Genomic DNA, 144,179 nt, shown 5'->3' on the forward strand with positions numbered 1-144,179 from the left:
CATGTTCTTTGGCAAAGAACAACCAGCCCCCATGGAGAGAGTTTCATGCGGAAACTTAAGCATAAGCTCATGCTCATGCATGAGCATAAGCATGAGCTTATGCTTATGCTTATGCTTATGCGGTGTCGTCGTGCTCGGAGAGAGGTATCTCGGTGGCGAGTCATCTCATGTAAGAAAGCGGCTAGGCATCTCTGATCCGTGAACTACAGCATGTGTGGGAGGGAGCCGAATCCATTGCGGAAGAGGCAGTGGTATCGGCCTCGAATGGCATAATAGATAGGACATCTGAAAGCAAAGTGCTCCTCCGACTCGATCTCCTGCAAATCACAAAGTGGGCAAAGGCGGTCCTCTCATGAGATACCCTCTGCGCGTCCGCTTTGGATCCGTAATCGGTGTGACGAGACCCTAAACTGACCGAGGGAGATCCAGAGAACCGGTGGAAGATAGCTTCATTGAACAGCATTGCCAGGATGGGGGCTAGAGTTTTGATGCCATAGGCAACAAACTCTATGCATAGGCCCTCATGTTCCAAATAGTAGCAACAAAATCAAAAGAGAGGGAATAGGAGTCCTCAGTGTCATCTGTATTGTCATCATTGAAGTAATCAAAGTAACTGAAACTCTTTGAATCTTCAGAGCTATCAGTGGCATCTGCCTGGGCTGAGCTTGGGCTTCACAAGGTGAGTCAGGTTCCTTTTTGACCTTTGTGGAGGGTACCTGATTAAAAAACTCAATGATCTCAGTAGGGACTTCAAAGGGTGTGGAATTATCAATCCCAAAGCAGCTTTGAGTGTGTTCTTGTAAGTCAGCATTGAAGATGGCAACCTCTGCTTGGAAAGTGTGGATCGATTCTATGATTTTCTTCTGGTCTTGTTCAGCCAGTTAACAAACAGTAAGTCAGCTTGCAAAATAACTTGGTTAAACTGAAGATTGTTCCTGGTTACCGATATAAACCAAAGTGCATGTGCTCTCAGGGGTGACTAGGTGTCTTGTTTTGTCCTTGAAGAGTCTCCAAGCAAGATGGCCTTCTAATTCACTGGCTCCCCTATCTCTAGTTAGACTATTTTCCATACCTTTCTGGCCATTGGACAAGCCACAAAGAGATGGAAGATATCTTCATTAGTAGAGGGACAATTCATACATTTACCATTACCCTTCCCAATCCTGAGTCCTCTGATATTGGTCCACACAACTTTATGCAATATGAGCCACATCAAGGCAGATAGTTTGTCTGGAATTGAAGGAGACCAGATGGCACAGAACCTGAATTTCCATTTCTCTTTGGAGTCATGAAGTTTCCAACTGTCATTTAGAGCCCTACAGAGATCACCCATGTCCCTACTTGGTGTGGGTATGGGGAAGAAAGAGGAACTTCCACCCAATTGAACTCCCTACTATACACAAGGAAAGATCCCCCCTTCCATTGTTGGCTACCACTCCAAAGTTGTAATCTACTCATAACAAGTGACTGGCTTTTGTTGTTTATACTGAACTCTCTCCTAATCTCTACCCAAGTTTTTTACCTTAGTTCTTATCTGCTCCACAGCTGCCCCCAGCTTTGCAAACCATTTTTAAATAGAAGAGCTACCTTGGCTATCTCTTCATCAGAAAGAACAGCTTCTTTGAAAATAACAAAAATCCAAATTGAGTCCAAGGTCATAAAGGCACCTTTACCTGAAAAGTCAATTTCGCTTTTAATCCCTTCAAAATCTGTCCAAAGAGAGACCCAAAGCTGGCTGCCTTTAGGTTTGCAGGGTTCTGGGTTACAAATAGCTGATAGTATGGGGTAGTTTTTCCACTTGAGAACTCTGAGGGGTCTTGGGGAGCTGACATTCCTAAGGAGAAGTTGAGCGCAGGCTTCAATAGGGTTTAGGATTGCCTTTAAAATCTAGGTTGAGGAGAGTTTTGGAGCAACATGTTCTATGTCAATAACTCCTAATCCACCCTCCTACTTGAGTTTAATACAGAAGTCCCACTTGACCTTGGGTATCTTGCCTCCCCACAGAAAAGATCTACAAATTTTTATGAATCTATTAATTCCAGCTTTGGAGGGGGACCAAGTTGTGAGGTAGAAGATAACAATAGGATAAATGCAATGGTTGAGAATAGTTCTTCTTCCTACCAGACTAGCCTGAAATCCTCTCCATTTCTCCATCTTGTTTTGAATCAGTCCCACCTTTGCTTGAGGGAAATATCAAACCCCATGGGGATATGCAGTAGCCTAAAGACTGAGCAATACTTGACCCTCTGGTATCCCATCCCTTCCAACACTTGATGTTAATCACCTTTGAGAGTTGCATATCCAGTTTTTGAGTGATTGATTTTGGACCCAGAGGCTTTGCAAAAAATATCTAAAGACTCCATGGCCACCTTGATACATTGTGACTCATTCTTGAGGGTTAAGTTTGTATCATCAGCAAACTGTTGATAGATAAGGTGCTTGCCTAAGGGTAGCTTACTACCTTGAACTTGTTTTCTTGGCTTTGTTGATGGAGAAGCCATCCCAGGGAGTCTGCTGTAATTGCAAAGAGTAAAGGGGCAATAGGGCACCCCTGCCTTATAGATCTTTTAAGCTCAAATGGTTGGCTCATGATCCCATTAACACAAATCTTTGCTGTAGCATTTGCGAGGAGGAGTTTGATGAAAGAAATGTAAAGGGGGCCAAGTCCCGTATCACCTAGAGCTTGGATGATGAAATCCCATTTAAGTCTATCATAAGCCTTGTCAAAGTCAACCTTTAAGAAGAATATGTCCTGTTTTGTTTCTCTAGCATACTCACATCCCTCCCAAATGTTGATGATAGCTTCAAGTAAATGTCTGCCCTTTATGAAGCCTTTCTACTCTGAGTAGGATCCACTTGGCCATTCTGTTTTTAATCCTCAAAGCCAGAGCTTTAGCAAAGATTTTATAGCTACATATGAGCATATTAAGAGGTCTCCAGTTCCTTAGCTCAGTCTTATCTCCTTCCTTAGGAATAAGTTTTATAACACCACCATTGATATGTGTAGGTAAAAACCCACTTTCAACACTTTCCTACCATAAGAGAAGGAGGTATGGGCCAACAGTGGACTAGAATCTTTTGTAGAATTAAATTGGTAGTCCATTCTCACCTGGTGTTTTACCATCAGACAGTATCTTTGTTTTTCAAAACTTTGAAGTATCTACACAAAGGATTAACATTGAGGTATCGCAGTAAGTCCATTGTATAACACTTTGTTTTATAAAAAATTGATGAGGGTGGGAATCAATGGGACAACATTGCTCAAAAAAATGTCAGCATAGTGTTTCCAAAGACTTGCTAGCCCTTTGTAATGCTCCATGGTGAAATAAGAATTTTACTTTATGTACTATCCAAATACGTGTAATCTCCTTTATTAATTGAATGTGTTCAAAATCTATTTAAGATGTGAAGCAAAGTGATTTATTTCTAGACTCAGACCATATTTCTTACAATGCCATTGAAGAACAATCCAACAAAAAGAGACTTTCCATCTCCATATTGATTTAGAAGAATAGTGTGCACTTGCACAAAAATGACAAAAGGGTCCATAAGTAGGTGACATGCAAAGAGACAACATGAGGATAAATGGCTTACATCATATCAATTTATGGTGTGATGGAGGCATTTAGCTGAAATGTCCAATAAGAAAACCTACTTCTCCGTTTTCTAATTTGACAACATTGTAAAAGCTAGTAAGGGACTACATGGATAAGTCATAACCCAATCTACTATTGTAGAAAAGTAGAACCACTTGTATTAACAAGAGATGGAGATAAAATTGTACTAGATAGTAGAAAGCTCTAGAATGAAAGAGCAAATATAGAAGGAGAGCAAATAACACACGAAGACAAAGGAGAAGTTGAGGAAAAAGACACTCCATTGAGAGAGACTTAAAAATGGAAAATTCACAACATTGCATAATTTAAAGATGGCAATGGGAATGCAAGCATAGAGTTAAAGAAGCAGTGTAAGTTTTCTTTTGCTTTTTCTATTTTGAATGAACACAAAGAAAATTATCACTCAATAATAATAATGATTGAGCATAGAAAAAATCTTGTGTGTGCTTGTTGTAGGAAGATCCTAAAGTCTCAAAAGGAGAATGCTGATCCTAATGCCTGCTCTAGTAAAACAAATGAAGGTGTCAACTACTATTGCAAAAAGCATGCTAGAGAATAAAATTTTAAAACAATCAAATACACAGTTGTGCAACAATTTGTAGATAGCAACAAAGTTGATCTAAACATAATCCAAGAGGCACTTGGTGAGAAGGGAGTGAGAAGGAAAGGTTACACCTCTATTTTCAAATAAATTTCATCAACCTTGAAAGACAAGAGGATAAAACTTGTACTCTTACCAAAGGTGTGGCAAGCGGATGATAATATTGGACATTTTTTGCATATTAAAGGGGTGTAGGAAGGTGATAAGGGAAGCACTGTGTATAGTCATTGGAACAATATCTTTGTCAATCTTGAACAAGTACAAAAAGGAGAATGATTGAATTTTATGGTGTCACATTTGAAGAGTTCCAAGGACATCTCTGACCTTAGTGCCACAAAGTCCAGTGCAGAATCTTCCTCTCTCTCCTTGTCTAGGTTGATCCCGTCCTATTTGTCTTGCTCTTGGGACTCTCAATACTAAGGGTCCTATGCTACTTCCTCCTTCTCTTGCATCTCCTCTTCATTTTAATTTTGAGCATTTGGATTCCAAGGTTTCTCTGTTGCTTCCTCCTCCTCTTACATCTTCTCTTCATCTTATTCTTGGGCTTCTTGATTCTAGGGTTTCTCTACTAATTCCTCATCCTCCTGCATCTCCAAGCTTTGGTCAGTGATAATTTTGTAAAAGTTAAGGTACATTACAAAGGACAAACTCTCCTCTAGAAGTCTACACTTTGTATTGTGTCTATTGCACTTTTTCTTAATATGCTATGGGGAGAGCTCATATCTTTAATTAATGGAGTTCTTGGACTTCTCAGCTATCACTATAATGAACATGTCATAAAAGATATGGAAATCTTGGTGGGCATTGCACTTATGGAGGAAGTCAAAGAGCATTTCGTCGAGATTTCGTCACATGATTTGCTTTCTTCTCCTACCATGGCACCTTCAAGGACTAGTGATCTACTTTCCTTGGAAATAGTTGATACTTCCTCTTTTGTTGTTTTCTTTTTTTCTATAGTGTTGTAAACTATCTTTTTGTAGACATTAACACAAGAAACCAATTCACATAAAGTGAAGAGTTTACTACGTTAAGGATCCTCCCTAAAGAAAATACTAAAAGAGAACTCTATAGTCCTTTTGTCCTGCCCTTATCTCTTTGATCTGACAAAGGAAATATGTTTTCAAATTATAAACAAGTAAAATTGAGCATAGCATGAGAAAATCTACAAACTATGCCTTTTGCCTATCGGGATGAGGTCCAATAGCCAAAATTGCTTCTTAAGTTCTTTTTTCATAAATGTGCTCAAGAAAGCAATTTGGGCTGTTGGGTAGGCTTCCACCATCTTAAATCACATTGTTAAGCACTATTTCCACATCTATGCTCAACCAAGATATCAGGGTTCCAAAAAACCTCCCAATAAGCTAGATCGCTTCCTTGATAATGTAAACACAAGAACACCAAGACATATAGAGTGATGATTCCACCTAGTTGAGGATGGTCTCTGAATATAAAGCTAGAAGCGGAGTCTGGAGTTCTTTTCTAGGACTTCTTGCTTTATCTTTTGGATCTTATAAACCAATTTTCAAGAAGGCCAAGAGTTTTGGATTCAAGAAGTGGTGCAAAGTAAAGGACAAAGACTAGTAGGGCTTCTATATTTAGTGTCCTAAATTTGGCATGCTGTTATTTAATGCCCAAATATGGGACCCACTTCTTCAGGCAACATGTTACCATTTTGGTAGGTGGCTATTTATAGAGCTCTCTTTCCCTCACTTGTCAATTTCAAGGGATCTTCCACCTCATTTGTTGCTATTACCTCTATCTTTCACTCCAAGAGCAAGCATCATGTGCAAGCCAAATCTACCATAAGACTAATCTACCACAAACATTGGTATGTCTATCTACTCCAATCAACATGTCCACTTTTTTCAATAGCACCTTTGCATATTTTGATAGGACAAAGTGTGTTGACAGCATGCATTTAAGTTTTGAGTTTTACAATGAAATTTGGGAGAGAAAATTGTATGTGATGACCCTTTACTCAAAATGTGCTTAAGAAAATGTTGGACTTATCCTCAATAATGAAAAACACTTTCTTAAGGACTCTTCTACATTTTTTGTTTGTCTAGGTTCTCTTACTCCTCCAAAGGGTTTGTAAGCTCACAAAATTCAATCATGAATGCGTTTAGTTGTGGAGCTTGTTCATTTCTAATCTATTGAGTTATCAAAGCAAAATGCACTGAAGAAAGTGATTTTGCTTATTGGTATGCTCCCAGACCCCCAAAATGCTTTTCTTGAGCAAATTTCTTGTTTTCTTAATTTTTTCCTCTGTTTGTGTGCTCTACTCTCTCCATGGGGTTTGGAAGCTCACACAATGTTTTATTAGAAGAACAAGATTCATCAATGAGAATGCTTTTGGTTGTGGAGTTTGTTCATTTATGATCTACAAGTCTATCAAAGAAAAATGTGGTTAAGAAATAGATTTTGGTTGTTGGGTCAACTTCAAATTTCTTTCTTGAGTACAATTCTTCTTTTCTTATTTTTGTCTTCTACTTGGTCTCTCTTCTTCCTCTAGAAGGATTGGAAGCTAACAGAATGTTGTATTAGATGCACAAAATCCATTTGTGGGTGGTGGATGCTTTTGGTTTTAAAGGCTATCCATTTTTAATCTACTACTAAACCGTCAAGACAAAAATTTCTTAAGAAAATGATATGCCGTATTGAGCATATCCTTAACCTTTAAAATCATTTTCTTAAACACATTTCTACATTTTTATTTTTTCTTCTACTTTGGGTGCTCTTCTTCCTCCAAAGGGTTTGAAAGCTAACACAATGTTCTATTAAAAGCACAAATTATAGTTATGGATGCTTTTGGTTGTGAAATTTGTGAATTTTTAATTATTAAATCCTCAAAACAAAATGTCCTTAAGAAAGAAATTTCACCTGTGGCTCTCATCCCAAACCCCCAAATAGCTTCCTTTGGTGCTTTTTAAATTTAGGTCTTGCTTGTAGGAGCTAGGAGATAGTCTTGCTCATGGCAATGACAAAGCAAAAAGCTAGAAGGGCTAGTAAAGGGTTGCAATTGCCCAAACTACCACAAAAAAGGCTTCTGGTCTCAGTGGCTCTCATCAAAGAAAAGGGAATTATATCATATACTTCAAAAAGCCAAAGTGAGGAGGTTTTTGAGAGTGCTCTCAACGGAAGCAAGAACGGAAGAAGGAGAGAGAGAGAGAGAGAGAGAGAGAGAGAGAGAGAGAGCCACAAGTTTTGGTGGGTGCAGAACCACCCTCATCTTCTTTTTCATTCATTTATATATGTGTTTGAGTATTGTACATAACCGGGGTAAAGGCACAGTGACCTTTAACCCCCACAACCTCCCACTTAAAGGACAATGTGCCTTTAAGGGAGAACAACTAGTGAGCATACTATCCAATGCCCATCAATACACGACAATACTCAAACCGCTGACTAGGTAGACTCTTCGTCAGCATATCTGCAGGGTTATCATCTATATGAACCTTGACAAGCTCTATGCGCTTGTCCTCAAGTACCTCCCTGATGAAATGGTACCTGACCTCAATGTGTTTGGTCTTTGCATGAAAGATCGGATTCCGCGCTAGCTGAATAGCACTCATGGAATCATTATGCAATGTCGGTACACCTGTATGAATCCCCAAATCTCCCACTAGCCGATCAAGCCATATAGCCTCCTTGCAACCCTCTGTGACTGTAACATACTTAGCCTCTGTGGTAAACAAAGCAACGTACTTCTGTGCGTGAGACATCCACGACACTGCACCACCTGCAAAGGTGAACACATAACCAGAAGTGGATCTCCTACTATCCACATGCCCTGCATAGTTTGAATCTATGTACCCAAGTACACACATGTCTCCTCTACCAAAGCAGATGCACATCTCCTTGGTACCCTTCATGTACCTCATGATGCACTTAACTGCCTCCCAATGCCTCTTTCCTGGATTAGCCATATACCGGCTAACAACTCCCACTACAAATAAAATGTCTGGTCTAGTAGCTATCATAGCATACATAAGACTCCCAACTGCTGATGCATAAGGAACCTTGGCCATCATGGCCCTTTCCTCATCTGATTTGGGACTATCTATATGACTCAGTTTCACATATGGAGGCAATGGAATACTCACTGCCTTCCCTCCCTCCATATTGAAATGCTGCAATACTTTTGTAACATACTCCTTCTGTGAAAGCCAAAGGAGTTTCCTACTCTGATCATGCATGATGCGCATACCAAGAATATGACCTGCAAGTCCCAAATCCTTCATATCAAAGGCCTCATGCAACTTGGCCTTTAATGCATCTAGCTCATAAGTATTCTTGCTAGCCAATAGCATATCATCCACATATAGTGCCAGGATTATCAGGCTATTATCCTTAGCCCTTTTAGTGTAGAGGCAGTGATCAATTTCACTCCTTCTAAAACCCTGGGACCGAATCAATTTCACTCCTTCTAAAGCATCAAACTTCTAATACCATTCTCTAGGCGCTTGCTTAAGACCATAGAGACTCTTCTTTAGTTGCAAACTAAATGCTCTTTGCCCTTTTCTTCAAAGCCTTCCGGCTGCACCATGTAAATTTCCTCATGCAAATCCCCATGCAAGAAAGCTGTCTTGACATCCATCTGCATAAGCTCCATATCCTCTACTGCCACTAGTCCAAGCATGCATCTAAGTGTGGTCATCTTCACAACCGGAGAGAATATCTCATCAAAGTCCACACCCTCGGGGGGGTTACTATGTATAAACCCTCTATATCACGTGCGTTCAAGGCCTATATTTAAAGTCCCTTATCTGTAAAAAATTTCATTAATAAAATGTACCCCTTTTCTATACAAATCTGTAAAATTTTCCCAAAACTATTTTAAATAGTCCCTTATGTATATTTATTTCTGTAAATTTTAGAAATTAAAAAAATCCTTCTGTTGAACTCACGTGATAGGGTTACATATGATGAGTGACCCCCCGAGTCTACACCCTTCTCTTGCTTGAACCCTTTAGCAACCAAACGGGCCTTGTACCTAGGCACATCATCACTTGTGATCTTCATTTTGTAGACCTATTTACATGGCAATGCTTTCTTTCCATGTGGCAAAGAAACCAAGTCCCAAGTCTTATTCTTCATAAGTGAACTCATCTCTGATTGCATAGCATACTCCCACTTGCATTGATCCTCACGCATCATAGCCTCTCTGTAGCAAGAAGGCTCCCTGCAATCAGTAAGCATCACATAGTCTACCACTGGAACAAACTTATCAGGCAGTCTAGACACTCTAGATGATCTTCTCAAGGGCATTTCAGCTTGCTGTCCCACCTGCATATCAGCCACATTTGGCTCATCATTTCCACCGATAGATGATGCATCATCTACCCTTGATTGTATACCTATGGTCCGAGTACTCGGTGGTACCATTTGGTGCATGGAAAGCTTGCTATCTATCAACATATGCAGGTGGATTCACATCCTGGAAAGTGATTCTCCTCATTTCCACATCCCTCATGCGTGCCTTATGCATCTTCTTTTCATTGAAGACCATAGCATGGCTGCGTATGATCTTCTTTGCTTCTGGATCCCAGAGACGATAGCCCATCTCTCCACTTTCACCATAACCCAGAAAGATGCATTTCCTAGACTTAGGATCTAGCTTCTTTCGAAGCTCTTTTGGCACATGTGCATATGCCTCACACCCAAATATACACAAGTGAGAGTAAGAGGGCTTCTTGCCACTCCATGCGTCTTCAAGAATACAACCATCCAAACTCTTACTAGGTGATCTATTGATCACATGCACTGCAGTCTTCATTGCCTCAGCCCAAAAGCCACCAGAAAGACTTGCATTGGAAAGCATGCATTGCAACCTTTCTTGAATGGTATGGTTCATCTTTTCTGCAACTGGATTTTGCTCTGGAGTACGAGGGGATGTGAGCTCCCTCTTAATCCCATGTGTATCACAGAAATGCTGAAAGTCATGAGAGAGATACTCTCCACCATTGTCAGTCCATAGGCATTTAAGCGTTCTACCTGACTGATTCTCAACCAAGGCCAGCCATTTCTGAAATACTTGGAACACATCACTCTTCCGAGCTATAGCATAAGCCCACACTTTCCTAGTTGCATCATCAATGAATGTCACATAGTATTCAGCCCCGCCTAATGACCGTGTAGGCATGGGACCACATACGTCTGAATGCTCCAAATCAAGCTTTTCAAACTCTTTCTTTCCCCTTCTTTTATGGGCTGATTTAGTCTACTTCCCATAGAGATAGTGCTCACAAAATTCAAAATCAGAGAAACTCAAATGCGGTACATAAGCCAAACGGCATAAGAGTTTCATTCCATTCTGGCTCATGTGCCCCAACCTGCAATGCCACAAAGAAGTGCTTGGCTGCTCGGTTATTGCAACAACATGATCAAATACCCCTGATACATGTAAGGGATACAAAGTCCCACACTTGGCACCCCTGGCCAAAAGCATAGAGCCCTTCTGAATTTTCCAACTCTGAAAGCCAAAAGTGGTGTGAAAACTAGCATCATCTAGCTGACCCATTGAAATAAGACTCTTGGTCAGCTTAGGCACATGTCTCACATGTTTCAAAACAAATGCAGACCCATTTGCAATTTATGTCACTTGCTCCCACTATGTCACATGCATAGTCATTTCCAAGATGCACACAACCTGTCTTTCCACTGTCATAAGGGGAGAACCATTCCCTATGGGGAGTAACATGGAATGAAGCACCAAAATCCAAAATCCAATCCTGGGAATATGCATCATCGGAAGTGGTAAGCAACTCTGTAGATAAACTAGACATGAAGAGAACATCATTGTCACTATCATGTGTGACTGCATTGATCTCCTTGATCTTCACTTTTCCTTTGTCCTCCCTTGGACTCTCTTCCTTTTGATTTGCACCCCAATTTGCATTCTTTTTCTTATCCTTTTGCTCTCTTTTCAGCTTGTAGCAATCCTCCTTCATATGGCTCTTCTTGCCACAATGGTAACACTCAATGTTCCGTGCCCTAGATTTGCTACAAGACTTCCCTCTTTCTTGGGACTTCCCCCTGAACTGTCATCTGCCCCTTTGCACATTTAAGGCTGCATCCTGCTTGTTGCCATCCATAGACTTCCGTCTAATCTCATCGGCCAACAAGCTACCCACAACATCATCAAATTTCAGTACTCCACCAGGTGCAGAGTTACTGACAGCTGTACGGAAGGTATCCCATGAGGATGGCAATGAACATAAGAGAAATATTGCCTTAGTCTCCACATCAAAATTCATCTTCTGAGCCTGAAGCTGGCTGAAAATAATATTGAATTTATTCAAGTGAGAAGCAACGGAGACCCCTTCCTTCATCTGCAGCTCAAACAACCTCTTCATGAGGTAAACTTTATTAGAGGCAGTTTCCTTCTCATAAGTGGCACATAGTTTCTTCCACAAATCTTCTGTAGTCTGCTCATTTACTACTGTGAAATAAACTGACTTTGCAAGATGAAGTCTAATAGTAGACTTTGCTAATGCATCCAACTCATTCCAATCATCCTCAGACATATTTGCAATCTTAGCTTCAATCCCTGCCAAGGGTCTAATCTGCTTCTTTTGAATAACACATCCCTTATTTGTTCTTTCCACAAAGAAAAGTTTGTCCCATCAAACTTTTTAATGCTGAAAAAATCCTTTTCAGACATGGAAGAGGATGCCATGATGCAAATGAAACAAAATCCCAAATGCTAGTGCCTACAAGAGAGAATCACACCAAATACCAGGTGCACCCAAATGTGTATGCCACAATAGAGTGAAATATCACCAAAACTCAAAGCTCAAAGCATCAAAAGATGCATCTGACTCATGTGCATATACTATGCATCCATATGAGCAAATCTGGCCCAAAAGAAAATGCCAATAAGTGCCAAATAACTCAAGCATAAACACCGTCCACTAGCATATGCATCAATAATATGTCATCCAAGAGAGCATAGCACTATCAGTGCATCACCTGCAATGTGTCAAAGCTATCCCTCAGCATAAAATAGCATCCATGTGCAAAGAGTCCATAAAAAATAGCATCCCACGAGGCAATTTGGGCCTATCAGTGCATCCAATAAGGACCGTAATGCATCCAAATGGCCTATAAATCATCCATCGCAATCTAATGCATACCACAAATGAGCGCACACTACTCAAACTGCAACTAGAGTGATCTGCATAAGGTATGCTCAAGAAATCATAGTCCCATGGTAATGACCGCTACTGAAAATAGAACTTGAGATGCCTCAAAACATGGGCGCCATTGCATAATCGGTCCGCTTTGGAGTGGAAATTCGGTTTCTTTCAAACCCACATACTATTGTTGCATAATGTGAGTATGGCTCCAATTGGAAGTTAAGGTAGACTATAACTCGCAATATTGGTATAGTTACACATAGTAAAATAAGTTTTATTTTCGATAAGGAAATTGTGGAAAAGCTTGCTCGCTTTTTTGGACCCGCTCGTTTTTCCTCGCTTGCTCTATCGACTGCCTCCAAAAAGAGCTTCAAAAGAAGCTAGATCCTAAGTCTAGGAAATGCATCTTTCTGGGTTATGGTGAAAGTGGAGAGATGGGCTACCGTCTCTGGGATCCAGAAGCAAAGAAGATCATACACAGCCATGATGTAGTCTTCAATGAGAAGAAGATGCATAAGGCACCCATGAGGGATGTGGAAATGAGGAGAATCACTTTCCAAGATGTGAATCCACCTAAATATGTTGATAGACAGCAAGTTGTCCATGCACCAAATGTGCAAGAAATGGTACCACCAAATACTCCCACAGGTATACAATCAAGGGTAGATGATGGATCATCTATTGGTGGAAATGATGAGCCAAATGTGGCTGATATGCAGGTGGGACAGCAAGCTGAAATGCCCTTGAGAAGATCATCTAGAGTGTCTAGACCGCCTGATAGGTTTGTTCTAGGGGTAGACTATGTGATGCTTACTGATTGCGGGGAGCCTTCTTGCTACAGAGAGGCTATGATGTGTGAGGATCAATGCAAGTGGGAGTATGCTATGCAATCAGAGATGAGTTCACTTATGAAGAATAAGACTTGGGACTTGGTTTCTTTGCCACATGGAAAGAAAGCATTGTCATGTAAATGGGTCTACAAAATGAAGGTCACAAGTAATGATGTGCCTAGGTGCAAGGCCCGTTTGGTTGCTAAAGGGTTCAAGCAAGAGAAGGGTGTGGACTTTGATGAGATATTCTCTTTGGTTGTGAAGATGACCACACTTAGATGCATGCTTGGACTAGTGGCAGCAGAGGATATGGAGCTTATGTAGATGGATGTCAAGATAGCTTTCTTGCATGGGGATTTGCATGAGGAAATCTACATGGTGCAGCCGGAAGGCTTTGAAGAAAAGGGCAAAGAACATTTAGTTTGCAAGCTAAAGAAGAGTCTCTATGGTCTTAAGCAAGCGCCTAGAGAATGGTATCAAAAGTTTGATGCTTTCATTCGGTCCCAGGGTTTTAGAAGGAGTGAAATTGATCACTGCCTCTACACTAAAAGGGCTAAGGATAGTAGCCTGATAATCCTAGCACTACATGTGGATGATATGCTATTGGCTAGCAAGAATACTTGTGAGCTAGATGCATTAAAGGCCAAGTTGCATGAGGCCTTTGATATGAAGGATTTGGGACTTGTAGGTCATATTCTTGGTTTGTGCATCACACGTGATCAGAGTAGGAAACTCCTTTGGCTTTCACAAAATAAGGCCTTCAACCTTGCATTGTTGTAATTTTCTTCTAGCCATGATATCTATGAGATATTTGAAAGCTGTCCATGTGCCCCACCCAAGGACTAGTCAAGGGAATGGTTCCTGGTCCCTATGCCCACAAGGAAATGGGGCTAGATGGGACTACTCTTGAGCTCATGTTTTGGACTCTCTTGAAGGGAGACATGGCCTTTGTTTTTTCTATTTTTGCATGTACTCTATATGATGCACTATATGTTGTACATCACAAGTTGCACTGAGACATGGATTTTGTATATTCATATATTGTATGCGATTTGCAAACTTGCACATAGTTTTACTGTGAGATAGAAGGTTATGCTAGCTCTAAAGTGCAAGCATGCTAAAGGCACAACATAAGCTAGTTAATCAAATGCTTTAACATCAATTGTTGCTAGAGTAGATAAATAGTATGCACAAGATGTTGAGATATCGAGCTCCACTTGCGATATGCCAGGGTGACTGTTGTGCATTTATGTCACCGACTTGTTAGCTGGAGATGCGGTTGGTACACCGCCCACGAATAATAGCTGGATGACAGCTATCCTTATCTACTCTAGTTTGTGGCTCAGTTAGTATGCCACCTTAGTTAGTTGAGTTTGGTTTGAGACCCACATATAGGGTTCTTCTATTTCTTTGTACAAGAGTTCTTTTGGCTTTCACAACTAAGAAGAGGAAAACTATTTTCAGCCTCCACCTTTGTGTGTATTCCCCCATTGTGATTGTGAGAAAGCTGCAAGTGAGACTCCTTCCCTCTCTCCCACTATCTTCACATGGTATCAGAGCCTTGTTTGTGGTAAGGAGCTCAAGAAAGCAAGCCAAGTTCGTGGTGTCCTGGTAAGAGGACCAGTGTTGCTTTCCTATTTCGAGTTTGGGAGCAAATCTCTGCAAGTAGCACAGCCAGAAGTACAGGAGTGCACTATTTCAGATTGAGATGCCCTTTGCGGTGTGGCGAGAGCGCAGTATATGCTACGGGAGAGGGCGAAGCCCATAGTGACTTTATTTTTTTGATTTGAGGCCGTTTTGGGGCCCGTTTTGAAGGCAGAAGTTCTTCGCAGGCACTCAGAAAAAGGTCCTGTTTTTGCTGTGCGACCACTCTTCTGCGGGTCGGTGAAAAGGTGCCGCAGAAATTGCATCGTATGCCTGTGTGCAGAGATATTGGGAGTTGCAGATTCATGCCTGTTGCCTGTTGATGTAAAATCATCACTAGGAAGTGACTGTGTGGTGAAATACCACTTTCGTCAGTTTTGCAGATCTGCCCGTGTGAGGCAAAAGCTGTGTTTTTTGCAGTGACAGAATATTTTGTAGTGTTCTGTAATGGCATCTGATTCTCTTTCACAGATTGTCACTGAAAAGCTTGACAAGAACAACTTCCAGGCATGGAAGTTTAGAATGACAAATTTCTTGATGGGAAAAGGCTATTGGGAATTCATTACAGGAAATGAAGAAGAACTTGTTCTTCCTAATGTTCCCAGTCAACAGGAAATGCAGGCATTCAAAGGATGGCATGAGAGAGCCAGGAAAGCTATGTACTGGCTGTCTATCAGTATTTTGGACTCCATGATTGTGCATATTCAGGATGCAAGTACACCAAAGGAGGCATGGGATACTTTGGCAAAAATGTATAGCACAAATACGCAAGCCAGGAAAATGCAACTCAAACAGGAGTTGCACAATGTGCAGAGAGAAAATTTGAGCATAAATGACTACCACATGAAAGTGAAGAAAATTGCAGATGCACTTGCTTCCATTGGGTCGCCAGTGGATGATGATGATTTGGTTTCTGTGACCTTGAATGGTCTAGGAAAGGATTATGCACAGTTCCGGACATCCATTGCCGTCCGTGAAAAATTTCCTGATTTTGAGGAGCTAATTGCTCTTCTAATTTTTGAAGAGCAAAGAAATGGTGGTGCATCTTCTTCAGTAGGAACTTCAAAAGAAGCTGTCTTCTACTCAAATGCTGGCAGAGGTAGAGGCAGAGGTAGAGGAGGCCGATCTGCAGGCTGTGGTAGAAATCCGAATATGCAGCAAACGCAAGAAAACCAGTCCTATGCAGGAGGACGTGGTAACTCTAGAGGCAGGGGGAGCCAAAGAGGCCGTGGTGGATGGCAGAGAAGCCAAAATGCAAACAGCAATGTTGAATGCTACTATTGTGGCAAAATGTGTCATATGGCTAAGGACTGCTACAAAAAGCAGAATGACATTATGAATGGAAAATTGCAGCAAGGCAATTATGCATCTTCTAGCAGGCAGGGTGATGATAGAAATGAGCATCTATTTATGGTGCAGCATATGACCAATTCCGTGACAAGTGCAGAAGAACAAAATGATGTGTGGTATGTTGACTCAGGTATGTCAAACCACATGACAGGTCATGCAGAATGGATGCAAGATGCAAGGAAAATGGAGAAACCAGGATTTGTGGAGACTAGTGACGATACTGCACATCCTATTGTGCAGATTGGCAAAATTCCTTTGTCTATGTAGGATGGGAAAAAGAAATACTTTTCTGATGTATTTCATGTCCCGAACATCACCAAGAACCTGGTTTCTGTTGGTCAGATGGTTGAGCAGGGCTTGCAGGTTAGATTTAATCCTCATGGATGCTTTGTTGAGGATATGAAAAATAACGGTCGCCTGATAGCAAAAGGAAAGAAGAAGGGCAGGATGTTTACGTTGGATGCGGACATGCCTCAATTGAGTGTAGCAATGTTTGCACATGGGATCGGTGTAGTTGCAGATATTGATATCTGGCACAAACGCATTGGTCATGTTAATATACAACGACTTAAATCAATGCAAGCCCAAAATATTGTTGCAGGATTGCCAAAATTCAAGGTTGCAGAAATGCACAAAGTTTGTGAAGCCTGTCAATTTGGGAAACAGGCAAGGAAACCTTTTCCTAGGCATGTTCAAGAGGGTAAAAAGCCATTGGAATTAATCCACTCTGATGTGTGGACTACAAAAGCTGCATCTATTGGAGGCTGTCACTATTTTGTCACATTTATTGATGACTTCAGCAGAAAACTGTGGGAGTATTTTATGAAAAACAAAAGTGAAGTGTTTGGGCACTTCAAAGCTTTCAAAGCTATGGTTGAAAAAGAAACAGGCCTGCAAATAAAATTCGTGAGGTCAGATGGAGGGGGAGAGTACCTCTCAAATGAGTTTGCAAGGTTCTTGCAGGAGCATGGTATAAAGCAACAATATTCATGCAGTCATACCCCACAGCAAAATGGAATTGCAGAAAGAAAAAACAGGCATATTGGAGAGGTATCTCGGGCTATGCTAAATGAAAAAGATCTACCAGATTATTATTGGGCTGAAGCAGTTGCTACAGCAGTCTATATAATGAACAAGACTCCCATTGCAGCAATACATGGCATGACGCCAGAGGAGATGTATACTGGTAGGAAACCAGATATTTCTCATTTGAAGATTTTTGGTTGCATTGCCTATGTCCATGTGCCAGATGAGTTGAGGTCCAAGTTGGATCCAAAAGCTGAGAAGTGCATCTTTATTGGTTATTCTCTGTAGCAGAAAGGGTATAGATGCTATAACCCTTCTACACGTAAGTTCACAGTGAGCAGAGATGTTGTTTTTGATGAGATGAGCAGCTGGTATAAACCAGTAAATGTGATGATTGATGTAGATGCACAAAATGGTAATGCTGCACAGAATTCACAGCAGCAATCACAAAATATCAGTGGACCTACAGTGTCCTCTAGCAGTGGTTCACATACTTCGCCATGGACAGGTAGATTGAGATCAGGAGAATCTCCTCAAAGCAATGCAGATAGTGGTATGCAGGTATCACGAAAAGGAAAAGAGAAGGTAGATCAGCCCATGTTTGATGTGAATGCAGGTCACTCTTGTGTGGATGGTGAATCGAGTGGCTCAGAACAGAGCATTGATGATGAGTTGGGTATTCCTTCTGTTGTTACACCTGGAGTAAGGAAGACCAGGGATGTTTTCAGAGCACCTGGAAGTGAGCCTATTTTGCGCAGGTCTACCAGGGTTAGGTATCCTGTGGATAGGCTGAAATATGATGGATTTACAGCCATTCACTATGCCTATATGGTCAAAGTGATACAGGAACCAGAACCCACTTCTTTTGAGCAAGCCATGGGAAATGAAAAATGGGAGAAAGCCATGGATGAAGAAATGGATGCCTTGGATGCTAATGCTACATGGGAATTGGTGCCTTTACCTAAAGGCAAAAATGCAATTGGCTGTAAGTGGGTTTATAAGATCAAGCACAATGCAGATGGTTCTGTGAATAGATACAAGGCAAGATTAATTGTCAAGGGGTATGCACAGACATATGGCATTGATTATGAAGAAACTTTCAGCCCAGTTGCAAGGATGGCAATCGTAAGAGCAGCCATTGCTATGGCTGCATCAAAGGGATGGTCTTTACGTCAGATGGATGTAAAGAATGCCTCCTTGCATGGTGATTTGCAAGAAGAGGTCTTTATGGAGCAGCCAGCAGGTTATGTTCATGCTACTCATCCTGAGTTTGTTTGCAGGTTGAAGAAAGCCTTGTATGGCTTGAAGCAAGCACCTAGAGCATGGTCTGACAAGATAGGACAGTATCTTGTCACTATTGGCTTTCAGATTTCCAAGGCAGATTTCTCACTCTATGTGAGAAAAACAGAGAAAGGGATTATGCTGCTGGTCATTTATGTTGATGATTTGATCATCACAGGTGATAGTGATGAAGATATCCTTCATGTGAAAATGCTATTGAGGCAGAAGTTTGAGATGAAGGATTTGGGAGAGCTGCATTATTTCTTGGGCATTGAAGTGATTAGATCACCAAGTGGGATACAGCTCTTGCAAAGGCAGTATGGATTGGACACGCTGTCCAAATATGGGATGACAGGCTATAAGCCTATTTCAGTTCCTTTGGAGCAGAATGTGAAGCTGAGCGTAGATGTAGGTGAGCTTCTGGAGGACCCTACTATGTACAGACGCATAGTAGGAAGTTTGATTTACATGACTATTACCAGGCCAGATTTGAGCTATGCTGTTGGGTTGGCTGGGGGGGGGTCACTATGTACAAACCCTCTATATCACGTGCGTTCAAGGCCTATATTTAAAATCCCTTATCTGTAAAATTTTTCATTAATAAAATGTACCCCTTTTCTATACAAATCTGTAATTTTTTTCCAAAACTATTTAAAATAGTCCCTTATGTATATTTATTTCTGTAAATTTTAGAAATAAAAAATATCCTTTTGTTGAACTCACGTGATAGAGTTACATATGATGAGTGACCCCCCCGAGTGGGTTGGTAAGTCAATTTATGCAGGCTCCAAGGAAACCGCATTTGGATGCGGCTAGACGCATACTCAGGTATGTGAAGTCCTCATTGCAGTATGGACTATTTTATGAGGCTGGGGTTCAAATACAGTTGCATGGATACACTGATGCTGATTGGGCTGGTAGTATTTCTGATAGATGATCTACCAGTGGATATGTATTCTCTTTTGGGAGTGCTGCAGTCACTTGGAGCAGCAAGAAACAGCCTACAGTTGCCTTGTCGAGCACAGAGGCTGAGTACAGGGGTGTAGCAATGGCTACATGTAAGGTAGCTTCGTTGCATAAGCTACTCTATGATATGCATCAGTCTACAGATGGGCCAGTTGTCATTTATTGTGACAACATGAGCAGCATACACTTGGCAAAGAACCCAGTCTTTCATGCCAGAACAAAGCACATTGAGGTGCATTATCACTATGTGCGGGAGAAGGTTTTACTAGGTCTTATTGATCTAGTTTATGTCAGCACAGAGGATCAGGTAGCTGACATATTCACGAAAGCATTGGGCGCAGAGAAGCTGCGCAAGTTTAGAGACCTGCTTGGTGTGCAGGAATTGGGATTGAGCTCGAGGGGGAGTGTTGAGATATCAAGCTCCACTCGCGATATGCCAGGGTGACTGTTGTGCATTTATGTCACCGACTTGTTAGCTGGAGATGCGGTTGGTACACCACCCACGAATAATAGCTGGATGACAGCTATCCTTATCTACTCTAGTTTGTGGCTCAGTTAGTATGCCACCTTAGTTAGTTGAGTTTGGTTTGAGACCCACATATAGGGTTCTTCTATTTCTTTGTACAAGAGTTCTTTTGGCTTCCACAACTAAGAAGAGGAAAACTGTTTTCAGCCTCCACCTTTGTGTGTATTCCCCCATTGTGATTGTGAGAAAGCTGCAAGTGAGACTCCTTCCCTCTCTCCCACTATCTTCACACAAGAGAGAGATGGAGACCACAAAAAAGAGCTAAAAAAGATTGCATAATTTGAAGGCCAAGGCGATGGAGGACACGAAGAGGATGCTATTAGGTGATGCCTAAACTCCTATCATGTGCTTGTCAACTTTGTGAATGGGAGTCTGATGCATTGCTTTGAGTTGAATCCCTCATTGGTAATGTCCAATCTTATTGTTTGGGCAATTGTGTGCTACAATACCAACATTTACATACAATCTCAGTGCATCACGGATGAAACAATGGGATGCAATATGAACTTCATATAAAAATAAAGTCCTACAATCTGACAAGAAGAACCTAATGATTAAAGTTGCGAGAAGATGCTAGCATTAATATTTGGAATGGCAGAGGTGCGAGCTGAGTAAGATGAGGATGGAGGCATCAGAGTCTTAAAGAGAGAGGTGCCAAGAGTCAAACATAGGCTCGAATTCGCACATTCCCCATTGTTGCAATCGGCACCTCTTGTTCGTATATGTAGGTTTAAATAACACATATGATGTAGATATCTTATATTTTAAAAATTTAATATTGCCTCCAAGCGACTTCAAAGTAGTGATGTATCTCTCACATAAGGAACTTTAAAATTACTTCATGGAAAACAAAAATATTTACATTATGGGTGATATAGACATATTACACTAAGTGACCCCCCTGAGCCCAGTGCTTAGCCAAGGGATTGGTTCCTGGCCCCTACGCTCACAAGGCGATGGGACTAGATGGGACCAATCTAAGGTTAGGTTCTTGGACTCTTTCAAAGAGAGAGATAACGGCTTTTTATTTCCTACATAGGAAGCATGCACATAGTTACAACACCTCTCATATGCATTACATGAAATAAAGCTAAAAACTAAGCTCGATTTGATTTTAAGTTCACTCTTTGCATTCACATAGTCACAACCCCTCTCTTATGCATTGCATTGAAATAAAGTGTTAGAGATAGACTTTACGATAACCATTCACATGAGGTTAAAATGTGCCACATGGTAGTAGTAAAGATAGATCTCTATCCCTTCTCTTAATCCCCATTCAGTGCTTGTTGGCCAAGGGATTGGTTCTTGGCATGATGGGACCACTTCTAAGGTCACGTTCGTAGACTCTTTCAAAGAGAGAGGTAGCTTGAAGAATTTTCTTTTCAATGGATTGAAGGACATTCATTATACTTGAATAATTTTATGCTTTGCATAATTTTATAGTATGTTAAATGTTAGCTATTTCATGTCTTTCGGATTTTGAAATGGGAAAAAGAGGTAGCTTTTAGTATTATTAGTTTTTAGTATATTTATGAAAATAAAAAGTTTTTTTAAATGGTCAATAATATTTTCCCAAAATTTGAAACCAAAATTCTAGAAAAATATAGAATTCGCTAATGCTTTGAAACTTTAAAAAATAATTTCATCAGGATATTATAATACTATATTTCTATACCTTCGGTAAAAACATCTGTGATTGCTACAGTCTAATGTTTTTGTGTGATTGGTTTTTTTATAGTTGGTTTAATCGAAACTGAGTTGGTGTTAAGATAGTTAAGGGTTTGGTGGCTTGCATGCTGGACATTGTCGGTGGCGGAAATAAAGGAAGGTTTAATAATAAATATTTGCAGTTGAGTGCTTTCAGTAGATTAGTGTTTGTTGGTGTTCCTGCGGTGGTGGCAACGAAAATTTCAGGGCATAGGTGCATTTCTTCATTCAAAAAATGTAATGCTACGGAGGATGTTCCAACTTCGGGCTTGTGTATGGCTGAGTATGCACACGTTGTGGACGGAGTTTTTGTGGGGGTTGGTACTAGTAATCAGGTCCCTACTAGCAGTTTGTTGGCTATTGGTTGTGGCGGTTCCATTAGTCTTAGCTGGTGGTAATGCTAGTGTTGCTTGTGATGTTTCGAAGCTGACGGCAATTGGTGGTTCTTCTTATGGACTAGTGTTTGGTGTTGGTGGATCTTCAGGTTCTTCGGCTGGAGTTGCATCTGATTGTTCTAGCGGTGCTTCTTTTCTTGTAAGTGGTGATGGTTTGAGTGGTGGTGTTGGTCTATCTGTTATTGCTGGTGCAGTTTCAAAGATGATGATTTTGGTAAGGTTTTGGATGAAGATGAGTTTTTGAAGGAGATGGTGCACTGTTGTCCTGATGGCTTTGATAGTTCTATGGATCGATTTGGTGGTGGCGGAGGTTCGGTTACGTATTGCATTTCTGGTTTATTTAAGGATTGTGTTTTCCATTTCCATGCTGGATCTCCGGTTGTGAATGGTGAATGGGGGATATTTTTCTTGATTTGATGTGGTGGACGGAGTTTTAGTTAGTTGTGACCAACTACTTTAGAAGTTTTTGGTCAATTTTGGTGGTTGTGTCCGATTTGCCAAAATGGCAGTTGTAATGGAATATTTGGCTATTGTAATGGAAGATGTTACCTGTTGTTGCAGGTAACTCTTTGCGAAAGTATTTAATTTGCAATATGTTTATTTTTGATTGGTTACTTTAACTTGAATGCGATTACGTGTCAATTGGAAGTTGATTCTGCTAAATTTTTTCTTGTTGGGAATGCTTAAGCGTGCATCTAGTATTTCTTTGTTTTCCAGCGGCGCTGTTTGAATTTTTTATGTATGTATATTCTGAGGTAGAGTTGGATTAAATCGGACGGCTGTGATTGATCTGCCGTCGACCTCGGACCTTGACGGGAACATGTTGGACGCGTGCAAGAGGAATAGTCTTCCAGGGAACTTGCCGTGTTTGCCAAGCTTTTGTCCCTTGCATCATATATTTCATTACCTACGACGCATATCTTCCACAGCTTTACCTTCTTATACTTTTACGTTCCACCAAAGCTGAATTCCGTGCACTACCTCTAGCCCACACAAATTCATAGAATCTCCCTCGACCATGACTGCTGCTCACTGTCACTTGAGGCCTCCCCGATCATGCTTAAGGCTGTTCTTAAAATTTCTATCTTCATGCTTTAGGTGCTCTGACACTACTAATGAGTGCGCGCTCGAGAGAAACTTACTAAAGAAATCCGTTTTTGAAGCGGCGGAGTCCTTCAATCCGAATGACAAAGAGCTGATGGATGCCCTTCGATACTTATCTCGTGGAAAGCCTCCACTCGTAATGTAAGATCCGGAGTCCAATTGTTTGAAGTTAATTCTTAAATGGTAAATGTTGGTCTTCAAATCCCAGCTTCGGCTACGTATATGAGAGGCCAAGCTCTGCCGCTATGGACACATCGCGCTTTGGAGATCTTAGTCGTGAAGCATATGCTTTATGTGGCCATATCGAATATGTATGAAATGCCTTAAGGGCGATTAGCATTTCTTACGAGACGGGTGATTGATAACACAATGTAACACGCTTTCTACAAAAGAATCGATATTCTTTTGTAAACGATACCATTTTGTGCTGTTTTTGACTCAATACCCATTACTCATCTTACTTCTTGACTCTACCTTTTTCTCACCAAGATACGGTTTATACGTTTTATCTCCTCCCCTCTTCACGATCCCAAGTGCAATGATGAGAGGCTCTTCTTAGAGCTATATGGAAGCCTTGAAGGTTAGTCTCTCCTAGGTAGAAACCAAAGTCCTTATAATTAGGAGCATATGAACTTTTGTCTTTGCATAAGTCTATTAGTAGTGGTGCGCTTGAGTATGGATAAAAAAGGTCCACACACAATTAGAATGTCACATAAAGTTTCTTTAATTGGGGGCATGTGACAAAAAATGCAAAGTAAAGGTTAAGCCCTCCTCTAGCTAGGCATCCCTTCATATCTTTTGATAGTGTCTAATCTTTACTATGAGATAGAAAGCTCCATGACCTAATGTGTGAGTCTTTAGTAGCATGGCCTCCTTAAAGGTAGTGCTATAATGAAGGATCAAAACTCTTTTGTGAAGTTCCACATGTAATGCTAATTTTTTTTGTGTGTGGAGATCATCCTATTAAAATTGCCTTTTAATAGGCCAACACACTTTTAAAAAAAAAATTCTTTATCTTTTGCATCCAAAAGCACTTGCTTAACGACTATACTTGGAGGCAATCCCACACACATTTATACATTCTTGTTTAACTAGCTACAATTGCTAGTAAGTATATTTTTCCATAAAGACATGTACATAAAAGGTAACAGATAATAGTGCTCTATGTTTTCAATGTCTTTCAAGGTTCTTGCAAGCTTGTGAGCACGTTTTTTTCCTTTGGGGGGGGGGACGCGAAGAGAGAGAGAGAGAGAGAATAATCTTCAGAGATTCACAAGATGGTTTCTATACTAAGCATCCTCCAAAGGATTCTTTCATGGTAGTGTGATATGAGAAGGTACGTGCATATACATATCTACATTTGCTAGATGAAAGAAACGAAAGCGAGTCTAGGAAGATCCAGAAAAGCAACCAAAGAGAATAAGAGTAATGAATGAAGATGTTATGCTAAAATCAATGCAATCTACATGTTGTTAGCGTAGACGTATGTGCTCAATTAACTTACATGACATCAAGGGCTGTAGAGAACATGTCTGGCAAATGAGAGGGAGCAAAAGAAATAAATACCTACTCACGAGACTCTCTTGCTTTCTTGTAAATGACACGAAAAGGCGAAGTCTAAGAGAATAGATAAAGCCTCTTATAAATGGAAAAACTATTTGCAACAATCCATATCGCATTATTACAGGATTATCACATGGCATATATTGGGATTTGGCTAATAAAGCAAAGTATGGAGTAAAATTTAGCATTCATGGAAACATAGGAATCCCAAAACAAGAGCCTCAAGGTTGTAGCAACAACTATTTTGAAATACTATAATCATGAAAATGCTTTAACTCAACCCCATCTATTTGAAATGCATCTTTCAATAGGTTTAACAAAAAAAGAAGTATTTAACTCTATTGGAGAAACACTGAGGCAAAGAGGGCATGCTATGGCATCTTTTCATACTTTTTGTATACTCTTTACAAGAAGATATTTAGACAGGTTAAAATCCTAAAGAGGCAAAAAATGTCAAAGTGCAGTGTCAGTGATAATCTAAAGCAAGCACTTGAGAGTGCAACGTCTCCACAACAAAGAGAATCACACCAAAAAAGGAGAGAATTTCATCATGGCTATTCGGCATTGTAGACTAAATTATACATTTTGGAAGGAGCAAGCTATTTCTCATCCAAATGAGTACCGTTGTAACATCTGTTATGAAGTCAATTCAGAGTGTACATGTAGAAACAGGTCACCTACTACCAAATTTGAGATATAGACAAACAATTGCGGATGAGAGAATAAGAATGTACTCTTCTTTGCATTTTGCTCAATGCTAATCACTCATCAAATCTTCGATGAGATGAGATAAAAGTTGGGTTTTTGTTGGTTGGACACACACATGAGGATATCATCATATTTTTAGCACAGTCTTAAGAGAGCTAAAACATAGCGACATGGAGACGATGGATGACTTCATAAGAAAATGTGGAGCCAAGTTGTTGGCGGCAAGGAAGGTACAACATGCTCCATGGTCGAAAGAATGTATGATTGGAAGAGCTTTATTCTACCTTTCATACAAAAGGGTGGTGATGCCCTTATAGGTCATAGTGCTCCACACTACTTTTACCTTTTCTTAAAGATTGAAAAACTAGTTATGTAGTGGCAACACTATTTTCATGATACAACATGGAAACCTAAAGAACCTTCAGTCTCTTAATTTCAATTCCAGAAAAGAAATGCATCCAACAGGGGCTCTTATAAAAGAATTAAGTGAGAAATCCAAAGATAAAATAGAAGTCTTAAAAGATTTTATTACATACAAAGAGGAAATGCTTCAGAGATTTTCTATTTGTGTGTTTGTGTGTTTAGAATTCATTATCCCCTCAATAATTGAACCATACAATCGATACAGTCATAGATTGGCCTTAAACTAAACAATTAAAATATGGAGATTTAAACATTTAAAAGAAATGAGATATAATTTTATTTCGAAGGTATTTCAACCAAACAAGGTAGGTTTACAAAAGTGTAGAATCTATCCCGGTAGTCCAGGTTTCAAGGTCAGGTTTCACTTACCTGCCACCATCCAAGAAAAATGAGGTATTAGAATATCATCATTTCAAATGGGTAGATAGGTAATGCCTGTATCCCCTGGCATGTTATTGCTTTACCAAGGAACATAGACAATTGTCTAGATTCACAAGTGTATTTTTGAAAATACAATAAGAGCATAATGCACAAGTAGCATCACATGTCCCATGAGGGGTATTCCATATCCATAATTGATAGAACTTTCAAATTCTTGTAAATAAATGAATAACCTACTACAACTAAAGGGAAATTTACCATAATTAATAGAGATAAATTAAAACTAGCCATGGGAACCACCACAAAAAAAAATTATTGAGGGGGGTGGTCCACACCTTAAATATAGGAATGAGAATCAAGCAAATTAAATTATCAACCTTTTATAAGGAGGGTACTCCTCACCCTTGAAATATTAACCACAATTAAATCAAGGGAACAACTATAGAAAAAGCACTAGTAAAATTAAGAAACAAATACTAAGTCTAAAAAAATTTACGAAGGAGAGGGAAATTAATCAATAAAGAGGTTAACTAACAACATGTAAACAATGAAGGACAAAAGAAACACTAAAAGGAACACCATAATTACACACTAAATCAAATTATTATCAACTGTACACACACATCAATGCATCAAAATAAAGTAACAGGATCAAAGTCCAATAAACATTAAATATATATATATATATATACTTTTCTATATGCAAGAGCAACTTGCAACAATTATATATTAGTAGCTAAAGAGCCATTGGTAATGTAGAAGCAATCTTTTCAATAACAATGTTATAATAGAAAATCGAGATACAGCATCATATATAAGCATATATAAAGGATGAAAGTGTTGAAAAGAGAACATAGATTAAAGGGGAGGGGGCACATTAGAAAGAAACAAGAGGCCAGTAACACATTAAGCAAAAAATCAAAGTAGATTTATGAAGGAAAGAAATGGGAGTCTTAGGAAGGCAATACTTAATACAAAGTATAGAAATAGAATGATTAAGAAAGGTAAATATATAAGGTATAAATATATATATATTTTAAAGACTATCAAAATAGTAGAATAGATGTAATTAAGGAGTAGATTCATTTAATCAAGAGTTGAATCAAGGCACATTAGACATCTCAATATGAATTAAAAATGTCTATATGATTAACCCTAATACATATATCTCCTTAGACCAAGAAAGAATAAATTAAGACAAGCAAGACTGTCACTAAAGGCAATAAGTATGTAATACAAAGCATATTATATATATGTATATATATAAGCATAATTAACACGATTAAAAAAGTATTGTGCAAAAAGAGAAACAAGCTAAACTATATACTATTGTCGTTACCGTAATGGCAACCATGGAGCTGTCAAGCAGTGAAAATTAAGAGCATGTGTGTATGCTTGTGTGTGTGTGTAGATAACTATCAGTATAGACTGGGCTTAGACTAAATGAGAAGTAGTATAGGACAAGAGAAAAGGCCGCAAAGAGCAAGTGAACTATAAAAAAGCACAGAATGTCAACCTCATGTAAACATGAAATGTTTACAAAACATTGTGAGTGCGAAGCAGTGATAAATAGATACTCAAATTAACGCCACTACATGCCAAAGTTGCCCTAGCACAAATGCGAGTGTTTCCAGTTATCACATGTTTGAGTCGGCACACTTCACCTTTGTTGCCAATACAAGAGCAAAGTCTAAAGGCACACACAGAGTAACCCAGCATAAAGCAACGAGAGAAAAGCGCAAGGTAAAGGGATGCCCACAAGCAGTGAAGACAAGGCTATGGAAATTTTCCGTCCATCCATTTCATGAGAGATTCATGAGTTGAGTGTTCATTCAGATTTTGAGAGCATTCTTTGAGAGATTTTTTGCTGAGAGGAAGAAGATATTTCCATTCATGCCTCAAAGATTTGGTGAGAGTATGATTCATAAAGAATCCCTACGAGTCTTCTTGTGTGTGAGAGAGAAAGAGTATCTACCTCGAATCTAAGGCAGTCGGCTGCAGCAAAGGCAACACAAAGCTGCCATAGCCTAATCAGCGACTCTTCCAAGCCATACGAGCTTCCCTCCTACTGCATCAACACAGAAGAAGCCAACAACTCTCTCCTCACAAGCTCCAAGCTTCTATGCCTTCAATAGAAGCTGCTTCACCCAACAAGCAACTGGCTCTCAGCTAGCTTCCTCAAAGCCCCTCATGACCAACGAGCGGCCTCCACAACAGTCAGCCCTCTCTCTATCAAAATGAACTCTGGGTGGCAAGGGACCTCCAAAAGCAAAGAAGACTCTCAAATTTCCTCCACGGGCCAATGGGTCGCCTTCATTGACAGCGACGGCCTCTCACAAAATGGCAGACAGCGCCCTTGGTAGCTCCTTGCACAACGTCTGAAACTCCAGCCTGAATTTGCAGGAATGTTCATCAACAGCCTTCTCATGCGGCCTCCAGCATGGCCCCTACAACAGCGGCTAGCGCTCACACCTCTATCACGACCTTCTCGTCGCGTCACCGGTTGCAAGAAGCTTCAAAGCTTCCTCATGTTCTAAGGTCCTAACCTTAGGACACGTGGTAGCCTAAGGTAGAGACACATGGCATATAAGCCACTCACCTTGGGTTAGTCTACAAAGGGCCACGTGGCAGATAAGGTGGTCAAAGCTAACTGTGGTTAGGTTTAGTTGCCTGGGTTAGTTGAGCCATGGTAAAATTTGTGTAAACCTTAGGTTAACCAAGTGGATTTAAAGGTTGCCACATGGTATAGTGCCACCTAAGCACAGAGCCCCTGCTAAGCACAATATGGAATTCTTCATGTGAATACCTGTGCCACATCATCAAGGCCCCCTCTTCTTCACAAAAACTTGGACAAGCTATAACTTGCAATCCAAGAAGAATTTGGACACGCTCCAAAAGGAAAAAGTGATCGTCTTTTTGAGCTCTACGCGTTTGTCAAGTCAGAATCATTGTATGAAATTAGACACTGCCAATATTGACAGAAATCAATTGGTAAGACCTTTGCAACAAATGGAAAAGCAAAGAATGAATGCACACATCGCTGTCAAAAGCATGCCCAAAGCACAAGTGCATGAGATGACCATAGCACGAAGCATGGCATCCACACATAAAGCATCAAGGCACATGGAAGAACACAGCATCATGCATGAAGCTACACAAGGAAGAAGATTGTAGATTGAAGAACCAGCAAGTCAACTACGTGGAGTCGTCATCAAGCCATGAGCAGAATGACATGAACAACATGTATTGAAAAGCAAAAACCTTGCAAACCTTGACTATATTTTGTAAATCAAGCCTGACTACCTGAGAGTAGCCATGTAGGCACCTAGGGGAGGACTTGATCTTGTAACTCATATCTGACCACCTTGCAGTAGCCAAAGGATCATGGCACCAAGGGGAGGTGTTGAGAGTTGTGGTGCCATGAGCACATGTAGAGAAAAGGTATGAGTAAAGGGCAAGTTGCCACATGGCATGGAGGAGATATCCCACAGATGAGCAAGCAAATGGATGTAAGTACCCTCACCTATAAAAGGGAGGTTCATTTGAAGTAATATCAATCAAGCACTTTTCACTATCTCAAGATTCTCTTTATGAGTCCAAGCTAATCTATCTTGGAACCTAATTGACTTGAGGTACATGTCATGAGCACTCTCTTCATCATGTCTCCACATAGGTTCCATCCACCTTAGAGTGCTCCATAGATCCTGAGGCACACATGTTTTGTCAGTTGTTACAGCTTGTATACGTAGTAGAGTAGGTCACCATTATGGAAACCATTCGTAGTCATTGGATTCTTTTCCTTTGAATGGTTTATAAAAACTTTGAAGGCATTAGTAAGGAAAATTCCAAGATCCAAGGGAAGCATAGCACTAGCCTAATTGTGAGCTAAAAGTTAGAAGGGAGGATGCAAGGATGGAAAATGCAAATGGCATCGCAGGATGATGGGGGTGTGGGTTTTGGGTTATGCAAAACTGTTGGTATAATCAACATTATTCTCTTTTGTAACTATAACCCTAAGTCACTGGTATTAACATTGGTATGGACGTTGGTAAATACCAATACATCAGAGGATTTAAGGGGGGATTTGGGGGTTCTGGGAGTTTGGGGATTTGGGGGAGTTTAGGGGGTTTGATGGGGTTTTAGGGGTTTTGGGTGGGGGCTGGGGAGGTTTGGGAAAATACAAATGGCATCGCAAGACGATGGGGGTGTGGGTTTTGGGTTCTGCGAAACCGTTGGTATAATTGACATTATTCTCTTTTGTAAGTATAACCCTAAGTCACTGGTATTAATGTTGGTATGGATGTCAGTAAATACCAATACAGCAGAGGATTTAAGGGGGGATTTGAGGGTTTTGGGAGTTTGGGGGTTTGGGGGGAGTTTAGGGGGTTTGGGGGGTTTGATGGGGTTTTAGGGGTTTTGGGTGGGAGCTGGGGAGGTTTGGGGGGTTTGAGGGGATTTAGCAGGGGTTTGAGGGGATTTAAGGGGGGGGTTGCGGGTTGGGGGTTTGAGGGGATTTTGGGGGATTAAGGGGTTTTGGAGTTTACGGTTTAAAGTTTTTTGGGGGGTTTAAGGGAGTTAAGGGTGTTTGGGGGTTTAAGAGGGTTTATGGGTTTAGGGATTAGGGTTTTGGCGGTTTGAGGGGGTTTTGGGTTGACCTAAATACCATGTCCCAAATACTATGCACAATTCCAAAGATGAAGTGGAAGATGTTGACAATGGTTGGGATGGATTATGACACCATCCACCCTTACCATAATGATTGTATTAAGTTTTATCATGAGTATGGAGATTTTAATAATTGTCCTTAGTGTGGGGCACAGTGCTATAGATAGGACTTGCTAGGTGAGAAGATCATAGTAAAGGCCTTGAGACATTTCCCCATCATCCCCAAAATACAATACATGTTCAAATACAAGTCCATTGCATAGATGATGATGTGGCATGCTATACACTGGTTTGCCGATGACACTTTGAGGATCCTTGTAGATTGTGCTACTTGGAAGCATATAGACAACACGTGGTTAGCCTTTGCAAGGGAGCCACACAATTTACATCTTGGTCTCACAATGGACAGCATGAACCATTTTGAGTTGCGCTCAACATCTTGGTCGACATGGCCCACTAGTCTTCCCACCCATGGCTAACAATGAAGAAGGGACACCTCATGCTTGTACTACTTGTGCCAGGGAAGTACAATGTCAAGAATATGGATGTGTACATGGCACACTTGATCGAGGAACTCCAGACCCTATGGTTGGTCATACATGTCTAATGTTTCTGGAGCTCTGAGGTGGACGACATATATTTCCATGAAGGGAAAACCCAAGAGCTTTGCATTGTCACTCCATTTTTCAATGGAGGAAGTGTGCACAATATGCTAATGTGTCTCCCACAGTGCTGTGGAACATATCTGACATGGGTTAAGTTCGTACAAGGTCCACACAACCAACAAAAAAACCTCACTTTGACTGGAACTCCCCACTCACCAGGTTGCAGGCAAGGTTTTTCTGTTAGCGTGCTTTGTCTTTTGCTGCTACTATTGCAATTCTTTGAGAGAAGTCCATGAACACAGATATGCTCACATTGATCCACAAGCAACTAACTACATGCTAGATTTCACAAGAGATGATGCATCTCTACAAGTAGGGATTATTGATTGGGGAAGAACCCTCCACTAGACTGAAAGCAGATATTTGCAAGACTTGACTTATGCTCCTTCAAAGGAATTTCCATGGTTTGTGCAAAAATTGTATGTTAGTCTGAATACACATCCAAATCCCAAGGGTGCATGGGCACTAGAGTCAGATTGCTTTGCTGATGGTTAGTTGTTTAGAGAAATGGCCAACTTTCTCATAGATGTTGTAGGAGCTCTCAATGACAACTCAGCGAAGGGAGACATGGCAATCAAACTCTTGGTTGACTGTGGTAACTCGTCTATGCAGGAGTCATCCAAAGATGGAGCTACCATGGAAGCAACTGTGACAAAACTACATAGTTTCATGTAAACGAGGATGTGGCAATGCGACCCTAGTGAGGAAATGAAGACGTGTTGTTGAACATAGGCTACATCTTTTTTGAGGTTGAACGATATGACCACAATTTCGATTTCTAAATTTGTAATGTCTTTGGATTGTACATATGGATTATTGAAGTTCTTGTAACATGTATCTTCAACACTTGGAAGTATTGTCAGATTGAGATAGATTCATGCTCGATTGTAACAATTTGTGAGAGACTATCTTTTTAATTACATCCCTCAATATTAATAAACTTTGAGCATGTTGACAGATCTTCCCCATCCAAACCCTATGGGTTTTGAGCCACAAATGGCTCAAGATTGAGGTAGTTGCTGGGATCATCCAAAGTCGCAAGGATAACACAAGAGCCATTTGGATCCTATATATTGATAACACAAGATCCATTTGAAGACAAAGAGGTAGTTGAGAGAATCAAGAGATGCCTTGATACCATATGGGCCTAAGTGGTTGTAGCAAAAGAGAGAAGAGAGAGAGGGGTACAAGGAATAGTGTTGGGCCTCTGTTCAAAAGGTGACATGTGTAAAAGGCCAAATGGTTGACTTTGGTCTTCATTGTTGTATGCAACCTTTGAGAAATACAAACTATCTTCTTGCTCATGTGTTGAGATTGAGATTTGCTTGCTCTCCTTGTTCACCTTTTGTGTTTGCCACAATCCCACTTCCCTTTCTTCTCCTTCTCCATCCTCCTTCCTTCTTCCCTCCCCCTCCCCTCTCTCTCTTCCTCTCACCCCCTTCTTCTTGGTGGAAACCCCATTCCAATGATTAGGTACATGAGTGAAGGCTTTACTACACAATGCTCCCACAAGGAGTAGCCAGGGAGGGAGGATCTCTGTGAACACACCTCAACCATCCCCACGACAGGGTTGCTCATGCACTTAGGGCTTGTTAGTGGAGAGTAGGATTGGATTGGAAGTGGGAAAAAGTGAAGAAAGAGTGACTTTTGGAGTAGAAAAGCTCACTTTTCAACTTTTTGTCCATAGAGCCATTTTCATGCATTTGAGCTTGTTTCTTATTGCTTTTTGATGTTTGTTTATACAAGGAGGTAGATAGAATGATTTCTAAGCTTGTTGTAGTGTCATCTAAAATTGTTGTAGTGTCAAATCCAACTAAAAACACTTGAAAATGAAGATTCGAGTGGAATTTTGAAGTGGTTTTGGGTGCTTAATAGTCCAACTTGTAGAAACCGCTCATTTGTGTGCCAAAAGTTATTGTTTTGTGTTGTTTTTTTATTTGCGGTAGGTAGTTTAGGTCCTTAGCACTCCTCCCATGCACACAAACCTAGAATAGAACTAGAAAAATCACCAAGACTCATAAGAAGGGAGTCGGCCACACTGTGTGTTCCCAGACAATCCAAACCAACATCATAATCACATTCTTACAAGTGATGGTCATTGTAGCCTAATGACACTTTTGGATAGCCATCTTGTCTCATTAGTATACTTTTGCAAATACAAGCACCACATGTAATCCAAAAAAAGAAATGGCTCAACCCTAGGAAAGACTCCCATATTCCAGGCCGGCCGGGGGGCATCACTTCTACCCGCTCTTGTGAATGGCAGGGGGCATCACTTTCCCCACTCATTGACCTCTAGGGATCTAAACTCTACTGCATACTGAAACATGCATACACAAGCAATTTAAGGAGGTAAGAAGGTCTTACATATCTTCAAGATGAGAAAACCAAAGAACAAAGGATTGTTAGTACAAAGTTATGCATGTGCAAGAACATGAGCCTGCCGTAGGTGCATGTGTCTATATTAAAGAATATGTGTATTTGTACATGTGCAAACATGTGAGTACATCTATAAAACTAGGTGCATGTGGCCATGTTTCCAGAAAAACTATAGAAATATGGGATATGAAGGGGGGAAATTAGTTCATAGGATACATTAGAGAAATTAGTTCATAGGATACATTAGGATACATGTGCTGCTCCTTACAGGCACCTACTGCACCATCTATTTTGCCCTCTAGCTAGTCTCTTGTCAGCCCCAGATCTGGTATTTTAACTGTTGCAAAAGTCACACATTACTTGCAACCACCTTAAGTCCTGAGGTGTACAACCCACATTGCATTCTATGTGCTGCCCATGTGGTAACCCCCTCTCTTTGTTTTTCTCTGTGGGTATGCCACCACATGGCAGCCACTATGCTGCCCATGTGGTAGCCATAACCTTAAGCCTCTGGGGGTTCAAGGATCTCTTGACTTAAATTAGGAAGGAAAATTCCAACTCTAGAAGGGGGAAAACAGAGTTAGAAAGTTTTCATGAGGGGAAAGATTTTTAGTAGATGCCTAGAATCTTGTTGGACTTTGTCATCCATGACTAGGCAAGTTACCTTTTCTAGCTAGGTGCCCCAAGCACTCTCCCCAAATTCTTTGCAAATTCTATTCATTAATTACAGTCCTAAAGCATTCTCCCCACATGCTTTGCAAATTTCATGAATTAATCCCCAAAGCATTCTCCCTAGTGCATGCTTTGCAAATTCTAATAATTAATTACAATCCTCGCTGGGCCTCCTAATTCCTTGTTCATCCTTGATGGAACTTACTCACTTATCTCATCCACTTGGGCATGTTTCAATGTGCCAATCACATTGGTTATTTATCCTTTGGTCTTCAATCCTCGTCTTTAAATTTGGAGAGGCTAAAATGCCTTGGAGTGCCTTGGAGAGAAAGAGGAAAGCGGGGGAAATGGAAAAAGAAAAGGCTTATACACTTAGAATTTCAGAGGGGTAGAAATGTATATGATGAAGTGGATTTTTTTCTTAATGTTTTAAAACCTTGGGAAAACGTGGCTGCAGCCTCCTTTGCATATTTGTGATTTTTTGCGGGTTGACGAAGGTCGTCAAATATGGTTGCACATTCAACTTCTTTGTTCTTTTACTCTTCATGCTCTTATCTACTCCTGGCAGCTCTGAGCCTTTTAACCTTATTTACTCAGGTATGCAGCTTCATGAAATCGGTAGTGGACTATTTGAAGATTCGTGCTTGCATGATTGGGTTTCTCTCATCTCCTATGCACATAGTGCTTGGGTCGTTATAATGGTTGCATGCAATCCAGCAGGGCCGTCCTTTGGTGTAGGTGCCAGGCCTGTTAGATGTGTGCGTCCTCATGGGAGACTTGGGGTACATGATTGTAATTGGTCCATGCATGTTGGACATTGCATTAGAGCAACAACGGCCATGTGGTATGCCAGCAAAGCAAGTGGTAGACATGCAGAGTGGTCAGGTGCACAGGTGGCAGAGATGAGTTAGCAAAGATGGCATGGCATGGGGGCACATGTGCCCCACGAGGTGATACATGGTGGATGGGCCAATGGATCGTAAAGCACGAGGTAGATGGCTAACCAACTGTCACAACGGCCATGAAGACAACGGATCGCATCTAAGAGCTCCTATTGTTGGGGAACTTTAGTGCAGGACTCGAGGCAGATGCATAGAGAGTACATGGTGGGCGTAGATTGACCCAGGAGCTGACAGCATGGCAAGCGGGACGTGGTCGTGTACAATGTACATAAGGGACTAGAGCATGTTGCCCACTCACCCCTTGATGCACGACACATGGCTACATACCAACAATCACTATGGAAGTCCGATGGCAAGCCAAGGGAGGACCTGTGACCATGATCCAACAAGCAAAAGATCGGATCAATGGCCCTTGACCATCATCATCGATAAAGGCATGCAACACAGAGGAGAGCAGTTTAGCTAGCGAAGCTGAGTGAAACATGGAATAGAGACGTCGTGGGCTAGTTGCACTTGAGAAGAATTGAGCAAGATGAGATGCCAGGAGATAGAGAAGCACCAAAGCTTGTGAACAAGAAGGAACACGGGCCTGTGGGAGTGGCTGATCATGTTGGAGAGGCGACCACATAAGAGCTGTATGTCCAGTGAGGGGACATAGGGTGTGTGTGTGTGGAGCCAAGAGATTTTGTAACTTGTGGAAGGCTTGGATCTCACATTATTTCTGGACTTCCTTCACTGGTGTTAATCTCTTGCTTCATCCCAAGTCTCTGTGTCGAAGGAGCGGCTGTTTGCATGGTGTATGCTTTTGAGTGATGAGCCATGGGTTTGTTGTTGTCGACTCATGGATTTGAGGCTTTGTTTGTCTACTAAGTCAAAGTGTGGTCTTTAGCGAGTCATGTGAGTGGAGAGGGAGGGCGGGGTAAATTCTGTGAGGAAAGCAATGCCATTGTGTGGGTGATGAAGGTCTGTGTGCATTTTTCGTTGAGGATAGCCCAAGGAAGGTAACAGTAAAACTAGCCCATGCACAAGCAAGACACTTAACATGCCTCGAACAACCGGTCCCATGTTTGAGTCCCATCCAAATCAAAATCTATAGATGGAACCAAGGAATATTCCCAAAGGTCGAGGCTTGACCTAGGGTGTACTCGATGAGCCAACCTTTTGACCGAGATTTGTTTGACCCTAGCATTGTGTGGTAACATTAAAACAAACCGGTGTGCCTTCTAGGTCAATATGTACATGTAGCCCGTTGCATAGATTTCCTGTGTGCATATCGGGAGGTTGCGGGCTTGATCGTCGTCAGGTGGACTATGCGCAGTTGGAATTGCGATGAAATAGTTAGGGCTGATTTTGTGAGGCACCGGTGGTCGAGCGGCCAATCCTTTTACACCGCATGGAGTCTACATAACCTAAAGGATAACTCTCGCTATTCTGAGAGGTGGAGAAGAGTAGTTAAGGGTTGGTTAGTTTTTAAGGTCCCATCCTAGGTCGATGGTTGGTATTTAAAGGGAGGATCTAACGGTTGTGTTTAAACCCTTGGATCTAAGGCCTATAGGGAGATCCTGTTGAGATTGGATGGCTGTGAGCAGGCTTTGGGACTTAGTTGTTTTCAAAGGTGAGTTTGGGAGAGTCCAAGGGACGAGACATCCCAAAGGATCAGAGCTTCAAAGAGAGGGGTGACTTCCATGATTGATCTCGTGTAGGATAACACCAAGTTTGAGCCACTAGACTATGAGAGAAAAGAAGGAGGAAGAAGTTATTATATATTTAAAAAAAGTGAAAATTCAAGTGGGAAGGGGGGAAGGGAGGGGAGGAGGGGGGGGGGGTGTGGAGGGGGGTAGTGGGGTGGAGGAGGGGGGTGGGGGTGGGTGGAGGGTGGAGGGGGGTGAAGGGGTGGGGGAGCAGGAAAGGGGGGGTGGAGGGGGTGGATGGTGAAAACTTTACGGATAGAAACCTTGACAAAAATTCAAAGGGAGGAGGAGATAATTACCTACAATGCTCTCCTAATTCTTTGTTGATGTGACAGGATTGTTGAGGGTGAATATATGGTGGATGGATGGCTATCATTGCAAGAAGGGCTCGAAGCAACTCGACGATGAGGATGGGAGTAGGGCGGTGGTTGATGGAGAGGGAGGAGGGTCGCTCAGAATGGGAAAGAGAATGGAGGCCATATGTGGAAGAAGAAGAATGAGAGGTGGAGTGGGTTTTTATAAGAATGGAGATGGGAGGGGTTTAGGGTTAGGGTTAAACCCTAGAACCTTCCTGTGCCCCATAACTTTTCATGGTGGGGGGGAATTATTTTTTACTCTCCTAGTTCTTGAGTGATATATTTGTGATAGTTCATGGTAGTTTGTTCTTTACACCACATACTTGCATATGTCTACTTGTTACTTCAGATGCTAGTCTCCCTGACAATGGCGCCAAATGTTGGCTCTTTCCCACGACTTTTTCCAAAAGAGCAAGGTGTTCTAAGTATGGAGGGTTCCGAGGTTTTTTGTCACCTATAGATATATCGATGTCATCATTGTAGTATAAGTGTGGATGAGGACCTTGGGTCGTATTCTAGTGAGAGACGTAGGCTTAAGTATGGGAAGCAAAAGTTGCACATGCATGTGTGAAAGAAATGTTCATCAACATGGTCATAGTAATGGAAGCTTCTTCCTCCATTGGGGGTTGAAAGTTTTAGAAGAGGGAGGTTCAAGATTTAGAAGGGGGTCTAGGGTTCAGAAGGGGGTCCAAGATTTAGAAGGGGTTTCAAGGTTAGAAGCGATTTTAGGGTTAGAAGGAGAATCCAACATAGCAGAGTACATGGTGGAGAACTCATCTCCCTCATAGGTCGTGGAGGTCAAGGGTTGAAGAACTAGACTAAGAGAGTAAGGGTTGAGGGGAAGCATAGGAGGGGGAGAGGAATAAGGGAGGAGGAAAGGGAGAGGAGGAGGTGCAAGGTTAGAGGAGAGGGAGAGGAGGCAAGGTTGGAGGAGAAGGGAGTAAGAGGCAAGGTTAGGACATGCTTTTGGACATGAAGTGCAAGGGAGCATGGACACTTGGAGAGAATTGCATGCAACACCAAAGTAGAACTCAACACAATGTCCCAAAGAATATGGGCTTCATTCCATTATGGGTGATTTATACAAGTTGGAGAGCTTCTCTCTTTGCATGTAGGAATTGTAAGAATTTCTCTCTCTACATGTAGAGCTTGCATCTATGATGTACATATAGAAGTTGCACTATGCATGACATTGTAGGACTTGCATGTAGGAGTTGCATATAGGAGTTGCATGTAGAACATGCATGTAGGAGTTGTTTGTAGAACATGACTTGCATGTAGGAGTTGTATGTAGAAGTTGCATGTAGGACTTGCATGTAGAACATGCATGTAGGATTTGTATGTAGAACATGCATGTAGGACTTGCATGTAGGATTTGTATGTAGAACATGGATGTAGGAGTTGCATGTAGAACATGCATGTTGAATTCTTAAGAGGGATTATTCCTAGCCTTATGCAAGTACAAGCAGAGCTTTTCAGCTACCCTACACACACATTCTGTGCTACTTAAGTCCATGTTGGCATAGAGTCAACATCAGTTCACGAAGCATGAAGATCATCCACCAATGGTGCAAGTATACATACATGAACCTATGATTACTAGGAATATCGTAGTTCACAATTATCACTAACCATATAGAACAAGGTCTTGATTGACATCCAAAGGAATTAACACCTGTCACCATCCATGGCTAATTTTTAAGGCTCATCTTATGGCCACTTGTCCTCTATGTGGCACCACATGCCTTCACATTGAGAACCTCGATGTGGCATGGTGCCACATTGAGATTCTCAATGTGGAACGACACCTTACCATGCCATTGGTCCTCTATGTGGCACCATGCCTTTTCATTAGAGTCAAGATGCTCAACATGCAATTTATTAAGCATTGGTCATGATCATCCCATAAGTTGAGCCAATTAAGCAAAATAAATATGTATTTTTGCCTAGGTATAATAGGCATATGTTCTTTGCTATGGTAACTCCTTATGTCTCTTGCTTGTATCATAGTGCTCTACATTTTGGACAAGCTATGGCATGGTCATGTGCATCCAAACATTTGGGTAATAATAATGGATGGAGCTATAGTTCATATCCAATTAATGCTACTACACAAGACCTTTCTTTGACTCTTTCTAAGCCTCTCAAACCATGTTACCTTTCGGAAGAAATGTAAGAAGAAAATTATGCAAAAATAAAAATAGAAAGTTGGATTAAATATGTCTAAAAAAAGCTTTAGTTACAATACAATAATGTCTCCTATGAGAAAACAGAGGTAACACTTATGTTAGATTATTAGTAGCTTACGGATTCAATATGAGAAGAATTATAATGAGAAAATATGTGCTAAACCCTCTATATAATATCTTATTTGCCTCATCACTAAGTTGAGCCTCCTTTAGACTCATGGGCCATGCTTTTAACTACTCTCCATCTCTTGGAAGATCCTCTTCTTCGTATTCATCCTTGGAGCACTATCAAATATGCATGTATCATGTAAGACAATAAATCATCTAACACATTATCACTCTTTGTACGTACATATTCACATGCTTGGTCTTCCCGCATTCTACTTCTTCTCTTTGCATGTGCTTCTTTTAGCAATTGTCAATAGTTTTCATTTAGTTATGATTCATGAGGTCAATACTGCAATGTATTATGTTGCTTTCATTTGATTCACATCAAACACTCTAAAATAGAATAACCACATATTGAAACAAGTTTTTAATCCCACATAAGATCGATGATCATTAAATTACAAGTATAAACCCTCATGCTCATATCTCCTTAGTGTGTTGCAAATGTGCATGCAATTTAAATCACCCATAGTCTCAATCCAAAATTGTCTACTTATGGCATCCTTACATCATGCATATTTTCATAATATCTTATGATATAGGCAATCAAAATAATTTATAGGTTTCTTTGCCACATCTTAGATGCTTCATGACATATGAAAATCATTAAATTTAATGTTATAGTATGTTAATTTTTATACATCAATATTCTTTAGTCTAGGTTCCAGATCTACATGAATCAAAGAGGGATGGCTATGCATGGAGAGCTTGCAGATGTGCGTGTCACTGACATGCTAAAAAGGGTTATGGATGTGTTCAAGAGAGTTGCCAAAGTCATCTCTTGCACTTCAATCGCTTGAAAAACATTTGGAAATCTTTTCGACAGGCTACAATGTTTGAAAAATCCTTAAATCTTGTGGTTGTCTTTAATTATGGACTCACTAATGTATTTTCATTATTATTTTTTCAAGACTTTCATGGTGAGCTCTCCTCACAGTCACTCCTACATACATATACTCAACCACTCATACATATTCATACACAGACCACCCATTACCCATGATGTAGATAGCATGGTGTTTCCTCCGAAAAATTGCCAAGTACCTAGGCAGTGTAAATAGACTGCGAATAGGGCACCCTACAAAACATGTTAGTCATGTGTCAAAAAAACCTCATCTCCATAGAGATTTGATGTCAAAGTCAAGTGTCCGTTAGGAGCTCGGTGCCTATGGTTGAAGGCATACGGAGCTTGGAAGTCATTAGAAAATTAGCGTAAGTTGAGGTGGATGAGATGAAGCCCAGGCATGGCAGCCTACAATTGCCCATACTAACTTGCAACACAAGTTAGGCTTTCATTGAGACACGAATCCACAAGTGAGGTGAGGGTTTTAGCTCCAAGCTCAAGGATGTCTCACTAATGTATTTACCATGAGTGCCTCGTGATATATTTAAAGCTGGCTTGGAACATGAGGTTTTCCTGAATTTCCTGTAATTGTAAATAAACGTTTAAAATTCTGCATCGTTTAAATATTGAAAATACAGGGTAGGTGCGTTCAACGCTTAAATAAAGAATTGTGTCATTTAGATAGAAGAGGGAGGGCTGGAGGTGCCTCTCGAAGGGGTATATTTCTGTAAAGCAATTGACAATCTCTTCAATACAACAAGAGAGATTCTTTGGTAAAAGAATTGACAATGCTCACAGTACAGATGATGCCGCTATTATCGGTAGCATTTGGGTGGCACCAAAAAACTTATGTACACGCTCTGCTAGAATCCAGGTAGATTAAATTAGAGCACAATATGTTTGATGTTTTGTAAGAAACCACTAGCATTATGTTGATGTTTTGTCAGAACATTTGTAACAACTATTCTCGATCATCATCCTCTCTAAGACTAAACAATTTAGCTTGGATCATGTTCATCTGTGTGCGCTTGCCTTCTACTCTATACAAGTCCCAGCTAGCGATCTCAAGAACCTGGAATTCCTCATCAAGCATCGACTTTAGACATTCCAACCTAATCTCAGCTGCACTTATCATTCCAGCAATGCCATCTTCCTTTTTTTTTGGAATTCTGGGCTCATATAAATTAGGTTTTTCACTGGTGTTGTGGAAATGATAGGTTTTACATTGGGTGAAGGGAACACACCATGTAAAGATCTCATATTCTCTTCCCACCTCTTGCAACACTTTGCACCTAGATGCCGTTAGACCTTAGCATGTTCCATTGCACTCTCTACAAATGGAGCCCATGCAACATTTGGTGAGAAGCTGCATGTCCTCAACTCTTTGCGCGTTGACTTGCAGTTCTCCAAGGAAAAGGAATTTGCAAAAAATAGCCCAATTTTGTAATTGGGTGGCCCCTCTTGATAGACTTCATAGTGACGCCGCACAAGCCTCTTGGCAATGTACATGATATGACTTTATTTTCTTCTTCCCAGAAACTGGTTTGGGACATGCAAATATAGACTCCTAGTCTGCAAGGCTGATGTCTTTCGAACCTGTTTGTATCTCCCTTGGAACTATTCCAACCATACTAAGCCCATACTCCTCATTAAACCCTCATGCGTACTGGCAAAATTTCTTTTGTACTGGAACCTATACTTGTGATATCTTCTTAGATGCCTTGCGAGCTGCAATAGCTAGCATGATCTCTGCAAAGACAGAAATACTAAAAGTCAATATGATTGATTATGATTCACTACATGATCAATAGCCAATAATATATTTAGAATGACATCTTCTATGTTCCTTCCATATACAAAACCATATTGTCTGGCATGCACCATCCTACTTAGGATATGCTTGATTCTCTTGGTCAAATCCTTGACCATAACTTTACACACAAATTGAGCATCTATAAACTTGGTCTCCAACGACATGGTAACCATCTATTTTGCTCCTTAGTAATGAGCGTTATCATACACATATTTGGACTCTGAGGCATCACACCTCTTTGAAAGCACCATCTAATTACTTCCATCATATCCTCCACAAGTTATGTTGATAGAACTCAATAGGCATACTGCTAGGCCTAAGCAACTTACCTCTAGCCATAGAGAACACAACATATTTGATCTCCGTCATTAAACTCAACCAAATAACATATTTGATCTCAGCAAAAGAAGGGCCTTTGCAATAGTAAAGCCTCATAAGGCATCACCACCTATCATGCAAATTGCTTGGGAATGCATCCAACTTTACCTTGTAGTTTGTGCTTTCAACTCGCTTAGTACCCGCAATGCTAGAGATAAATGCTACATGAAAATCTTAGCTATTTTTGACTCCTCATACACTAGATTGCCCTCAGCATACTTTTCTCTCTAACTGCTCTAAAGAAGAATACCGACAGTGTGTCACCTTCTTGAAGCCACTTTGAACCTTAGCTGCACCCAGCCTAGCATGCTCTATAGCTCTCAAGAAAAGCTCAACTGAGGAAAGCAATGAAGGAAAAATAGGATCAAATGGATTCTAAGAAATAGTCAACAACAATAAAAAAATCATGCAAACCGTCACCTTCCCCTGTCTCCTCATTGTTCTTACTCTCTCTCTCCCAAAATCTTTAGCAATCTTAGTAACCATTTCAATACAAGCACTCCATCTACTTCTGAAGGGTCTTGAATGGCATACTTCCTCCTCCTTCCAAGCATGATGAGGCTCTATATCAATGCTATCAATTCAAGAAAGAATCTGTTAAACTTGAATGAAATCGGGCCTTATTTAGTCTATGCTAACATCTACGAGTCAAACTTCATAAATAGGAGTAGAAAGTGATAAGAAGAAACTGTTTCCATCAAGATATTGCCCTCTAGTTCAGGTTTGTTTGATTCATCACTGTGGGGGAACTGAAGTCATGAGCTGGACGATATAGCAATAGCGCAGACGGCGAATATGAAGCTCTTTAGCTTGCAAGAATGGTTGACAACATGACCAGAAGGGAACAAAATTTGTTGTTGGAATCTATGAACTACCCGAAACGTCTCAGCCAGTCTTTTAGTTACTTGGTAGTGGTGCACGTAATCATGCAAAGAACTCTCTATATTTTATTGAAAAATATAACGATGACTTTTGTTTTTTCTTCATCTAAGTACTATGTATTTTGCTATATTTTCATGCTATATAGTGGAAAAAGCTAGATTTCACCCACATACACTTTGAAAAGATGCCAAACTAAAATATTAGTCAAACATTCAACTTTCCAAGACTTATGGCTGAATGGAAATGATCAAACACAATCAAACACTACAAGGCATAGGCCATTTTCCGACGGAAATACCGACGCTTTTTACATTAATTTTTTTTTTTTTCACGGGCGCAAAGGTCGCTATAAAAGTCGTTAAAATCGTCGGAAAAGGAGCGTCGCTATAAATCGTCGCTATATAGCGACGCTGTTAATCGTCACTATATAGCGACGATGCAAACGTCGCTATATAGCGATGATGAAAACATCGCTATATAGCGACTCTGTTAATCGTCGCTATATAGCGACACTGGTAAACGTCGCTATATAGCGACGATTAACAGAAGTAAAAAAAAAGGGTTAGTGGGGCTAAACAGGGCTTCCTTTTGGCCCTGTTTAGCCCCACTAATCCTTTTTTTTTTTTTGTAATTACAAAAGAAAGTTTTTTATAACAAAATTTCCCTTGCTTGCAGGGTGATACAAAATTGTTCTTGTGAACGATGAGGAAGAAATGCATATACATATACAACTGTGTTTGTAACAAAATTACCCTGTGAAAGGGCGATATAAAATTGCTCTAACGAGCGGATATACAAAATGCTACTACCACTACTAATCCGAATCCGAATCCGAATCGTCTTGTTGGCCTGTTCCTTGGTCCTCGGCACCTGCGTCTTCTCCCTCGTCCCCGACACCTGCGTCTTCTCCCTCGTCCTCGGCACCTGCGTCTGATCCTTGCCCCTGTTGATCGCTCGTCTCTAATGATGGGACGCTTGAGCTTTAACCCTAAGAGTGAACCATATAAATCGAAAATTAGATTGGAACTTAAATTAAAAAGTGAGATTACAAGTAGGAGTAAACTTATACCGTGCGAGCAGCCACCTCAGCCTAATCGACTGTCGCTCCCATTGCCTCTTGCTCAATGAACCACGGCTTTGTTCCTATCCGAAATGCACGCCACGTCTCTGCATCTGTAGGAAGACGACCCATTGCAGCGTGCTGTGGATCCAATTTACGAGAGTTAGAGTTAGCTAAAGTGCATGTAATATGTAAGTAAAACAAATAGAACAATACATTAAATGGGAAGAAGTAGACTTACCACGGTTGCCTCGAACGCATACCGTCCGCCTGCACCAAAGTGCGAAGTACCTACGACGTCCAGCCGTCTCTTCGCAGCCCTCCTCTGACCCTCAAACATTTCGGGATGGTCCCTATGTTGCTTCTTGAAGTACTTCCAATCAGCTTTGTCTGCCCAGCTGGGTTTGTCATTCTTTTTATATAGCCTCAAGAGAAGCTCAAATTAAACATGCTATGCTCATAATTGTGTACATCTCCTCTTCATGCTTATGTTTTAGTTTTATAAGTGTAGATGGAAGGGACGAGTGGAAGCTCATCCGATGATGCGCCAACGCCCGGGAGCACGAAGTGGCTTACGGAGAGGTTATATTGTCATTGCACTCATTGCAAGCGAGAAGTACGACATCAACGTCATATTATCATGCGCCACTTGCGGATGTATGGGGAGGAGTACCCCCCGTTGGTGTTGCACATGTTGATGGATCATCGGTAAGTCAAAGCTATTTAAGTTTGCAATCTTATTGTATACCCGGAATTAGAAGATCTTCTATTTACACGAATGAGCTTATGACAGGATGACGAGGGTGACGAGGGTACACATATACCTTCTCACTTTCAACAAGACTATAGTCTCCCGGATGACGACGAGGGTATGGTGGACATGATGGATTCCATTTTTAGGGGCACTACATCCCACGTACATGTGATGTCAGAGTCTGAGGTGAAAATGCGAGAGTTGCAATCAACACAATTGTACGAGGGTGCCAGGATGTCTAAACTACGTGCTTGTCTCTCAATCTTGAATCTACAAGTACAGTATGGGTGGTCAGATACAAGTGTCTCGGCCTTAATGAGGTTAGCCCTTGCATTAATTTGATTGACTCATTATTTGGATATTGTTTGTTTTGAGAATCATCATTTGGATAGTGTCTTTGTCATAGGTTGCTCCAAAAGATGTTGCCTGCACCAAATACCATGCCCGCATCAAGAGATGAAGCGAAAAAGATGCTAACAATGGTGGGTATGGATTATGATACCATCCATGCTTGCCGTAATGTTTGTATTCTCTTTCGTCGTGAGCATGGAGATTTGGCTAGTTGTCCAAAGTGTGGGGAACAACGATATAGAGATGACTTGCAGGGTGAGAGGATACCGGTAAAGGTCGTAAGACACCTTCCCATCATTGCAAGAATACAACACATGTTTCGATGCAAATCCATAGCGGAGTTGATGACATGGCATGCATCTCATCGGTCCACTGATCACACATTGAGGATTCCCGCAGATTGTGTAGCTTGGAAGCACATAGATAATCAGTGGCCGGACTTTGCGAGAGAGCCACGCAACTTACATCTTGGGCTAGCCATGGACGGCGTGAATCCTTTCGGGTTACGCTCGACATCTTGGTCGACATGGCCCATAGTCGTGGTGAATTACAATATCCCACCATGGCTAACAATAAAAAAGGGACACCTCATGCTTGCACTACTTGTGCCAGGAAAGTACAAGGCAAAAAACATGGACGTGTACATGGCACCTTTGATAGAGGAGTTACAGATATTATGGAGAGGAGTGCAGGTCTTTGATATTTCCAGAGCTCCTAGGCATACCAATGATATTTTGGTCAGGGGTATCTTGATGTGGACCATGCATGACTACCCAGGATATGGAGAGTGCACAGGTACGTGGTTATGTCTTTACATGTACAATGAGGGATTATGCTTTTTTTACTCTCTTTTGCACGCATGTCTTGTACTAACATATTCATGCACGCGTGCAGGACTTGTTACAAGTGGGTACCATGCTTGTCCTATTTGTGGACCCGCTCTGAAATCGCTTGCACGCTACTCTAAACACATGAGGAAAAATGTTTATGAAGGTCATGCTCGATACCTTCCGCTCGACCATCTCGCACGTGGAGGTCAGCTTGATCCACCACCATCATATTTGAAAGCAAGTGATTGGATTCAAGCTTGGAGGGAGAATGGAGAGGAACCTCCTCCTGGTATGAAGAGGCTATCGATCTTTCACGAGCTTCCTTATTGGGGTCAGTTACAAATCAATCATCTCTTGGATCCCATGCATATCTTTAAGAATGTGGGGGCTACCATTTGGGCACACTTGGTTGGTTCCAAGGACTCAAGAGGAGTGCGAGAAGACTTGTGTGCTATGAATAGGATGTCTCGTTTGTGGCCCCAAGTGCATGCTTCAGGAAAAGTTGTCCTCCCGAAAGCAACGTGGATCCTCTCTACAAGGGAGGAGGCAGCGATCAAGGCAGACATTGCCTCTTTTCAAACACCGACAGGGTACATGCGTTGCTTGAAAGGAGCATTTTCAAAGGACAATAAGCTTAGTGGCCTCAAGTCCCATGATTGGCACAAGGTCTTACAGGTATTCTAAGTAGAATTAGTGTACCGATAATAGTGATGCATTAGCGTAATTATTATTATGTTATATTGTTGACATGATTTCATTGTTGCTTTGATAGTTCATCCTTCCAATTACAATAAAAGGGTGCTTACAAGAAGATGTTAGAAATGCTATATTCAAGATCTGTGGTATTGTGAGGTATGCTTACTATCAATTCGCATTATGTATTTTCTTCATGGACATGTGAAATAGGTGGATATCTCAAATATCTTACATATGCATGGACATGTGAAATAGGTGGATATCTCAAAAAGAGATCTCTATATCGAGCATCGAGAAGGCTAGGGTGGAATCCATCGAAGCCGTATGCTTGCTTGAGAAGCACTTTCCCTCAAGCATTATGACAACTCAAGTCCACTTGCTTGTGCACATAGTTGATGAGGTGGCTATAGCAGGTACCGTTCATAATCGATGGATGTTTTTTCTCGAGCAGTTTATGAAAACTTTAAAGGGGTTTGTAAGACAAAGAGCAAGACCAGAAGCAAGCATGGCAGAGGGATGGCTTGTGCAAGAGTCATTAGTATATATCACAGAGTTTCTTGCATCCACGGATCCTGATATGCCGCAAGCTTGGCACAACAAGGATGATGATCGCATCATTGGCGAGGTCCCCCAAGGAAAAGGGATTGAAAGAAAGATGAGCGAAGAGCAAATGGAGAAATTCAATAAGTTTTGTATCCTCAATAGCCCTGAGATGCAGAAGTGGATTGAGAGATATGAAGTGGCCAAAGCAGAAAGAATAAATGCAAGGACGAGATTAAGAGTAATGTACAGGTGATCACAACCATATCCACGAGATCTGGCTCTTCTCCCTACTCACATGTCACTTGATTGGCTACAACTAGCTATACGTAAAGCCGAACGTGATGGAGAGACAATAAACGAGCGCGAGCGGGAGTTATCATCTGGATGTATGGTGCATGTAAGTTTCTTATCTCTTGACGTAATTAAGTAATTATTTGTGGCAATATATGCTATAAAATAGGTGCATCTTCATTGTTTTAATGATGCTCTTTTACAGTACAAAAAGTACAGAGTGCATTATGGTCATATGGACGACATTTTCGCATGGAACGCATCGATTCAAAGAGAGTCACGTATGATTGTGGAGTCATGGCTAACTTCACACAAGATAGCCGAGCAAGTGCTTCGGATACCAATCTTCTCTCCTCACAGTTGGATTATTGTGGAACCATACGCGACATCTATGAAATTGATTTCAGACGATTTACTATTTTCATTCTTGATGTAAAATGGTTTAGAACTACTTACAACGGTCCCCATGTGACTGTGAGAAAAGATAGTAGCGGTCTCTTTGCAATAGACTCCACCAAACATTGGACCGATGAAAGTGATACTTTTGTTCTTCCCGAGCACTGTGATACTAATGATTTAATTAGTCTAAGATTTCGTTTTTTAAGTCCATTGATATATATATAATTGACGACATTTGGCACGTGATTTTTCATCTTCAATATAGGTGGTTTTTCATCCGGATCGTTCTGATCCAAGATGGTGGTACGTGATCCAAGTTGCACCACGAAGTAAGCAGATTTTTGAAGATCGAGATGTGGATATAGAGATGCCACTACCAATGCCGGATCCAATTGATGAATCTAGCGAAGAAGATATAGATCACCATATGAGGCAAGAGGAAGATGCGCATAATGACATCGCACGGGAGGAGGATGGAGATCACGATATTGACGAGGAAGACAACAATCATCAAGATCAATCACCACACTTAAGCTTAATTGAAGAAGATGATCAAATACTTTTAGGTGAACGTACGATACTAGAGTACGATGATGATATAGGAGATCAACTCGGTATAGAGTTGGAGATAGACTTGCTTGGTGCCTTAGACTTGGCTCAAGATGAAACAGTTGATGTAAATGCTCTTATTTAATTTGATTTTTCTCATCTCAAACTTGGACATGAATATATGAGCTTCAAAGGCTTGATGTACATGCTCTCATTTTTTAATTCTCTATGAGCTCAAACATGTATGAAAATTTAAAAAATTTTGTCATTGGAAGAAAATAATTTTTAAGGCTTTAAAAAAAAAAAAACCTCTCTGTAAAACGTCGCTATAATATATTGTCTCAGTGTCGCTATATAGCGACCTTTAAACGTCGCTATATAGCGACTTTTACTAACGTCGCTATATAGCGACGTTTAGCAAAAGTCGCTATATAGCGACGATTTACGACACCCGATTTTTATACCGACGATTAACGCTAAGCGGGCGCTAATCATCGGTACGTAAACGTCGCAATAGGATGCGTTTGTAGTAGTGAAAATACAGTAAAATGATCTTGAGAAATAAAAGCCACAATTGCATGCTTACTAATCAATTGTCAAAGTCCAAAGATATGAAGGAAAGTCTTACAGACACAGATTGAAATTGGAGGATGAAATTTGACCAGCAAGAGCAAGCAACTTTTAGAGGGCTTTCTAAGGGAAATGAATCATGATTTGTGGGCAAGATCTAGTAGCAAAGAAAGGCAGAATAGATGCAGAGGTCAACAGAGAGAACACCATCAAATCTAGCCAAACATTCATCAAATGTGCCCTGAATACTAAAGCAAGAGAGCTCAAATTTCAACTAGAGGTTCCTCACATTGTTGCCCAGCCACAAATAAGAGGACTTTTGGTTTGATGTCCTATAGTAGTAGGATAATGAATAACAAAGAAAATTGGTGATATTTTTTTAAAATGCAACTTCTTGGAGTAAAATGTCAAGGCATGGACTAGTATAGATAGTCGTCCTGGTGTGGGGAAGATCCAGTTGCAAGGGATCAATGCATGGTGTAATTTAGCTCCCTAATTTTGCCCCCAAGGTCTAGATCAAATTGGGAAAAATGGGTGAAGGTGGAGGAGGATGAAAGTGATGAAGAAGATGAAGCTAAGGGTTAGGGTAGGCTCATGGAGGCTCAATGGGCTCTGATTCCACATGTTGTAGAATCAATGGAAACATGGTGTGGACAAAAGATGAAGAAAAACTATGTTTATTCATATGAGAGATGGCCAATATACAAGCACACGTGACATCCATGTATGACATCATATGTGAGATTAGTAGAGCATCTAGATCCACAGATTTCTCCCAATATCTCTCAATTACACGTACTAACTGACACATCGTCAGTCACACCTATTTCAAGTATACCTACACACACATGTGTTCAAACACTCACTCATGTGATCACACTCATAAATCATAGACCTTGTAACCTTTGGTATGATCCCATTACATCAATTTGTCCCAACAAGAAATATGTATATTTTCTAGTACGCTACAATTTGACGCTTGGAAATTTGTAGTGAAATAATAGTTTGAAATTTAAGGAAAACACACTTTGGAACCCCTCAGGAATTTCCCTCATAGCTTCACGGCTCTCATTGTTGCTGTATTGGTGCACATGTCTCCTCTTTCCTTGTGCTTTTACATGTGGGACCACACTTGAGCCTTCCATACACCACACAATTATATGCCTTCTTATCAATTATCCTCAGCTTTGTGTCTCCAAGACATCCCATCCAAAGGCAAGAGATTATACATGATAAACATGCTTTTAGGGTTAAAATACCTAGCCTCATACCTGACACTTAAGGAGAGGAAACCAAGGCGCATATGATTGGTCAGAGTGCCCCTCCAATGTGTAACATTGACATTGAGGCTATGGTCATAAAATTATGAACTAGAAGTCTTCAATGCTAAAGAGTGATAGACCAGCTCATCATTTCCTTCACACTTACTGAAGGCCTTTTGAATCAGTCCTACACAAACTAGTAATGTTGCATAACAGTGTGAAGATCCTTTGTGCAGAGTACAAAAAGAGCATATCTAATGCTATTGTGCATAGTAGAGGCACCTAAGTTTCATGAAGCACAAAGTTCAAAAGCTAAAAGGGGCACACCTTGATAACATAAAGGTCTACTGATTGATTGAGTCATTCTTGCTTCAAGTCACAGCTAAATTTAAACATGAAATGTAATGGTATGCTCGAAAGGGTATGGCCGTATTAATTCCCTTGAAGTTCTTCATCAAATGTAGGAGGAAGGAGTGATCCAAGGTAAAATAACGATTGGCCACATTCTTTTAATGCACACCAGTGAAGGCAAGCAGATTCATGGTTGCATTATGAACTCTAAACTTTAGTCATATGTTATTGTGGGACTCCTTTCATAAGTATGTACGGGAACTGTAAAGTCCTAAGGTGTTTTCCCTAACATACTGAAGAAACATCTAGACCACTTTGTCACTGTAGTTTTTTGTATTATCCTTAATTTTTGAAACTAAAATCATGATTTTCATCAACACACAATACTTTAAAATTGGAAGCATTGTTTTCAATGACAAGATGAAGTCTCACAACATATTTTTATGTAGGATCATTAGAACATAATTTGTCTTTTGAACGTGGGAGAAATGATTGTGTGTCATACCTCTTTGCTAATATTTGTAGTCTTAGTAGGCGGCTGTCCCAAGACCAAAATTGAGCTATCAAAATAGCAAGGAGCCGTGACAATGTGCCAATTAGAGTGGGGGAGGAGTGGAATTAGAGCACTTTGCCTACTAATTGGAAACATTGAAAGATACTTTTTATCATGCGATCACTTCCACAAGTCAAAGTATCAAGACATTGATTTCATGTTTGAAAAGATTTTTGAAAAGATTGTGTGTTCTCATTCCTAAACGAGTGAGTTGGTGTCATATTTTTCTACTTGATTATTATGGATTCCTTTTACCCCTAGACCATAGTCACTTGTATGAAGAAATAAACATCCTAGGAATTGGGGGTAAGGGGATGTTATTAGTTCTTTCCCTAGAGACTTTATCGGTCATACTTAGAAAATGAATTGAAAGATTCAGAAGTAAAACAATGTAAGTATTTGGCAAAAGTATGTAGATGAGTTTTTCTCTTGATGTAGATTTCATATCGATTTTCAATAGTGTGTGTAGAGTAGATTATGTGAAAAGGCTAGATCTTTAATGAAATCAAGTAACCACTCCAAGGAATAATTATTGTAGAGAGGATATAGTTTTGAACACTCAGAGAAGAGGATGAACTCAGCCTTCGAGAGTGATTTCTTCGGGCAGATTGTGTGATGCATCACAATCTTTGTTCATGTACTCTTGCACTTTGTAGCTTAATTCTCTCTCAAAAGTACAAACAATTTCTTAGAAGCATATTTGGAAAGAAAAAAATATGTTTTCCAAACACATTGTAGATGAAGATAGTCATGACCTACGAATCAAAGACACAATCATTGATTAAGGGATGTAGGACCTACAAACCACGAAGTGCTTGACATGTTTTCCAAGATAATTTCTTTTGATTGATTGGTTCTGTGTTTGTGTAGGCCATTGAGGAGAGACTCTTTATCAGCGTGGTGATTGGTTGGTAGCCCAAAACGAAATTATAATAGAGGTGAAAATAGAATCTAGCTTTTCTTTCTCTCCTTAATCTTTCACCTTGTGGCACATTCTTGCCCTCAACATTGCTATCGATTAGTTGATTATGTTTCTTTTTTGCTTTTTTTCTTTAGTTATGTTTGACATAGTCTCATATTTCTACATAACATATCAATATCTCAACTTTTTGTTCCTTGATAATAGATGGCTATTAGACATCCACATAGTGCCGTATTTGGTCTTTCGGCATAATATGCTGATCATTTGATTCATCATATAATATGAGTCATTTTTTGGACCATACATGTGTGTATGGTGCTTGTCTTTCTGCACTAGGTCGTATCACTTGGTTATAAGTGTGGTTCGATAAGTAAGTCTACATTTTAACATTTGATCATAATACTTGACTTTCAATGTCGTTATAAGAGCTCCTTCTCCTTCTTTTCAAGTTATAATGACTTTGGAAGGTGGTGAATTGCTTGGTGGTTTGTGTGTTCTTTGGGTTGCAAAATCGGCAAGAGCAGCAAGAGCTCAAGGAATGTCACAATAGTTGTTGTTAATATCTTGTCTCTATCTTGTGAAGAAATCCATAAGGCTACTCTATCTTCTCCAAAGCTCCTTCATCTTCTATAAAGATGTTCAATCTGTCCAAGGTTCTACTCATCCTCTGTAGGCTTCTTGATCCTCTACATAATCCTCTCTATTGGCTTCTCTCAGCTCTTGTTGCTGATTGCCCACAGGTTGCTCCTTTTATGGCAATTGCATTTTCGTGGAATCTCTTATTATTACTACCTTGTCTTAGAGTTGAACTCAGTTTTAGGTGTTGAGATGTCAGAGTAGCTCATTCGTGCTAGGCTTCAAAAGACTTTATGGTTTTCAATCTTGTAGGTGATAGCGTAGTTGTTTTAGATGTGAGTTTGGACATGTTTCTAGATTCATCTCTTAGAAAATCAGGCATGTACCACTCTTGAGCTTGATAGCATGCTAGAATGCAATAATTCCTAATTGATTATCTACCCTATGGAGTGGAACAAATGCAAACCAAATGAAGGACTTTGAACCAAAGGAGAGTCCTAAGTAGGTCTAACTTGTATGAACATGTCACTCACAAGAACACTTAGATCTAAGACAAAGAACTATCAATCTCATGAAATAGTACCTCACACACGTACTCATACATGCAACAAACTTGCTACTAAAATAACTTAGTTTGAAGCTTGAAGATACCTTTCAAATCTACCTTATACCCTACTCAACTACGTGATCTCAGTGGCATCTTTGAAAGTATAGCAATGCCCCAATGGGGTCATATTATAGGAGAGAAGCTAGTCTTTCCCCTCCCTCCAAATCTAGTCCTCGAGGCCTCATTGGCTGGTTGACCTAGTCTATTAGATAACTAGTCAGGCTTCCAAGTTGGCTTGTAGTAGGTGTTTTTGGAGTGTATGTGGTGACCTCCCCATTTGTGAGCCCTCAAAGCAAAGGGGAGGTGCACTTGTGTATGTTACATGACATGTTAGCATTGATTTAGGATGCCACAAGGGTTGATCTGAGGTGGAACATACGGTTGCCACATGGACAACACATTGGTTGTCATGTGGGCAGCATACAAATAAAGAAAACACATTGGTTTTCATGTGGGCAACATACAAATAAAGAAAACACAAGAAAATGGGTTGCCACATGGGCAGCATGTAGGTTGCCATGTGGGTAGACCATAGTATAATTATAAGAATACATGGACATATTTAGAGCTCTTGGTGGAGAGATCCTATACAGAGTAGACATGGGGCAATGGTCAAAGCAGTTTGGAGGAGATCAAGATGCTTGGAACATGGCGATAGCATCCAAGGTGCATATGTAGGTCTGTGTGGTCATTTTGGAGCAAATACGATGAGGCATAGCAGCAGTAAGAGAGAGAGAGAGAGAGAGAGAGAGAGAGAGAGAGAGAGAGAGAGAGAGAGAGAGAATCATCTTCACCATAGATGCTATAATCAAGCTTCATAATTTCTTGTGCTTCCTCAAACATACTAGGGATCTTCAATCCTTGCATATAAGGCCTTCAAGCTTGCATTGTTGTAATTTTCTTCTAGCCATGACATCTATGAGATATTTGAAAGCTGTCCATGTGCCCCACCCAAGGACTAGTCAAGGGAATGGTTCCTGGTCCCTATGCGATTTTGTATATTCATATATTGTATGCGATTTGCAAACTTGCACATAGTTTTACTGTGAGACAGAAGGTTATGCTAGCTCTAAAGTGCAAGCATGCTAAAGGCACAACATAAGCTAGTTAATGAAATGCTTTAACATCAATTGTTGCTAGAGTAGATAAATAGTACGCACAAGAGAGAGATGGAGACCACAAAAAAGAGCTAAAAAAGATTGCATAATTTGAAGGCCAAGGTGATGGAGGACACGAAGAGGATGCTATTAGGTGATGCCTAAACTCATGTCATGTGCATGTCAACTTTGTGAATGGGAGTCTGATGCATTGCTTTGAGTTGAATCCCTCATTGGTAATGTCCAATCTTATGGTTTGGGCAATTGTGTGCTACAATACCAACATTTACATACAATCTCAGTGCATCATGGATGAAACAATGGGATGCAATATGAACTTCATATAAAAATAAAGTCCTACAATCTGACAAGAAGAACCTAATGATTGAAGTTGCGAGAAGATGCTAGCATTAATGTTTGGAATGGCAGAGGTGCGAGCTGAGTAAGATGAGGATGGAGGCATCAGAGTCTTAAAGAGAGAGGTGCCAAGAGTCAAACATAGGCTCGAATTCGCACATTCCCCATTGTTGCAATCGGCACCTCTTGTTCGTATATGTAGGTTTAAATAACACATATGATGTAGATATCTTATATTTTGAAAATTTAATATTGCCTCCAAGCGACTTCAAAGTAGTGATGTATCTCTCACATAAGGAGCTTTAAAATTACTTCATGGAAAACAAAAATATTTACATTATGGGTGATATAGACATATTACACTAAGTGACCCCCCTGAGCCCAGTGCTTAGCCAAGGGATTGGTTCCTGGCCCCTACGCTCACAAGGCGATGGCACTAGATGGGACCAATCTAAGGTTAGGTTCTTGGACTCTTTCAAAGAGAGAGATAACGGCTTTTTATTTCCTACATAGGAAGCATGCCTGTTTGATTTAAAGTCCACTCTAGCATTCACATAGTTACAACACCTCTCATATGCATTACATGAAATAAAGCTAAAAACTAAGCTCGGTTTGATTTTAAGTTCACTCTTTGCATTCACATAGTCACAACCCCTCCCTCTCTTATGCATTGCATTGAAATAAAGTGTTAGAGATAGACTTTACGATAACCATTCACATGAGGTTTAAATGTGCCACATGGTAGTAGTAAAGATAGATCTCTATCCCTTCTCTTAATCCCCATTCAGTGCTTGTTGGCCAAGGGATTGGTTCTTGGCATGATGGGACCACTTCTAAGGTCACGTTCGTGGACTCTTTCAAAGAGAGAGGTAGCTTGAAGAATTTTCTTTTCAATGGATTGAAGGATATTCATTATACTTGAATAATTTTATGCTTTGCATAATTTTATAGTATGTTAAATGTTAGCTATTTCAGATGATGATTTTGGTAAGGTTTTGGATGAAGACGATGAGTTTTTGAAGGAGATGGTGCACTGTTGTCCTGATGGCTTTGATAGTTCTATGGATCGATTTGGTGGTGGCGGAGGTTCGGTTACGTATTGCATTTCTGGTTTATTTAAGGATTGTGTTTTCCATTTCCATGCTGGATCTCCGGTTGTGAATGGTGAATGGGGGATATTTTTCTTGATTTGATGTGGTGGACGGAGTTTTAGTTAGTTGTGACCAACTACTTTAGTAGTTTTTGGTCAATTTTGGTGGTTGTGTCCGATTTGCCAAAATGGCAGTTGTAATGGAATATTTGGCTATTGTAATGGAAGATGTTACCTGTTGTTGCAGGTAACTCTTTGCGAAAGTATTTAATTTGCAATATGTTTATTTTTGATTGGTTACTTTAACTTGAATGCGATTACGTGTCAATTGGAAGTTGATTCTGCTAAATTTTTTCTTGTTGGGAATGCTTAAGCGTGCATCTAGTATTTCTTTGTTTTCCAGCGGCACTGTTTGAATTTTTTATGTATGTATATTCTGAGGTAGAGTTGGATTAAATCGGACGGCTGTGATTGATCTGCCGTCGACCTCGGACCTTGACGGGAACATGTTGGACGCGTGCAAGAGGAATAGTCTTCCAGGGAACTTGCCGTGTTTGCCAAGCTTTTGTCCCTTGCATCATATATTTCATTACCTACGACACATATCTTCCACAGCTATACCTTCTTAGCCAAAGCTGAATTCCGTGCACTACCTCTAGCCCACACAAATTCATAGAATCTCCCTCGACCATGACTGCTGCTCACTGTCACTTGAGGCCTCCCCGATCATGCTTAAGGCTGTTCTTAAAATTTCTATCTTCATGCTTTAGGTGCTCTGACACTACTAATGAGTGCGCACTCGAGAGAAACTTACTAAAGAAATCCGTTTTTGAAGCGGCGGAGTCCTTCAATCCGAATGACAAAGAGCTGATGGATGCCCTTCGATACTTATCTCGTGGAAAGCCTCCACTCGTAATGTAAGATCCGGAGTCCAATTGTTTGAAGTTAATTCTTAAATGGTAAATGCTGGTCTTCAAATCCCAGCTTCGGCTACGTATATGAGAGGCCAAGCTCTGCCGCTATGGACACATCGCGCTTTGGAGATCTTAGTCGTGAAGCATATGCTTTATGTGGCCATATCGAATATGTATGAAATGCCTTAAGGGCGATTAGCATTTCTTACGAGACGGGCGATTGATAACACAATGTAACACGCTTTCTACAAAAGAATCGATATTCTTTTGTAAACGATACCATTTTGTGCTGTTTTCGACTCAATACCCATTACTCATCTTACTTCTTGACTCTACCTTTTTCTCACCAAGATACGGTTTATACGTTTTATCTCCTCCCCTCTTCACGATCCCAAGTGCAATGATGAGAGGCTCTTCTTAGAGCTATATGGAAGCCTTGAAGGTTAGTCTCTCCTAGGTAGAAACCAAAGTCCTTATAATTAGGAGCATATGAACTTTTGTCTTTGCATAAGTCTATTAGTAGTGGTGCGCTTGAGTATGGATAAAAAAGGTCCACACACAATTAGAATGTCACATAAAGTTTCTTTAATTGGGGGCATGTGACAAAAAATGCAAAGTAAAGGTTAAGCCAGGTCCTCTAGCTAGGCATCCCTTCATATCTTTTGATAGTGTCCAATCTTTGCTATGAGATAGAAAGCTCCATGACCTAATGTGTGAGTCTTAGTAGCATGGCCTCCTTAAAGGTAGTGCTATAATGAAGGATCAAAACTCTTTTGTGAAGTTCCACATGTAATGCTAATTTTTTTTGTGTGTGGAGATCATCCTATTAAAATTGCCTTTTAATAGGCCAACACCCTTTTTTAAAAAAAATTCTTTATCTTTTGCATCCAAAAGCACTTGCTTAATGACTATACTTGGAGACAATCCCACACACATTTGTACATTCTTGTTTAACTAGCTACAATTGCTAGTAAGTATATTTTTCCATAAAGACATGTACATAAAAGGTAACAGATAATAGTGCTCTATGTTTTCAATGTCTTTCAAGGTTCTTGCAAGCTTGTGAGCACGTTTTTTTCCTTTGGGGGGGGGGGGGACAGGAAGAGAGAGAGAGAGAGAGAATAATCTTCAGAGATTCACAAGATGGTTTCTATACTAAGCATCGTCCAAAGGATTCTTTCATAGTAGTGTGATATGAGAAGGTACGTGCATATACATATCTACATTTGCTAGATGCAAGAAACGAAAGCGAGTCTAGGAAGATCCAGAAAAGCAACCAAAGAGAATAAGAGTAATGAATGAAGATGTTATGCTAAAATCAATGCAATCTACATGTTGTTAGCGTAGATGTATGTGCTCAATTAACATACATGACATCAAGGGCTGTAGAGAACATGTCTGGCAAATGAGAGGGAGCAAAAGAAATAAATACCTACTCACGAGACTCTCTTGCTTTCTTGTAAATGACACGAAAAGGCGAAGTCTAAGAGAATAGATAAAGCCTCTTATAAATGGAAAAACTATTTGCAACAATCCATATCGCATTATTACAGGATTATCACATGGCATATATTGGGATTTGGCTAATAAAGCAAAGTATGGAGTAAAATTTAGCATTCATGGAAACATAGGAATCCCAAAACAAGAGCCTCAAGGTTGTAGCAACAACTATTTTGAAACACTATAATCATGAAAGTGCTTTAACTCAACCCCATCTATTTGAAATGCATCTTTCAATAGGTTTAACAAAAAAAGAAGTATTTAACTCTATTAGAGAAACACTGAGGCAAAGAGGGCATGCTATGGCATCTTTTCATACTTTTTGTATACTCTTTGCAAGAAGATATTTAGACAGGTTAAAATCCTAAAGAGGCAAAAAATGTCAAAGTGCAGTGTCAGTGATAATCTAAAGCAAGCACTTGAGAGTGCAACGTCTCCACAACAAAGAGAATCACACCAAAAAAGGAGAGAATTTCATCATGGACTTATTCGGCATTGTAGACTAAATTATACATTTTGGAAGGAGCAAGCTATTTCTCATCCAAATGAGTACCGTTGTAACATCTGTTATGAAGTCAATTCAGAGTGTACATGTAGAAACAGGTTACCTACTACCAAATTTGAGATATAGACAAACAATTGCGGATGAGAGAATAAGAATGTACTCTTCTTTGCATTTTGCTCAATGCTAATCACTCATCAAATCTTCGATGAGATGAGATTAAAGTTGGGTTTTTGTTGGTTGGACACACACATGAGGATATCATCATATTTTTAGCACAGTCTTAAGAGAGCTAAAACATAGCGACATGGAGACGATGGATGACTTCATAAGAAAATGTGGAGCCAAGTTGTTGGCGGCAAGGAAGGTACAACATGCTCCATGGTCGAAAGAATGTATGATTGGAAGAGCTTTATTCTACCTTTCATACAAAAGGGTAGTGATGCCCTTATAGGTCATGGTGCTCCACACTACTTTTACCTTTTCTTAAAGACTGAAAAACTAGTTATGTAGTGGCAACACTATTTTCATGATACAACATGGAAACCTAAAGAACCTTCAGTCTCTTAATTTTAATTCCAGTAAAGAAATGCATCCAACAGGGGCTCTTATAAAAGATTTAAGTGAGAAATCCAAAGATAAAATAGAAGTCTTAAAAGATTTTATTACATACAAAGAGGAAATGCTTCAGAGATTTTCTATTTGTGTGTTTGTGTGTTTAGAATTCATTATCCCCTCAATAATTGAACCATACAATCGATACAGTCATAGATTGGCCTTAATCTAAACAATTAAAATATGGAGATTTAAACATTTAAAAGAAATGAGATATAATTTTATTTCAAAGGTATTTCAACCAAACAAGGTAGGTTTACAAAAGTGTAGAATCTATCCCGGTAGTCCAGGTTTCAAGGTCATATTTCACTTACCTGCCACCATCCAAGAAAAATGAGGTATTAGAATATCATCATTTCAAATGGGTAGATAGGTAATGCCTGTATCCCCTGGCATGTTATTGCTTTACCAAGGAACATAGACAACTGTCTAGATTCACAAGTGTATTTTTGAAAATACAATAAGAGCATAATGCACAAGTAGCATCACATGTCCCATGAGGGGTATTCCATATCCATAATTGATAGAACTTTCAAATTCTTGTAAATAAATGAATAACCTACTACAACTAAAGGGAAATTTACCATAATTAATAGAGATAAATTAAAACTAGCCATGGGAACCACCACAAAAAAAAATTATTAAGGGGGGTGGTCCACACCTTAAATATAGGAATGAGAATCAAGCAAATTAAATTATCAACCTTTTATAAGGAGGGTACTCCTCACCCTTGAAATATTAACCACAATTAAATCAAGGGAACAACTATAGAAAAAGCACTAGTAAAATTAAGAAACAAATACTAAGTCTAAAAAAATTTACGAAGGAGAGGGAAATTAATCAATAAAGAGGTTAACTAACAACATGTAAACAATGAAGGACAAAAGAAACACTAAAAGGAACACCATAATTACACACTAAATCAAATTATTATCAACTGTACACACACATCAATGCATCAAAATAAAGTAACAGGATCAAAGTCCAATAAACATTAAATATATATATATATATATACTTTTCTATATGCAAGAGCAACTTGCAACAAGTATATACTAGTAGCTAAAGAGCCATTGGTAATGTAGAAGCAATCTTTTCAATAACAATGTTATAATAGAAAATTGAGATACAGCATCATATATAAGCATATATAAAGGATGAAAGTATTGAAAAAAGAACATAGATTAAAGGGGAGGGGGCACATTAGAAAGAAACAAGAGGCCAGTAACACATTAAGCAAAAAATCAAAGTAGATTTATGAAGGAAATAAATGAGAGTCTTAGGAAGGCAATACTTAATACAAAGTATAGAAATAGAATGATTAAGAAAGGTAAATATATAGGGTATAAATATATATATATTTTAAAGACTATCAAAATAGTAGAATAGATGTAATTAAGGAGTAGATTCATTTAATCAAGAGTTGAATCAAGGCACATTAGACATCTCAATATGAATTAAAAATGTCCATATGATTAACCCTAATACATATATCTCCTTAGACCAATAAGGAATAAATTAAGACAAGCAAGACTATCACTAAAGGCAATAAGTATGTAATACAAAGCATATTATATATATGTATATATATAAGCATGATTAACACGATTAAAAAAGTATTGTGCAAAAAGAGAAACAAGCTAAACTATATACTATTGTCGTTACCGTAATGGCAACCATGGAGCTGTCAAGCAGTGAAAATTAAGAGCATGTGTGTATGCTTGTGTGTGTGTGTAGATAACTATCAGTATAGACTGGGCTTAGGCTAAATGAGAAGTAGTATAGGACAAGAGAAAAGGCCACAAAGAGCAAGTGAACTATAAAAAAGCACAGAATGTCAACCTCATGTAAACATGAAATGTTTACAAAACATTGTGAGTGCGAAGCAGTGATAAATAGATACTCAAATTAACGCCACTACATGCCAAAGTTGCCCTAGCACAAATGCGAGTGTTTCCAGTTATCACATGTTTGAGTCGGCACACTTCACCTTTGTTGCCAATACAAGAGCAAAGTCTAAAGGAACACACAGAGTAACCCAGCATAAAGCAACGAGAGAAAAGTGCAAGGTAAAGGGATGCCCACAAGCAGTGAAGACAAGGCTATGGCTTCAGCTAGGGTTTTCAATGTATCACTGATAACTCTTAGTCGTGTTCCTACAACTGCTCATTCGTGGAGGGCTTCTCTACTAATCAATGTAACAAATGCTCATTAATAGAGGGCTTCTCTACTAATTCCTCCCAGCCATGGTTTCCAGTGATCCTCTATCTCATGAGTCTTGTTTCCTTTTTCATCACCATGGAGATCTCTCTATGGAAACCTCCCCTTAGCCCAATGCTTGCAAAGTGGCCTCCTCCCTTGGTGCCATGTGTCCCACAAGGGACCTTAGTACCCTTCTAGCCCTCTCATGAGCTCCCCTTTGCACCTCTTAACTAATGTTTAGGCCTAGGCGTGACCCTAGACCCAAACCCTCTAGGCCTCATAATATGCAAGCACTATCAAGCCCTCTGGTTTCCCGCCTAACCACTATCACACCACATGGTTCTGGAATTATGGTTGGCGTAACAGCCTAGCCCACCCAGGAAGCCACCCAACCACTCCCACCCTCCCTTCCTCGCACCAATCTTCCTGAGTGCTTCTCTACTAATTCCTCCCAGCCATGGTTTCCAGTGATCCTCTATCTCATGAGTCTTGTTTCCTTTTTCATCACCATGGAGATCTCTCTATGGAAACCTCCCCTTAGCCCAATGCTTGCAAAGTGGCCTCCTCCCTTGGTGCCATGTGTCCCACAAGGGACCTTAGTACCCTTCTAGCCCTCTCATGAGCTCCCCTTTGCACCTCTTAACTAATGTCTAGGCCTAGGCGTGACCCTAGACCCAAACCCTCTAGGCCTCATAATATGCAAGCACCGTCAAGCCCTCTGGTTTCCCGCCTAACCACTATCACACCACATGGTTCCGGAATTATGGTTGGCGTAACAGCCTAGCCCACCTAGGAAGCCACCCAACCACTCCCACCCTCCCTTCCTCACACCAATCTTCCTGAGTACTCTTCCAACTCCTGTAACACCACCACCACATAGCACAAGACCTCCATGTCCATCTCAGCTACTACTCTAGTCGACCTCCCAGGAGAGGCTGCCCCTGAGGTGTCACCTGAGCGGAATCAATGTCATCTAGAGAGTAGAGATCATGATGTCTCCTCCTACGAGGGTTTCCATACTCGTCGGACGTGCGATATGATCCCATGTCTAATTTGGGGGGATTGGACAAACGTAGACACAAACACGAAGACCAAAAAAAAAAAAACAAGAGCAAGTAAGAAGCGGATAGACAATTAATTACTTAAGTTCCCTTTTTCAACTTTTCTTTGAATTAGCCATCCTTATGAGTCAGCCGCTATGGCAAAGAGCGGTGGAGAAAGAGGGCATCCTTGTCTAATGGATCTCTTTAAAGAGAAAGCATTTGATGTTTTGCCATTGACTTCCACTTTTGCTTTTGCCCCTTCTAGCAATGCACTAACATCATTCTTGAAAACAGGACCGATTCCCATGTCCTATAAGGACCAGAGGATGAAGTCCCATTCCATTCTGTCACAGGTTTTGTCAAAGTCAAATTTCATGAAGCAAATGTCCTACCCATGTTCTTCTACATATTCTAATCCTTCCCATAGTGTGAGGATTGTTTCAAGAATGTGTCGTCCCTGTATAAAGCCTTTTTGGTCCTCTCTAACCCATGCCTGCATTTTCCCTTTTAACCCTAGTGCTAATACCTTGGCAAATATTTTGTAGCAGGTGTTCAACATTATGAGCGGCCTCCAGTTCTTGAGCATCACTATAACTCCTTTGTTGCTTGAATAGTTTATCCTCCTAATTATGACAAAAGAATGCTTATTAGAAGATGTTAGAAAAGAAATCTACAAGATCAATGGCATTGTTAGATATGCTTACTATGATATCACCTTATATTCTATTTAATTTTGAATGAGATATGCTTACTATGACATCACCTTATATTTTATTTAATTTTGAATGAGTAGACAATTTTGAATCTTATATGGACATTGGAAATAGATGGATCTCTCAAAAACACATCTCCTTATCGAGCATAAAGAAGGCTAGGGTGGACACCATCAAAGCTGTGTACTTGTTTATGAAGCACTTTCATTCAAGCTTTATGATAATTTAGGTGCACTTGCTTACGAAGCACTTTCTTTTAAGCATTATGATAACTCAGGTGCAGTTGTTGTTGAGAGTTGTGGTGCCATGAGCACATGTAGAGCAAAGGTATGAGTAAAGGGCAAGCTGCCACATGGCATGGAGGAGATATCCCACATGTGAGCAAGCAAATGGATGTAAGTACCCTCACCTATAAAAGGGAGGTTCATTTGAAGTAATATCAATCAAGCACTTTGCACTATCTCAAAATTCTCTTTATAAGTCCAAGCTAATCTATCTTGGAACCTAATTGACTTGAGGTACATGTCATGAGCACTCTCTTCATCATGTCTCCACGTAGGTTCCATCCACCTTAGAGTGCTCCATAGATCCTGAGGCACACATGTTTTGTCATGGTATTAGAGCATATGTTAAGCTCTCCTAGTTTAGCTCATTAGTAGTTCACTAAGATTGCTTCCATTCCTAGATTAGTTGTAGGCATGTCTTAGGAGCTCATGTTTTTCTCCTAGTTTAGTTTTAGTTGTAGATTGAAAACAAATTTCCATCCCTTGAGAGAGAAATTTTCCGTCCATCCATTTCATGAGAGATTCATGAGTTGAGTGTTCATTCAGATTTTGAGAGCATTCTTTGAGAGATTTTTTGCTGAGAGGAAGAAGATATTTCCATTCATGCCTCAAAGATTTGGTGAGAGTATGATTCATAAAGAATCCCTACGAAGGATTCTTGTGTGTGAGAGAGAAAGAGTATCTACCTCGAATCTAAGGCAGTCGGCTGCAGCAAAGGCAACACAGAGCTGCCATAGCCTAATCAGTGACTCTTCCAAGCCATACAAGCTTCCCTCCTACTGCATCAACACAGCAGAAGCCAACAACTCTCTCCTCACAAGCTCCAAGCTTCTATGCCTTCAACAGAAGCTGCTCCACCCAACGAGCAACTGGCTCTCAGCTAGCTTCCTCAAAGCCCCTCATGACCAACGAGCGGCCTCCACAACAGTCAGCCCTCTCTCTATCAAAATGAACTCTGGGTGGCAAGGGACCTCCAGAAGCAAAGAAGACTCTCAGATTTCCTCCACGGGCCAACGGGTCGCCTTCATTGACAGCGACGGCCTCTCACAAAATGGCAGACAGCGCTCTTGGAAGCTCCTTGCACAACGTCTGAAACTCCAGCCTGACTTTGCATGAATGTTCATCAACAGCCTTCTCATGCGGCCTCCAGCATGGCCCCTACAACAGCGGCTAGCGCCCGCACCTCTGTCACGACCTTCTCGTCGCGTCACCGGTTGCAAGAAGCTTCAAAGCTTCCTCATGTTCTAAGGTCCTAACCTTAGGACACGTGGCAGCCTAAGGTAGAGACACATGGCATATAAGCCACTCACCTTGGGTTAGTCTACAAAGGGCCACGTGGCAGATAAGGTGGTCAAAGCTAACTGTGGTTAGGTTTAGTTGCCTGGGTTAGTTGAGCCATGGTAAAATTTGTGTAAACCTTAGGTTAACCAAGTGGATTTAAAGGTTGCCACATGGTATAGTGCCACCTAAGCACAGAGCCCCTGCTAAGCACAATATGGAATTCTTCATGTGAATACCTGTGCCACATCATCAAGGCCCCCTCTTCTTCACAAAAACTTGGACAAGCTATAACTTGCAATCCAAGAAGAATTTGGACACGCTCCAAAAGGAAAAAGTGATCGTCTTTTTGAGCTCTACGCGTTTGTCAAGTCAGAATCATTGTATGAAATTAGACACTGCCAATATTGACAGAAATCAATTGGTAAGACCTTTGCAACAAATGGAAAAGCAAAGAATGAATGCACACATCGCTGTCAAAAGCATGCCCAAAGCACAAGTGCATGAGATGACCATAGCACGAAGCATGGCATCCACACATAAAGCATCAAGGCACATGGAAGAACACAGCATCATGCATGAAGCTACACAAGGAAGAAGATTGTAGATTGAAGAACCAGCAAGTCAACTACGTGGAGTCGTCATCAAGCCATGAGCAGAATGACATGAACAACATGTATTGAAAAGCAAAAACCTTGCAAACCTTGCCTATATTTTGTAAATCAAGCCTGACTACCTGAGAGTAGCCATGTAGGCACCTAGGGGAGGACTTGATCTTGTAACTCATATCTGACCACCTTGCAGTAGCCAAAGGATCATGGCACCAAGGGGAGGTGTTGAGAGTTGTGGTGCCATGAGCACATGTAGAGCAAAGGTATGAGTAAAGGGCAAGTTGCCACATGGCATGGAGGAGATATCCCACATGTGAGCAAGCAAATGGATGTAAGTACCCTCACCTATAAAAGGGAGGTTCATTTGAAGTAATATCAATCAAGCACTTTTCACTATCTCAAGATTCTCTTTATGAGTCCAAGCTAATCTATCTTGGAACCTAATTGACTTGAGGTACATGTCATGAGCACTCTCTTCATCATGTCTCCACATAGGTTCCATCCACCTTAGAGTGCTCCATAGATCCTGAGGCACACATGTTTTGTCAGTTGTTACAGCTTGTATACGTAGTAGAGTAGGTCACCATTATGGAAACCATTCGTAGTCATTGGATTCTTTTCCTTTGAATGGTTTATAAAAACTTTGAAGGCATTAGTAAGGAAAATTCCAAGATCCAAGGGAAGCATAGCACTAGCCTGCTTGTGAGCTAAAAGTTAGAAGGGAGGATGCAAGGATGGAAAATGCAAATGGCATCGCAGGATGATGGGGGTGTGGGTTTTGGGTTATGCGAAACTGTTGGTATAATCAACATTATTCTCTTTTGTAACTATAACCCTAAGTCACTGGTATTAACATTGGTATGGACGTTGGTAAATACCAATACATCAGAGGATTTAAGGGGGGATTTGGGGGTTCTGGGAGTTTGGGGATTTGGGGGAGTTTAGGGGGTTTGGGGGGTTTGATGGGGTTTTAGGGGTTTTGGGTGGGGGCTGGGGAGGTTTGGGAAAATACAAATGGCATCGCAAGACGATGGGGGTGTGGGTTTTGGGTTCTGCGAAACCGTTGGTATAATTGACATTATTCTCTTTTGTAACTATAACCCTAAGTCACTGGTATTAATGTTGGTATGGATGTCAGTAAATACCAATACAGCAGAGGATTTAAGGGGGGATTTGGGGGTTTTGGGAGTTTGGGGGTTTGGGGGGTTTTGGGGGAGTTTAGGGGGTTTGGGGGGTTTGATGGGGTTCTAGGGGTTTTGGGTGGGAGCTGGGGAGGTTTGGGGGGTTTGAGGGGATTTAGCGGGGGTTTGTTGACGGGATTTAAGGGGGGGTTGTGGGTTGGGGGTTTGAGGGGATTTTGGGGGATTAAGGGGTTTTGGAGTTTACGGTTTAAAGTTTTTTTGTTGACCTAAATACCATGTCCCAAATACTATGCACAATTCCAAAGATGAAGTGGAAGATGTTGACAATGGTTGGGATGGATTATGACACCATCCACCCTTACCATAATGATTGTATTAAGTTTTATCATGAGTATGGAGATTTTAATAATTGTCCTTAGTGTGGGGCACAGTGCTATAGATAGGACTTGCTAGGTGAGAAGATCATAGTAAAGGCCTTGAGACATTTCCCCATCATCCCCAAAATACAATACATGTTCAAATACAAGTCCATTGCATAGATGATGATGTGGCATGCTATACACTGGTTTGCCGATGACACTTTGAGGGTCCTTGTAGATTGTGCTACTTGGAAGCACATAGACAACACGTGGTCAGCCTTTGCAAGGGAGCCACACAATTTACATCTTGGTCTCACAATGGACAGCATGAACCGTTTTGAGTTGCGCTCAACATCTTGGTCGACATGGCCCGCTAGTCTTCCCACCCATGGCTAATAATAAAGAAGGGACACCTCATGGTTGTACTACTTGTGCCAGGGAAGTACAATGTCAAGAATATGGATGTGTACATGGCACACTTGATCGAGGAACTCCAGACCCTATGGTTGGTCATACATGTCTAATGTCTCTGGAGCTCTGAGGTGGACCACATATATTTCCATCAAGGGAAAACCCAAGAGCTTTGCATTGTCACTCCATTTTTCAATGGAGGAAGTGTGCACAATATGCTAACGTGTCTCCCACAGTGCTGTGGAACATATCTGACATGGGTTAAGTTCGTACAAGGTCCACACAACCAACAAAAAAACCTCACTTTGACTGGAACTCCCCACTCACCAGGTTGCAGGCAAGGTTTTTCTATTAGCGTGCTTTGTCTATTGCTGCTACTATTGCAATTCTTTGAGAGAAGTCCATGAACACAGATATGCTCACATTGATCCACAAGCAACTAACTACATGCTGGATTTCACAAGAGATGATGCATCTCTACGAGTAGGGATTATTGATTGGGGAAGAACCCTCCACTAGACTGAAAGCAGATATTTGCAAGACTTGACTTATGCTCCTTCAAAGGAATTTCCATGGTTTGTGAAAAAATTGTATGTTAGTCTAAATACACATCCAAATCCCAAGGGTGCATGGGCACCAGAGTCAGATTGCTTTGCTAATGGTTAGTTGTTTAGAGAAATGGCCAACTTTCTCATAGATGTTGTAGGAGCTCTCAATGACAACTCAGTGAAGGGAGACATGGCAATCAAACTCTTGGTTGATTGTGGTAACTCATCTATGCAAGACTCATCCAAAGATGGAGCTACCATGGAAGCAACTGTGACAAAACTACATAGTTTCATGTAAACGAGGATGTGGCAATGCGACCCTAGTGAGGAAATGAAGACGTGTTGTTGAACATAGGCTACATCTTTTTTGAGGTTGAACGATATGACCACAATTTTGATTTCTAAATTTGTAATGTCTTTGGATTGTACATATGGATTATTGAAGTTCTTGTAACATGTATCTTCAACACTTGGAAGTATTGTCAGATTGAGATAGATTCATGCTCGATTGTAACAATTTGTGAGAGACTATCTTTTTAATTACATCCCTCAATATTAATAAACTTTGAGCATGTTGACAGATCTTCCCCATCCAAACCCTACGGGTTTTGAGCCACAAATGGCTCAAGATTGAGGTAGTTGCTGGGATAATCCAAAGTCGCAAGGATAACACAAGAGCCATTTGGATCCTATATATTGATAACACAAGATCCATTTGAAGACAAAGAGGTAGTTGAGAGAATCAAGAGATGCCTTGATACCATATGGGCCTAAGTGGTTGTAGCAAAAGAGAGAAGAGAGAGAGGGGTACAAGGAATAGTGTTGGGCCTCTGTTCAAAAGGTGACATGTGTAAAAGGCCAAATGGTTGACTTTGGTCTTCATTGTTGTATGCAACCTTTGAGAAATACAAACTATCTTCTTGCTCATGTGTTGAGATTGAGATTTGCTTGCTCTCCTTGTTCACCTTTTGTGTTAGCCACAATCCCATTTCCCTTTCTTCTCCTTCTCCATCCTCCTTCCTTCTTCCCTCCCCCTCCCCTCTCTCTCTTCCTCTCACCCCCTTCTTCTTGGTGGAAACCCCATTCCAATGATTAGGTACATGAGTGAAGGCTTTACTACACAATGCTCCCACAAGGAGTAGCCAGGGAGGGAGGATCTCTGTCAACACACCTCAACCATCCCCACGACAGGGTTGCTCATGCACTTAGGGCTTGTTAGTGGAGAGTAGGATTGGATTGGAAGTGGAAAAAAGTGAAGAAAGAGTGACTTTTGGAGTAGAAAAGCTCACTTTTCAACTTTTTGTCCATAGAGCCATTTTCATGCATTTGAGCTTGTTTCTTATTGCTTTTTGATGTTTGTTTATACAAGGAGGTAGATAGAATGATTTCTAAGCTTGTTGTAGTGTCAAATCCAAATAAAAACACTTGAAAATGAAGATTCGAGTGGAATTTTGAAGTGGTTTTGGGTGCTTAATAGTCCAACTTGTAGAAACCGCTCATTTGTGTGCCAAAAGTTATTGTTTTGTGTTGTTTATTTATTTGTGGTAGGTAGTTTAGGTCCTTAGCACTCCTCCCATGCACACAAACCTAGAATAGAACTAGAAAAATCACCAAGACTCATAAGAAGGGAGTCGGCCACACTGTGTGTTCCCAGACAATCCAAACCAACATCATAATCACATTCTTACAAGTGATGGTCATTGTAGCCTAATGACACTTTTGGATAGCCATCTTGTCTCATTAGTATACTTTTGCAAATACAAGCACCACATGTAATCCAAAAAAAGAAATGGCTCAACCCTAGGAAAGACTCCCATATTCCAGGTCGGCGGGGGGCATCACTTCCACCCGCTCTTGTGAATGGCAGGGGGCATCACTTTCCCCACTCATTGACCTCTAGGGATCTAAACTCTACTGCATATTGAAACATGCATACACAAGCAATTTAAGGAGGTAAGAAGGTCTTACATATCTTCAAGATGAGAAAACCAAAGAACAAAGGATTGTTAGTACAAAGTTATGCATGTGCAAGAACATGAGCATGCCGTAGGTGCATGTGTCTATATTAAAGAATATGTGTATTTGTACATGTGCAAACATGTGAGTACATCTATAAAACTAGGTGCATGTGTCCATGTTTCCACAAAAACTATAGAAATATGGGATATGAAGGGGGGAAATTAGTTCATAGGATACATTAGAGAAATTAGTTCATAGGATACATTAGGATACATGTGCTGCTCCTTACAGGCACCTACTGCACCATCTATTTTGCCCTCTAGCTAGTCTCTTGTCAGCCCCAGATCTGGTATTTTAACTGTTGCAAAAGTCACACATTACTTGCAACCACCTTAAGTCCTGAGGTGTACAACCCACATTGCATTCTATGTGCTGCCCATGTGGCAACCCCCTCTCTTTGTTTTTCTCTGTGGGTATGCCACCACATGGCAGCCACTATGCTGCCCATGTGGTAGCCATAACCTTAAGCCTCTGGGGGTTCAAGGATCTCTTGACTTTAGGAAGGAAAATGCCAACTCTAGAAGTGGGAAAACAGAGTTAGAAAGTTTTCATGAGGGGAAAGATTTTTAGTAGATGCCTAGAATCTTGTTGGACTTTGTCATCCATGACTAGGCAAGTTACCTTTTCTAGCTAGGTGCCCCAAGCACTCTCCCCAAATTCTTTGCAAATTCTACTCATTAATTACAGTCCTAAAGCATTCTCCCCACATGCTTTGCAAATTTCATGAATTAATCCCCAAAGCATTCTCCCTAGTGCATGCTTTGCAAATTCTAATAATTAATTACAATCCTCCCTGGGCCTCCCAATTCCTAATTCCTTGTTCATCCTTGATGGAACTTACTCACTTATCTCATCCACTTGGGCATGTTTCAATGTGCCAATCACATTGGTTGATCACACGTGAAAATTTTGTATGCTAGTCACATTCAAGCTTTTGGAGTATTAGAGCGTTCGATGGTGGCTAATCACATCAGCTCCTTTATTCAGAGTAGATTCTTTGGGTGCTAATCATATTAGAGTTCTTTCATGCTAATCATATTAGCTTGTCTAATTGTGGTGGAGTTCCTACGTGCTAATCATATTAGCTTCTCTAATCATATTAGAGTTCATGAATGCTAAGCATATCATATTAGAGTTCCTTGATAGCATATAGCTATGAAAATTCCACTCAAATTGGAAGAAAAACCTATCCACCTTAAATCTTAAGTCTCCAACTAGCATGGTGACATGCAAAGCTACTACACTGCATAAACCATATTATAATAAAATGTTCATCCTTAATAAGGTGAAATGTTGCAAAGGGGATATGGGGGGAGGGCTTCAGATTTATGGGTTTGACGTGGACTTTCCTATGGAGAGTATGTGTAATACAATAGCAAATTGTATGAGTGTTGTCATATAAGCATTGAATAGCAGAATGATACCGCATTATATGTGGTGCAGTTGATTTATTGTTCCTTGTGTGGCTTTCTCCTTCTCATTGTCTCTTCCTACCTTAGATTTGCCTTTGCTCATAGTCCTCTACATTTTTTGTGATCCTACTGGGAGGGTGGGCCCCACCCAATTAGGAGAATAGGGTGTGATAGGCTTAGGTTGTTAAAAAAAACCATAACAGAGGGCCTATGTAGTAGAAGATAGATAGCATAGCCCCCATAAACTCATTGTTTATTGCTATTGTGGATGAATAATGAGCCATCATTTTGTAGGAGTTGAGAGTCCTAAATCAATTAACTGGCCAGCCTTAGTGGGCCAATCCTATAAACCAACCCATAGCCCTATGCATGGGTTTATGGGTCTGTGTGCTAGCTGACCTAGTTGATTAGTCAACCAGCCAGTCCAAGCCCTACATAAGGGCAAGGGAACAATTGCCCATTGCATCCCCTTCCCTACTATACTTGTCCCAGATCTTCCAATTCTTGCACCCTTCTTGAATTTCTCTAGGGTATTTTCTTGTCCTAGATATGGCCCATTTGTTGCTCGTTACAAGCACCTGCTACACTAGGACTACACCATCCATTTTGCCCTCTAATTGGTCTCCTGTCAGCCCCAGATCTGGTCTTTTCACTATAGCAGAAGTTACACATTACTTGCAACCACCTCACCTCTAATCCACACTATTCCAGGCATCTGGATGGCCTTCGGCTTGCTACGTAAGTCCAAAGATGTGCTGCCCACATGGCATCCTATGTCTTGCCCATGTGGCAGCCCCATCTTTTTGTTTTACTCTATGGCTATGCCACGAAATGGTCGATGGCTAGGCAAGAAAGCAAATGCTAACTCTAGAAGGGGAAAGATTTCGTGAGAGGAGGGATCTTTAAGAATCTTGTTGAACTTGGTCATCCATGACTAGGCAAGTTACCTTTTCTAACTAGGTGCCCCAAAGCACTCTCCACACATGCTTCCCAAATTCTACTCATTAATTATAGTCCTAAAGCATTCTCCCCATATGCTTTGCAAATTCCACCTAGGTGCCTGAAACCATTCTCCCTGCATGCTTGCAAATTCTACTAATTAATTGTAGTCCTCGCATTTGTGCCTTCCAATTCCTAATTCCTTGTTCATCCTTGATGGGAATTATTCACTTATCTCATCCACTTTGACAATTTTGTATGCTAATCACATCAGAGCTTTTGGAGTACTTGCCTTTGGAGTATCTACCTCATTGGCCCTCTCACCTCACTAGAGTGTCCAATGGTGGCTAATCACATCAACTCCTTTATTCATAGTAGATTCTTGGGATTCTAATCCTATTAGCTCCTCTAATCATATTACAGTTCTTGCATGCTAATCATCTTAGCTCCTCTAATTATATTAGAGTTCCAGCATGATATTAGCTTCTCTAATCATATTAGAGTTCATGAATGCTAATCATATCATATTAGAGTTACCTGATAGCATATGGTTATGAAAATGCCACTTAAATTGGAAGAAAAATCTATCCACCTTAAATCTTGAGTCTCCAACTAGCATGGTGACATGAAAAGATACTATGATGCATAAAACCATAGTACAATAAAATGTTCACCCTTAGTAAGTTGAAATGTTGCAAAGGGGATTTGGAGGGAGAGCTTGAGTTTATAGATCTTACACATATACTTGGAAGGCACTAGCATGGTAGAAGGAGTAAAGCAATGCGTAAATGAAGTTAAAGTAAGAAGCTAGATCAAATAGAGTTGCGATCAATGCAGCAGACACATACCTCTATCTCATCCATGCTAAAAGGTATGGTCATGAGAATCTATACACAATGATGTAATTAGCTTGAATATAATAAGTGAGCATTTACCTAAGCTTTAGGCAGAAGAGTGATGCTTTCACAACATAACAAATTGAGTTGGTAGACAATATACTATGAGGTGCACAAGAGTGGAAAAGCTGCATAGTTGAATATATTTGAGCTTTATGTCAGATTTCAATAGTAGTTTCATGTCATCACCACGAGATAAGTGAAAACATGGTTACACCAAATGCAGAACATTGTCCAAGCTTTATACTTCCCAAAAATTAAAATCTATGTTTCTCATAAGCAAATGCTACATTGAAGCATTATTCGAAGGCAGTGGAGGATAATCACCACAAAGACCTTCATGACATCAATTGTCAGCTAGAGAAATCTCTATGATATAATTCTTTGAAAGGAAAGGAAATTCATGAACTTGTACGTGACTTGCAAAGAATGCAAGCTGCACTAAACATAGTGTAGGCTACAAGGAACAGGCTTGAAGTTGAAGCCACGAAACTAAAGGATAATCTTGTGCAGGTTTAGGAGGAAAGATTAACCTTGCAACAGACCACATTCTCACACATGGAATAGCAAAGAGGAGATCAAAGGGTTAAGAGATTCTATTGTGAGTAAGGAAACATAAATTCAAGGATTGAGATTAAGGTAAAATTGCTACAATCCACACTATCCCATACCAAGGAATAAGAACAAAACTGGCTAGATCAGCAAGCTCAGTGGGAAGTCCTCAGTTAGCAAATGAAAGAAAGAAACATTGCTTATGGCAATGAATTGCTTGATGTTCACCAACAAGCAATGCTACAGTTGTCAAAGAGAGAGAACATTTGGCTTGAAGAGAAAGAAAACCTAGTCACTCAAATTCAGCAAACATAGAAAGAAATTGGGTTACATTCCTAGTTGGGACTTCCAACCATGGTCATGTTCAAAATCTTACCTCTCTAGAGCAGCATAATGAAGTCGACTAGAGCCAACATGAGCACCAAATTTAGAGAGGTCGTTGCTGGTTGATGTGACATGTGTCTTGCCCCAAGCCCTCTATCTGCATATACTTGTCCATAGGTAGCCAGAGAAGCAATAACATGAAACATTCCTTTAAATCAACATATCGTGCAAAAAAATGAGCAGAGTAAAAAATCATTTGCTAGAGGAAATCAAAACAAGATCTTAAAGCAACAATAGTGATTTATTACTTGCCAAAAAAGTGAGTAGAGTGACCAAAAAGCATTTGCTAAAGGAAACCTACGTAGGCAAGGATATTGCTATCCAATGAGCTTTGAACTTTAAGATCCAACCTGTGGGTTTTTCACAATCATAGCCAATAAGCTGCCACTAGCGTGAGTTGCCACAGTACTGCACTGAACACCTGCTGCTCAATATTGCTATAGCCAAAGCCAAGAAGAGATGATGAGGCATCTACAACAAGAAGTTTACGAGGAAGAAGATGCATCCAGCATGCTCTTTAGTGCTATGCATTCAGCTTTGCTACTTTAAATCTCCCCTTGCTTTCCAGATCGTGGATAGACAAAAGGGCGCCATGGCGGAAAAGAGTGCGAGGTGGTGCTCCGTGAGGAAGGTGAGGTCGATGGCTCCTCCACGGGATGACATCCACATGCTTGGAACTCATCAGGAAAAGAAGGGAAGGGCAGGAACTTCTTGAAGTATACTTCTATGCTAAGCTGGAGGAGGCCGAGAAGGGGACAATAGTTGCTACTCACGGTATTGAGAGGAGATAAAGCTCAAAATCATGGATGTGACTAGAGATATAGGGAGGGGGTGAAACCAAAATCAGTGCATCTATACTCTCGAGGAATGGCGGGAGAAATTGAAACCAATATGTATATCCTCTCAAGAAAGGGAGGGCAAAATTGAGCTTGTGAAAGTGAGTGAAAAGGTTTTTTTTGGGCTAAAAATGACATATAAAAGTCTATTAGAATAGCCCTTTCATATCAAATGTTTTTTCCCTAGTCACATAGTGGCGAAAACATCACTTTAGTCACTTTGGAAATATTATAATATTGCATATATGTACATATACATATATTATTATATGTATATATATCTTAACAACCACACGTACATTGAGAAATATGAAATCCCATAACTATTCCACAAATCCACAACTCCTAAATGAATGAATTATATGCCATTCATCTTGTCTTGTAATAATAATAATAGAAGCAAACCGCTGCACTAGTGGTAGTTATATTCCTAGTGTGTGTGCAACCAACCACCGTGTTGGTGAGCAACCACCGCACTGATGGTAGTTAAGTTAATGTCCTCATAATAATAGAAGCAAACCACCATGCTAGTTGCAATTAATATCTTAGTGCACAACCAACCTCCGAGCTGTAACCAACCAATGCTATTACATTAGAAGCTATTATACTAGAATGAATATTTTATCAGCACTTTCTACTATTTTCACAATACCCAATGATGTCTTTAAATTATCCACTATTCTCACTAGCTTTGAAAATTAGTCTCATCCACAACCTCTTTCATATCTAGATGTCCTATGATCCTTGAAAAAATGTTAGACTTCGCTCTCAAGTCCAAGTTTTTTGTGATCTGCTGGAAATATTGCACAACTATTAATGTCAGGTGTATCATCAGTGCATTGAGTGAGTTGCTTTAATGGTGTGGCACTTCCAATGCAGAGTTCTCCATGCTGCACATGACCATATTTCAATGGTATATCATGAATTAATGAATGGTACAGGAAGAAAATAAGTCAAAACATGCATGCTCAATCTTATTGTATGAAAGAGTCATCCTTTGAGAGAGAGAGAGAGAGAGAGAGAGAGAGAGAGAGAGAGAGAGAGAGAGAATCAGAGAGAGAGAGAGAGAGAGAGAGAGAGAGAGAGAGAGAGATGTAGAATTGTACATTTATCCACAAGAGACATAATCATACACTCAACATGTCAATTGGATTTTGTGCCAAAGAGAGATAATCATACATTCAAAAGCGTGAGGGATCTAGTGAGAGAGAAGGGGAGAGAATCATATAGCCAAAGCAGTTTGCAGAGAGAGAGAGGGATGGACCTCCTATGAAGATGAGCCGAGAGAATTGCAAAGTCAATAGGACTTAGATGTGTGTGACCGATTCCACGAGAGAGAAGAGAGTCAAGTGTCAATGGTCTCAAACACATGCGACTGATTCCACGAGAGAGAAGAGAGTCACTTTAGAGTAGATTGTAAATCGTGGACTCCTCGACATGTGTGGGGTAAGACAAATCAGATTAGACAATGTGCGGGGACTCCTTGTTATGTGAGGATAAGCATCTTTTCTTCCATAGTAGTAGACAATTTAGGACAAAATCTATGCTAAGACCCTGCTAGCTGTTTGCCAAAAAGAGTACTTTTCTAAACATCGTAGCATGATTTCACCCTTCCCAATTGGTAGATATAAGGATGGGTGTTGTGATAAAGGCACCACTTTAAAAGCTCAAAGGCTTGGTCGCACTCTTCAATCCATAAGAATTCCACCAACAATTTGAAAAGTATCGTGGCATACCACAATATAAATCTTCTATAGTAGCTGGCATGCCGCATTAAGACCTATACACATTTGGAATTTGTAGAAGGAGGCAATTGCATGATGATTTTGATTTTTCCCATGTCAGTTTTGTAATCCCATGTTAAGAAACGATGCGTCCCAAAACACCTCTGTGGGTGACCACCTTGAACTGGCATTTTGTTGGATTTAAGGAGGTGCCATACTCCTTGCATTTGATTAGAACTACTCTACGACATTTTAAGTGGTCTTGCTTGTTGGAGTGGATGCACAAATCATCCAAGAATACTGCATGAATCTACTCAAAAATGATTGGCAATGAACATGACACTCTCTAGAATGTGTTTGGGGCATTACATAGGCCGAAGGGCATGAACCTATAAGCAAATATGCCCCATTTTGTAGCAAATGCTATTTTGGATTGGTCATCAGGAGCAATTTGCACTTGGTTATAGCCACTACAGCCATCCAAGAAGCTGTATATCTCTCTAATCCAGCCACCTTTTCCAACATTGGTTCTATAAGTGGTCGAGGATAGCTAGCAATCCCTGATTGTGGTGGCATTCACATTATTTAAGTTAACACATATCCCTAGCTTGTTGTTGCATTTAGGCGCGATGTGATGATGGGTGAAATCCAATCAGTGTGCACTATCTAATAGATCAATCCTGCATCTAAAAGTTTTTCCAGTTCATCATAGACCATGGTGCCATATTTTGGATTTGTTCTATATGGTCCACATATCTTAGGGTGGACACCTTCCCTAATAGGGATCGTGTGTACTACCACTTCTAGTGAAATTCCCCTCATTTCCTTGTATGACCATGCTAGGCAGTCTCGCTATTCCATTAGGAGTTCTTTAGATTTGTTACAGTTTCTTTTGTGAGCTATTTCCCAATAATACCAATTTCTCCTCCTCCCCTTCAAGGGTGAGGCTTATTGTTATAGTTTTTTCTGGTCCCTCATACATTGGAGTCTCTCCATGTTATCAGTTTCTTGCACTTTAGATTCTTGTACTAGTCTTGTCATTGCTATGGGGACACTATCACTAGTGTAGTTCTTGAAGTACTCTGGTACTTCACAAAGATCAACCTCTGATGGTGTTGAACTAGCCTTACATTGGCCATGGTCACTCGGTGGCATAAAATCATTAACCAGTTTTTAAGGATCTTGTGAACTTTCTTTTTCTGGCTTAAACTTTCAAAACTTTTTACATTGGGAGTTGTTGGGCAACTTTTCCACTGCAAATTATTCCCAAGTAGTAGTTCATTTGTTGTTCACACTCCTGTAAGTCCATAGGTGGACCATTCAAGAGGGGATGGTTTAGATTATGGGAGAGCTGGCTTTGTAAGATACAACTCTATAGGATCTTTGTTTGGACTCGTTTGAACTCATTGAAGTGGTTGGACTTGGCTTTGTTGATATGTCCTCCTTTGGTTTTCTTGCAGGATTTTCTACTATTATTCAGCTTTGGAGATTCAACTTTGTGAAGTTTAGCTGCCATTAAAGACATGGTGTTCTAATTGAGCATTTTCAGCCTCTATTTCAAGGTCCCAAGGAAAATTCGAGTCCTTATTATAATTGAAAGCTTCTTTAGGATCACTATTCCATTCAAGGTCAACCATAAAGAATTGCACTTCTAAATCTATTGGTTCTTCATGTATGAGTGGAGGTTTTACCTGTATGATTGTAGCGTAAATTTATGAGAAGATTGGATCTAGTGGATGGCAGCTGTCAATGGTCGCAAATGCTTGGATCCAATTGTTGATATTGCTTTATGTATCTCCAGTTAAGGTTTTTTGTTGTGGGAGGTTTGATTTACTTGAGATTGTCATTGAAGAGGTTTCGTCCAATGGTCTAGGCACGATGGGTTTTATTGCTCCTATCCCCAGATTGACTCATACTGCTATGTCATGATTTTGTATTGTCAATCTATCAGTTCCCCAATCATGGAGGACTGATGCTTCACGCAGGAAAGGATGTCCAAGCAATAATTGATAAGATTTCTTGGGGAGATCCAAGACTGTGAACTGAAGAGTAAAGCGGACTCCTGCTACTTTTGTGGATACTCCATTCACTATACCCTAGGGATTTGCACGTGAATCATCTATAAGGCGGATGTTTAAATAAGCCTTTTGCTTTGGTGGGGGACCCCATTCATCATAGAGACCCTTGGATATGACATTCACACCTGCTCCACCATCTACAATGGCTTGGATCCCATCAAATTCTTTCTAGATTAAAGGCACAATGATGTTACATATGTCATCTGTTTCACCCATCCGCACAGGGATATCTTCTATGTCTTCCATAGATGGAGGGGGATTTGCTAATTTAATCCATCCTTTGAAACTCTCCCAGAGATTAGGATAATTTTATAAGAGGATTTCAATAGGAATGGATAGAGGGAAACTTACAATGCTAGAGAGTACGACACCTTTAAGTTGGCATGGCAGAACATTTTGTTGTGGATCTTGTTGCTGGAACAAAGGCTCGATTACAGTGTAAATACGATGGGGCTAAGTCAGAGATTGGATCTTGTGCTTGCTTCTCAGCCTTGAATTGAGCTTGTTCTCTTTCCACCCATTATTGAAGTGCTTGAAATCGAGCCCTTTCCACATCGGCATTAGGGTATGGATCTTCTTTCATTTTTGGATCTGGAGTTGATGTTGATGTGCTTGGCTTCTTATTGCTCGACAGAGGTATACGAACTTGTGATTTCTTTTGAAGAGTTCTTCTTGATTGAATTGGAATAGTAGGACCCTTGGTTGCCTTTTTTTGTTGGTGTGTAATTACATGCACATGTTGTGATAATATGCTTGCTGTCTCTAGACTTGATGGACTACCCCAATAATGCCGATTGAGACATTAGGCTTAGCTTTATTTTTTTGTGGGGACTTGTTTTTCATGGGACAATCCATAGAAGCATGGCCAATGCCACAATCTCTACAGAGTGGTTGGAAAGTAGCGGGGCTACCCTGAGGGCATGCTGCGATCCAATGATTCTTTCCACAACCGGTACCACTTGATTGGTGCTTGATATGTGTTGGGACAAACTTGATTTGCATATACAAGGATCAAACCTTCTGATCCTTTCACATAGTACACTGGGTACTCAACTTCATAATCAATTTGTGAATCCAATTCTTGGGCTTGAAGTTGTTGTATTGAAACTGTGATAGGAGCTGGATTTGTCCCTCTTGGATATTGTTATGGATTTAGATTTTTGAGAAATTGCCCAACTTGGGTCCGGATGGTAGGATTCAGCCTCAAAGTTGCTAGTGCTTGTGCAAGTATTGGTTGCTTGTACACTAAGATGGGTGTTGGTTGGTATTGAGGTCTCAGGGTTGTTGTGCATGTTGAAGATGCAACTATTTTTATCGTGCCTACTAATTGTGTAGATGTGACACCACAACCTTGGTGGTGGACTAGCTTGTGCATTGATCCTGGCTCTTAGGATGGGACATTCATTTGTTTTATGATTGGCCATGCAATGTGGACACCATACATTTTCTTGCCCTGTATAAGTCAGAGGTCCTGCTTGAGACATGTGCTCGTGGGCTTCACCTCCCAAAATTTTATTGTACTAGGTGCATTCAAAAGGAGGGGTATTTTAAATCCAATTTTGGGAAAATTTTAACACGTTTACAATAACAAGAGGGGATTTTAAAAAAAAAATCGTTAGTATATAAGTCAAGAGGGGTGTTTTTATTGGGAAATTTTTTTTAGTTGAGGGGCCTTTGAATACCCCTTGAATGCACATGATACCTAGGATTTATTATTAGTGTACCCCCTCGAGGACATGTAAAGCTTTTGTTCCATGGAGTCCATCATTTCTTCTCTTAGCTTCATGGTCATGGCCTCTAGGCAATCTCCATTAGATGTTTCTGCATTTGACCTGGCTTTGTTTTTTTTAGAGTGCTTATCACACACACTTCCTCTTCCATCATCACTATTGGTGTCAGAATCTATCATTCCATCCTCTTTGTCAATCGCTGCTATCACATGAGCAGCACTGAATGTTTCATGACTGCTAATCTTTTTCATGTCCTTGCAGATCTTCTTCCTCAGGCCTCTAATGAACCTGACTGTCAGGTACTTATCATCGGGACGTGGGTCACATTTTGCAATCAGGCATTTCATTTTTCCCAAGTACGTGCATACATCTTCCCTGTGACCTTGTTCAAGCTTACTCAATTTGAGAGTGGGATCATCTTGAAGCCTTTCTACTTGAAACCACCACTTGGATTTGTTTTGTAGTAGGTCCCACATGGCTCGTTCTTCTACTAGGAGATCGAGGTACCATTCAGAGGCTTTGTCAGTTAAGGCCATGGGGAACCATGCGACCTTGGTTTCATTTTGATTGATCCCCTCTAGCTTGATATGCGGCATCAAAACATTGGAGGAATCTTGCTAGATCACACCGGCCATTGTATTTTGAAAGTTCTAGTCTTCCCAAGGTTCGCATGCCTCCTTCGATGTTGTATCCAACTTTGCTATTTTTGTTGTTGATTCTGAATCCTTGCTCGCACTAAGAACATGCATCAAAAGAGAGGAATGTTACATGAGAATTCATATTATAGCAAGTATATCTAGGGCAAGGAAAGCAAACTAAATGAGTGAGCTATATTTATTAAGTTAGGGGCAACATATGGCTTTTTTGGGCATCTTTGCCTCTAAAATTGGGTCTGTATGGACTTAAAATGTCACTGAGGTATCCTAACTGACCTAGCTTAGTTGGCCTAACTAACCCAATTCAGTTGATCTAACTAAGCATGATAGTTATCCTAACTAGGTCTGTTGGTCTAACTAAGTCAATTGGTCTAATTGTGGTAGCTCGCCACTAACCTAACTCGTCACTTTACTTAGCCTAACCAACCTATCTAGTTCAACAAAGCTGAGGGGTTATCTTAACCTAGCTGAAGGTAAGTTAAACTAACTACAATTAACCTAAGCTAGACATAGTTAAACTAACTAGTCAACTAACCTAACCTAGGTTAATAAAATAACTAAGGTTAGTTTAACCTAACCTAGACTAACACTAACCTAACTAAGGTTAATCTTTTAAAAAAAAACTCGGGGGGGGGGGGGGGGGGGCGGCTGCTGCCGTCGGGAGGGGTGGGGGTGGAGGGGGGGTGCAAGGTGAAAGGCGAGGGGGGGAGTGATAGGAGGGGGAGTAGGGAGGGGTGAGGAGTGAGTAGGAGAGGACGCTAGCTAGGCGACGGGTGGGTAGCACCACGTAGGTGTGGCGGGCTACATCGATGGAGGAGTTGAGACATTGTTGGGGGTGGCCACATAGGTAGGCACCGCATTTGGTGAGTTGGGTGGTTGTTGCCTTGAGGGGCTGCCCCTAGTGTGCCGTTATGGGTGGGCTTTAAGCATCATCGCGAGGTAGGTGCTTCTATGCGAGGGCTGACTTTAGGGTGACCAATGATAGTGGTGAGAGAGGTGTGTGAGGGGGGGTGAGAGAGGTGGGGGGGAAGAGAGAGAATCCATACATCATCATGAATGGGGACTAAAACCTGTAGCTGAATGTTTGGCATTGTTATATGCAAATTCTAATATGGGCAAGTATTGCTCCCAATTAGTTTTCCATTTACTTACATATGCTCGAAGCATATCTTCAATGATCTGATTGACCCTTTCAGTTTGACCATCACTCTGTGGATGATCTGTGGTGCTTATATTCAACAAAGTTTTCAATTTTATAAACAAAGCCCTCCAAAAATGGATGTTAAATTTGCTATCCTGGTCACTAATAATACTGGATGGTAGCCTATACAATCTATAAATATGCTCCACAAATAGCCTAGCTAATTTTGGAGTTTTAACATCTTCATTGACAAGAATAAAATGAGCTATCTTGCTCAACTGATCAACAACTACCAACATAGAGTTGTGCCCCCTTTGTGTCCTAGGTAATCCCACAATAAAGTCCATGGAGGTGCTCTCCCATTTGCTAGATGGAACCTCCAATGGGTGGAGGAGACCTCCTACCTTAAGGCGTTTAGCCTTATTAACATTGCATTTTTGGCAATTCAATACATAATATCTTGGACGTCCTTACCTATACCAAGCCAAAAGAATTGCCTTTTTAGAAGCGCATACATCTTCTAAATTCTTGCGTGTCCAACACTCGGATTATCATGACATTCAAAAAGAATTTGGTGCCTAACATCATTATTATCTGGGACACATAATCTACCCTTGTAGAGCAGGTAGCCATCCTCAATAGTATATTTTTTCCACCTGAATCCATTATCATCAACCTGTTGTATGTCGCCATTTCCATGCGACTTCTCAGTGGAAGCCTCTTGATTAGTTGAATCCCTATTTCTAATTGCTTTCCATATTTCAGAGAAGTGAGGATCAAACTCACATTTCCCTTTTAAGGACTCTAGGAAATCATCCTGAAATTGAGTAAAACTTAATTCATTAACAATTGGCATTTGGCTAAGTGAGTTTGCTACTACATTGAACTTCCCCTTCCAATATGTCAATTGCATATCAGACTCTTGTATTAATTCAGCCCATCTAGATTTTCTACCTTTAAGCTCTGGTTGATTGTTGTGAATCCACTTAATGCTCTCTTGATCAAAGATGATCTTGAATTTTGGCACCATATAAATACTGCCTCCACTTCTTTAAAGCATAAACTATAGTGTACAGTTCCTTCTCATATGCCGAGTAATTCTATTGGGCACGATCTAACTTTTTTCTTTCAAAAGAAACTGGTCGACCTTTTTGTAAAAGTACCATCCCAATCGCAAAATCATTGGCATCTGTCTCAACCACAAATGGTTCATTGGGATCCACTACCTCTAAGACAAGAGGTGCTGCTATAGCTACTTTTATTTTTTCCAAAATTCTCTTTCGAGGTTCATCCCATATGAAGGTGCTTCCCTTCCCCTTAAGCTGGTCCATCATCAAAATAGCAATCTTAGTGTAATCTTGGATGAATCTCCTATATAATGTAGACAAACCTAAGAATATCTGTAATTCTTCTAGTTTTGTAGGATGTGGCCATTCCAATATAGCCCTTACCTTTTCAAGGTCCATAGGAACCCCTTCTTGGAATATTATGTCCCAAGTATTTCACTTCTTTTGCAAAGAATTCACATTTGGATTCTTTAGCAAAGAGTAAATTATCTCTAAGCAGATGCTGGAACACTTTTCGCAAATGTTCCAAATGCTATTTTATGGTTTTCCTATGTATAAGGATATAATCTAAAAATACTACATCAAATTTTCGTAAATATGGCCTTAAGACACTATTCATAAGTGTCATGAAAGTTGTTGGAGCATTTGTTAATCCAAATGGCATTACTTTAAATTGATAATGCCCATACTTAGTACGAAATGATGTCTTAGGGACATCCTCTTCCCTAATTTGTACTTGGTGATATCTTGGCCTTAAATAAATTTCAGTAAAATATTTTGCCACTTGCAATTGATCAAAGAGATTATCAATGACAGGCATAGGATACTTATTTTTTATGGTGATTTTATTTAATGCTCGGTAATCTATACATAAAGGCATAGTACCATCCTTTTTCTTTACTAGTAAAACTGATTCAGATCAAGGTGAGCTACTTGGTTGAATTTGGCCCTTCCTGAGGTATTTAGTTAATTGTCTTTCAACCTCACATTCCTCCATTTGACTAATCCTATATGGGGGTCTAAAAACAAGGGTAGATCCAGGAATCAAATCTATTTTATGATCTAATTCTCTCTCAGGGGGTAAACCATCAGGAAAATTAGACAGAAAAACATCTTTAAATTCAAACATTAAATCATTAAAAGAAGATATATACTTTCTAACATTATAAAAAACAATATTACTTCTTTCTAATGTAGAAGACATAAAATCACCAATAAAAGTAAGCTCACAGAGATATACCTCACATTCTTCTTGGTGTAGTAGTCGTTCCAAGTCCATTGAACAAACAAGAGGAGAGTTAGGCACATCATGTTCTCCTTGGATTTGGAAGACTCTACCCTCTTTTTCAAACATAATGGAGTTATTAAGATAACTCCATTGTAAGCTATGCCCAAGACTATACAGCCATTCTTGACCAAGCACTACGTCTGTTCGATTGAGATGCATGATTTGGAAATTCAAGGTATCCTGATAGCTTTGAATATCCACCTCTACACCATGTATCATGGTGTCCCAAACTTTTTTATCACTGCCCTTTGCCAAAGAGACCACATTTTTATTTGCACTTGGACTCTTAGGCAATTTTAACTTCTTAACTTAATGAGTAGTTTAAGAAATTATGTGTTGCATTGTCATCGACCATCACTCTTACCCTTTGCCCCTTTATTTTTCCTTGCATCCTCATTAAGTAATGAGGACCAAAGGTGGGCTGCCACATTGCCGATGATAGACAACACATGTGGGTGGTATCCTCATGATAGACCTCTACCTTAGTGTACTTTTCAGTATCATTAAGCGACAACACCTGCACCGCATGTACTTGCTTTTGTGGAGGTCTAGCTGGGGCTTTAGCTCCCGCTTCTTTATTTTTAGAGCAGTTCCAGGCAGCATGGTCTTTGCCCAAACATTTAAAGCAAAGATTTTCCTATTTGGCCCTTTCATAAGCCTCTTTCTTCAAGAGAGGATAATTTTGTGTTTGAGGTTTCTTAGGTGGTGCTTGAGGAACCTCCTTCTTAAATTGTCCCTTACTTTTCAAATTGGGAAATTTGTTGAACTTAAGAACAAAGCCTGTTTGTTCTAAAGTTCTAACTTTGGGTTTCCTCATTGTATCGTCATATATTTGGGCCGTGCGCCAACTCCATTTGGTAAGAAAACCTATCAATATCTTGAGTATGAGATGAATTTAATAATATGATATAAATAGAAATTAGTCAAATTAACTTGGTTGTGTTCTACATTAAAAAATCTTCAAATATGTCTTTACACTTTGAAATTTGGGTAACACATGCAAAAGTTACAGGAGATTGGTTTTCATATTTTAGTGTATTTTTTGTTTTACCCCCCCTCATCCAAAAGACCCCCCCCTTGGGCTTCACATATTATGAAAAATATGTATAAATCTTAAAAACTTGCATATTTTTGAAGGTATATACCTTATATTTTGTGGGAGGGGACATAAAATTCTCATATTTTTCCCTTGCATATTTGAATATTTAAAAGGAAATTCATGCATATTCTATATAGACCGTGTCCCCCCATACCCTAAATTTTAGACGAGGGTAAAAACATATTACATATTGAGTTGGCACCCCAAGATTTGGGCATACTTAATTGCTTCCTCAAAGGTTTTGGGAGAATTTCTTTTCACCTCAACCTGATAAGTGTCTTTGAGACCTCTCATGAAACCCCTTATCTTTTGGAATTCATCAATTCCTTTCAGCCTAAGGACTGCCTCCCTATAATTTGCTATATACTGGACTAGAATGTTTTTACCCATAGTGCAATTGTCCCAAGCCTCCCATGCTCTTTCTAACTCATTTTTTGGTAAAAACTCTTTTAAGAAGGCTTGTTCAAACTCAGCCCAATACCTAGGAATTCTATCATTTCTCTAAGGCTCATCCACCATATATAGGCCTTGTTTCCAAGGGAAAGACTTGCTTCCATGACTTGATTTTCGGGAGGGGTATTCTTGAGTCGATGGAAGTCTTGCCATTTTGCAAGAACATATTAATCGCATCTTTATTATGCTCCTTTTCTTCCCCTTTGAAAATTGGCAGTTTCAAGTCCTTAAGAATGTTAGAGGTTTCTCTAAGTTGAGAGGTGGACCTCTCAACTTGATTAGGAGGAGTTGATGATTTTTCCATAGGAGTTACCATGGCTAACTTGATTATGGCTTTAGCTAGGATTTTCAAAGTATTACGAATAAGTCCTAACTGTGCTTCCATATTTTGTGTTTGAGTTTCAAGTTTAGTGAATTCTATAAATAGAATTCCATAATAACCGTAATCTAAGTCTTCCATTTCCATGTCATCCTCGTGAGTTTCATTTTGTACTTACTCATGTATTTCCTCTCCAGCAATAGCTTTTCCTTTTCTTGCCCTTTCCTCGCTCTCGGTAACCATTTCATCCCTTTTTGGAGTTGACATTTTCAAATGCAAGTTTTCCATATTTTTATAAAGCAAAAGCTTTGTCGAGAGAAAAATATGATTGCCATGTCCCTAGAATTTGCTCTTGGATTTGCCTTTTGAATTCGAACCTGCTCTCGTTGCGTGCCAACAAGTTATAATTCTTCAGTCCCACTCTCAAACTTCTCGACTTGGTCTTCAATCCTCGTCTTTAAATTTGGAGAGGCTAAAATGCCTTGGAGTGCCTTGGAGAGAAAGAGGAAAGCGGGGGAAATGGAAAAAGAAAAGGCTTATACACTTAGAATTTCAGAGGGGTAGAAATGTATATGATGAAGTGGATTTTTTTCTAAATGTTTTAAAACCTTGGGAAAACGTGGCTGCGGCCTCCTTTGCATATTTGTGATTTTTTGCGGGTTGACGAAGGTCGTCAAATATGGTTGCACATTCAACTTCTTTGTTCTTTTACTCTTCATGCTCTTATCTACTCCTGGCAGCTCTGAGCCTTTCAACCTTATTTACTCAGGTATGCAGCTTCATGAAATCGGTAGTGGACTATTTGAAGATTACTAGCTTGCATGATTGGGTTTCTCTCATCTCCTATGCACATAGTGCTTGGGTCGTTATAATGGTTGCATGCAATCTAGCAGGGCCGTCCTTTGGTGTAGGTGCTAGGCCTGTTAGATGTGTGCGTCCTCATGGGAGACTTGGGGTACATGATTGTAATTGGTCCATGCATGTTGGACATTGAATTAGAGCAACAACGGCCATGTGGTATGCCAGCAAAGCAAGTGGTAGACATGCAGAGTGGTCAGGTGCACAGGTGGCAGATGAGTTAGCAAAGATGGCATGGCATGGGGGCACATGTGCCCCACAAGGTGATACATGGTGGATGGGCCAATGGATCGTAAAGCACGAGGTAGATGGCTAACCAACTATCACAACGGCCATGAAGACAACGGATTGCATCCAAGAGCTCCTATTGTTGGGGAACTTTAGTGTAGGACTCGAGGCAAATGCACAGAGCGTACATGGTGTGGGCATAGATTGACCCAGGAGCTGACAGCATATGGCAAGCGGGACGTGGTCGTGTACAATGTACATAAGGGACTGGAGCATGTTGCCCACTCACCCCTTGATGCACGACACATGGCTACATACCAACAATCACTATGGAAGTCCGCCGATGGCAAGCCAAGGGAGGACGTGTGACCATGATCCAACAAGCAAAAGATCAGATCAACGGCCCTTGACCATCATCATCGATAAAGGCATGCAACATAGAGGAGAGCAATTTAGCTAGCAAAGCTGAGTGAAACATGGAATAGAGATGTCGTGGGCTAGTTGCACTTGAGAAGAATTGAGCAAGATGAGATGCCAGGAGATAGAGAAGCACCAAAGCTTGTGAACAAGAAGGAACACGGGCCTGTGGGAGTGGCTGATCATGTTGGAGAGGCGACCACATAAGAGCTGTATGTCCAGTGAGGAGACATACGGTGTGTGTGTGGAGCCAAGAGATTTTGTAACTTGTGGAAGGCTTGGATCTCACATTATTTCTAGACTTCCTTCACTGGTGTTAATCTCTTGCTTCATCCCAAGTCTCTGTGTCGAAGGAGCGGCTGTTTGCATGGTGTATGCTTTTGAGTGATGAGCCATGGGTTTGTTGTTGTCGACTCATGGATTTGAGGCTTTGTTTGTCTACTAAGTCAAAGTGTGGTCCTTAGCGAGTCATGTGAGTGGAGAGGGAGGGCGGGATAAATTCTGTGAGGAAAGCAGTGCCATTGTGTGGGTGATGAAGGTCTGTGTGCATTTTTCGTTGAGGATAGCCCAAGGGAGGTAACAGTAAAACTAGCCCATGCACAAGCAAGACACTTAACATGCCTCGAACAACCGATCCCATGTTTGAGTCCCATCCAAATCAAAATCTATAGATAGAACCAAGGAATATTCCCAAAGGTTGAGGCTTGACCTAGGGTCTACTCGATGAGCCAACCTTTTGACCGGGATTTGTTTGACCCTAGCATTGTGTCGTAACATTAAAACAAACCGGTGTGCCTTCTAGGTCAATATGTACATGTAGCCCATTGCATAGATTTCCTGTGTGCATATCGGGAGGTTGCGGGCTTGATCGTCGTCAGGTGGACTATGCACAACTGGAATTGCGATGAAATATTTAGGGGTTGATTTTGTGAGGCACCGGTGGTCGAGCGGCCAATCCTTTTACACCGCATGGAGTCTACATAACCTAAAGGCTAACTCTCGCTATTCTGAGAGCTGGAGAAGAGTAGTTAAGGGTTGTTTAGTTTTTAAGGTCCCATCCTAGGTCGATGGTTGGTATTTAAAGGGAGGATCTAATGGTTGTGTTTAAACCCTTGGATCTAAGGCCTGTAGGGAGATCTCGTTGAGATTGGATGGCTGTGAGCAGGCTTTGGGACTTAGTTGTTTTCAAAGGTGAGTTTGGGAGAGTCCAAGGGACGAGACATCCCAAAGGATCAGAGCTTCAAAGAGAGGGGTGACTTCCATGATTGATCTCGTGTAGGATAACACCAAGTTTGAGCCACTAGACTATGAGAGAAAAGAAGGAGGAAGAAGTTATTATATATTTGAAAAAAGTGAAAACTCAAGTGGGAAGGGGGGAAGGGAGGGGAGGAGAGGGGGGGGGTGGTGGAGGGGGGTAGTGGGGTGGAGGAGGGGGGTGGGGGTGGGTGGAGGGTGGAGGGGGGTGAAGGGGTGCGGGAGCTGGAAAGGGGGGTGGAGGGGGTGGATGGTGAAAACTTTACGGATAGAAACTAGAGTTGGGAATTCTTTTTTACTCTCCTAGCCCTTGAGTGATATATTTGTGATAGTTGATGGTAGTTTGTTCTTTACACCACATACTTGCATATGTCTACTTGTTACTTCAGATGCTAGTCTCCCTGACAATGGCGCCAAATGTTGGCTCTTTCCCACGACTTTTGCCAAAAGAGCAAGGTGTTCTAAGTATGGAGGGTTCGGAGGTTTTTTGTCACCTATAGATATATCGATGTCATCATTATAGTATAAGTGTGGATGAGGGCCTTGGGTCGTATTCTAGTGAGAGACGTAGGCTTAAGTATGGGAAGCAAAAGTTGCACATGCATGTGTGAAAGAAATGTTCATCAACATGGTCATGGTAATGGAAGCTTCTTCCTCCATTGGGGGTTGAAAGTTTTAGAAGAGGGAGGTTCAAGATTTAGAAGGGGGTCTAGGGTTCAGAAGGGGGTCCAAGATTTAGAAGGGGTTTCAAGGTTAGAAGCGATTTTAGGGTTAGAAGGAGAATCCAACATAGCAGAGTACATGGTGGAGAACTCATCTCCCTCATAGGTCGTGGAGGTCAAGGGTTGAAGAACTAGACTAAGAGAGTAAGGGTTGAGGGGAAGCATAGGAGGGGGAGAGGAAGAAGGGAGGAGGAAAGGGAGAGCAGGAGGTGCAAGGTTAGAGGAGAGGGAGAGGAGGTAAGGTTGGAGGAGAAGGGAGTAAGAGGCAAGGTTAGGACATGCTTTTGGACATGAAGTGCAAGGGAGCATGGACACTTGGAGACAATTGCATGGAACACCAAAGTAGAACTCAACACAATGTCCCAAAGAATATGGGCTTCATTCCATTATGGGTGATTTATACAAGTTGGAGAGCTTCTCTCTTTGCATGTAGGAATTGTAAGAATTTCTCTCTCTACATGTAGAGCTTGCATCTATGATGTACATATAGAAGTTGCATTATGCATGACATTGTAGGACTTGCATGTAGGAGTTGCATATAGGAGTTGCATGTAGAACATGCATGTAGGAGTTTTTTGTAGAACATGACTTGCATGTAGGAGTTGTATGTAGAAGTTGCATGTAGGACTTGCATGTAGAACATGCATGTAGGATTTGTATGTAGAACATGCATGTAGGACTTGCATGTAGGATTTGTATGTAGAACATGGATGTAGGAGTTGCATGTAGAACATGCATGTTGAATTCTTAAGAGAGATTATTCCTAGCCTTATGCAAGTACAAGCAGAGCTTTTCAGCTACTCTACACACACATTCTATGCTACTTAAGTCCATGTTGGCATAGAGTCAACATCAGTTCACGAAGCATGAAGATCATCCACCAATGGTGCAAGTATACATACATGAACGTATGATTACTAGGAATATCGTAGTTCACAATTATCACTAACCATATAGAACAAGGTCTTGATTGACATCCAAAGGAATTAACACCTGTCACCATCCATGGCTAATTTTTAAGGCTCATCTTATGGCCACTTGTCCTCTATGTGGCACCACATGCCTTCACATTGAGAACCTCAATGTGGCATGGTGCCACATTGAGATTCTCAATGTGGAACGACACCTTACCATGCCATTGGTCCTCTATGTGGCACCATGCCTTTTCATTAGAGTCAAGATGCTCAACATGCAATTTATTAAGCATTGGTCATGATCATCCCATCTGAGTTGGGCCAATTAAGCAAAATAAATATGTATTTTAGCCTAGGTATAATAGGCATATGTTCTTTGCTATGGTAACTCCTTATGTCTCTTGCTTGTATCATAGTGCTCTACATTTTGGACAAGCTATGGCATGGTCATGTGCATCCAAACATTTGGGTAATAATAATGGATGGAGCTATAGTTCATATCCAATTAATGCTACTACACAAGACCTTTATTTGACTCTTTCTAAGCCTCTCAAACCATGTTACACTACTACACACGCATCCTATTGCGACGTTTACGTACCGATGATTAGCGCCCGCTTAGCGTTAATCGTCGGTATAAAAATCGGGTGTCGTAAATCGTCGCTATATAGCGACTTTTACTAAGCGTCGCTATATAGCGACGTTAGTAAAAGTCGCTATATAGCGACTTTTAAAGGTCGCTATATAGCGACACTGAGACAATATATTATAGTGACGTTTTACAGAGAGGTTTTTTTTTTTTTAAGCCTTAAAATTTATTTTCTTCCAATGACAAAATTTTTTAAATTTTCATACATGTTTGAGCTCATAGAGAATTAAAAAATGAGAGCATGTACATCAAGCCTTTGAAGCTCATATATTCATGTCCAAGTTTGAGATGAGAAAAATCAAATTAAATAAGAGCATTTACATCAACTGTTTCATCTTGAGCCAAGTCTAAGGCGCCAAGCAAGTCTATCTCCAACTCTATACTGAGTTGATCTCCTATATCATCATCGTACTCTAGCATCGTACGTTCACCTAAAAGTATTTGATCATCTTCTTCAATTAAGCTTAAGTGTGGTGATTGATCTTGACGATTGTTGTCTTCCTCGTCAATATCGTGATCTCCATCCTCCTCCCGTGCGATGTCATTATGCGCATCTTCCTCTTGCCTCATATGGTCATCTACATCTTCTTCGCTAGATTCATCAATTGGATCCGGCATTGGTAGTGGCATCTCCATATCCACATCTCGATCTTCAAAAATCTGCTTACTTCGTGGTGCAACTTGGATCACGTACCACCATCTTGGATCAGAACGATCCGGATGAAAAACCACCTATATTGAAGATGAAAAATCACATGCCAAATGTCGTCAATTATATATATATCAATGGACTTAAAAAACGAAAGCTTCGACTAATTAAATCATTAGTATGCACCTGCTCACAGTGCTCGGGAAGAACAAAAGTATCACTTTCATCGGTCCAATGTTTGGTGGAGTCTATTGCAAAGAGACCGCTACCATCTTTTCTCACAGTCGCATGGGGACCGTTGTAAGTAGTTCTAAACCATTTTACATCAAGAATGAAAATAGTAAATCATCTGAAATCAATTTCATAGATGTCGCGTATGGTATGGTTCCACAATAATCCAACTGTGAGGAGAGAAGATTGGTATCCGAAGCACTTGCTCGGCTATCTTGTGTGAAGTTAGCCATGACTCCACAATCATACGTGACTCTCTTTGAATCGATGCGTTCTACGCGAAAATGTCGTCCATATGACCATAATGCACTGTACTTTTTGTACTGTAAAAGAGCATCATTAAAACAATGAAGATGCACCTATTTTATAGCATATATTGCCACAAATAATTACTTAATTACATCAAGAGATAAGAAACTTACATGCACCATACATCCAGATGATAACTCCCACTCGCGCTCGTTTATTGTCTCTCCATCACGTTCGGCTTTACGTATAGCTAGTTGTAGCCAATCAAGTGACATGTGAGTAGGGAGAAGAGCCAGATCTCGTGGATATGGTTGTGATCGCCTGTACATTACTCTGAATCTCGTCCTTGCATTTATTCTTTCTGCTTTGGCCACTTCATATCTCTCAATCCACTTCTGCATCTCAGGGCTATTGAGGATAGAAAACTTATTGAATTTCTCCATTTGCTCTTCGCTCATCTTTCTTTCAATCCCTTTTCCTTGGGGGACCTCGCCAATAATGCGATCATCATCCTTGTTGTGCCAAGCTTGCGGCATATCAGGATCCGTGGATGCAAGAAACTCTGTGATATATACTAATGACTCTTGCACAAGCCATCCCTCTGCCATGCTTGCTTCTGGTCTTGCTCTTTGTCTTACAAACCCCTTTAAAGTTTTCATAAACCGCTCGAGAAAAAACATCCATCGATTATGAACGGTACCTGCTATAGCCACCTCATCAACTATGTGCACAAGCAAGTGGACTTGAGTTGTCATAATGCTTGAGGGAAAGTGCTTCTCAAGCAAGCATACGGCTTCGATGGATTCCACCCTAGCCTTCTCGATGCTCGATATAGAGATCTCTTTTTGAGATATCCACCTATTTCACATGTCCATGCATATGTAAGATATTTGAGATATCCACCTATTTCACATGTCCATGAAGAAAATACATAATGTGAATTGATAGTAAGCATACCTCACAATACCACAGATCTTGAATATAGCATTTCTAACATCTTCTTGTAAGCACCCTTTTATTGTAATTGGAAGGATGAACTATCAAAGCAACAATGAAATCATGTCAACAATATAACATAATAATAATTACGCTAATGCATCACTATTATCGGTACACTAATTCTACTTAGAATACTTGTAAGACCTTGTGCCAATCATGGGACTTGAGGCCACTAAGCTTATTGTCCTTTGAAAATGCTCCTTTCAAGCAACGCATGTACCCTGTCGGTGTTTGAAAAGAGGCAATGTCTGCCTTGATCGCTGCCTCCTCCCTCGTAGAGAGGATCCACGTTGCTTTCGGGAGGACAAATTTTCCTGAAGCATGCACTTGGGGCCACAAATGAGACATCCTATTCATAGCACGCAAGTCTTCTCGCACTCCTCTCGAGTCCTTGGAACCAACCAAGTGTGCCCAAATGGTAGCCCCCACATTCTTAAAGATATGCATGGGATCCAAGAGATGATTGATTTGTAACTGACCCCAATAAGGAAGCTCGTGAAAGATCGATAGCCTCTTCATACCAGGAGGAGGTTCCTCTCCATTCTCCCTCCAAGCTTGAATCCAATCACTTGCTTTCAAATATGATGGTGGTGGATCAAGCTGACCTCCATGTGCGAGATGGTCGAGCGGAAGATATCGAGCATGACCTTCATAAACATTTTTCCTCATGTGTTTGGAGTAGCGTGCAAGCGATTTCAGAGCGGGTCCACAAACAGGACAAGCATGGTACCCACTTGTAACAAGTCCTGCACGCGTGCATAAATATGTTAGTATAAGACATGCGTGCAAAAGAGAGTAAAAAAAGCATAATCCCTCATTGTACATGTAAAGACATAACCACGTACCTGCGCACTCTCCATATCCTGGGTAGTCATGCATGGTCCACATCAAGATACCCCTGACTAAAATATCATTGGTATGCCTAGGAGCTCTAGAAATATCAAAGACCTGCACTCCTCTCCATAATATCTGTAACTCCTCTATCAAAGGTGCCATGTACACGTCCATGTTTTTTGCCTTGTACTTTCCTGGCACAAGTAGTGCAAGCATGAGGTGTCCCTTTTTTATTGTTAGCCATGGTGGGATATTGTAATTCACCACGACTATGGGCCATGTCGACCAAGATGTCGAGCGTAACCCGAAAGGATTCACGCCGTCCATGGCTAGCCCAAGATGTAAGTTGCGTGGCTCTCTCGCAAAGTCCGGCCACTGATTATCTATGTGCTTCCAAGCCGCACAATCTGCGGGAATCCTCAATGTGTGATCAGTGGACCGATGAGATGCATGCCATGTCATCAACTCCGCTATGGATTTGCATCGAAACATGTGTTGTATTCTTGCAATGATGGGAAAGTGTCTTAAGACCTTTACCGGTATCCTCTCACCCTGCAAGTCATCTCTATATCGTTATTCCCCACACTTTGGATAACTAGCCAAATCTCCATGCTCACGACGAAAGAGAATACAATCATTACGGCAAGCATGGATGGTATCATAATCCATACCCACCATTGTTAGCATCTTTTTCGCTTCATCTCTTGATGCGGGCATGGTATTTGGTGCAGGCAACATCTTTTGGAGCAACCTATGACAAAGACACTATCCAAATGATGATTCTCAAAACAAACAATATCCAAATAATGAGTCAATCAAATTAATGCAAGGGCTAACCTCATTAAGGCCGAGACACTTGTATCCGACCACCCATACTGTACTTGTAGATTCAAGATTGAGAGACAAGCACGTAGTTTAGACATCCTGGCACCCTCGTACAATTGTGTTGATTGCAACTCTCGCATTTTCACCTCAGACTCTTACATCACGTGTACGTGGGATGTAGTGCCCCTAAAAATGGAATCCATCATGTCGACCATACCCTCGTCGTCATCCGAGAGACTATAGTCTTGTTGAAAGTTAGAAGGTATATGTGTACCCTCGTCACCCTCGTCATCCTGTCATAAGCTCATTCGTGTAAATAGAAGATCTTCTAATTCCGGGTATACAATAAGATTGCGAACTTAAATAGCTTTGACTTACCGATGATCCATCAACATGTGCAACACCAACGGCGGGGGGTACTGGTTCCGGCTCCTCCCCATACATCCGCAAGTGGCGCATGATAATACGACATTGATGTCGTACTTCTCGCTTGCAATGAGTGCAATGACAATATAACCTCTCCGTAAGCCACTTCGTGCTCCCGGGCATTGGCGCATCATCGGATGAGCTTCCACTCGTCCCTTCCATCTACACTTATAAAACCAAAACATAAGCATGAAGAGGAGATGTACACAATTATGAGCATAGCATGTTTAATTTGAGCTTCTCTTGAGGCTATATAAAAAGAATGACATCGCTATATAGTAAGGATTGAAACAAAAAATCCTATATAGTAAGGCTATGTAGTAAGAGGAGATATTGACAATTATAGGCATAGCATGTTTGAGCTTCACAAGAGGCCACACCAAAAAATAAACAGTAAGCGTCGCTATATAGCGACGCTCTGTTCCGTCGCTATATAGCGACGAATAAGCGTCGCTATATAGCGACGCTGTGGGTTAAAACCCGAAACGCCGAAACGCGTGGCGTTTTGCTCAAAGCTTTCCTAATCTCTCAAGTAAGCAACCCAAAATCTCCTCCCACCTATTTTCACTGACCTCCCATCTATTCCAAGCAACCTCCTACTCTATTTCCCACTCCTCACCCTTCTCCTATCTCTTGTACACCCTCTCTCTCCTTTTTCCCTCTTTGGTTTCCAGAAAGAAAGTTCTTCAAAAGGTGAGTTTCTTTCAACAATGTAGGTTGTTTGTTTGTTAGCTTTGGTTTTGTGAGTGTTTCTACTTGTATTGCTAAAGCTTTAAACTAGTTTTCATGCTTGATTAGAAAGGATTGAAACAAAAAACGAAATTTCAAGAAAGAAAGAAAGAAACTCACCTCTTCTTCCTGTATTTCTCTTCCTTCTCTTCCTTCTCTTCTCCTCAATCTCCTCCTTTCCTTGTCTCCTCAATCTTCTCTTTCCTTGTCTCCTTTCAAGAAGTTGCTTTTGTGATCTCCTCTTTCCACTAACATCTTATTTGAAAAAATGGGTTGTTTTCTCTCTTTTGTAGGGCCAGTCCACTACACCGAGCGGGACATACTCTCTCTTTTGTGGGCCCAGTCCACTACACCGAGCGGGACATACTTTTACAGGTAAGTGCTTTCTCTTCTTTCCATTTAAGCTTTTTGTTAGCGCTAGCTGCAGTGATGGGCGTAGGAACCCTCTCTTCCCCCTTCTCTTTTTCTCATTTTTCCCCCTTCTCTTTTTTCCCTCTTCTTTTATTCTCTCTTTCCCCCTTCTCTCTTTCCCCCTCTCTCTTTTCCCTTCTCTCTTTCCTTTCCCCCTTATTCTCTATTTCCTTTCCCTCTTATTCTCTTATGCTTATGCTTCTCTCATTCCCCCTTCTCGCTTTCCCCCTTCTCTCATTCGCATAAGCTCTTTTTCCGCATGAGCATAAGCTCCTTCTCTATTTCCGCATGAGCATAAGCATGAGCTTATGCTTATGCTTATGCTTATGCTTAAGCATAAGCATGAGCATAAACTCATGCTTATGCTCATGCATGAGCATGAGCTTATGTGTAAGTTTTCGCATAAGCTTATGCGGAAATAGAGAATGAGAGAAGCTTATGCTTCTCTCATTCTCTTTTTCCGCATAACCTCCTTCTCTTTTCCCGCATAAGCTCCTTCTCTATTTCCGCATGAGCATAAGCTCCTTCTCTTTTTCCGCATGAGCATAAGCATGAGCTTATGCTTATGCTTATGCATAAGCATAAGCATAAGCATAAGCATAAGCTCATGCTTATGCTCATGCATGAGCATGAGCTTATGCGTAAGTTTCCGCATAAGCTTATGCGGAAATAGAGAATGAGAGAAGCTTATGCTTCTCTCATTCTCTTTTTCCGCATAAGCTCCTTCTCTCTTTCCGCATAAGCTCCTTCTCTATTTCCGCATGAGCATGAGCTTATGCGCAAGTTTCCGCATAAGCTTATGCGGAAATAGAGAATGAGAGAAGCTTATGCTTCTCTCATTCTCTTTTTCCGCATAAGCTCCTTCTCATTTCCCGCATGAGCATAAGCATAAGCATAAGCATAAGCTCATGCTTATGCTCATGCATGAGCATGAGCTTATGCGTAAGTTTCCGCATAAGCTTATGCGGAAATAGAGAATGAGAGAAGCTTATGCTTCTCTCATTCTCTTTTTCCGCATAAGCTCCTTCTCTCTTTCTGCATAAGCTCATGCGCTTTTTCCGCATGAGCATAAGCATGAGCTTATGCTTATGCTCATGCATAAGCATAAGCATAAGCTCATGCTTATGCTCATGCATGAGCATGAGCTTATGCGTAAGTTTCCGCATAAGCTCCTTCTCTCTTTCCGCATAAGCTCCTTCTCTATTTCCGCATCCGCATAAGCATGAGCTTATGCTTATGCTTATGCTTAAGCATAAGCATAAGCATAAGCTCATGCTTATGCTCATGCATGAGCATGAGCTTATGCGCAAGTTTCCGCATAAGCTTATGCGGAAATAGAGAATGAGAGAAGCTTATGCTTCTCTCATTCTCTTTTTCCGCATAAGCTCCTTCTCTCTTTCCGCATAAGCTCCTTCTCTATTTCCGCATCCGCATAAGCATGAGCATGAGCTTATGCGCAAGTTTCCGCATAAGCTTATGCGGAAATAGAGAATGAAGCTTCTCTCATTCTCTATTTCCGCATAAGCTCCTTCTCTCTTTCCGCATAAGCTCCTTCTCTATATCCGCATGAGCATGAGCTTATGCACAAGTTTCCGCATAAGCTTATGCGGAAATAGAGAATGAGAGAAGCTTATGCTTCTCTCATTCTCTTTTTCCGCATAAGCTCCTTCTCTCTTTCCGCATAAGCTCCTTCTCTATTTCCGCATCCGCATAAGCATGAGCTTATGCTCATTCATGAGCATGAGCTTATGCGCAAGTTTCCGCATAAGCTTATGCGGAAATAGAGAATGAGAGAAGCTTATGCTTCTCTCATTCTCTTTTTCCGCATAAGCTCCTTCTCTCTTTCCGCATAAGCTCCTTCTCTATTTCCGCATGAGCATGAGCTTATGTGCAATTTTCCGCATAAGCTCCTTCTCTATTTCCGCATAAGCTCCTTCTCTATTTTCGCATGAGCATAAGCATGAGCTTATGCTTATGCTTATGCATAAGCATAAGCATAAGCATAAGCATAAGCTCATGCTTATGCTCATGCATGAGCATGAGCTTATGCGTAAGTTTCCGCTTAAGCTTATGCGGAAATAGAGAATGAGAGAAGCTTATGCTTCTCTCATTCTCTTTTTCCACAAAAGCTCCTTCTCTATTTCCGCATGAGCATAAGCTCCTTCTCTATATCCGCATGAGCATAAGCATGAGCTTATGCATAAGTTTCCGCAAGAGCTTATGCGGAAATAGAGAATGAGAGAAGTTTATGCTTCTCTCATTCTCTTTTTCCGCATAAGCTCCTTCTCTCTTTCCGCATAAGCTCCTTCTCTATTTCCGCATCCGCATAAGCATGAGCTTATGCTTATGCTTATGCTTAAGCATAAGCATAAGCATAAGCTCATGCTTATGCTCATTCATGAGCATGAGCTTATGCGCAAGTTTCCGCATAAGCTTATGCGCAAGTCTTCTCTCATTCTCTTTTTTCGCATAAGCTCCTTCTCTCTTTTCGCATAAGCTCCTTCTCTGTTTCCGCATGAGCATAAGCATGAGCTTATGCTCATGCATGAGCATGAGCTTATGCGCAAGTTTCCGCATAAGCTTATGCGGAAATAGAGAATGAGAGAAGCTTATGCTTCTCTCATTCTCTTTTTCCGCATAAGCTCCTTCTCTATTTCCGCATAAGCTCCTTCTCTATTTCCGCATGAGCATAAGCATGAGCTTATGCTTATGCTTATGCATAAGCATAAGCATGAGCTTAAGCATGAGCTTATGCTTATGCTTATGCATAAGCATAAGCATAAGCTCATGCTTATGCTCATGCATGAGCATGAGCTTATGCATAAGTTTTCGCATAAGCTTATGCGGAAATAGAGAATGAGAGAAGCTTATGCTTCTCTCATTCTCTTTTTCCGCATAAGCTCCTTCTCTATTTCCGCATGAGCATAAGCTCCTTCTCTCTTTCCGCATGAGCTCCTTCTCTCTTTCCGCATAAGCTCCTTCTCTATATCCGCTTGAGCATAAGCATGAGCTTATGCTTATGCTTATGCTTAAGCATAAGCATAATCATAAGCTCATGCTTATGCTCATGCATGAGCATGAGCTTATGCGTAAGTTTCCGCATGAGCTTATGCGGAAATAGAGAATGAGAGAAGCTTATGCTTCTCTCATTCTCTTTTTCCGCATAAGCTCCTTCTCTCTTTCCGCATAAGCTCCTTCTCTCTTTCCGCATAAGCATAAGCTTATGCTTATGCTTATGCTTAACCATAAGCATAAGCATAAGCTCATGCTTATGCTCATTCATGAGCATGAGCTTATGCGCAAGTTTCCGCATAAGCTTATGCAGAAATAGAGAATGAGAGAAGCTTATGCTTCTCTCATTCTCTTTTTCCGCATAAGCTCCTTCTGTCTTTCCGCATAAGCTCCTTCTCTATTTCTGCATGAGCATAAGCATGAGCTTATGCTTATGCTTATGCTTATGCTTAAGCATAAGCATAAGCATAAGCTCATGCTTATGCTCATGCATGAGCATGAGCTTATGCGCAAGTTTCCGCATAAGCTTATGCTGAAATAGAGAATGAGAGAAGCTTATGCTTCTCTCATTCTCTTTTTCCGCATAAGCTCCTTCTCTATTTCCGCATAAACTCCTTCTCTATTTCCGCATGAGCATAAGCATGAGGTTATGCTTATGCTTATGCATAAGCATAAGCATAAGCCTAAGCATAAGCTCATGCTTATGCTCATGCATGAGCATGAGCTTATGCGTAAGTTTCCGCATAAGCTCCTTCTCTATTTCCGCATGAGCATAAGCTCCTTCTCTCTTTCCGCATGAGCTCCTTCTCTCTTTCCGCATAAGCTCCTTCTCTATATCCGCATGAGCATAAGCATGAGCTTATGCTTATGCTTATGCTTAAGCATAAGCATAAGCATAAGCTCATGCTTATGCTCATGCATGAGCATGAGCTTATGCGTAAGTTTCCGCAAGAGCTTATGCGGAAATAGAGAATGAGAGAAGCTTATGCTTCTCTCATTCTCTTTTTCCGCATAAGCTCCTTCTCTCTTTCCGCATAAGCTCCTTCTCTATTTCCGCATGAGCATAAGCTCCTTCTCTATTTCCGCATAAGCTCCTTCTCTATTTCCCCCTTCTCTCATTCTCTATTTCCTCATAATCCCTCATTGTACATGAGCATGAGCTTATGCGTAAGTTTCCGCAAGAGCTTATGCGAAAATAGAGAATGAGAGAAGCTTATGCTTCTCTCATTCTCTATTTCCGCATAAGCTCCTTCTCTCTTTCTGCATAAGCTCCTTCTCTATTTCCGCATGAGCATAAGCATGAGCTTATGCTTATGCTTATGCTTATGCTCATGCATAAGCATAAGCTCATGCTTATGCTCATGCATGAGCATGAGCTTATGCGCAACTTTCTGCATAAGCTCCTTCTCCATATCCGCATGAGCATAAGCATGAGCTTATGCTCATGCATGAGCATGAGCTTATGCGTAAGTTTTCGCATATGCGTGAGCATATGCGGAAATAGAGAATGAGAGAAGCTTATGCTTCTCTCATTCTCTATTTCCGCATATGCCGAGACATGAGCATAAGCTTATGCTCACCCATGAGCATAAGCATAAGCTCATGCGGAAAAAGAGAAGGAGCTTATGCGGAAATAGAGAATGAGTTTCCGCATAAGCTCTTTCTCTTTTTCCGCATAAGCTCTTTCTCTTTCTCTTTTGCGTGAGCATATGCGAAAATAGAGAATGAGAGAAGCTTATGCTTCTCTCCTTCTCTATTTCCGCATATACGAAAACATGAGCATAAGCTCATGCTCACCCATGAGCATAAGCATAAGCTCATGCGGAAAAAGAGAAGGAGCTTATGCGGAAATAGAGAATGAGTTTCCGCATAAGCTCTTTCTCTTTCTCTTTTGCGTGAGCATATGCGGAAATAGAGAATGAGAGAAGCTTATGCTTCTCTCCTTCTCTATTTCCGCATATGCGGAAACATGAGCATAAGCTCATGCTCACCCATGAGCATAAGCATAAGCTCATGCGGAAAAAGAGAAGGAGCTTATGCGGAAATAGAGAATGAGTTTCCGCATAAGCTCTTTCTCTTTTCCCGCATAAGCTCTTTCTCTTTCTCTTTTGCGTGAGCATATGCAGAAATAGAGAATGAGAGAAGCTTATGCTTCTCTCCTTCTCTATTTCCGCATATGCGGAAACATGAGCATAAGCTCATGCTCACCCATGAGCATAAGCATAAGCTCATGCGGAAAAAGAGAAGGAGCTTATGCGGAAATAGAGAATGAGAGAAGCTTATGCTTCTCTCATTCTCTATTTCCGCATAAGCTCCTTCTCTTTTTCCGCATGAGCATAAGCATGCGGAAACTCATTCTCTATTTTATGCATAAGCTCCTTCTCTATTTCCGATGCCTATGCTTAAGCATAAGCTCATGCTTATGCTCATGCATGTGCATGAGCTTATGCTTAAGTTTCCGCATAAGCTCATGCTTATGCGTGAGCTTATGCGGAAATAGAGAATGAGAGAAGCATAAGCTCATTCTCTATTTCTGCATAAGCTCATTCTCTATTTCCCACTCTATTTCCCCCTTCTCTCCTTCTCTATTTTCCCTCATCTCTTTCCCCTTCTCTATTTCCCCCTTCTCTCATTCTCTATTTCCTCATTCTCATTCTTTTCTTTCCTTTACATCTTCTTTCCCTCTTATCTTTCCCTCTTCTTTCCCTCTTTCCTTTCCCTCTTCTTTCCTTTCCCTCTTCTTTCTTCTTGCCTATGCCTATGCCTATGAGAATGCTCATGTTTGTTTTTTGTTTTCTGTTTTCGTGTTTGTGTCTATGTTAGACATGGGATCACGTCACTCATCGGACGAGTACGGACAGCCTCGCAGGAGGAGAGCTCACGATCTATATGCTCCAGAGGACTTTGATTCCTCTCAGGCGACTACCCTGAGGACTACCCCTGGTCCGACTCCTCTCGGTCCTAGCACTGTGACTACCCCTGGTCCGACCCCTCTTCCACGTAGCACTGCGACTACCCCTCAGGGGACTCCTTTGCTAGCCGCGCATGGCTTTGTTGGGACTCCCGACGAGTTTGTAGCGCAGATGAGCGATGAGGAGGCAGCGAGATTCTTCTCTCTGCTCTCTCAGAGGACCTCCGCAATTCCTTCCCCTACACCGACGGGTGGACGTACTGCCCAGCCATCCCCTCGCGCCCCTTCGACCGCGGGATCATCACCTGCGCATGCCTCCCGCAAGGGAAGGAAGAGTAGGATGGGCGGCTCATGTTGTGCTGACTCAGGAGATGTAGACGAGTCAGCACACTCACGCTCCTTTAGGTCTCCACTTGGTCCGGAGACGCAGTATCAGTCAGGTCCCTTTCCCTCTCCTACTCCCACAGCTACTCCTCGATCCGGAAGCGGTCGTGCAGCTTCCACTCCTTCAGACTCTGCTACCGTCAGTCCCCCTTACTCATCAGGGGATCTCTCCTATCAAATCACATCTGCCGGAGAGATAATAGAAGACAAAAAGGGCAAAGCAGTGATGGCCGCCATGAGGCAGTTGATGAGTCATCACTTCAAGAGCGGCATAAATATCGATTGGCAGTATCAAGATGCCCAAAAGAAGCAGGCGGTGATCGATGAGTTAAAACAAAGATATCCTAATCCGCCAAATGTGGAGTTTAATAACAATTATATGCTCGAGCGCATGGGTTTGGTCCTAAAGCATCGCAGATCAACCATGCATACTTCCATTACAAAGGGGTTGGCTAAACCCAGCTGGGCAGACAAAGCTGATTGGAAGTACTTCAAGAAGCAACATAGGGACCATCCCGAAATGTTCGAGGGTCAGAGGAGGGCTGCGAAGAGACGGCTGGACATCGTAGGTACTTCGCACTTTGGTGCAGGCGGACGGTATGCGTTCGAGGCAACCGTGGTAAGTTTACTTCTTTCCATTTAATGTATTGTTCTATTTGTTTTACTTACATATTACATGCACTTTAGCTAACTCTAACTCTCGTAAATTGGATCCACAGCAAGCTGCGATGGGTCGTCTTCCTACGGATGCAGAGACGCGGCGCGCATTTCGGATAGGAACCAAGCCGTGGTTCATTGAGCAAGAGGCAATGGGAGCGACAGTCGATTGGGTTGAGGTGGCTGCTCGCACGTTATAAGTTTACTCCTACTTGTAATCTCACTTTTTAATTTAAGTTCCAATCTAATTTTTGATTTATATGGTTCACTCTTAGGGTCAAAGCTCAAGCGTCCCATCATCAGAGACGAGCGATCAACAGGGGCAAGGATCGGACGCAGGTGCCGAGGACGAGGGAGAAGACGCAGGTGTCAGGGACGAGGGAGAAGATGCACGTGCCGAGGACCAGGGAACAGGCCAACAAGACGATTCAGATTCGGATTCGGATTAGTAGTGGTAGTAGCATTTTGTATATCCACTCGTTAGAGCAATTTTGTATCGCCCTTTCACAGGGTAATTTTGTTACAAACACAGTTGTATATGTATATGCATTTCTTCCTCATCGTTCACAAGAACAATTTTGTATCACCCTGCAAGTAAGGGAAATTTTGTTATAAAAAACTTTCTTTTGTAATTACAAAAAAAAAAAAAAAGGATTAGTGGGGCTAAACAAGGCCAAAAGGAAGCCCTGTTTAGCCCCACTAACCCTTTTTTTTTACTTCTGTTAATCGTCGCTATATAGCGACGTTTACCAGTGTCGCTATATAGCGACGATTAACAGAGTCGCTATATAGCGACGTTTTTATCGTCGCTATATAGCGACGTTGCATCGTCGCTATATAGCGACGATTAACAGCGTCGCTATATAGCGACGGTTTATAGCAACGCTCCTTTTTCGACGATTTTAATGACTTTTATAGCGACCTTTGCGCCCATGAAAAAAAAAAAATTTAATGTAAAAAGCGTCGGTATTTCCGTCGGAAAATGGCCTATGCCTTGTAGTGTTACCTTTCGAAAGAAATGTAAGAAGAAAATTATGCAAAAATAAAAATAGAAAGTTGGATTAAATATGTCTAAAAAAAGCTTTTGTTACAATACAATAATGTCTCCTATGAGAAAACAGAGGTAACACTTATGTTAGAGCATTAGTAGCTTACGGATTCAATATGAGAAGAATTATAATGAGAAAATATGTGCTAAACCCTCTATATAATATCTTATTTGCCTCATCACTAAGTTGAGCCTCCTTTAGACTCATGGGCCATGCTTTTAACTACTCTCCATCTCTTGGAAGATCCTCTTCTTCGTATTCATCCTTGGAGCACTATCAAATATGCATGTATCATGTAAGACAATAAATCATCTAACACATTATCACTCTTTGTACGTACATATTCACATGCTTGGTCTTCCCTCATTCTACTTCTTCTCTTTGCATGTGCTTCTTTTAGCATTTGTCAATAGTTTTCATTTAGTTATGATTCATGAGGTCAATACTGCAATGTATTATGTTGCTTTCATTTGATTCACATCAAACACCCTAAAATAGAATAACCACATATTGAAACAAGTTTTTAATCCCACATAAGATCGATGATCATTAAATTACAAGTATAAACCCTCATGCTCATATCTCCTTAGTGTGTTGCAAATGTGCATGCAATTTAAATCACCCATAGTCTCAATCCAAAATTGTCTACTTATGGCATCCTTACATCATGCATATTTTCATAATATCTTATGATATAGGCAATCAAAATAATTTATAGGTTTCTTTGCCACATCTTAGATGCTTCATGACATATGAAAATCGTTAAATTTAATGTTATAGTATGTTAATTTTTATACATCAATATTCTTTAGTCTAGGTTCCAGATCTACATGAATCAAAGAGGGATGGCTATGCATGGAGAGCTTGCAGATGTGCGTGACATGCTAAAAAGGGTTATGGATGTGTTCAAGAGAGTTGCCAAAGTCATCTCTTGCACTTCAATCGCTTGAAAAACATTTGGAAATCTTTTCGACAGGCTACAATGTTTGAAAAATCCTTAAATCTTGTGGTTGTCTTTAATTATGGACTCACTAATGTATTTTCATTATTATTTTTTCAACATTTCATGGTGAGCTCTCCTCACAGTCACTCCTACATACATATACTCAACCACTCATACATATTCATACACAGACCACCCATTACCCATGATGTAGATAGCATGGTGTTTCCTCCAAAAAATTGCCAAGTACCTAGGCATTGTAAATAGACTGCGAATAGGGCACCCTACAAAACATGTTAGTCATGTGTCAAAAAAACCTCATCTCCGTAGAGGTTTGATGTCAAAGTCAAGTGTCCGTTAGGAGCTCGGTGCCTATGGTTGAAGGCATACGGAGCTTGGAAGTCATTAGACAATTAGCGTAAGTTGAGGTGGATGAGATGAAGCCCAGGCATGGCAGCCTACAATTGCCCATATAACTTGCAACACAAGTTAGGCTTTCATTGAGACACGAATCCACAAGTGAGGTGAGGGTTTTAGCTCCAAGCTCAAGGATGTCTCACTAATGTATTTACCATGAGTGCCTCGTGATATATTTAAAGCTGGCTTGGAACATGAGGTTTTCCTGAATTTCCTGTAATTGTAAATAAACATTTAAAATTCTGCATCGTTTAAATATTGAAAATACAGGGTAGGCGCGTTCAACGCTTAAATGAAGAATTGTGTCATTTACATAGAAGAGGGAGGGCTGGAGGTGCCTCTCGAAGGGGTATATTTTTGTAAAGCAATTGACAATCTCTTCAATACAACAAGAGAGATTCTTTGGTAAAAGAATTGACAATGCTCACAGTACAGATGATGCTGCTATTATCGGTAGCATTTGGGTGGCACCAAAAAACTTATGTACACGCTCTGCTAGAATCCAGGTAGATTAAATTAGAGCACAATATGTTTGATGTTTTGTCATAATCCACTAGCATTATGCTGATGTGCGAGTGCGATTGTTAAACCGGTGATGGCAAAGATGGCGTTGAGCGAGGCCTCTTGGATATTCTGGCAGGCTCCTCTTCGCTCCCGCGTGCATTGATCTCCACCGGGCTGAAGGCGGACCTGCGTAATTCCAATCCACAGTCTTAGAGTGTTATCGTAAGCGACGATATCAAATTAACTTATAACTATACAGCAGTGGTGCACAATATGAAGGACACTGCACCCACCTGTCTTTTCGTTTCTCCAGGAATCGTGTCAATGACGCCTTTCTAGCAAAAGGAAGATCTGATATAGCCACAAAATCCCAAAGAAACTCATTGCTTGGTCTGCAGACCCGAAATAAAAACTCATCAAACGTAAGATAATCAGGAGGTAGAAGAAACGCGTGATACCTCTGTGAGAACGTGCACCAAACTGCTCTTTCGACCTTGAGGCTTGAAAAGGACAAGAGAGTTTGGCTGTGCGGGACTCAAGAGGCAAAGTGAAGGACATTCCTGGCTCTCTTGTGCGCATGGAACCGCTCACAGCTATGGGTGTGCTTGCGGCCCCAAGCGAGTTGGAATCTGGCGTGGACCGTCCGGCCGTGAGATGTGAGGAGCACGAGCTGCCGCCGCTGCCCGCAAGAAGCATGATAGCATGTGCCTGCAGTGCGGATTACCATCGTTAGCCTGGGTGTCAACAGTCATACCACAGAATATAGTGTATATAGACATTGTCGGCCGATTAAGTCTAACCTCATTAGCCGGAACATCGTCGTGAACATGGATGATGCCTGAATAGAAGATTGTGAGCTGGGACATTGATTGTACACGTGCATTCGAGTGGTCTGTGATGGGTTGTTGCTTGGACTGACTACATTCGATGTTGTGAGGTTCAGGGGCCCTGAACGGCTCCCGGAAGATGCATCTGCCGTTGTGCGTGGAGGTGCTGCTATATTCGTTCTGGAGAAAAAAATACAGAATGAGGATACGTTCATAGGCGTGAAGTAAACAGAATTCAGATTCATCGAATCCTGCCCACATACAGATTGCTGCTTCAACGGGCGGAAGGTTGAGGAAGGCGATCTTGGAGGAGGGCCTGTGCCATGTGAGTCCTGCGGGGAGGCTTCGACGCTGTTTCCGGACTGGGGCATTTCATCTACTAATTCCGACTTAGAGGAGCAGCTCTGTAGAGAAGCAGACAGAAAGTCCTTGGTGTCCTGACGCACGCCTGCGAATTTCCCGAATTTCATTCCATGAGTGCCATAGTGTGCAGTTCCCAAAATCAACGTTTAACTTAACGAGAGCCGGTTCATTGTGCAGATCCGGACGATGCCCAAGTAGTTAATCCTTCTGAAGCAGACTACATAACTTTACGATAGATCCTATTTTAGATGAGATATCGGCCTAGTTGGGCGCATGAAAAGCACAGAGGGCAAAGGGAGAAGTAGTACCTGGAGCCGTTGTTAGCTGCGAATGAGAAGAAGCGGCGGCGAGGTGGTGAAAGAAGATTTGTTGCAATGCGCGAGAGGCGTGTTCACGGGCCTTGAGGGAGAGGGAAGCAGCAGCGACAGAAGGAGGAGGAGGCTCCATGGAATTTGTTGAGAGAAGCGGGTATGTTTTGGAACGTCCAAACAGATGGGAATAGTTTTGTGATCACACGACCGATGATGGGTTGATGATCTACAAATTACAAATAGAAAGAGGAAACATGTGCAGAAATGAACCGCCGAATTGCCGCGTGAATGGGGAGCAGGATTTTTCCATGCGTGTGTTCCTCGCACACGTTTTACTTATGTGATTGGAAATTATAGGCTCACTCGCCAATCCAAAAAAGCACACGTTGTTCACATGTTCAAAAAACCACACGTTGGAAATTATAGGCTCACGCAGCAGTCTAAAAACCCACACGGTGCTAGAGATCGAGGGAGTTGTGCTACACTCGCCAAATTGCAGCCTCAATTCCAGTGTCTAAACCTCCAATCTCGTCACCATGTCCACCAATGGAAAGCTTCTCGAGAGGATTAATATGTATAACTCAACAAGGGTGCACAAGTGCACATGGGCACTACATCAAGTGCTTTTTTTTTTCTGTAAAAAGAATGATCTCCATAAATCCATACTAATTAGCAATTTGAAAACACAACTCAACTAACTCTTTTTAAAAATTTACACGTGGAAATTCACAAAACAAGTTTTAATCGTCCATTATAGCACTCCCTCTTAGGAGGCAATGATAATAAAGCCGCGTTGCAAAGCTACCCTTAAATTAAAGATTATCTACTTCAACATTTTAATTAATAAGGTCTATTTTGATATGTCCCTTAAATAGAATTAAGGTCAACCCTATAATGCATTCCAAAAAAACAAAGGCATATCATTTTCTCAATCCGGATTTCTCAATTTCATTGGGAATTTTACACAACAAACCGGTTTTCATGAGCATTATATCTCACCTTTTCTGTCGGCAATGAGGGAATATGACCAGCCAAATTTACACTTGGCATGCAATTCTCACATACCAAGAAAGAGTGTGTCATGCAATATTAGGAGTGCAGATGCAATTTTCCCACCCAAAAAGAAAGAGTGTGCCGTGCAATAGTAGGAGCATGAATGGATGAGAAGTTTTAAGTGGAGCAACTATATATCCACTTAACATCACCTTTTTAAAAATTTTAAAAGGATCTTGGTGGCAGTTTCCCTAGCACTAGTGAGCAAGGTAAACTTACTACGAGTAGTCAAGATTAGGGACGACGGGGCATGGGGATGCGCCATTCCAAGAAATTGGAGGTCGCTAGCAAGTGGGACCCACGGTCCTTCCTCATTGTAAGGGCCTGGAGAATGGCTGAATTATTAGAGTTTGTTATTCCAACGAGTGACTTGACTATTTCGCCTAGTAACCTCATGATTCTAGCCCATGACCTCATACAAGACATAACCTAGTGACTTTGATGGAATAGAACGACTTGCTTTCTCTATTCAGCACTTTTCTTCTTTACCTTTAACTTACAAGAACTATGTAAAAAAGAGACCTTTGACCCTTTAAAATTCTTCCTTTCTTACAATTTCCTATTGCCATTCTTTATATGCTCCCTTGGTTTTCTATGTATCAACTTTTTCTCTCTTTTTGCCTTGCATTTCATGCAAGATCTCGGCGTGCAATATTGACTATCTATGTAATAGTGATTGTTGTAATGCTCAAGCTGCTAATTGGGATAGTGCTAATACCATGTTAGGTTGCTACATGGTTCTATTGTATTATGTTGATTGGGTTAGGGATACCACATGTCAAGCAAGCCCTAGGTTTTGAGGTAGCTCACCACTACTGGCTACATATCACAAATGCATGAAATCTGATGGAGGGGCAAGTCAAGGAGCTGCCGAGGATTATAGGGTGTAGATACTGCTATAGGGTTCAAAGGTTGAGATGGCCACGATGTGCTAGCTATGGCACACAGCTATCATATTGAAAAGAGCTAGAAAGAGTTGGGCAAAGCTATAGACGGATAGGCAAATTATAAGAGCAAATCTAGGGCACAAAGGCCAAGAAGTTGTAGAATCCCAAGAAGTCTTATCTCTTTGCAATAAAAAGAATAACTAGATACCTATATCTACATAGATTATGGATTGCATAACACCAAGCCATCCAACTTACACTTCCATGGATACATTGATGCTGATTGGGCAAGATCTGCTAGACTAAGTGGAAACACCTTCAATCTTGGCTCCATCACTTTGTGATGACAAAGCAAGGTGCAACAATAGTAGTGTTGTCTCCCATTGCAGTAGAGTTTAGAGGGTCCACCAATGCTACATGTGTTGAGATATGGTGCCATGAGCACATAGATTAAAGGCTAAGGTATGGTATAGGAAAGAATTAAAGTAGCCACGCTAGGATGTGGACTACATGATGTGGAGATGTGGATCAAGGATATCCACAAGGAGAGATGTGGATCAGAGGATTCCATAAGTGTTGACTATTCTAAGGGCACTCTCTATATAAGAGGCCTATCATGTATTGTTGAGAGAGAAATGCATATACACTCAAGATTCTATTTATGAGTCCAAGCTAATCTATCTTGGAACCTAATTGACTTGAGGTACATGTCATGAGCACTCTCTTCATCCATATTTCCACACAGGTTCCATCCACCTTAGAGCGCTCCATAGATCCTGAGGCACACATGTTTTCTCATGGTATCAAAGCCTAGGTCTAGTCTCCTAGATTAGTTGTAGGCATGTTGTAGGCTTGCCTTAGGAGCACATGTTAGTTTTAGTTTTAGATTGAGAGAATTCCATCCATGAGAATTTGAGATATTTCCATTCTTGTGAGAGCTAGATCAATTTCTTTGATTGTGTGTGTGAGAGAGAGAGAGACAGATTCATGTTCATGAATGCCTCTTGAGTGATTGTTCATGTTAGAGATTTGCTGAGAGATCCTTGTGTTTGAGAGAGATTTGAGAGAAAAGATTTCAAGAGGGAGAGAGAGCCTGAAGCTCTACCTACACCCATCTCCAATAATTAGCCTCTCCAAACGAGCAACCTTGGATGAGAAGCTAGAGTAGGTAAGACCTTCACGGCTCGCTCCCACAGTAGCTACCCAACTAGCTACTCCTACGACCCTCAAGGCAAGCCTACAACAACGCCAATCCCCAAACAACAACAACTCCCAACTCCCGTGACCTCCAAGCAAATGACTCTCCAAAAAAAGAAAAAGGGTTGCCTCCTGCAGAGACGTACATCTCACTCCAATGTCAGAGCAACCGCCTATCTACTCAGCCAAGCTACTCTTTACCAGTAGCTTCTATAGATCTAATAACAACTCCAAGATGCCCACGCTCCAGGAAAAATGGCACATGCAATAGACCGCATTTGCATCAATGGGCAAATGACATACAGTATTGAACGGGCAATGGCAAACTAGCCCGAGCTCAAAAACACATAAGGGAGCATTAATTACTCCTCGACGGCTTCACAGGACTACATTCCTATGATGACCATCTAGAGCAGAGTAGTGCTTCCGGACATGAACAGCTCCCACAAGTTGCCATGGACGGGCTCCGATACCCAGCGCTCCATAGCCAGCAAAAGCACTAGCCCAACTAGCTACTCTAGCAACCGGCTTCAAAGTTCACGACAACAGCTCCAATAGTGGCTCCCTCGACTCTATGCCAGGCTTTGCCATGCATCCATTCGGCTCGATACTGCCCTCAGTGACAGATGACTTAGCGCGTACGGAACAACCAAGCTCTCCTCTCCCCGAGGCGCTCTCCGTTTCCCAAGGTCTCAGAAAAGACACAAGGATAGGACTTAACCTTGGTTAAGTTTATCTGACCTCGAGTGTGCAGAGGATAAGGACACGTGGCAGGTAATATTTTTAACCGTGGTTAGGTTCAACTAACCTTGATTAGCCTAGGTGTGGTTACAAGTCTGGTCAATTCAACCCACACTAAACCATGGTTAGATTTAAGTTCAGGATTGGTTAACTGCCACATAAGCATGCACATTCAGCAGTGCCACCCAAGCATAGTCCCTTTGTAAGCACAGGCTTGTATGCAACATATGAACCCCTGTGCCACATCATCAAGGGCCATTTCTTGATCACAACTTCGACAAGGCGTAACTTCCAATCCAAGAAGAGTTTGGACACTCTCCAAAAAGGAAAAGTGATCGTCTTTTTGAGCTCTACGCACCTGTCAAGTTAGAATGATTGTTTGTAATTAGACATTGCCGTCGAAGCAAAACTAAGCTCATGGTAAGACCTTTGCAACAAATGCTAAAGCAACGCATGAACACAAAAAGCATGCCAAAAGCACAAGTGCATGAGATGACCATAGCACAAATCATGGCATCCACAAATAAAGCATTAAGGCACATGGAAGAAAAAAGAATGGTATGCATCAAGCTATATCAAGCAAAGTTATAGGACTCTCTGTTTGATGACAATTTGTAGAGTATTTTGAGCTAATTGTAAAGGTATCCAATGTATCACTCTTCTCTTTGGTGCAGAAAGGCTCGTTGAGCTTATGGCCTTGGCGAATCCCTTCCTTCTCCCTATGCTTGAGTACACCATCCCTTGGGATGTTACCATCTTCATTCTCATCTAAAGGAGGAAATTATGGTGTGTTCTCTTGGCATAAAAGCTTATTTTTAATGTTCATTTGCCTGTGATAAAGATCTATGCCACTAAGATTGGAAGTAGTAGGAAGTGAAGAGGTGCATGAAGTTTATTACCCCCGACTTCATGTCATAATACTATATAGCAGAGATAATAGAATGAGTGCTATATAGCTGATTCAGTATGCTTGGAAGAATAGACTGCTTATTCTATAGTAGAGATAATGTACATAGTACATAGTGTGAGTTATATAGCTCATACAGTATGCTTAGTAGAATAGACTGATTGCTATATAGCAGGTATAATGTACATAGCACATAGCATGACCTATGGAGCTTATTCAGTAGGCTGAGAGAATAGAGTGAGTGTATCTACCAGAGATAAAGTACATAGCACACATTATGAGCTATATAGCTCATTCAGTATACTTGAAACATGAAATAAAGCAATATATCATAGAAATAATGTATAGCACATAGTATGAACTATATAATATAGCTGATTAAGAATGCTCAAAAGAATAGATTACATTCTATATATCAAAGATATTATTCATAGCAAACTATATGAGATATATAGCTCATGTAGAATGCATGAGTGATTAGATTAAGTGCTATATATCACAAATAAAAAATAAAATAAAATCATTTGGGAGACACCTTGGCATCATCAACCCTTTTCTGTAGTTCTTGTACATCATCTTTGGTATGTAACCTTCGGAACATTTGTAACAACTATTCTCGATCATCATCCTCTCTAAGACTAAATAGTTTAGCTTGGATCATGTTCATCTGTGTGCGCTTGCCTTCTACTCTATACAAGTCCCAGCTAGCGATCTCAAGAACCTGGAATTCCTCATCAAGCATCGACATTAGACATTCCAACCTAATCTCAGCTGCACTTATCATTCCAGCAATGCCACCTTCCTTTTTTTTTGGAATTCTGGGCTCATATAAATTAGGTTTTTCACTGATGTTGTGGAAATGATAGGTTTTACATTGGGTGAAGGGAACACACCATGTAAAGATCTCATATTCTCTTCCCACCTCTTGCAACGCTTTGCACCTAGATGCCCTTAGACCTTAACATGTTCCATTGCACTCTCTACAAATGGAGCCCATGCAACATTTGGTGAGAAGCTGCATGCCCTCAACTCTTTGCACGTTGACTTGCAGTTCTCCAAGGAAAAGGACATTGCAAAAAATAGCCCAATTTTGTAATTGGGTGGCCCCTCTTGATAGACTTCATAGTGACGCCGCACAAGCTTCTCGGCAATGTACATGATATGACTTTATTTTCTTCTTCCTAGAAACTAGTTTGGGACATGCAAATATAGACTCCTAGTCTGCAAGGCTGATGTCTTTCGAACCTGTTTGTATCTCCCTTGGACCTATTCCAACCATACTAAGCCCATACTCCTCATTAAATCCTCATGCGTACGGCAAAATTTCTTTTGTACTGGAACCTATACTTGTGATATCTTCTTAGATGCCTTGCGAGCTGCAATAGCTACCATGATCTCTGCAAAGACAGAAATACTAAAAGTCAATATGATTCATTATGATTCACTACATGATCAATAGCCAATAATATATTTAGAATGACATCTTCTATGCTCCTTCCATATACAAAACCATATTGTCTGGCATGCACCATCCTACTGAGGATATGCTTGATTCTCTTGGTCAAATCCTTGACCATAACTTTACACAAAAATTGAGCATCTATAAACTTGGTCTCCAACGACATGGTAACCATCTATTTTGCTCCGTCATTAATCTCAACCAAATAACATATTTGATCTCAGCAAAAGAAGGGCCTTTGCAATAGTAAAGCCTCATAAGGCATCACCACCTATCATGCAAATTGCTTGGGAATGCATCCAACTTTACCTTGTAGTTTGTGCTTTCAACTCGCTTAGTATCCGCAATGCTAGAGATAAATGCTACATGAAAATCTTAGCTACTCCTCATACACTAGATTGCCCTCAGCATACTTTTCTCTCTAACTGCTCTAAAGAAGAATACCGACAGTGTGTCACCTTCTTGAAGCCACTTTGAACCTTAGCTGCACCCAGCCTAGCATGCTCTATAGCTCTCAAGAAAAGCTCAACTGAGGAAAGCAATGAAGGAGAAATAGGATCAAATGGATTCTAAGAAATAGTCAACAACAATAAAAAACTCATGCAAACCGTCACCTTCCCCTATCTCCTCATTGTTCTTACTCTCTCTCTCCCAAAATCTTTAGCAATCTTAGTAACCATTTCAATACAAGCACTCCATCTACTTCTGAAGGTCTTGAATGGCATACTTCCTCCTCCTTCCAAGCATGATGAGGCTCTATATCAATGCTATCAATTCAAGAAAGAATCTGTTAAACTTGAATGAAATCGGGCCTTATTTAGTCTATGCTAACATCTACAAGTCAAACTTTATAAATAGTAGTAGAAAGTGATAAGAAGAAACTGTTTCCATCAAGATATTGCCCTCTAGTTCAGGTTTGTTTGATTCATCACTGTGGAGGAACTGAAGTCATGAGCTGGACGATATAGCAATAGCGTAGATGGCGAATATGAAGCTCTTTAGCTTGCAAGAATGGTTGACAACATGACCAGAAGGGAACAAAATTTGTTGTTGGAATCTATGAACTACCCGAGACGTCTCAGCCAGTCTTTTAGTTACTTGGTAGTGGTGCACGTAATCATGCAAAGAACTCTCTATATTTTATTGAAAAATATAACGATGACTTTTGTTTTTTCTTCATCTAAGTACTATGTATTTTGCTATATTTTCATGCTATATAGTGGAAAAAGCTAGATTTCACCCACATACACTTTGAAAAGATGCCAAACTAAAATATTAGTCAAACATTCAACTTTCCAAGACTTATGGCTGAATGGAAATGATCAAACACAATCAAAATACAGTAAACTGATCTTGAGAAATAAAAGCCACAATTGCATGCTTACTAATCAATTGTCAAAGTCCAAAGATATGAAGGAAAGTCTTACAGACACAGATTGAAATTGGAGGATGAAATTTGACCAGCAAGAGCAAGCAACTTTTAGAGGGCTTTCTAAGGGAAATGAATCATGATTTGTGGGCAAGATCCAGTAGCAAAGAAAGGCAGAATAGATGCAGAGGTCAACAGAGAGAACACCATCAAATCTAGCCAAACATTCATCAAATGTGCCCTGAATACTAAAGCAAGAGAGCTCAAATTTCAACTAGAGGTTCCTCACATTGTTGCCCAGCCACAAATAAGAGGACTTTTGGTTTGATGTCCTGTAGTAGTAGGATAATGAATAACAAAGAAAATTGGTGATATTTTTTTAAAATGCAACTTCTTGGAGTAAAATGTCAAGGCATGGACTAGTATAGATAGTCGTCCTGGTGTGGGGAAGATCCAGTTGCAAGGGATCAATGCATGGTGTAATTTAGCTCCCTAATTTTGCCCCCAAGGTCTAGATCAAATTGGGAAAAATGCGTGAAGGTGGAGGAGGATGAAAGTGATGAAGAAGATGAAGCTAAGGGTTAGGGTAGGCTCATGGAGGCTCAATGGGCTCTGATTCCACATGTTGTAGAATCAATGGAAACATGGTGTGGACAAAAGATGAAGGAAAACTATGTTTATTCATATGAGAGATGGCCAATATACAAGCACACGTGACATCCATGTATGACATCATATGTGAGATTAGTAGAGCATCTAGATCCACAGATTTCTCCCAATATCTCTCAATTACACGTACTAATTGACACATCGTCAGTCACACCTATTTCAAGCATACCTACACACACATGTGTTCAAACACTCACTCATGTGATCACACTCATAAATCATAGACCTTGTAACCTTTGGTATGATCCCATTACATCAATTTGTCCCAACAAGAAATATGTATATTTTCTAGTACGCTACAATTTGACGCTTGGAAATTTGTAGTGAAATAATAGTTTGAAATTTAAGGAAAACACACTTTGGAACCCCTCAGGAATTTCCCTCATAGCTTCACGGCTCTCATTGTTGCTGTATTGGTGCACATGTCTCCTCTTTCCTTGTGCTTTTACATGTGGGACCACACTTGAGCCTTCCATACACCACACAATTATATGCCTTCTTATCAATTATCCTCAGCTTTGTGTCTCCAAGACATCCCATCCAAAGGCAAGAGATTATACATGATAAACATGCTTTTAGGGTTAAAATACCTAGCCTCATACCTGACACTTAAGGAGAGGAAACCAAGGCGCATATGATTGGTCAGAGTGCCCCTCCAATGTGTAACATTGATATTGAGGCTATGGTCATAAAATTATGAACTAGAAGTCTTCAATGCTAAAGAGTGATAGACCAGCTCATCATTTCCTTCACACTTACTGAAGGCCTTTTGAATTAGTCCTACACAAACTAGTAATGTTGCATAACAGTGTGAAGATCCTTTGTGCAGAGTACAAAAAGAGCATATCTAATGCTATTGTGCCATAGTAGAGGCACCTAAGTTTCATGAACCACAAAGTTCAAAAGCTGAAAGGGGCACACCTTGATAACATAAAGGTCTACTGATTGATTGAGTCATTCTTGCTTCAAGTCATAGCCAGATTTAAACATGAAATGTAATGGTATGCTTGAAAGGGTATGGCCGTATTAATTCCCTTGAAGTTCTTCATCAAATGTAGGAGGAAGGAGTGATCCAAGGTAAAATAACGATTGGCCACATTCTTTTAATGCACGCCAGTGAAGGCAAGCAAATTCATGGTTGCATTATGAACTCTAAACTTTAGTCATATGTTATTGTGGGACTCCTTTCATAAGTATGTACGGGAACTGTAAAGTCCTAAGGTGTTTTCCCTAACATACTGAAGAAACATCTAGACCACTTTGTCACTGTAGTTTTTTGTATTATCCTTGATTTTTGAAAATAAAATCATGATTCTCATCAACACACAATACTTTAAAATTGGAAGCATTGTTTTCAATGACAAGATGAAGTCTCACAACATATTTTTATGTAGGATCATTAGAACATAATTTGTCTTTTGAACGTGGGAGAAATGATTGTGTGTCATACCTCTTTGCTAATATTTGTAGTCTTAGTAGGCGGCTGCCAAAATTGAGCTATCAAAATAGCAAGGAGCCGTGACAATGTGCCAATTAGAGTGGGGGAGGAGTGGGGTTAGAGCACTTTGCCTACTAATTGGAAACATTGAAAGATACTTTTTATCATGCGATCACTTCCACAAGTCAAAGTATCAAGACATTGATTTCATGTTTGAAAAGATTTTTGAAAAGATTGTGTGTTCTCATTCCTAAACGAGTGAGTTGGTGTCATATTTTTCTACTTGATTATTATGGATTCCTTTTACCCCTAGACCATAGTCACTTGTATGAAGAAATAAACATCCTAGGAATTGGGGGTAAGGGGATGTTATTAGTTCTTTCCCTAGAGACTTTATCGGTCATACTTAGAAAATGAATTGAAAGATTCAAAAGTAAAACAATGTAAGTATTTGGCAAAAGTATGTAGATGAGTTTTTCTCTTGATGTAGATTTCATATCGATTTTCAATATTGTGTGTAGAGTAGATTATGTGAAAAGGCTAGATCTTTAATGAAATCAAGTAACCACTCCAAGGAATAATTATTGTAGAGAGGATATAGTTTTGAACACTTAGAGAAGAGGATGAATTCAGCCTTCGAGAGTGATTTCTTCAGGCAGATTGTGTGATGCATCACAATCTTTGTTCATGTACTCTTGCACTTTGTAGCTTAATTCTCTCTCAAAAGTACAAACAATGTTTGGAAAGAAAAAAATATGTTTTCCAAACACATTGTAGATGAAGATAGTCATGACCTACGAATCAAAGACACAATCATTGATTAAGGGATGTAGGACCTACAAACCACGAAGTGCTTGACATGTTTTCCAAGATAATTTCTTTTGATTGATTGGTTCTGTGTTTGTGTAGGCCATTGAGGAGAGACTCTTTATCAGCGTGGTGATTGGTTGGTAGCCCAAAACGAAATTATAATAGAGGTGAAAACAGAATAGCTTTTCTTTCTCTCCTTAATCTTTCACCTTGTGGCACATTCTTGCCCTCAACATTGCTATCGATTAGTTGATTATGTTTCTTTTTTGCTTTTTTTCTTTAGTTATGTTTGACATAGTCTCATATTTCTACATAACATATCAATATCTCAACTTTTTGCTCCTTGATATTAGATGGCTATTAGACATCCACATAGTGCCGTATTTGGTCTTTCGGCATAATATGCTGATCATTTGATTCGTCATATACTAATGAGTCATTCTTTGGACCATACATGTGTGTATGGTGCTTGTCTTTCTGCACTAGGTCGTATCACTTGGTTATAAGTGTGGTTCGATAAGTAAGTCTACATTTTGACATTTGATCATAATACTTGACTTTCAATGTCGTTATAAGAGCTCCTTCTCCTTCTTTTCAAGTTATAATGACTTTGGAAGGTGGTGAATTGCTTGGTGGTTTGTGTGTTCTTTGGGTTGCAAAATGGGCAAGAGCAGCAAGAGCTCAAGGAATGTCACAATAGTTGTTGTTAATATCTTGTCTCTATCTTGTGAAGAAATCCATAAGGCTACTCTATCTTCTCCAAAGCTCCTCCATCTTCTATAAAGATGTTCAATCTGTCCAAGGTTCTACTCATCCTCTGTAGGCTTCTTGATCCTCTACATAATCCTCTCTATTGGCTTCTCTCAGTTTTAGGTGTTGAGATGTCAGAGTAGCTCATCCGTGCTAGGCTTCAAAAGACTTTATGGTTTTCAATCTTGTAGGTGATAGCGTAGTTGTTTTAGATGTGAGTTTGGACATGTTTCTAGATTCATCTCTTAGAAAATCAGGCATGTACCACTCTTGAGCTTGATAGCATGCTAGAATGCAATAATTCCTAATTGATTATCTACCCTATGGAGTGGAACAAATGCAAACCAAATGAAGGACTTTGAACCAAAGGAGAGTCCTAAGTAGGTCTAACTTGTATGAACATGTCACTCACAAGAACACTTAGATCTAAGACAAAGAACTATCAATCTCATGAAATAGTACCTCACACACGTACTCATACGTGCAACAAACTTGCTACTAAAATAACTTAGTTTGAAGCTTGAAGATACCTTTCAAATCTACCTTATACCCTACTCAACTACGTGATCTCAGTGGCATCTTTGAAAGTATAGCAATGCCCCAATGGGGTCATATTATAGGAGAGAAGCTAGTCTTTCCCCTCCCTCCAAATCTAGTCCTCGAGGCCTCATTGGCTGGTTGACCTAGTCTATTAGATAACTAGTCAGGCTTCCAAGTTGGCTTGTAGTAGGTGTTTTTGGAGTGTATGTGGTGACCTCCCCATTTGTGAGCCCTCAAAGCAAACGGGAGGTGCACTTGTGTATGTTACATGACATGTTAGCATTGATTTAGGATGCCACAAGGGTTGATCTGAGGTGGAACATACGGTTGCCACATGGACAACACATTGGTTGTCATGTGGGCAGCATACAAATAAAGAAAACACATTGGTTTTCATGTGGGCAACATACAAATAAAGAAAACACAAGAAAATGGGTTGCCACATGGGCAGCATGTAGGTTGCCATGTGGGTAGACCCGTAGTATAATTATAAGAATACATGGACATATTTAGAGCTCTTGGTGGAGAGATCCTATACAGAGTAGACATGGGGCAATGGTCAAAGCAGTTTGGAGGAGATCAAGATGCTTGGAGGATGGCGATAGCATCCAAGGTGCATATGTAGGTCTGTGTGGTCATTTTGGAGCAAATACGATGAGGCATAGCAGCAGTAAGAGAGAGAGAGAGAGAGAGAGAGAGAGAGAGAGAGAGAGAATCATCTTCACCATAGATGCTATAATCAAGCTTCATAATTTCTTGTGCTTCCTCAAACATACTAGGGATCTTCAATCCTTGCATATAAGGCCTTCAACCTTGCATTGTTGTAATTTTCTTCTAGCCATGACATCTATGAGATATTTGAAAGCTGTCCATGTGCCCCACCCAAGGACTAGTCAAGGGAATGGTTCCTGGTCCCTATGCGATTTTGTATATTCATATATTGTATGCGATTTGCAAACTTGCACATAGTTTTACTGTGAGACAGAAGGTTATGCTAACTCTAAAGTGCAAGCATGCTAAAGGCACAACATAAGCTAGTTAATGAAATGCTTTAACATCAATTGTTGCTAGAGTAGATAAATAGTATGCACAAGAGAGAGATGGAGACCACAAAAAAGAGCTAAAAAAGATTGCATAATTTGAAGGCCAAGGTGATGGAGGACACGAAGAGGATGCTATTAGGTGATGCCTAAACTCATGTCATGTGCTTGTCAACTTTGTGAATGGGAGTTTGATGCATTGCTTTGAGTTGAATCCCTCATTGGTAATGTCCAATCTTATGGTTTGGGCAATTGTGTGCTACAATACCAACATTTACATACAATCTCAAAGCATCACGGATGAAACAATGGGATGCAATATGAACTTCATAGAAAAATAAAGTCCTACAATCTGACAAGAAGAACCTAATGATTGAAGTTGCGAGAAGATGCTAGCATTAATGTTTGGAATGGCAGAGGTGCGAGCTGAGTAAGATGAGGATGGAGGCATCAGAGTCTTAAAGAGAGAGGTGCCAAGAGTCAACAATAGGCTCGAATTCGCACATTCCCCATTGTTGCAATCGGCACCTCTTGTTCGTATATGTAGGTTTAAATAACACATATGATGTAGATATCTTATATTTTGAAAATTTAATATTGCCTCCAAGCGACTTCAAAGTAGTGATGTATCTCTCACATAAGGAGCTTTAAAATTACTTCATGGAAAACAAAAATATTTACATTATGGGTGATATAGACATATTACACTAAGTGACCCCCCTGAGCCCAGTGCTTAGCCAAGGGATTGGTTCCTAGCCCCTACGCTCACAAGGCGATGGGACTAGATGGGACCAATCTAAGGTTAGGTTCTTGGACTCTTTCAAAGAGAGAGATAACGGCTTTTTATTTCCTACATAGGAAGCATGCCTGTTTGATTTAAAGTCCACTCTAGCATTCACATAGTTACAACACCTCTCATATGCATTACCTGAAATAAAGCTAAAAACTAAGCTCGGTTTGATTTTAAGTTCACTCTTTGCATTCACATAGTCACAACCCCTCTCTTATGCATTGCATTGAAATAAAGTGTTAGAGATAGACTTTACGATAACCATTCACATGAGGTTCAAATGTGCCACATGGTAGTAGTAAAGATAGATCTCTATCCCTTCTCTTAATCCCCATTCAGTGCTTGTTGGCCAAGGGATTGGTTCTTGGCATGATGGGACACTTCTAAGGTCACGCTCGTGGACTCTTTCAAAGAGAGAGGTAGCTTGAAGAATTTTCTTTTCAATGGATTGAAGGATATTCATTATACTTGAATAATTTTATGCTTTGCATAATTTTATAGTATGTTAAATGTTAGCTATTTCAGATGATGATTTTGGTAAGGTTTTGGAAGAAGACGATGAGTTTTTGAAGGAGATGGTGCACTGTTGTCCTGATGGCTTTGATAGTTCTATGGATCGATTTGGTGGTGGCGGAGGTTCGGTTACGTATTGCATTTCTGGTTTATTTAAGGATTGTGTTTTCCATTTCCATGCTGGATCTCCGGTTGTGAATGGTGAATGGGGGATATTTTTCTTTATTTGATGTGGTGGACGGAGTTTTAGTTAGTTGTGACCAACTACTTTAGTAGTTTTTGGTCAATTTTGGTTGTTGTGTCCGATTTGCCAAAATGGCAGTTGTAATGGAATATTTGGCTATTGTAATGGAAGATGTTACCTGTTGTTGCAGGTAACTCTTTGTAAAAGTATGTAATTTGCAATATGTTTATTTTTGATTGGTTACTTTAACTTGAATGCGATTACGTGTCAATTGGAAGTTGATTCTGCTAAATTTTTTCTTGTTGGGAATGCTTAAGCGTGCATCTAGTATTTCTTTGTTTTCCAGCGGCGCTGTTTGAATTTTTTATGTATATTCTGAGGTAGAGTTGGATTAAATCGGACGGCTGTGATTGATCTGCCGTCGACCTCGGACCTTGACGGGAACATGTTGGACGCGTGCAAGAGGAATAGTCTTCCAGGGAACTTGCCGTGTTTGCCAAGCTTTTGTCCCTTGCATCATATATTTCATTACCTACGACGCATATCTTCCACAGCTATACCTTCTTAGCCAAAGCTGAATTCCGTGCACTACCTCTAGCCCACACAAATTCATAGAATCTCCCTCGACCATGACTGCTGCTCACTGTCACTTGAGGCCTCCCCGATCATGCTTAAGGCTGTTCTTAAAATTTCTATCTTCATGCTTTAGGTGCTCTGACACTACTAATGAGTGCGCGCTCGAGAGAAACTTACTAAAGAAATCCGTTTTTGAAGCGGCGGAGTCCTTCAATCCGAATGACAAAGAGCTGATGGATGCCCTTCGATACTTATCTCGTGGAAAGCCTCCACTCGTAATGTAAGATCCGGAGTCCAATTGTTTGAAGTTAATTCTTAAATGGTAAATGCTGGTCTTCAAATCCCAGCTTCGGCTACGTATATGAGAGGCCAAGCTCTGCCGCTATGGACACATCGCGCTTTGGAGATCTTAGTCGTGAAGCATATGCTTTATGTGGCCATATCGAATATGTATGAAATGCCTTAAGGGCGATTAGCATTTCTTACGAGACGGGCGATTGATAACACAATGTAACACGCTTTCTACAAAAGAATCGATATTCTTTTGTAAACGATACCATTTTGTGCTGTTTTCAACTCAATACCCATTACTCATCTTACTTCTTGACTCTACCTTTTTCTCACCAAGATACGGTTTATACGTTTTATCTCCTCCCCTCTTCACGATCCCAAGTGCAATGATGAGAGGCTCTTCTTAGAGCTATATGGAAGCCTTGAAGGTTAGTCTCTCCTAGGTAGAAACCAAAGTCCTTATAATTAGGAGCATATGAACTTTTGTCTTTGCATAAGTCTATTAGTAGTGGTGCGCTTGAGTATGGATAAAAAAGGTCCACACACAATTAGAATGTCACATAAAGTTTCTTTAATTGGGGGCATGTGACAAAAAATGCAAAGTAAAGGTTAAGCCCTCCGCTAGTAGCATGGCCTCCTTAAAGGTAGTGCTATAATGAAGGATCAAAACTCTTTTGTGAAGTTCCACATGTAATGCTAATTTTTTTTGTATGTGGAGATCATCCTATTAAAATTGCCTTTTAATAGGCCAACACCCTTTTTAAAAAAAAATTCTTTATCTTTTGCATCCAAAAGCACTTGCTTAACGACTATACTTGGAGGCAATCCCACACACATTTGTACATTCTTGTTTAACTAGCTACAATTGCTAGTAAGTATATTTTTCCATAAAGACATGTTTATAAAAGGTAACAGATAATAGTGCTCTATGTTTTCAATGTCTTTCAAGGTTCTTGCAAGCTTGTGAGCACGTTTTTTTCCTTTTGGGGGGGGACGGGAAGAGAGAGAGAGAGAGAGAGAGAGAGAGAGAGAATAATCTTCAGAGATTCACAAGATGGTTTCTATACTAAGCATCCTCCAAAGGATTCTTTCATGGTAGTGTGATATGAGAAGGTACGTGCATATACATATCTACATTTGCCAGATGCAAGAAACGAAAGCGAGTCTAGGAAGATCCAGAAAAGCAACCAAAGAGAATAAGAGTAATGAATGAAGATGTTATGCTAAAATCAATGCAATCTACATGTTGTTAGCGTAGATGTATGTGCTCAATTAACTTACATGACATCAAGGGCTGTAGAGAACATGTCTAGCAAATGAGAGGGAGTAAAAGAAATAAATACCTACTCACGAGACTCTCTTGCTTTCTTGTAAATGACACGAAAAGGCGAAGTCCAAGAGAATAGATAAAGCCTCTTATAAATGGAAAAACTATTTGCAACAATCCATATCGCATTATTACAGGATTATCACATGGCATATATTGGGATTTGGCTAATAAAGCAAAGTATGGAGTAAAATCTAGCATTCATGGAAACATAGGAATCCCAAAACAAGAGCCTCAACGGTTGTAGCAACAACTATTTTGAAACACTATAATCATGAAAAGGCTTTAACTCAACCCCATCTATTTGAAATGCATCTTTCAATAGGTTTAACAAAAAAAGAAGTATTTAACTCTATTGCTGAGGCAAAGAGGGCATGCTATGGCATCTTTTCATACTTTTTGTATACTCTTTGCAAGAAGATATTTAGACAGGTTAAAATCCTAAAGAGGCAAAAAATGTCAAAGTGTAGTGTCAGTGATAATCTAAAGCAAGCACTTGAGAGTGCAACGTCTCCACAACAAAGAGAATCATACCAAAAAAGGAGAGAATTTCATCATGGACTTATTCGGCATTGTAGACTAAAATATACATTTTGGAAGGAGCAAGCTATTTCTCATCCAAATGAGTACCGTTGTAACATCTGTTATGAAGTCAATTCAGAGTGTACATGCAGAAACAGGTCACCTACTACCAAATTTGAGATATAGACAAAGAATTGCGGATGAGAGAATAAGAATGTACTCTTCTTTGCATTTTGCTCAATGCTAATCACTCATAAAATCTTCGATGAGATGAGATTAAAGTTGGGTTTTTGTTGGTTGGACACACACATGAGGATATCATCATATTTTTAGCACAGTCTTAAGAGAGCTAAAACATAGCGACATGGAGACGATGGATGACTTCATAAGAAAATGTGCAGTGTGTGTGTGTGTAGATAACTATTAGTATAGACTAGGCTTAGGCTAAATGAGAAGTAGTATAGGACAAGAGAAAAGGCCGCAAAGAACAAGTGAACTATAAAAAAGCGCAGAATGTCAACCTCATGTAAACATGAAACGTTTACAAAACATTGTGAGTGCGAAGCAGTGATAAATAGATACTCAAATTAACGACACTGCATGCCAAAGTTGCCCTAGCGCATATGCGAGTGTTTCCAGTTATCACGTGTTTGAGTCGGCACACTTTACCTTTGTTGCTAATACAAGAGCAAAGTCTAAAGACACACACAGAGTAACCCAGCATAAAGCAACGAGAGAAAAGCGCAAGGTAAAGGGACGCCCACAAGCAATGAAGACAAGGCTATGGCTTCAGCTAGGGTTTTCAATGTATCATTGATAACTCCTAGTTGTGTTCCTACAATTGCTCATTCGTAGAGGGCTTCTCTACTAATTAATGTAACAAATGCTCATTAATAGAGGGCTTCTCTACTAATTCCTCCCAGCCATGGTTTCCAGTGATCCTCTATCTCATGAGTCTTGTTTCCTTTTTCATCACCATGGAGCTCTCTCTATGGAAACCTCCCCTTAGCCCAATGCTTGCAAAGTGGCCCCCTCCCTTGGTGCCATGTGTCCCATAAGGGACCTTACCCTTCTAGCCCTCTCATGACCCTTTCCACCTCTTAACTAATGTCTAGGCCTAGGCGTGACCCTAGACCCAAACCCTCTAGGCCTCATAATATGCAAGCACCGTCAAGCCCTCTGCTTAACCTTTTAGTACCTTTGATTTTTTTTTTTGGGCAGAAATTTTTTTTGTTATATTAGGATATCATCATCATCATAAGTATTTACATGTTCTTTGGCAAAGAACAACCAGCCCCCATGGAGAGAGTTTCATGCGGAAACTTAAGCATAAGCTCATGCTCATGCATGAGCATAAGCATGAGCTTATGCTTATGCTTATGCTTATGCGGTGTCGTCGTGCTCGGAGAGAGGTATCTCGGTGGCGAGTCATCTCATGTAAGAAGGTGGCTAGGCATCTCTGATCCGTGAACTACAGCATGTGTGGGAGGGAGCCGAATCCATTGCGGAAGAGGCAGTGGTATCGGCCTCGAATGGCATAATAGATAGGACATCTGAAAGCAAAGTGCTCCTCCGACTCGATCTCCTGCAAGTCACAAAGTGGGCAAAGGCGGTCCTCTCATGAGATACCCTCTGCGCGTCCGCTCTGGATCCGTAATCGGTGTGACGAGACCCTAAACTGACCGAGGGAGATCCAGAGAACCGGTGGAAGATAGCTTCATTGAACAGCATTGCCAGGATGGGGGCTAGAGTTTTGATGCCATAGGCAACAAACTCTATGCATAGGCCCTCATGTTCCAAATAGTAGCAACAAAATCAAAAGAGAGGGAATAGGAGTCCTCAGTGTCATCTGTATTGTCATCATTGAAGTAATCAAAGTAACTGAAACTCTTTGAATCTTCAGAGCTATCAGTGGCATCTGCCTGGGCTGAGCCTGGGCTTCACAAGGTGAGTCAGGTTCCTTTTTGACCTTTGTGGAGGGTACCTGATTAAAAAACTCAATGATCTCAGTAGGGACTTCAAAGGGTGTGGAATTATCAATCCCAAAGTAGCTTTGAGTGTGTTCTTGTAAGTCAGCATTGAAGATGGCAACCTCTGCTTGGAAAGTGTGGATCGATTCTATGATTTTCTTCTGGTCTTGTTCAGCCAGTTAACAAACAGTAAGTCAGCTTGCAAAATAACTTGGTTAAACTGAAGATTGTTCCTGGTTACCCATATAAACCAAAGTGCATGTGCTCTCAGGGGTGACTAGGTGTCTTGTTTTGTCCTTGAAGAGTCTCCAAGCAAGATGGCCTTCTAATTCACTGGCTCCCCTATCTCTAGTTAGACTATTTTCCATACCTTTCTGGCCATTGGACAAGCCACAAAGAGATGGAAGATATCTTCATTAGTAGAGGGACAATTCATACATTTACCATTACCCTTCCCAATCCTGAGTCCTCTGATATTGGTCCACACAACTTTATGCAATATGAGCCACATCAAGGCAGATAGTTTGTCTGGAATTGAAGGAGACCAGATGGCACAGAACCTGAATTTCCATTTCTCTTTGGAGTCATGAAGTTTCCAACTGTCATTTAGAGCCCTACAGAGATCACCCATGTCCCTACTTGGTGTGGGTATGGGGAAGAAAGAGGAACTTCCACCCAATTGAACTCCCTACTATACACAAGGAAAGATCCCCCCTTCCATTGTTGGCTACCACTCCAAAATTGTAATCTACTCATAACAAGTGACTGGCTTTTGTTGTTTATACTGAACTCTCTCCTAATCTCTACCCAAGTTTTTTACCTTAGTTCTTATCTGCTCCACAGCTGCCCCCAGCTTTGCAAACCATTTTTAAATAGAAGAGCTACCTTGGCTATCTCTTCATCAGAAAGAACAGCTTCTTTGAAAACAACAAAAATCCAAATTGAGTCCAAGGTCATAAAGGCACCTTTACCTGAAAAGTCAATTTCGCTTTTAATCCCTTCAAAATCTATCCAAAGAGAGACCCAAAGCTGGCTGCCTTTAGGTTTGCAGGGTTCTGGGTTACAAATAGCTGATAGTATGGGGTAGTTTTTCCACTTGAGAACTCTGAGGGGTCTTGGGGAGCTGACATTCCTAAGGAGAAGTTGAGCGCAGGCTTCAATAGGGTTTAGGATTGCCTTTAAAATCTAGGTTGAGGAGAGTTTTGGAGCAACATGTTCTATGTCAATAACTCCTAATCCACCCTCCTGCTTGAGTTTAATACAGAAGTCCCACTTGACCTTGGGTATCTTGCCTCCCCACAGAAAAGATCTACAAATTTTTATGAATCTATTAATTCCAGCTTTGGAGGGGGACCAAGTTGTGAGGTAGAAGATAACAATAGGATAAATGCAATGGTTGAGAACAGTTCTTCTTCCTACCAGACTAGCCTGAAATCCTCTCCATTTCTCCATCTTGTTTTGGAATCAGTCCCACCTTTGCTTGAGGGAAATATCAAACCCCATGGGGATATGCAGCAGCCTAAAGACTGAGCAATACTTGACCCTCTGGTATCCCATCCCTTCCAACACTTGATGTTAATCACCTTTGACAGTTGCATATCCAGTTTTTGAGTGATTGATTTTGGACCCAGAGGCTTTGCAAAAAATATCTAAAGACTCCATGGCCACCTTGATACATTGTGACTCATTCTTGAGGGTTAAGTTTGTATCATCAGCAAACTGTTGATAGATAAGGTGCTTGCCTAAGGGTAGCTCACTACCTTGAACTTGTTTTCTTGGCTTTGTTGATGGAGAAGCCATCCCAGGGAGTCTGCTGTAATTGCAAAGAGTAAAGGGGCAATAGGGCACCCCTGCCTTATAGATCTTTTAAGCTCAAATGGTTGGCTCATGATCCCATTAACACAAATCTTTGCTGTAGCATTTGCGAGGAGGAGTTTGATGAAAGAAATGTAAAGGGGGCCAAGTCCCGTATCACCTAGAGCTTGGATGATGAAATCCCATTTAAGTCTATCATAAGCCTTGTCAAAGTCAACCTTTAAGAAGAATATGTCCTGTTTTGTTTCTCTGGCATACTCACATCCCTCCCAAATGTTGATGATAGCTTCAAGTAAATGTCTGCCCTTTATGAAGCCTTTCTACTCTGAGTAGGATCCACTTGGCCATTCTGTTTTTAATCCTCAAAGCCAGAGCTTTAGCAAATATTTTATAGCTACATATGAGCATATTAAGAGGTCTCCAGTTCCTTAGCTCAGTCTTATCTCCTTCCTTAGGAATAAGTTTTATAACACCACCATTGATATGTGTAGGTAAAAACCCACTTTCAACACTTTCCTGCCATAAGAGAAGGAGGTATGGGCCAACAGTGGACTAGAATCTTTTGTAGAATTAAATTGGTAGTCCATTCTCACCTGGTGTTTTACCATCAGACAGTATCTTTGTTTTTCAAAACTTTGAAGTATCTACACAAAGGATTAACATTGAGGTATCGCAGTAAGTCCATTGTATAACACTTTGTTTTATAAAAAATTGATGAGGGTGGGAATCAATGGGACAACATTGCTCAAAAAAATGACAGCATAGTGTTTCCAAAGACTTGCTAGCCCTTTGTAATGCTCCATGGTGAAATAAGAATTTTACTTTATGTACTATCCAAATACGTGTAATCTCCTTTATTAATTGAATGTGTTCAAAATCTATTTAAGATGTGAAGCAAAGTGATTTATTTCTAGACTCAGACCATATTTCTTACAATGCCATTGAAGAACAATCCAACAAAAAGAGACTTTCCATCTCCATATTGATTTAGAAGAATAGTGTGCACTTGCACAAAAATGACAAAAGGGTCCATAAGTAGGTGACATGCAAAGAGACAACATGAGGATAAACGGCTTACATCATATCAATTTATGGTGTGATGGAGGCATTTAGCTGAAATGTCCAATAAGAAAACCTACTTCTCCATTTTCTAATTTGACAACATTGTAAAAGCTAGTAAGGGACTACATGGATAAGTCATAACCCAATCTACTATTGTAGAAAAGTAGAACCACTTGTATTAACAAGAGATGGAGATAAAATTGTACTAGATAGTAGAAAGCTCTAGAATGCAAGAGAAAATATAGAAGGAGAGCAAATAACACACGAAGACAAAGGAGAAGTTGAGGAAAAAGACACTCCATTGAGAGAGACTTAAAAATGGAAAATTCACAACATTGCATAATTTAAAGATGGCAATGGGAATGCAAGCATAGAGTTAAAGAAGCAGTGTAAGTTTTCTTTTGCTTTTTCTATTTTGAATGAACACAAAGAAAATTATCACTCAATGATAATAATGATTGAGCATAGAAAAAATCTTGTGTGTGCTTGTTGTAGGAAGATCCTAAAGTCTCAAAAGGAGAATGCTGATCCTAATGCCTGCTCTAGTAAAACAAATGAAGGTGTCAACTACTATTGCAAAAAGCATGCTAGAGAATAAAATTTTAAAACAATCAAATACACAGTTGTGCAACAATTTGTAGATAGCAACAAAGTTGATCTAAACATAATCCAAGAGGCACTTGGTGAGAAGGGAGTGAGAAGGAAAGGTTACACCTCTATTTTCAAATAAATTTCATCAACCTTGAAAGACAAGAGGATAAAACTTGTACTCTTACCAAAGGTGTGGCAAGCGGATGATAATATTGGACATTTTTTGCATATTAAAGGGGTGTAGGAAGGTGATAAGGGAAGCACTGTGTATAGTCATTGGAACAATATCTTTGTCAATCTTGAACAAGTACAAAGGAGAATGATTGAATTTTATGGTGTCACATTTGAAGAGTTCCAAGGACATCTCTGACCTTAGTGCCACAAAGTCCAGTGCAGAATCTTCCTCTCTCTCCTTGTCTAGGTTGATCCCCTCCTATTTGTCTTGCTCTTGGGACTCTCAATACTAAGGGTCCTATGCTACTTCCTCCTTCTCTTGCATCTCCTCTTCATTTTAATTTTGAGCATTTGGATTCCAAGGTTTCTCTGTTGCTTCCTCCTCCTCTTACATCTTCTCTTCATCTTATTCTTGGGCTTCTTGATTCTAGGGTTTCTCTACTAATTCCTCATCCTCCTGCATCTCCAAGCTTTGGTCAGTGATAATTTTGTAAAAGTTAAGGTACATTACAAAGGACAAACTCTCCTCTAGAAGTCTACACTTTGTATTGTGTCTATTGCACTTTTTCTTAATATGCTATGGGGAGAGCTCATATCTTTAATTAATGGAGTTCTTGGACTTCTCAGCTATCACTATAATGAACATGTCATAAAAGATATGGAAATCTTGGTGGGCATTGCACTTATGGAGGAAGTCAAAGAGCATTTCGTCACATGATTTCCTTTCTTCTCCTACCATGGCACCTTCAAGGACTAGTGATCTACTTTCCTTGGAAATAGTTGAAACTTCCTCTTTTGTTGTTTTCTTTTTTTCTATAGTGTTGTAAACTATCTTTTTGTAGACATTAACACAAGAAACCAATTCACATAAAGTGAAGAGTTTACTACGTTAAGGATCCTCCCTAAAGAAAATACTAAAAGAGAACTCTATAGTCCTTTTGTCCTGCCCTTATCTCTTTGATCTGACAAAGGAAATATGTTTTCAAATTATAAACAAGTAAAATTGAGCATAGCATGAGAAAATCTACAAACTATGCCTTTTGCCTATTGGGATGAGGTCCAATAGCCAAAATTGCTTCTTAAGTTCTTTTTTCATAAATGTGCTCAAGAAAGCAATTTGGGCTGTTGGGTAGGCTTCCACCATCTTAAATCACATTGTTAAGCACTATTTCCACATCTATGCTCAACCAAGATATCAGGGTTCCAAAAAACCTCCCAATAAGCTAGATCGCTTCCTTGATAATGTAAACACAAGAACACCAAGACATATAGAGTGATGATTCCACCTAGTTGAGGATGGTCTCTGAATATAAAGCTAGAAGCGGAGTCTGGAGTTCTTTTCTAGGACTTCTTGCTTTATCTTTTGGATCTTATAAACCAATTTTCAAGAAGGCCAAGAGTTTTGGATTCAAGAAGTGGTGCAAAGTAAAGGACAAAGACTAGTAGGGCTTCTATATTTAGTGTCCTAAATTTGGCATGCTGTTATTTAATGCCCAAATATGGGACCCACTTCTTCAGGCAACATGTTACCATTTTGGTAGGTGGCTATTTATAGAGCTCTCTTTCCCTCACTTGTCAATTTCAAGGGATCTTCCACCTCATTTGTTGCTATTACCTCTATCTTTCACTCCAAGAGCAAGCATCATGTGCAAGCCAAATCTACCATAAGACACGGTCTGCAATTTCCTTGGTAGAATGCTTAGAGAATCAAGTTGTGCAATGTATAGTATGTAAGCAATCTAGCCTCGGGAGCACTCCGATCTCTTGACACGGTCTGCAATTCCTCTGGCAGAATGCTTAGAGAATCAAGTTGTGCAATGTATAGTATGTAAGTAATCTAGCCTCGGGAGCACTCCGGTCCCTTGACACGGTCTGCAATTTCCTTGGCAGAATGCTCACAAGAATCAAGTCATGCAACGTATAGTATGCAAGCAACCTAGCCTCGGGAGCACTCCAGTCTCTTGACATGGTCTGCAATTCCCTTGGCAGAATGCTGATACAATTAAGTTACGTATGTAATCTTGTAGCCTCAAGAGAACTCCGGTCTCTTGACACGATCTGCAATTCCCCTAGAAGAATGCTCACAAGAATCAAGTCGTGCAATGCATATTATGTAAGCAATCTAGCCTTTGGAGCACTCCGGTCTCTTTACACGGTCTGTAATTCCCCTGGTAGAATGCTCACAAGAATCAAACCATACAAGAATCAAGACCTAGGGATTTGCCTTCATTCCTCTAATATTAAATTGAGCATCTACAAAATATAGTTTATCTACCAAATTGTGCAATTAGTGCAAGTGATATGGATCTCATCGAAGCTTGAAACATCTCAAATCTCTAACTAAACTTTCGTGTGAAATTCCATATTGTGCAGCAAAAGATGGATTGTAAAACTCTAAAGGACTACTAAAGGAAGAATAGACTATATCCAAGAAACTATGCATTCAATGTACAGGTGGTGTATGGCTTCCTTTAAAGATCCACCCATTCCAATTAGATATGTCAAAATAGCTCATTATTATTTTTACATATGGTCTCAAAATTGTGAGGGGAAGCATGGGTCCTTCAAAAGTTTGAATTGAAATATAGTAGAAATGGAATAAAGGGTGCTTTCCGAACTGAAAAATTGTCAAATGCATTAAGAATTAAGATCTGAATTCAATAAAGAGGCTATAATATTTCATCGTTCTAAAATTGTGAGGGGAAGCATGGGTCTTTCAAAAGTTTGAATTGAAATATAGTAGAAATGGAATAAAGGGTGCTTTTCAAACTAAAAAATTGTTAGATGCATTAATAATTAAGATCTGAATTCAATAAAGAAGCTATAATATTTCATCGTTCCATAAATTTTTCTTTTATATCATATGCATCTACCATATGGTTTGAAATTTAGGATATTCTAAAAATTTTAAAAAAGTGATGCAAATACATAAATATATAAATTAAAGAAAAGTAAAGCAACATAAATTGAGAAAAAGGTATGGATTGAGTGATAATAAGCTTAATAACTTTGTGCACTTAACATGATTAAGTTGGATGCCTTTATGATGAGATGATACGCACTATCTTTTCCTAATATAGAAAGTGGCATATAGGCAACATGATGCTAGTGCATGCATCATATTGAATATTAACACTGACACTAAATCAACATAATGCTACTACATGCATCATATTTGATATAAAAACTCCCATTAGATCAACATAAGGTTAAAGTTTGGGTCATCTTCTTATAAGTCTATGCCATTTTGTTCATAGTTCAATTCACGTTACTTCATGCAAATCTCTAATAGCTAGTGACAGTTTGGGACCGTGCAAGGGAAACAAAATTAGATAAGGTGGAGTAAATATATGAGATTTTGAAAATTGAAAAGATCAAAAGTTGAAAATACATTCTATTAGGTATTAGTATGGGTGTAAAGCATGCATCTCCACGACATACAAATTAAAGGGTTTTATTCAATTATACAATACAATTTCTCATAAGTAGCATCTGTTTCAACTTACACTGAAATGTACAAGAGGAGGGCAAAAAATATAGGCTTCTTAAATGTTAAATTTATTGAAGGGATATAATTATTGATCCAAAAATTCACAATAGGGGTATATAAAATATATAAAATGTGGTTACAGAGGGGTTTTTTAAATATCTTTTGAACGCACGTTGTATAGCTAGCTTATGTAAGATGGACCCCCCGAGGGCCAAAAGCATAGAGCCCTTCTGAATTTTCCAACTCTGAAAGCCAAAAGTGGTGTGAAAACCAGCATCATCTAGCTGACCCATTGAAATAAGACTCTTGGTCAGCTTAGGCACATGTCTCACATGTTTCAAAACAAATGCAGACCCATTTGCAATTTATGTCACTTGCTCCCACTATGTCACATGCATAGTCATTTCCAAGATGCACACAACCTGTCTTTCCACTGTCATAAGGGGAGAACCATTCCCTATGGGGAGTAACATGGAATGAAGCACCAAAATCCAAAATCCAATCCTGGGAATATGCATCATCGGAAGTGCTAAGCAACTCTGTAGATAAACTAGACATGAAGAGAACATCATTGTCACTATCATGTGTGACTGCATTGATCTCCTTGATCTTCACTTTTCCTTTGTCCTCCCTTGGACTCTCTTCCTTTTGATTTGCACCCCAATTTGCATTCTTTTTCTTATCCTTTTGCTCTCTTTTCAGCTTGTAGCAATCCTCCTTCATATGGCCCTTCTTGCCACAATGGTAACACTCAATGTTCTGTGCCCTAGATTTGCTACAAGACTTCCCTCTTTCTTGGGACTTCCCCCTGAACTGTCATCTGCCCCTTTGCACATTTAAGGCTGCATCCTGCTTGTTGCCATCCATAGACTTCCGTCTAATCTCCTCGGCCAACAAGCTACCCACAACATCATCAAATTTCAGTACTCCACCAGGTGCAGAGTTACTGACAGCTGTACGGAAGGTATCCCATGAGGATGGCAATGAACATAAGAGAAATATTGCCTTAGTCTCCACATCAAAATTCATCTTCTGAGCCTGAAGCTGGCTGAAAATAATATTGAATTTATTCAAGTGAGAAGCAACGGAGACCCCTTCCTTCATCTACAGCTCAAACAACCTCTTCATGAGGTAAACTTTATTAGAGGCAGTTTCCTTCTCATAAGTGGCACATAGTTTCTTCCACAAATCTTCTGTAGTTTGCTCATTTACTACTGTGAAATAAACTGACTTTGCAAGATGAAGTCTAATAGTAGACTTTGCTAATGCATCCAACTCATTCCAATCATCCTCAGACATATTTGCAATCTTAGCTTCAATCCCTGCCAAGGGTCTAATCTGCTTCTTTTGAATAACACATCCCTTATTTGTTCTTTCCACAAAGAAAAGTTTGTCCCATCAAACTTTTTAATGCTGAAAAAATCCTTTTCAGACATGGAAGAGGATGCCATGATGCAAATGAAACAAAATCCCAAATGCTAGTGCCTACAAGAGAGAATCACACCAAATACCAGGTGCACCCAAATGTGTATGCCACAATAGAGTGAAATATCACCAAAACTCAAAGCTCAAAGCATCAAAAGATGCATCTGACTCATGTGCATATACTATGCATCCATATGAGCAAATCTGGCCCAAAAGAAAATGCCAATAAGTGCCAAATAACTCAAGCATAAACACCGTCCACTGGCATATGCATCAATAATATGTCATCCAAGAGAGCATAGCACTATCAGTGCATCACCTGCAATGTGTCAAAGCTATCCCTCAGCATAAAATAGCATCCATGTGCAAAGAGTCCATAAAAAATAGCATCCCATGAGGCAATTTGGGCCTATCAGTGCATCCAATAAGGACCGTAATGCATCCAAATGGCCTATAAATCATCCATCGCAATCTAATGCATACCACAAATGAGCGCACACTACTCAAACTGCAACTAGAGTGATCTGCATAAGGTATGCTCAAGAAATCATAGTCCCATGGTAATGACCGCTACTGAAAATAGAACTTGAGATGCCTCAAAACATGGGCGCCATTGCATAATCGGTCCGCTTTGGAGTGGAAATTCGGTTTCTTTCAAACCCACATACTATTGTTGCATAATGTGAGTATGGCTCCAATTGGAAGTTAAGGTAGACTATAACTTGCAATATTGGTATAGTTACACATAGTAAAATAAGTTTTATTTTCGATAAGGAAATTGTGGAAAAGCTTGCTCGCTTTTTTGGACCCGCTCGTTTTTCCTCGCTCGCTCTATCGACTGCCTCCAAAAAGAGCTTCAAAAGAAGCTAGATCCTAAGTCTAGGAAATGCATCTTTCTGGGTTATGGTGAAAGTGGAGAGATGGGCTACCGTCTCTGGGATCCAGAAGCAAAGAAGATCATACACAGCCATGATGTAGTCTTCAATGAGAAGAAGATGCATAAGGCACCCATGAGGGATGTGGAAATGAGGAGAATCACTTTCCAGGATGTGAATCCACCTAAATATGTTGATAGACAGCAAGCTGTCCATGCACCAAATGTGCAAGAAATGGTACCACCAAATACTCCCACAGGTATACAATCAAGGGTAGATGATGGATCATCTATTGGTGGAAATGATGAGCCAAATGTGGCTGATATGCAGGTGGGACAGCAAGCTGAAATGCCCTTGAGAAGATCATCTAGAGTGTCTAGACCGCCTGATAGGTTTGTTCTAGGGGTAGACTATGTGATGCTTACTGATTGCGGGGAGCCTTCTTGCTACAGAGAGGCTATGATGTGTGAGGATCAACGCAAGTGGGAGTATGCTATGCAATCAGAGATGAGTTCACTTATGAAGAATAAGACTTGGGACTTGGTTTCTTTGCCACATGGAAAGAAAGCATTGCCATGTAAATGGGTCTACAAAATGAAGGTCACAAGTGATGATGTGCCTAGGTGCAAGGCCCGTTTGGTTGCTAAAGGGTTCAAGCAAGAGAAGGGTGTGGACTTTGATGAGATATTCTCTCTGGTTGTGAAGATGACCACACTTAGATGCATGCTTGGACTAGTGGCAGCAGAGGATATGGAGCTTATGTAGATGGATGTCAAGATAGCTTTCTTGCATGGGGATTTGCATGAGGAAATCTACATGGTGCAGCCGGAAGGCTTTGAAGAAAAGGGCAAAGAACATTTAAATTGCAAGCTAAAGAAGAGTCTCTATGGTCTTAAGCAAGCGCCTAGAGAATGGTATCAAAAGTTTGATGCTTTCATTCGGTCCCAAGGTTTTAGAAGGAGTGAAATTGATCACTGCCTCTACACTAAAAGGGCTAAGGATAGTAGCCTGATAATCCTAGCACTACATGTGGATGATATGCTATTGGCTAGCAAGAATACTTGTGAGCTAGATGCATTAAAGGCCAAGTTGCATGAGGCCTTTGATATGAAGGATTTGGGACTTGTAGGTCATATTCTTGGTTTGTGCATCACACGTGATCAGAGTAGGAAACTCCTTTGGCTTTCACAAAATAAGGCCTTCAACCTTGCATTGTTGTAATTTTCTTCTAGCCATGATATCTATGAGATATTTGAAAGCTGTCCATGTGCCCCACCCAAGGACTAGTCAAGGGAATGGTTCCTAGTCCCTATGCCCACAAGGAAATGGGGCTAGATGGGACTACTCTTGAGCTCATGTTTTGGACTCTCTTGAAGGGAGACATGGCCTTTGTTTTTTCTATTTTTGCATGTACTCTGTATGATGCACTATATGTTGTACATCACAAGTTGCACTAAGACATGGATTTTGTATATTCATATATTGTATGCGATTTGCAAACTTGCACATAGTTTTACTGTGAGATAGAAGGTTATGCTAGCTCTAAAGTGCAAGCATGCTAAAGGCACAACATAAGCTAGTTAATCAAATGCTTTAACATCAATTGTTGCTAGAGTAGATAAATAGTATGCACAAGATGTTGAGATATTGAGCTCCACTTGCGATATGCCAGGGTGACTGTTGTGCATTTATGTCACCGACTTGTTAGCTGGAGATGCGGTTGGTACACCGCCCACGAATAATAGCTGGATGACAGCTATCCTTATCTACTCTAGTTTGTGGCTCAGTTAGTATGCCACCTTAGTTAGTTGAGTTTGGTTTGAGACCCACATATAGGGTTCTTCTATTTCTTTGTACAAGAGTTCTTTTGGCTTTCACAACTAAGAAGAGGAAAACTATTTTCAGCCTCCACCTTTGTGTGTATTCCCCCATTGTGATTGTGAGAAAGCTGCAAGTGAGACTCCTTCCCTCTCTCCCACTATCTTCACATGGTATCAGAGCCTTGTTCGTGGTAAGGAGCTCAAGAAAGCAAGCCAAGTTCGTGGTGTCCTGGTAAGAGGACCAGTGTTGCTTTCCTATTTCGAGTTTGGGAGCAAATCTCTGCAAGTAGCATAGCCAGAAGTACAGGAGTGCACTATTTCAGATTGAGACGCCCTTTGCGGTGTGGCGAGAGCGCAGTATATGCTACGGGAGAGGGCGAAGCCCATAGTGACTTTATTTTTTTGATTTGAGGCCGTTTCGGGGCCCGTTTTGAAGGCAGAAGTTCTTCGCAGGCACTCAGAAAAAGGTCCTGTTTTTGCTGTGCGACCACTGTTCTGCGGGTCGGTGAAAAGGTGCCGCAGAAATTGCATCGTATCCCTGTGTGCAGAGATATTGGGAGTTGCAGATTCATGCCTGTTGCCTGTTGATGTAAAATCGTCACTAGGAAGTGACTGTGTGGTGAAATACCACTTTCGTCAGTTTTGCAGATCTGCCCGTGTGAGGCAAAAGCTGTGTTTTTTGCAGTGACAGAATATTTTGCAGTGTTCTGTAATGGCATCTGATTCTCTTTCACAGATTGTCACTGAAAAGCTTGACAAGAACAACTTCCAGGCATGGAAGTTTAGAATGACAAATTTCTTGATGGGAAAAGGCTATTGGGAATTCATTACAGGAAATGAAGAAGAACTTGTTCTTCCTAATGTTCCCAGTCAACAGGAAATGCAGGCATTCAAAGGATGGCATGAGAGAGCCAGGAAAGCTATGTACTGGCTGTCTATCAGTATTTTGGACTCCATGATTGTGCATATTCAGGATGCAAATACACCAAAGGAGGCATGGGATACTTTGGCAAAAATGTATAGCACAAATACGCAAGCCAGGAAAATGCAACTCAAACAGGAGTTGCACAATGTGCAGAGAGAAAATTTGAGCATAAATGACTACCACATGAAAGTGAAGAAAATTGCAGATGCACTTGCTTCCATTGGGTCGCCAGTGGATGATGATGATTTGGTTTCTGTGACCTTGAATGGTCTAGGAAAGGATTATGCACAGTTCCGGACATCCATTGCCGTCCGTGAAAAATTTCCTGATTTTGAGGAGCTGATTGCTCTTCTAATTTCTGAAGAGCAAAGAAATGGTGGTGCATCTTCTTCAGCAGGAACTTCAAAAGAAGCTGTCTTCTACTCAAATGCTGGCAGAGGTAGAGGCAGAGGTAGAGGAGGCCGATCTGCAGGCCATGGTAGAAATCAGAATATGCAGCAAACGCAAGAAAACCAGTCCTATGCAGGAGGACGTGGTAACTCTAGAGGCAGGGGGAGCCAAAGAGGCCGTGGTGGATGGCAGAGAAGCCAAAATGCAAACAGCAATGTTGAATGCTACTATTGTGGCAAAATGTGTCATATGGCTAAGGACTGCTACAAAAAGCAGAATGACATTATGAATGGAAAATTACAGCAAGGCAATTATGCATCTTCTAGCAGGCAGGGTGATGATAGAAATGAGCATCTATTTATGGTGCAGCATATGACCAATTCTGTGACAAGTGCAGAAGAACAAAATGATGTGTGGTATGTTGACTCAGGTATGTCAAACCACATGACAGGTCATGCAGAATGGATGCAAGATGCAAGGAAAATGGAGAAACCAGGATTTGTGGAGACTAGTGACGATACTGCACATCCTATTGTGCAGATTGGCAAAATTCCTTTGTCTATGTAGGATGGGAAAAAGAAATACTTGTCTAATGTATTTCATGTCCCGAACATCACCAAGAACCTGGTTTCTGTTGGTCAGATGGTTGAGCAGGGCTTGCAGGTTAGATTTAATCCTCATGGATGCTTTGTTGAGGATATGAAAAATAACGGTCGCCTGATAGCAAAAGGAAAGAAGAAGGGCAGGATGTTTACGTTGGATGCGGACATGCCTGAATTGAGTGCAGCAATGTTTGCACATGGGATCGGTGTAGTTGCAGATATTGATATCTGGCACAAACGCATTGGTCATGTTAATATACAGCGACTTAAATCAATGCAAGCCCAAAATATTGTTGCAGGATTGCCAAAATTCAAGGTTGCAGAAATGCACAAAGTTTGTGAAGCCTGTCAATTTGGGAAACAGGCAAGGAAACCTTTTCCTAGGCATGTTCAAGAGGGTAAAAAGCCATTGGAATTAATCCACTCTGATGTGTGGACTACAAAAGCTGCATCTATTGGAGGCTGTCACTATTTTGTCACATTTATTGATGACTTCAGCAGAAAACTGTGGGAGTATTTTATGAAAAAGAAAAGTGAAGTGTTTGGGCACTTCAAAGCTTTCAAAGCTATGGTTGAAAAAGAAACAGGCCTGCAAATAAAATTCGTGAGGTCAGATGGAGGGGGAGAGTACCTCTCAAATGAGTTTGCAAGGTTCTTGCAGGAGCATGGTATAAAGCAGCAATATTCATGCAGTCATACCCCACAGCAAAATGGAATTGCAGAAAGAAAAAACAGGCATATTGGAGAGGTATCTCGGGCTATGCTAAATGAAAAAGATCTACCAGATTATTATTGGGCTGAAGCAGTTGCTACAGCAGTCTATATAATGAACAAGACTCCCATTGCAGCAATACATGGCATGACGCCAGAGGAGATGTATACTGGTAGGAAACCAGATATTTCTCATTTGAAGATTTTTGGTTGCATTGCCTATGTCCATGTGCCAGATGAGTTGAGGTCCAAGTTGGATCCAAAAGCTGAGAAGTGCATCTTTATTGGTTATTCTCTGTAGCAGAAAGGGTATAGATGCTATAACCCTTCTACACGTAAGTTCACAGTGAGCAGAGATGTTGTTTTTGATGAGATGAGCAGCTGGTATAAACCAGTAAATGTGATGATTGATGTAGATGCACAAAATGGTAATGCTGCACAGAATTCACAGCAGCAATCACAAAATATCAGTGGACCTTCAGTGTCCTCTAGCAGTGGTTCACATACTTCGCCATGGACAGGTAGATTGAGATCAGGAGAATCTCCTCAAAGCAATGCAGATAGTGGTATGCAGGTATCACGAAAAGGAAAAGAGAAGGTAGATCAGCCCATGTTTGATGTGAATGCAGGTCACTCTTGTGTGGATGGTGAATCGAGTGGCTCAGAACAGAGCATTGATGATGAGTTGGGTATTCCTTCTGTTGTTACACCTGGAGTAAGGAAGACCAGGGATGTTTTCAGAGCACCTGGAAGTGAGCCTATTTTGCATAGGTCTACCAGGGTTAGGTATCCTGTGGATAGGCTGAAATATGATGGATTTACAGCCATTCACTATGCCTATATGGTCAAAGTGATACAGGAACCAGAACCCACTTCTTTTGAGCAAGCCATGGGAAATGAAAAATGGGAGAAAGCCATGGATGAAGAAATGGATGCCTTGGATGCTAATGCTACATGGGAATTGGTGCCTTTACCTAAAGGCAAGAATGCAATTGGCTGTAAGTGGGTTTATAAGATCAAGCACAATGCACATGGTTCTGTGAATAGATACAAGGCAAGATTAGTTGTCAAGGGGTATGCACAGACATATGGCATTGATTATGAAGAAACTTTCAGCCCAGTTGCAAGGATGGCAATCGTAAGAGCAGCCATTGCTATGGCTGCATCAAAGGGATGGTCTTTACGTCAGATGGATGTAAAGAATGCCTCCTTGCATGGTGATTTGCAAGAAGAGGTCTTTATGGAGCAGCCAGCAGGTTATGTTCATGCTACTCATCCTGAGTTTGTTTGCAGGTTGAAGAAAGCCTTGTATGGCTTGAAGCAAGCACCTAGAGCATGGTCTGACAAGATAGGATAGTATCTTGTCACTATTGGCTTTCAGATTTCCAAGGCAGATTTCTCACTCTATGTGAGAAAAACAGAGAAAGGGATTATGCTGCTGGTCATTTATGTTGATGATTTGATCATCATAGGTGATAGTGATGAAGATATCCTTCATGTGAAAATGCTATTGAGGCAGAAGTTTGAGATGAAGGATTTGGGAGAGCTGCGTTATTTCTTGGGCATTGAAGTGATTAGATCACCAAGTGGGATACAGCTCTTGCAAAGGCAGTATGGATTGGACATGCTGTCCAAATATGGGATGACAGGCTATAAGCCTATTTCAGTTCCTTTGGAGCAGAATGTGAAGCTGAGCGCAGATGTAGGTGAGCTTCTGGAGGACCCTACTATGTACAGACGCATAGTAGGAAGTTTGATTTACATGACTATTACCAGGCCAGATTTGAGCTATGCTGTTGGGTTGGCTGGGGGGGTCACTATGTACAAACCCTCTATATCACGTGCGTTCAAGGCCTATATTTAAAATCCCTTATCTGTAAAATTTTTCATTAATAAAATGTACCCCTTTTTTATACAAATCTGTAATTTTTTTCCAAAACTATTTAAAATAGTCCCTTATGTATATTTATTTCTGTAAATTTTAGAAATAAAAAATATCCTTTTGTTGAACTCACGTGATAGAGTTACATATGATGAGTGACCCCCCCGAGTGGGT

This window comes from Dipteris shenzhenensis, chromosome 2 (genome assembly GCF_047967505.1).
Source record: "Dipteris shenzhenensis isolate YYH24624 ecotype China chromosome 2, Dip_SZ_1.0, whole genome shotgun sequence".
Lineage (NCBI taxonomy): Eukaryota > Viridiplantae > Streptophyta > Polypodiopsida > Gleicheniales > Dipteridaceae > Dipteris > Dipteris shenzhenensis.